The sequence below is a fragment of the Podarcis erhardii genome (genome assembly GCF_964252035.2).
Source record: "Podarcis erhardii genome assembly, chromosome: 11".
Taxonomy (NCBI): domain Eukaryota; kingdom Metazoa; phylum Chordata; class Lepidosauria; order Squamata; family Lacertidae; genus Podarcis; species Podarcis erhardii.
In genome coordinates this window covers 5,799,047-5,943,225 of record NC_138501.1, presented here as the reverse complement: position 1 = coordinate 5,943,225, position 144,179 = coordinate 5,799,047, and the positions used below count along the sequence as shown (strand labels likewise).

Below are 144,179 nucleotides of genomic sequence, written 5' to 3'. Positions count from 1 at the left end.
CTCTTTTTTGGCAGTGAGTATATGGTGAACCTGGGATGTGGGTGGCGCTGTGGTCTAAACCACTGAACCTCTTTGGCTTGCCAATCAGAAGGTTGGTGGTTCGATTCCCTGCGACGGGGTGAGCTCCCATTGTTTGGTCCCTGTTCCTGCCAACCTAGCAGTTCAAAAGCACATCAAAGTGCAAGTAAATAAATAGGTACCGCTCCGGCAGGAAGGTAAACGACGTTTCCGTGCGCTACTCTGGTTTCACCAGAATCAGCTTAGTCATGCTGGCCACATGACCTGGAAGCTGTACGCCGGCTCCCTTGGCCTTTAAAGCAAGATGAGCGCCACAACCCCAGAGTTGTTCGTGACTGAACTTAATGGCCAGGGGTCCCTTTACCTTTTTATATGGTCACTTTTGTTGACTTCTGGGGCATTTGTTGTAGCATGGGTACAACCTTTGGGGCTTTTTTAGTTCAGAAAACAGGCAAGTAAGGGAGAACATGATTTATTTATTTTACTCATTTAGTAAATTTGTATGCCACCCATCATCTGTAGTTCTCAGGACAGTTCACAAGATAAAATTACAGGGGGGGCACAAAATGCATAATAATAAAAAAGAACAAACCAATAACCTCCCCCCAAATGGGAAGAGGCAGTTTTCCATGGTGTGGAGGAAGTGGTTAAGTGAGGTATGTTTTTTCACCTTCTTTTATAATTTTAGAATGAGGGGAAGCCAGTGTGGTGCAGTGGTTAAGAGCGGTGGACTCGTAATCTGGTGAACCGGGTTCGCTTCCCCGCTCCTCCACATGCAGCTGCTGGGTGACGTTGGGCCAGTCACACTGCTTTGAAGTCTCTCAGCCCCACTCACCTCACAGAGTGTTTGTTGTGGTGGAGGAAGGAAAATGAGATTGTTAACTGCTTTGAGACTCCTTCGGGTAGTGATAAAGCGAGATATCAAATCCAAACTCCTTTTCTTATCCAACGAAGCTTCACGTTGAGAGAATCAAGATGAAGGGAAGCATTTCTTCATACATCACATACTTAAATGATCAGATTTGCTTTCCCGAGCTGCTATGATGGCTACCAACTTAGGCAGCTTCAAAAGGAGGCTGAGGCTTTCAGTGGCTTCTGGTCAATGGTAGCTGTATACGTTCTCCAGTATCAGAGCCAGTATGTCTCTGAAGATGAGTTGGTGGGGGCCACCAGTGGAGAGAGCCCTTGTGCTCCTGTGCTGCTTACAGACTTCCCACAGGGATCTGGTTGGCCCCTGTGAGAACAGGATGCTGGACTCAGTTGATCTTTGGTGTGGTCCAGCAGGGCTCCTCCTCTTCTGAGCTTCTTCTGTCCGTCAGGGGGTTTTGTCCTTTCCCTGCTCAGCTATGAAGCTAACTGGGTGGCCTTCAGTAAGCTACTGTATCTCCGTGTAACTTTCTTCTCAGATATTTTGAGGGTGGTCAATAGGACAAGACTTGTAAAACATGTTATATTCTGGAAGAATGCTAAGGAAGTTCTGAAAAATACACTTCTGTAAAGTTACTGTCTTTTTGGCAATAGTTTACCAGATTGCCGTATGTTGCCAGTAAATAAAACTTCAGTGGATAACCACTGTCCCATACAATGCATACAAACACTTATTAATTGCATCCTAATTAAGTCCCTAACACACATATTGGGAAACATACTGGCCAATTAGTTAAACAAAGTTGCCTTGGCCAAGTTGTCAGTATTTGGCAGGTTGTTGACATTTCAATCAACACGTGCATCAAAAAAGAAGCAGGATATAATAAAAATATCTCTTGCTTTTCATAGAATAACTCTGATTCACTCAGGCCTGAGAGCGTGCAGAGCCAGGCCCCACTTTTAGATTTCCCCTTTCCTCCAACACTGAGTTCACTACTTCTAACTTGCTAATTCAAAACGTGTACAATAGGAGGGATGTGAAGGTAGATTTGAAAGTTGGAACTCCTATTCAGATATTTCCCCCCTTTAATGTCATGCATAGAGTGTGTAGGAATATGAGTGGAAACCACCCAGCATGGATACATTAAGAAAAAACATGCATCATAAATTATCCCTGATACATATGCCCTTTTGCCCCATTTCCACTATGGCTCAAAGGAAGAGATCAAGCAAGGGACCTTTTTCAGGTAGTCGATACATGAGCAAAATTTTTCTTGGGTAGGGTGTATTTTCTATATCATTTGATTGTTGATTGTATGGAATTATGCTTTTATTATGGGCTAATCCCATAGTGCTAACCATGTCCATGCAGAACTAATTGCTATTAGGTTCAGTGGGCTTTAGTCTCAGATAAGTGAGGGTTAGGATTTTATTTATTTAGAGTATTTTAATATTTTAATATTATTTAATTTTAATATTATATACCACAATCCCCTCCCTCTTTAACTATCTGCATAAACCTGGTGGCATAGAAAGGTTTTCAGCAAATGTTTAAGAATTAATACTGAAGACACCTGCTGGATCTCTATTAAAAGAGCATTCCACAAGACCAGATCGATGACAGAGAAAGGTAGGTTTTGTGTTGAGGTCAGATAAGCCTTCCCAACTTGGGGGACAACCTAAGATGCTTCTACAGAAGGCATTCTCAACTGTGGGTACTCAGAGGCTGTTGGACTACAACTCCCATCATCCCAGCTAGCAGGACCAGTTGTCAGGGATGATGGGATTTGTAGTCCAACAATATCCAGGAACCCAAGGTTGAAAAAGGCTTTTCTACAGAATATCTCAGTGATTAAGCAGCTGGGGAGGGTGGGATATAAATAAAAACTGGGAGTGGCCGCCAGGACCACATAACACCGGTTCTGAGAGATCTGCATTGGCTCCCAGTACGTTTCCGAGCACGATTCAAAGTGTTGGTGCTGACCTTTAAAGCCCTAAACGGCCTCGGTCCTGTATACCTGAAGGAGCGTCTCCACCCCCATCGTTCAGCCCGGACACTGAGATCCAGCGCCGAGGGCCTTCTGGCGGTTCCCTCATTGCGAGAAGTGAGGCTACAGGGAACCAGACAGAGGGCCTTCTCGGTAGTGGCGCCCGCCCTGTGGAACGCCCTCCCATCAGATGTCAAAGAGATAAAGAATTACCTGACGTTCAGAAGACATCTTAAGGCAGCCCTGTTCAGGGATGTTTTTAATATGTAATGCTGTATTGTTTTTAATACTGATTGGGAGCCGCCCAGAGTGGCTGGGGAAACTCAGCCAGATGGGCGGGGTATAAATAATAAATTATTATTATTATTATTATTATTATTATTATTATTATTATTATTGAAGGGCCCAGATTCTCCCTAAGGTATTCTGGTCTTAATTGTTCAAAACTTTTTATATTGATGCAATAACTTTGAAATTGGTTTGGTAACAGAGGGGCAGCCAGTACAGATTGCAGCCAAAGTGTAGTTTTTAATTACTTCGAATTTGTGAAGGTGATTGTAGTAGGGTTTTTTTAAAATAATAATAATAATAATAATCTGTTTTTATGCCTTACACTGTTAAATTTTTACTCTGCACACCACCTTGAAATGGTTACTAACCAGAAAGCTAGGCGTCATTGCTGAAGTGCCACTTTCAACACCTGCCCACTTGAGTGGGTGGATGAGTAAATGTAGCAACAATGTGAGAAGCAGCATAAACAAGTCAGGAGTTAGGAGTGAGCCTTCTGGGGCTTTTTCAGCTGGTTGAGAATGTGACCCTTTAGTGCTGGCCCTGCTTGGGCAGGGAGCCACATAGTGAAGACATCTGCACCATATATTTAAATTACTCTTATATCATTTTAACAGTCATGACTCCCCCCACCCCCAAGTATCCTGCAAAATGTAGTTTGTTAAGGGTGCTGACCCCACACGGCTACAGTTTTCAACAGCCACCATTGTTGCAAATACAGAACTTTTTTAGGGGGGGAGGGATGGTCCAGTAGGAAAATGCCATAGGAATTGTCAACTTCCTTTTCCTGTATATGCCAGTTCCAATCTGGATTGGTGGGTGGGCACAGCTGCTACAGTGGTGCCCCGCAAGACGAATGCCTCGCAAGACGAAAAACCCACTAGATGAAAGGGTTTTCCGTTTTTCAAGGCGCTTCGCAAGACGAATTTCCCTATGGGCTTGCTTCGCAAGACGAAAACGTCTTGCTAGTCTTGCAATTTTTTTCGCTTTTTTCTCCCTTTTTCTAAGCCACTAAGCCGCTAATAGCGCTAATCTGCTAAGCCGCTAATAGGGTTGCTTCGCAAGACGAAAAAACCGCAAGACGAAGAGACTCGCGGAACGGATTCTTTTCGTCTTGTGAGGCACCACTGTACTTCTAAACAAGCATGGGAAAGTAACTGTACAACAGGGATGAGGAGCTTCAGGTCTGGGGGCTCCATGCAGCCCTTTGAGCATCTCTGTGTGGCCACGAGACTCTGCATGGGGCTTTGTACCCTCCTTGCTTGGGTAGAATGTCTCCTTGAGCCCTGATAATGCTCCTGAATTTCTTGGGTGCCATGGGAGTATGAAGAAACTATCCCACTGTACAAAAGTAAAATTTGCATTTATTCCTCTGCCCATTTTTGCCACTGGTCCTGCCTGCCATTTGCCCAGAAGGCTGAAAGAGAACCCAGCGCCCCGTTGTAATAAATTCCGCAATCGAGCCACATATAAAAGTGAAAATGTGATCACTTCTTCAACGTTAGCTGTCAACACAATATTTTGGACGATTGATTCTTGTTCTATTCACAAGGGCAGTGCAATGTGTCAACCTGCAAGCCTTATTATGGCAACACGATATCAGTGGCAACCAAGAAATACACACCACCCATTTAAATATTCACATTTAAATGCCCTCGGAACCACCATTCTCCATGTGTTACAATTCACCATGCGGGGTCACTGAAATTTTGAAATAGAATGATGAATGACAAGCGGATAATAATGAATATCAGGCTGCTGGTCTGCGTGTGTGTGAATAATCTGTTAACAGCACCTTCAGGATATGTCAACCTTTTCATAAATAAATCAGCAGTCACACAAGTGGTCACAAATGATTAAACATATGTTGCTACAATGACAAAGAACATCTTAATGAGGGCATTTTGTGGCCTGGTCTTCAAATAATACGGGTAATATAATGAGGTGACTGCGAGCCAGAAAAGAAGGGAGTAGAGGACCTTTTCACTGGCTCAGAAATGTGTCATGTTAAACTGGAAGTTGCTACAGTGCAAATATATGATTCATGATTTAGAACCAGTATGCTCTGACACTCTGCTAAAGATCTATTCAAATATCCTTTCCAACAGCTGGGGAAAATCCTCTTTTCCCTTAAGATATTGGCACTGTTTTGAGAGCATGATAAGTCATGGTGGGGCTTCAGGTTTGTGTGCTGCCCCTACCATCCCATAAAGAAGTGTTTTAGATATTTTTGCTTCTGCTTTTGATTAACTAAGCTTGTTGTGTTATCCAAACCTGGCAAACTGTGGTTTCCAAGCACAATTCAAAGTGTTGGTGCTGTCCTTTAAAGCCCTAAATGGCCTTGGTCCAGTATTCCTGAAGGAGCATCTCCCCCCACATCATTCTGCCCGGACACCGAGATCCAGCGCCAAGTGCCTTCTGGTGGTTCCCTCACTGCAAGAAGTGAGGTGACAGGGAACCAGGCAGAGGGCCTTCTTGGTAGTGGTGCTCGCCCTGTGGAAAGCCCTCCCACCAGATGTCAAGGAAATAAACAACTACCTGACTTTAGAAAACAGCTGAAGGCAGCCCTGTTTGGGGAAGTTTTTAATGTTTGATGTTTTATCGCTTTTTTTATTATTATTAATATTCTGTTAGGAGCCAACCAGAGTGGCTGGGAAAATATGGTAGTAGTAGTAATAATAATAATAATAATAATAATAATAATAATAATAATAGATGTTGCAATTCAGATCACAGTGTCCAATGCCATGGAACTTTCCTAGAAACAGCAAGCAGTGCAGAATGCGGTCCTGGCCAGCATATTACAGCCCTGCTCAAAGATCTGTGCTGGCTGCTGATTTTACTATTTCACTGTTGGCATCCCTTGACATCTTAGGACCACTTTACTTGAGGGATTGTGTTGCCCCATATATGGCTGCTTGACCACTTCAATCTGTGGACCTTGCACTTCAGCAGGTGTCATACAATGCTCATTCCATATCTGTGAAGAATTTCTCTTGTAGTGTAGCAGCGTTTTTGCTTTGGAATTCCCTGCACGTGGACATTCAGCAGACACCTTCATTATACAGTCCTACCTCGGGTTACAGACGCTTCATGTTGCGTGTTTTCGGGTTGCGCACCACGCTGAACCCGGAAGTACCGGAATGGGTTACTCCGGGTTTTGGCGCTCACGCATGTGCAGAAGCGCTGAATCGTGACCTGCGCGTGTGCAGATGCGGCACTGCGGGTTGTGTACGCTGCGGGTTGCGAGCATGCCTCCCACACAGATCACATTTGCAACCCGAGCGTCCACTGTACTGTTTTAGATCCCCACTAAAACCTTCTTTTAATTGCAAGAAGTTCATCCAGATATAAAGTTTCGTTGTGTATACTCATCAGGAAACTCTGCTAATTTTATCTGTATATCTTAATATACCACTTTATGTACCTAAGAAGGTTTTTTTTTAATCAAATAGTGTATAAAAATTATTAAATAGATGAGGCATTTCCATTTACATGTTTCAAAAAGTAAAGGTATTGAATGTACATGCCTCACAGTGAAGGGGGTGGGAATCAGCTTGTCAGAACTGATAAATATACATGGTTTGATGGTGAAGGGTGGGTGGCACAAGTCAGGGATTTGTGGATCTGACCTGATTCTGAGAAGTTAGTATTCTGGGGACTCTTTTGTCTACTCTCAAAATTCCACATATATTTTGCTTGCTGGTGAGCCTCAATTTTTGCATGTGGCAAACTGGCAACAGATGAATAATTCCTCCTTTGATAAATAACGCCAGTCTTACTGGGACTCCTTTTTTAGAGAAGTTAGAAGGTTGAAAATATGCCCATCATTCCACAAAAGTTCCACTGGATTACAGACCAAAACATTTGCTTCACGTTTTGCTTTTAAGCGAAATTTCAGCGGCAGCTCCTGTGTAGCAAATGGTTTAACCAGACACTGCAAGCGAAAAAGATTATCACTGTCTAGGATGGTTGGTATTGGTCTGTAACAGATTGGCTAGGTCCATCAGTGCTTCTGTCTTTGAAGTGAATCCACAGGTGCAGACACACCAATTTAAAGCGCATTTTCAGCACATTTCCCCCTGAAAGAATCCCAAGAACTGTAGTTTGTCAAGAGTGCTGGGCTTTCTAGCTCTGTGAGGAGTTTACTACAGTTCTCAGGGTTCTTGGGGTGTGCTTGAAATATATTGTATGTAGTATGTAGGCAGCCCATATCTCTATGTACCATATTTTTCGCTCTATAGGACGTACTTTTTCCCCTCCAAAAATTAAGGGGAAATGTGTGTGCGTCTTATGGAGCAAATGCAGGCTTCAGCGAAAGCAACGCGAAGCCTCCGAAGTGCAGCAGGAGCGCTCCCTCCGCGCTCCGGAGGCTTTGCGTTTCTTTCGCTGAAGCCTGGAGAGCGAGAGGGGTCGGTGCGCACCGATCCCTCTCGCTCTCCAGGCTTCAGGGATAGCTGCCTGAACCCTTTGAAGCGCAGCGCCAGTTCCCGCTGCGCTCCAAAGGCTTCAGGTGGCTATCCCTGAAGCCTTTGAAGCGCAGCGGGACCTCATGCTGCGCTCCAAAGGCTTTGGGTTCCTTTTGCTGAAGCTGGGAGAGCAAGACTCCCCTGGCTTCAGCAGAGAGGGAGAGCTCCGCAGTACCCCTTCAGCAAAGCGGGAGGAGAAATGGAAGGGGCTCTGTTTCTCCTGCTGCTTCGCTGAAGGGGCACTGAGCAGACAGGGGAGGAATTATTTTTTCATGTTCTCCCCCTCTAAAACAAGGTGCGTCCTATAGAGTGAAAAATACGGTAAGTACAGTTTTGCTTTGATGATCAAGCTGCCTTTTAAAATGCAAAAGCCAGGGCTCACATTCATGGCAGTCTTTTTTCAAGGACCTCTTCCCCTCTGCCTACTTCCATATTGTTTTCTTCCTCATTTTTTGCTTTAGAAAGGAATGAAATATTTGAAAATACAATCACACACATGGAAGGAAGAAACAACAACACCTGAAGGTCAGGGCAAATAGCTGCCATCTGGCAATCTCGGTGCAGCATAGCAGTGGAAGACGTTTTAAAAGAAAACAGCTCATTTCACTTACTAATGATTTCCCTCATGTGTATAATTATGGCATTTAAAATGTCCTTAATATTTGCCAGTTTTCAGTGACTTACTGGTAATTTTACTCAAGGAAGCTATCAAAAGACCCAGTAAAGGGCAGGGAGCCATGAATAAACTATGAAAATTCCTTTGAGCATTCCTTTAAATTTTAAAAAAACCACACACACACATGAATCTGTCAGCCTATATATTTTTTTTAAGAAAAGCATAAAACTATGAGCAGTTCAGTGCAGATGTCAGCATGTTGTCTCAGAGCTGCTTATTGTATAGAAGAATTGGATGTCTGCATATGAAATATATATATAAAAAATTAAAAATGTCCAGTAGCACCTTAGAGACCAACTAAGTTTGTTCTTGGTATGAGCTTTTGTGTGCATGCACACTTCTTCAGATGCATATGACACTGGTGCCCTCACAAATACATAATGGAGCAGTCAATGGGGGCCTTAACTTCACTGTAATGATATGGTTCAGTAGCAGACATTTGGGCTGAAAGCTTATGGCCCTGGGCTAAAGGATACACTGGATCTCCCCCTCCAAGGTCAGAGAGGGAGATCTGAAATGGGATTTCCCTCCTGGCTGCCGTGGCAACTTCCAGACCTGTGCAACTCTCATGTTGATAGGGCTGAAGAGGGAGTATGTCAGGGGCAGTTTGAGGGGGGGGGGTGTTTCTCAGAGGAGGATCCTTCAGATCAGAATCTTCCTGGTTCCCTGACACGCCTCAGTCCCATGGGAAATTTATGCTGCCAGGCTTGGAGCCAGCGTCCAGCCCTTATATTTCCCTCCCATTGTTCCCAATGCGAGGGAAAGAACAAGAACAATCAAAGATTACAAACGCAGAAAAACGGGCCCCACCCTCACTTCCGTGCTCTGGCAAGTGAGCAGCACAACTTTGGATCAGGTTGTTAAGCTGCCTGCAGATTTCTCACTCCTCACTTTTTAGGATTGCACTGTTAAGAGTGAAATTTTCAATATGCTTATTCAGAAGGAAGTGCCCAATGGACACAAGAAGACTTCCTTCCAGGGCCAGGGTCAAGAAGTGAGAAGGGCACCTGCCTTTGGGCAGCAGCCCAGCAGTTTGCTGAGAACAGATTTAGGAAACTTACTCATACATGTGTCAGCCAGGCAGGATGGACTATGTTATAGGTACACTGAGGCAAACAATGTTGTGTGTCATCATAATCACACATTGGGTCAGATCCAGACCAAGTTAGCTGCACTTAGTTCCCATTAAAATCAATGATGCTTAAGGCATGAAAATGTATTTCAGTGTGAACCAAGTTCAGCTAAGCTCCCATCTGCAATATTCAGTAACTTTAAAGTAGTAAGTATCACACCACTTTAAACAATCATTGCTTCCCCCCAAGAATCCTGGGAACTCTAGTTTACAGTCATACCTCGGGTTGAAGTAGCTTCAGGATGAATATTTTCAGGTTGCGCTCCGCGGTGACCCGGAAGTAACGGAGTGCATTACTTCCGGGTTTCGCCACTTGTGCATGCGCAGATGCTCAAAATGACGTCACACGCAGGCGCAGAAGCGACAAAACACAGCACATGCAGATGCATCTTACGTTAGCTTCAGGATGCGAATGGGGCTCCGGAATGGATCCCATTCACATCCAGAGGTACCACTGTATTATGCATTCAAGATTTGCCAAGAGACGCTTATTCTCCTTACAGAGCTACAATTCCCATTGTGGTTTAATAGTCAACCCTTCTTCCCAGGGAACTCTGGGAATTGAAGCTCTGTGAGGGGAATAGGGAATCTATTACAAACTACAGCTCCCAGGATGCTTTGGGGAAAGCCATGCCTCTTTAAAGTTGTACAGTGGTGCCTCGCAAGATGAAAATAATCCGTTCCGTGAGTCTCTTCATCTAGTGGTTTTTTCGTCTTGCGAAGCAACCCTATTAGCGGCTTAGCGGATTAGTGCTATTAGCGGCTTAGCGGCTTAGTGGCTATTAAAGGCTTAGTGGCTTAGCGGCTAAAAGGCTATTAGTGGCTTAGCGGCTTAGAAAAAGGGGGGAAATGAAAAAAATTGCAAGACTCGCAAGACGAAAACGCAAGACGAAGCAAGCCCATAGGGAAATTCGTCTTGCGAAGCGCATCCAAAAACGGAAAACCCTTTCATCTAGCGGGTTTTTCGTCTTGCAAGGTATTCATCTTGTGGGGCACCACTGTACTGCCTTAAATTTATGGTGCAGATATGGCCTATCTTACAGCATGAGCCACCTAACCATGACTACTCAGAAGTAAGTCTTACTGAAGTCAGTAGGGCTTACTCCCAGCCAAGAATTGCATCCTTAGCCTGGATTGAATTCATTTCAGAAATATATTCAACTAATTAATTTAATAGATTTATAAACTGCTTCACAGCCAGAAGCCACTGGTGGTTTATTATTAATTAGATTTGTTAGTTGCTTTATTTTGCCCAGGGCAACCCAAAGTGATTTACAAAGAGACAGACAATAAACTCTACAAAAATACATTAAAACCAAGAGAAGAGAGAAATACATTTTTAAAAAAACCAATCCACTTTTAAAAGGCCACAGATAGTTAAAGGCCAAAGGCCTGGTTATAGCAGAAAGTTTTTCCTGGCACCTAAATATACCTAGTGATGGCACCAGGCAAGCCTCTCTAGGGAGAGCATTCCACAAATGGGGAGTGAAAGTCCCATTCTTGTGTTGCCAGATCTCTCAAGTGATTCGTGCAAGGTCTGGGTCAGTTCAAATAGAGAAAGGTGGTCTTTGAAGTATTGCAGTCCTGAGTCATCTAAGGTCAAAACCGGCACTTGGAATTGGTCCCAGAAACTAATTGACAGCCCCACATATAATGTGTTGCAGAGAATACAGGCAACTGAAGAACCAAGGCACTAAATGTGCATAGCAAGAAGCTGCATGTTTCTCGTGGTTTCTCCATCAATGCCACTGACAGGCTGGACCCAGAATTCATATTAACAGCAGGTTGATTGACCAGGATCCAATCAAAAAGAAAAAAGCCATCACCAAGGGGGGGAGGCAACCTGTAGATTTTCCCCACCTTCTTTCGTGGGCAGGAAAATAATATCTATATTTCGGGAGCTAATGCACTATACATGGCCCAGTATACCTGAAGGAGCATCTCCACCCCCATCGTTCTACCCAGACACTGAGGTCTAGCACCGAGGACCTTCTGGCGGTTCCCTCTCTGCAAGAAGCAAAGCTACAGGGAACCAGGCAGAGGGCCTTCTCAGTAGTGGCGCCCGCCCTGTGAAACGCCCTCCCATCAGATGTCAAAGAGATAAATCTGACATTTAGAAGACATCTGAACTTCAGGGAAGTTTTTAATGTGTGACATTTTAATGTATTTTTAATCTTTGTTGCAAGCTGTCCAGAGTGGCTGGGGAAGTCCAGCCAGATGGGCGGGGTACAAATAATAAATTATTATTATTATTACAACAGATGTGATAGTTTCAGACCGAGTTTTTCGTTGTTTATTTTTAAAAGTTGACTTATAACATGTTGCAGTAATCTAACCTAGAGGTTACCAGAGCATAGGCAACAGAAATTAGGCTACCTAAACAACAAGACAATATATATGTTTGTGTGTATATATTGGATCAGTGTAAATAGCTTGGGGGGGGTGCAGCGAAACACAGTAAATATGTGAAATCTGGAAGGCCAGAAACCTTCTTTTCCCCTACTCACCCTATTTTCTTTCATTTCTAAATTGGTTCTCTAAATGGCTGAAAGGAAGGAGCAGACCAATTCCAATGGGAACAGCGGGAACCATGATAGTGGAAATAAGAATTCACCAGCATAGTATTTATTTCTTTCCCATGGAGCAATTCCTTTTGTAGTTATTGTACCAAAGATAGAGAGAAACTTTCTATGTTATACTGCAGACCAAGCAGGTATGCTTGTGTTGAGTCAACATAATTTTGTTTGGGCAACACTGGTTTATAGCCCCAACAGCCAGACCTTAGGAAAAGCATTGCCAGGTCTCACACTGCATCCTTAGAGGTCAAATATACCTTTGTGGAACCAAAACATATCAAAAGAAATACAATTGAGAATTCCCCTGACGGGGACAGGATTTTGGGCGTTTCCTTGCACCAGACATGTTTTTATACAATAATGTTTGCCCATAAAATGGGTTGCTGAAAAGTTACAGATGAGCAATTGTTTTCAGGGCGGGTAGCATGAATTACCACTCTCTTGCCAAATGAGTGTACATTTCACACAAACTGTAAAAACCGAATGACATGTAGGGTGAAGTCCAAGGTTGAAAGATAAAGAGCATCACACTGTTGGTTTTACAACTTGTGACAAAAGAACTGTGTGTTGGTTTAAGACCAATAAAGCACAATAATATTCATCATCTATAAAAAGAAAATAAGGAAGAGTTCTGCCAGGACTGTCATCACAGGATTCTAGAAATAAAATGTGGTTGTTGTTTTTAAAAAAGCTGTAGCTGAGCCAAAAAGAAAGGGGGAGGGGAAAGATTCCTAACGTATACAGAAGATAACTCTATCGAAGAATGCAACACAGGTACATCCAAACCAAAATTTTAAATCACTATTAACAGTCACAGAGAATCCTGGAAACTGAAGTTTATCGAGGGTGCTGGCCTCACAGGATTCTCTGTGACTATTAAAGTGGTACGATAGCGCTTTGAATGCAGGTATGGATGGGACGAGGCACAATCGCAACATGTACCTATGGGACCGCCTCTCCTGGTATGTGGACCTTAAGGTCCACAAATGATACCATTTTGGAGATCCCAGGTCACAAGGTGGTTAGATTGGTTTCAACTAGGGCCAGGGCCTTTTCAGTACTGGCCCCAATTTGGTGGAATGCTCTGTCACAAGAGACCAGGGCCCTGTGGGACTTGACATCTTTCCGCAGGGCCTGCAAGATAGAGCTGTTCCGTCTGGCCTTTGGTTTGGACTCAGTCTGACCCTTATGTTTCCCTCCCCTTATGGTTTTGATCTATGGGCTACTTTTAAAATGAGGCTGCATTTTAAATTGCATTTTAACCTGTATTTTAAATTGGTTTTTCCCCCTATTATGTTTTTATTGTAATTTTACTGGTGTTAGCTGCCCTGAGCCCAGCTCTGGCTGGGGAGGGCGGGGTATAAATTATTATTATTATTATTATTATTATTATTATTATTATTATTATTATTATGTGAAGGAGCAGCTCTGCCCCAACATTATGCATGATGGGTAGCCCCTCCACCAGAGTGGGACATGCTGCCCTGTCCCTCTGGTCTGGACATGGTCACCAGCTCCATCCCTGGGTCTGATAGGAGGGGGTCACTTTGGGGAGGGACTGCTCTTTATCAAGGGCAAGACAGCAATGGGCTGGAATTTAAGATGTTACTTTTCCCCTACTCCCTCTCATTCATTTTTCCTCGTGTATTAGGTCTTTTTAGATTGTGAGCCGAAGGCAGTGATCACCACTGAACATTTTTTTGGTAATCTACTCTGAGAGCCTTTTTGGCTAATGGTTGAGGTATAAATATTGTAAAATGAATGAATAATAGCAGATGGGGGAGGATTCTCAACCCTCCCCCTGCCTGCTAGTCTACCTCTTTAACTGATCCCAGCCACACATTAGGATTATGAAGGAAACACAGTTTCCACCATTATGTCTATTTCCTCAGTTGAAGGGTGTTATGGTATTAAAGCACAAATGGATGACCACTTGAAATAGTAATTTTATTTTATTGTTTTTTTATTGTCTGTAAGCTACCTTCAGTTTTTTCCCCATAGGAAAAGGTGCATATAGCATCTAATATAAATAAATATGCGTGCATAAATTTAGTTTGTTTCATTCGAGCCACAATTAAATCAGTGACCGTGCAATGGGGTTGACTAGTATCATGCTGGGAAAATAGAAGACAGGAATTAACGGTGCCCCAATACTTTTTCTAGCGCTGGTCCCACCAGGGCTGGGGATGTATTTGGGTTCTCCTTTATGCAGAAAAATGTCATGGGCCGGCACTGATTAAATCACTAAAAAATGGAAGTCAAATGAGTCAGGAGGAATTAAAAACGCCTACACTGCCAAGACTTTACATCAGCCGTGCAGATGCCAAGCGAGCTCTAAAACCTTCATCAGCCACACTGAGGAACTTAGGAAAGGGCTATTTTTGAAGTTGCTGTTTTCCCTCCCAACTGGGGGTATGTGGAGAAAGGTTGTTTCCAGCACCTCACCCCTCCAAATTTCTGAAATTCTTGCCCATCGCTATTTCTTGGTACAATTGGGCATTATTTATTTGTGTCCGTTAGCCTGCTTGAATATATGCAATATTGATTGGTTTTGCTTCTTAGAAGTAGGGTCTGGGTCTAGTTGCCAGGTTAATTTTGCCCAGTATAGCATCGCTCCAGGGCACTGGGCGAAATTAAAATGGTGGCGACACCTGCTCAGCACCATTGGACGCATCCAGAGTGAGAAGGAAAGTGCTGACCTGGGCACCAACTCCTGGAAGCCCAACCCTTTCAGGCACCCACAATATTTGGGGGGTGGACCCCTCAATTTTCCAAAAAAATCAGGGCCAAATGCGGAGCTAAGCATAGCACAGTGCAGCTTCAGTGGCCAGCTCCTTCTCCTGCCATGGAGGGGAAGGAGGAAGCAGCCCCTGGGCACCCCCCCCCCATCTCCCTCACAAGCTGGTGCCTCTGGTGGCGACCCTCTGGGCACTAGCCTGTTGATCCCTTCAAACCTGGCTATCCTTGGTCATGCAAGAAGATGGCTATAGGGGGATGCAGCAGCTAGGGTGTGCCGCAAGCCCAGTCCCATGCTGCTTTTGTCAGCAGTGCGCTGGGCTCTTGGAGTGTCTGGGTATGCGTGCCACCTTGAGCGCCGTGCCCAGCCTGCTGCCCCCAAATCTAAGTGCTGTCAGTGGCAACCTACCTGGTCCACATACCCTGAGCTACGCCACTGGTTGTACAATGACAAGAGTCATTATAATGGCATAGGAAGAGGCTACAAGGAAGCAATTCTTGTACCTGGAGGTTTTTAAGCAGAGGTTGGGTGGCCATCTGTTATGGATGCTTTAGCTGAGATTCCTTACAAGTCTATGATCCTATGCTATGACACAGCCGAGGCCATCTGGTTTACCTAAGTCAGGGGTGAACTTGTGGCCTCCAGATGCTGTTAGACTCCAGCTCCCATCTGCCCCAGCAATCATGGCCATTGTGTGCAGTCCAGCAACAACTGGAGGGCCAGCAGCCAGTGGCGTCACAACGGGGGGGGGCACTCCCAGTTCCACGTCTGCGGGGGTGACAAGAAGATGCCCCGCTGCCGCAGCACGAGCAGCCATCATGGAGGATCCTCCATTCGCTGCTGCAGCCGCGAGCAGAGGATCCTGGGACCGTATGTACAGCGCTGGAGCAGCGGCGCCGGCAAACCACTATGTGCAGAGCATGTCCGGCCTCGCTATGTCCGGCACATGCGTCATATGTAGCAATACCGCACATGCGCGCTACATAGCGACGCCCCACCCCGGGTGTCGCCCCTGCCAGCAGCTCCCCATTCTGGCTCAAGCTGGTGTTTAGAAAGATGTGGCGTTTGTCCACACTACTCCATGTTTCTCATGTACCAGTGACTTTGTGCTGCTATTCCTACCTATCCTCCAACTTGGCGCACTCAAGATGTGGTGGACTATAGCCTCATTCTCCCCCCCCCCCATTTTTTAATTGAATTTATATTCTGCCCTATACCCTTCAGCCCCAGCCTTGCATGGGAATGGGATTCCAGCAACATCTGGAGGGCACCCTGTTGGTTAACCTTGGTCGTCCACAACATAGGCTGTGGGAATCAGTGATGGTTGGGCCTTTCACATAGCTGGTGTAGCTCTGGAATAGTGGGGTGGGGTTTTTTGTTTTGTTTTTTACAAGATACTTGAATTTCACACATTGATGGCTTTCTACGCTTCTGGTTTACCACTAAGTTGCTGAAGTGAGAGGACAGGAAGTTGTCTGGACGTGCCTTAACTTTGTGGTAAAGGCTCAGCATGCAAGACCTGGGAGCAGTGGGGAGGGGGCGAGTTGCAGGAAAAAGGAGCCTGACAGCATGAATTCATTCTGTTCAGTTTGTGGTCTAAAGCCAGACATGCTTGTTTCAACCCCATTTGTTTCACAGAAACCACAAACAGTCCATTTATGGCCACTGCAAATCATATGCATTTTCTCTCCACACAAAGCACGTTTTTGTGCTTTTCCGCATATGTGAAATTCTACACACAGTTTGCAGATTCTTCCCCCCCCCCCCCGGAGGAATGTGTTTTGCCAGTAGAAAATGCATCACACTTTAAGTGTCACTTACCCTCATATCACTTACACACACACACACAGTGCTTACTCTCATTTTCCTACTCATATTGAAATACTGCCCTTCAATGAGGCCAAACTTAGATTCACAAAATATTTAGGGGTATGCGTACCCCTGCGTCCCCCCATAAAAAAGCACTGTATACATACACCATATCGTTATTGCAGTATGCATATTTCTATATGTGTTCTATTAAAAAACAATCTGTACTTCCCTCCATCATTGGTTCTAGAGTGGTGTACAGCATATTAATATATATATAAGACCAGTGTTTCCCAACCTTTTTTGGGCAAAGGCACACTTGTTTCATGAAAAAAATCTCGAGGCACACCACCATTAGAAAATGTTTAAAAAATTAACTCTGTGCCTATATTGACTATATATAAAGTAACTCTCTTTAATAGGCATCAAATAAACACAAAGAAAGTACCGTATTTTTCGCCCCATAGGACGCACTTTTTCCCCTCCAAAAATAAAGGGGAAATGTGTGTGCGTCCTATGGGGCGAATGCAGGCTTTCGCTGAAGCCTGGAGAGCAAGAGGCATCAGTGCGCACTGACCCCTCTTGCTCTCCAGGCTTCAGGAAGCTGTCCGCAAGCCTTGCGCGCCCGGCAGGAGCTCCCGCCCAGCGCGCAAGGCTTGGGGCGGCAGCCTGTTGCCCGAAGCACAGGGAGCCCTCCGGAGGGCTCCCTGTGCTTCGGGCGAGTGTCTGCAAGGCTTGCGCGCCCGGCGGGAGCTCCCGCCAGGCGCGCAAGGCTTGGGGCGGCAGCCTGTTGCCCGAAGCACAGGGAGCCCTCCGGAGGGCTCCCCGTGCTTCGGGCGAGTGTCTGCAAGCCTTGCGCGCCCGGCAGGAGCTCCCGCTGGGCGCGCAAAGCTTGAGGCGGCAGCCTGTTGCCCGAAGCACAGGGAGCCCTCCGGAGGGCTCCCCGTGCTTCGGGCGAGTGTTTGCAAGCCTTGCGCGCCCGGCAGGAGCTCCCGCTGGGCGCGCAAGGCTTGAGGCAGCAGCCTGTTGCCCGAAGCACAGGGAGCCCTCCGGAGGGCTCCCCGTGCTTCGGGCGAGTGTCTGCAAGCCTTGCGCGCCCGGCAGGAGCTCCCGCTGGGCGCGCGAGGCTTGGGGCGGCGGCACGGGGCGGCCGGCCGAAGCGAGCGGCGATGGGATTTGGGAGGGAGCTCGCTCGCTGCCCCGTGTGTGCTCGCCGCCGCCCCACCTCTCGCCGCCGGACTCGCCCGCCTCCCTCCCACGGCACACCAGGCAACGTCTTGCGGCACACTAGTGTGCCGCGGAACACCGGTTGGGAAACACTGTATAAGACAATCAGCAATAACAAACAGCATAAAACAAAGGCAGCAACAGCAGGAGGCAAACATCACAAAGGACTTTAAATATTTTAAAGGCCTGGGAGCAAAGAAGAGTCTTTGCCAGATGCCTAAAAGTTAAGATAGATGCCAGGCACACTTCCCTGAGGAGGAACTTCCACAGATGGCAAGCCACAGCCCTCTCCCTGGTCTCCACCTGCCTTACCTCTGATGGTGCCAACAGAACGCGTCAGCAGTATGCACAGCCAGGTTGATGTGGGAGCAGGTGATCCCCTAAAGGCAAGGGAGGGCAAGAGGTAGATCAGGATCTACTGGCAGATCTCCAGGTGATTTGCAGTAGATCAGTCAGGATTCAGACAACAAAAAGGCACCGTCTCACCTCCCAGGTGTGTTGTTTCTTGTCTGATTATTCTTAATTGCTGTAGAGCACGATCTCAAAGAGAACAGCATATTTGGCAATCCGATGGACCAAGATGTTCTTATTCCACATAAATATTTGCTTGGTGAGTGTGGTTGTTTGGCCTTTTCTTATGTATAATTTAATTAACATTCTTCAATGGCAGCATAATAGAGGATGATTCAGCTGGTTGGTAGTTAATAGATGGTGTTTGGATTACTGGAATAAAACTAGAAAACCTCCCAATGTAATTTTCTGCAGTTGCTTTTCTTTAGTGTGTTTGAATGGAATGAAAATAAGTAGCATAGCACTTGACTAAACCTCATGAAATTCCATAGCTACTATCCCTAAGGGGGTCAGTTATTGGTAGGTACCTATATTATCCCCATATAAATTTGGTCTCAAGGGCTGCAATAGGTTGAAGTGACCTGCTTCAGGCAACACAAGGGGACACAGAGGACAAACAAAAGCAGACATGAATAGTGCAGCAAGGCTTTTATGGTGTTGTTGGCCTTGACTTGCTTTGTATTAAATTTTTTGAGCAAAATACAGTGGTACCTCTGGTTAAGAACTTAATTTGTTCTGGAGGTCCGTTCTTAACCTGAAACTGTTCTTAACCTGAGGTGACACGTTAGCTAATGGGGCTTCCCACTACCACCGTGCCGCCGCCATGCAATTTCTGTTCTCATCCTGAAGCAAAGTTCTTAACCCGAGGTACTATTTCAGCGGAGTCTGTAACCTGAAGCGTCTTAACCTGAAGCGTCTGCAAACCGAGGTACCACTTTACATAAATTAAGGTTGCAATCCTAACCATGTCTACTCAGAAGTTCTATTGAATCCAGTGGGGTTTATAAGAGGGGTTGCAGCCTAAATGCTTTACAAATTACCAGTAAGGATCTCTGCCACCCACCAAAGCATTTCTTTCAAGCACAAAGCTTTTAAGGAGAGCTAAAGGCAAGCAGCTACTAAGACATCTGCTTGAGACTGGGAGAGTTTATGCTGGTCAGAGTAAACAATAAAGGCCTAAATGGATAATGAATCTGAACTGCTATAAGACAGTTTTTTATGTCCCAAAATTGAAACAACACTGAGAAAGATAATCTTGTAATTCTTAAATATATAACTGCACAGCCTCCCCCCGCTCCAATTTATGCAATTTGACCTTTTAATATCAGTTTAGCCCCTTTGATCTATGACCTACCTGGTGGTTCAGCTGGTGTATTTGAAACATGTACATGATTCACTTCCCAAATTTGCTTCATAAAAGATGTGTATTGACATTTGCAAAGGGAGGCAGTAAATGCAAATGTAATTTCATCTTCCTTTGATCTCCCTGCTATTCAGACTCCTGCACTCCACCCACGATAATTATACCAGGAGCGCTCGCCAGCAGTGCCTTAAAACAAGACATCTCTTTCCCCACATAGTGAAAACAATATGCAGGTATTTTAAAAACATTGTTGTTTGGGTTTGTTTGTGTACCAGCAACCAACAGAAAAAACACCAAAGAGTTCTCAGACTTTGCTCCAGTGCTGTGTCCATGGATTGGTGAGGAAGTGGGTTGCTGCTAAATTCTTGGGGGTCTTGGAGGCCTTTTTCTTTAGAAAAAAATATTTTTAAAATTAAAACCCTATGGTTAAAAAACTAAATTTTGATGCAAAGTGGCACATACTTTGGCAGCAAAGTGGAGAAATGGGGGAGCTGTTGATCCTCTTAGGCAGGCGTAGGCAAACTCAGCCCTCCAGATGTTTTGGGACTACAACTCCCATGATCCCTAGTTAACAGGACCAGTGGTCAGGGATGATGGGATTTGTAGTCCCAAAACATCTGGAGGGCTGAGTTTGCCTATGCCTGCTCTTAGGCCACAGTTTTCTCCTAAGCCACAGGGCCGTTGATCTCACCTTTGTGGGTTTGTTCGAACCCAATACAGAAAGCTGAAATTCTCTGGAGATTTTGTAGTACTCATGATGTCTTTCATACCATGGATGGCTATGATACAGCTGCATCTTAATCCCAGAATTGTATCCTTGGTTTAGACAACTGAGGGAGAGAAAAAATGAGAACAACACAGAGAACTTAACACTTTTGGACAATCTCATTTTGCCCCAATGTTGCATGTTCTATATACATAGGCTGTTAAAAACAGGAAAAATAAAAGCAGATGTTTTCTTGGATTGAGACCTTGTAGTTGTCTAATATCTGCAATTAGATAGTGACAAATATGGGAAACATTGTGGGTCCCCCCCCCCCCTGAAAAACTCAGCTGTGATGGAAAAGTTTATTACTGTGTATTATTGTCACCAGTTAGGAAGTTCTGGCTTTCACATGTGATGAAGTGGTTCTGCTGGAAGAAACTAGAGAAATATGATGAAAACAGGGCAAATTTTCAAAAAAGGAGCATTTGCAAAAGTTTCTTCTGCCAAACTAAACAGCTAGACTATTTAAAAGAATCCTAGAGTAAAGTCAATTGTGGTGGAATGCCAGATTTTTTAAGAATAGATGCTTTCCTCATTATCATACACAGCTGCTACTTATATATCCATAACTTAAAAGTCTGTGTATGATAATGTAGCAAGACCCCACCCCCTGCAAGGACAGACCAGCAAAACATCTTTATACAGGGTATAAAATAAATGTGTGATCTCATTTTTATGTTAATAAAGTTTTATGTTAATGTCTGCACCTGTTGAGAATATTAAGATCCTAATGACTAATATCAGTAATATACGCACACACACGGCCATTGCTGAACTAACCATACACTTTCAGGGGTCAGAAAACTTTTCAGCACGGGGCCGGTCCACTGTCCCTCAGACTTTGTGGGGAGCGGGACTATATATATATATATATTTGGGGGGGATGAACGAATTCCTGTGCACCACAAATAACCCAGAGATGCATTTTAAATAAAAGTACACATTCTACTCATGTAAAAATACTCTGATTCCTGGACTGTCCGCAGGCCGGAATGAGAAGGCGTTTGGGCTGGATCCGGCCCCCGGGCTTAGTTTGCTTACCCATGCTTTAAACATTAAAACTTGTATGCATAACACAACACAATGTATATCACACAACAACTTTATTGTATTCACACAGTGTTCACTTATGATGCACAATTGTGACTGTGCGTAATAAGACGAGGCTGCTCCGTCATACTGTCGGATGTTCATATAGAGTGGGCAATTCTCAGTTCACAGCACAAGTTCGCAAGCTGTTATTCAGAAGGGTGCATGCCCAGTGGCGCAGCGTGGGGGGTGCAGGGGGGGCCAGCCGCACCGGGCGCAACATTTGGGGGGGGGCGCGCTCGCACTCGCAGCTCTCTGCCCCTACCTGGCTCACTCACTCTCTCTCACTGCAGTGCTGGCTGTGCGAATCTGATCTGAGCTGCCAGGTCGCCGCCCACTGTGGAGGGGGAGGGTGCCAGGCGTGCGGTGCGGTGCGGAGAGGAGAGAGAGCGAGGGAGGGACTATCTGGGGGAGGGACAGTGCAGCAGCCGCCCAGCACAGCGCTGAGTGCGGGAGAGAACCACACCCGACCAGCCCAGGCAGCAGCAAGAAGAAGCTGGCAGCGGCGGCAGGTTAGGGGTTAGGGGCGCAAATTACTTGCCTTGCCCCGGGTGCTGACAACCCATGCTACGCCGCTGTGCATGCCTTGAACATAAAATATATACGTGGTTAAGAATTACATTAAACGTATGCAAGATGGTTGGACCCCAGGGCCCCTTCTGGAACACCAGGCCCCAGCAATTTGTACCGTTTCCCCAGCCCAGCCCCCACTCTTCAGCTCTGAGTGTAGCATAGCGGTTCAGTCTTACCCACTTACCTGATAATAAGCTGCATTGAGCTCACTGAGGCTTCCTTCTGAGCAAACCTTTTAGACTTGCATGAGAATAAGCGGACAACCAAGTTTCATAGCACAATTCCAGCCATGTCTACTCAGAAGTAAGTTCTATGGAATTTGTGGGAGTTTAGTTCCAGGTACATGGAGTTAGGGTCATAGGCATAGCCATTTACTCTTAAATTGCCATGGTTGAGCTGCTAGGTAGACTCAGGCCCCATTTGCAATATGGGAATAATAATACTAACCTACCAGATAGGGTGGGACACGGGTGGCGCTGTGGGTTAAACCACAGAGCCTCGGATTTGCCGATCAGAAGGTCGGCGGTTCGAATCCCCGCGATGGGGTGAGTTCCTGTTGTTCGGTCCCTGCTCCTGCCAACCTAGCAGTTCAAAAGCATGTCAAAGTGCAAGTAGATAAATAGGTGCCGCTCTGGCAGGAAGGTAAACGGTCTTTCCGTGTGCTGCTCTGGTTCGCCAGAAGCAGCTTAGTCATGCTGGCCACATGACCCGGAAGCTGTACGCCGGCTCCCTCAGCCAATTAAGCGAGATGAGCACCGCAACCCCAGAGTCGGTTACGACTGGACCTAATAGTCAGGGGTCCCTTTACTTTTACCTTTACCAAATAGGGTTGGTGGAAAGATGACTGAGATATTGTATATGACACCCATTGAACACTCAAAAGTGCTCCGTACATGTTAAATATTGCCATCCTTAATGATGAAATTGATTACAAGAGATTAAAAGGCCATAGGAACTGATATCATGAATCTGAACCCCCAGAAAACGTTTGTGACTATAATAGGTAGGAATAGTATATGTACATACAGTTCCTCAATGAACTGTAATACCCCATTCACCAGTGAAGGGAGGAATGGGACCAGTGCTAGCTTCAAGTTCCATTTTTGTGGGAAGGGCTTGAGCAAGATGATTTCCGTGGTCCCACCTCCTTACCAGCATCCAGTTTGTTTGTCCCCACTGTCCCATCTCTGGGCCAGTCTGCACAACCATCTGGAAAGATTGTGCAAGGCCAGTGGAAGAGGGTGCTCTGTTTCCTCACAGTCTCTATTTGTGACTCATGAGCAGGAAGAGGATCCTGCAAACCATCAGCTGTGGGTCCTCTGTTCAAGGTACGTCTCAGCAGATGGCCCAGTGATGGCGATCCACCGAAACCAGCCATGAATGAGATTGTGCCTGCTTGTCCTGCTTACAAATTGTATGTGCATGAGCTTTGTTCACAGGTTCTGGTGATTGCAGGGACGGAAGATCAGGAAGGTCCCCAATGCCCACATGCATGTGTTCTCCGCCAATAAATTTCCATTCAATTTCAAAGATTTTTAACAGTTTAACTTCAAATTTAATACAAATTTAAAAGAATTTTTATAAGTTGACTTCCCACCCTTCCACCCTGGTGTTTCCATTCCTGCCCTTTCCTGATGCATTATGTATCATACTTTTATCCATTGCACTTAGTCCAAATTACAAGGAACTCAGTCACTTACATGGTCATGCTCCGAAACTTCTCAGTAATGGAGTCAACTAGAGGCCATCCCACGCCCTGCCCCTCATCACCTGTAACAAAATCCTCCATCCCCATCCAAGGCAGTGAGTGGCAATAAATGGTGCAAGTGGACAATCTTCATCATCCCAATACCTTCAGGGTGCTTTAAGGGGGGGTGTTTGCCTTTTCTGTACGCCAGCTCCCTCGGCCAATAAAGCGAGATGAGCACCGCAACCCCAGAGTCGGTCACGACTGGACCTAATGGTCAGGGGTCCCTTTACCTTTACCTTGCCTTTGCTATCCCCCATTCCTCCACCCAAGACTTCTTTGAGCTCAGAGAAACTGCTTCCATGTTTGTGACATGACCTGGAAGTCCTCTCATACATGCATTCCATGATACAGAAAACAATCCAGGCATCTCAGGGCTTCCATTAATTGAGGATGGGCAGGGAGGAAGTGGGTTCCTGTTTTACAGTCATTGCTCCAAGGCAAGGTTTCCCAAAGTTGGATCTCCAGCTGTTTTTGGACTACATTTCCCATTATCCCTGACCACTGGTCCTGCCAGCTAGGGATGATGAGAGTTGTAGTCCAACGATAGCTGGAGACCCAAGTTTAGGAAACCCTGCTCTAAGGTAAATTCACACAATTATTGTCACCTCTACAAAAGTTTTAGTATCAACTTCTGCGAACAGACTGCTTCAGACTTTTGTTATCAGACTTGTTCAGATATATCCTGGCCAACAATGGAATCCATTTATGCCAAACACCATAATGTGTAAGTACACCTTTCTGTTATTATATTTTCAGTCCAGTTATTAAGCCAAACAAATTTGTGTGTACAATACTTCTTTTATTTTCTATAGTGTGGAAGGTTGTGATTCTACAGCTTTAGGTACAAATGTATAAAAAATGAATGTATAAACTGATATTATTTTAGGTTCAATCCTAATCCCAGTTGCCTGGAAGTAAGCCCCATTGAATTAAATGGGGCCTACTGCTAAGCAGACATGGTTAGGAGTTCTGCCGTAGCTGTTAGGTAAAGGATACTGGGATGTCATTTAGTTTCATGGCCTCCTTACTCATTTGATACTATACATATTTGCTGTCATATTTTGAGACCAAGCCTTTGTTATATTTGTATATTAAATATGCAATTATATTAAAATTATGATACACTTTATTTTTGGTAGTGAATTAGGGTGTGTGATACAGCTCATCTAGTGTCCATCACCTCTACACATACATATAAATGGCAAGTAGCACTGTTGGTCCATTGCGGGGACTCAAAAGTAACAGTAATAATGTCTTTATTAATCCCTTTATTAAAGGTAAAGGACTCCTGACAGTTAAGTCCAGTCGCAAACGACTCTGGGGTTGCGGCGCTCATCTTGCTTTATTTGCCGAGGGAGCCGGCGTACAGCTTCCGGGTCATGTGGCCAGCATGACTAAGCTGCTTCTGGCGAACCAGAGCAGTGCACGGAAACACTGTTTACCTTCCCGCCAGAGCAGTACCTATTTATCTACTTGCACTCTGACGTGCTTTCGAACTGCTAGGTGGGCAGGAGCAGGGACTGAACAACAGGAGCTTACACCGTCGCGGGGATTCAAACCACCGACCTTCTGATCGGCAAGCCCAAGAAGCTCAGTGGTTTAGACCACAGTGCCACCCGCGTCCCTAATCCTTTTATTAGAACCACTTAAAATATCCACGTATATCTGTAAGCAGTCATTTGAGCTTCCATGTGTAGTTTTTCAGACCAGATGCAAAACAAACCAAACTGGTAAGTGAAGAGAAAGGTGGCAAGGGTGGAAATAAGTAAATGTTGCAAGATGTTACTAAAAATTGCTTTACTAAAGGCAGAAGTTGCACATTTCACCACTGGCATGAGCCAGCAAGAGAAAGTGATGGACTGGCAGGTGGTCTTCATTATGCAGCTCATTCACAATGTCAAGAATCTTACAAAGGTGATACTGCACCTAAAAGGTTATCAGGTTGGAGCCAAGGAGTCTAAAACAATTTCTTTGACAATACTGTAATGGGTAATATCTCTGACACCTTTCCAAGATCTTACCTGGCATAATACATTAAAAATGGGAAAGCACAGTACTTTCCAGAGCCTTTCTCTGTTCCCTTATCTTTTTTTACCCCTTCTATCTATAAAGTCTCTTTCAAAAAGCTTTCTCATTCTTTCTTTGCTTCTAAGCACCCTGCAAAGGTACTGAAGTTGTAAGGGAGCTATTTTAATTATAAGCATTACAGTAATGAATTCGAGTACACTAATTTATCATAAATGACTTCCCCATCTGTCTCTAAAGTATGCTCCAAAAATTATGTGAATGTGATAATATTATGGTTCAAAGTTTACCACATTTTCCTTGTCAAGAATACAGCACATGTTAACTTTTAACGTTACATTACAGAAGTGTGTGTGTATGTATGTGTGTGTGTGTGGTCTCTTCCCTAATTTATTTGCACTTCAACCTATTGGGATCAAACATCAATCGCTGTAGGCAAAGGAAGATTGGGGAAAGAGACAGACATTTGCCCCCAGACACGGAGAGCAAAGCAACATCTGAAGTGCTGCAACTATTCCCCCCCCCCATCCAGCCCACTGTACAAATTGTTCACGAGCATGGAGTGCTTCCAAAAGACCTAATTAGCAACTCACTGCAAACATTTTTTGCATTAGCTAATGATCCAGCTACACTTGTAAGTAAACAGCACCAACATATCTAATCAATGCAAAAAAAGACAGAGAGAAGGAGAAGGCAACAGAATGCCTATTAAACATCTGGATGCAATTTTCCAGTTTGGCTTAGAACAAAATGAAAACACATGACGGTTCTTTTGATCTATGCCTCAACAAAGAAATTGTTGGTCTAAAAAAAACTATAGCATACTGGCCCAGTCAATGTGTCATTTTCATAAAACCTGGTCATTTTTCTTCCAGCGTTCCCATATTAATTCTGTTGGTTTCCTGCAATCTCTAATTTTACCATATTGCATGAAACCAGAAGAGATTCTTGGGGGCTGATCTTATTTTTGTTTTAAGCGCTCGTGATCTCTGCTACTGTTCCCCCCTCCCTTTGCACGTGAAGATTCCCCCTCCCTCCCTTTTTGAGATCAAACACAAGGGCTTCTTTGAGACAGCAGTGACTGTCTTAACTCTGTAACGTTGCTAAAATGGAAAGATGAAGGAATCTGCTTGAATGAATTGTTACCAAGTGGCATGTGGCTTCCCACAACCGTTACACTTCTGGTCTGTGTCACATGCTCAAATCCTGCTAGGCCTTGGCCTGCCATATGGCCTGACTGAAATCGTTGTAGAACCTGGCAGTTTGATGCGATCGGCGCAAATACAACACCACCACACAAGAAGGCAAGGAAGAAATACATGAAGCAAATGTACAGCAAAGGATAGGTGTGCCACTTCTGTGAAGAGGGCCACAACAAGTCATGAGCCAGTGGTTCAAATCCCCATCACTCCACCATGAAGCTCACTGGGTGATATCAGGCTAGTTTAGGGGTCGGCAAGGTTTATTTTGCCTGGGCTGGATCGGTCCCACGGAGATCCCTCCCTGGGCTGAATCGCACGCCTACCCATTATTTTCGGTGTTTGCGGCTGCGCAGACGTGATTTTCGGCATCTGTGCATGTGCAGACGTGATTTCTGGTGCCACGGAGGCAAGTCCCAGCGCCACGCTGCACTGGTTTAGCACAGCACGCAAGTGGGTGTCTCGGTTTGGGGGCAGCTCAAGAGCCAGTCAAACGACCTCCGTGGGCTGCTTCCGGCCCATGGGCCTTCCGTTGCTGACCCCTGGGCTAGTCGTTGTATCACAATAAGCTTAATAATTGCTGGCATCACAAGGATGTTAATGTCAGCACCAGGTGGGCCTTGCTGGAGAGAATATTCCATAAATATGGGGGGGCACCACTGAAAATATCTTCTCTCTTGTCACCACCCTCCAAACCTCACTTGAAGGTGGCGTCCTGAGAAGAGATTATGTGTTCATCCCTTTGCCTCCAAAATTGCCTGAGTACTCTCACTGTGTACTTTACTGTGCAATTAATCTATTAGGTTTCCACCCCTCCCCTGTAAATTAGATGGCAGTAACATTCTTAGGATAGAAAAGTAGGCATGAAAGGAGAAAACAGAAGTAATGGGAAGCCACTCAGTGCTGGATGTTGTCTCCACATGCTGTTCATTTATTGCCCAGAGAAGACTGAAGCCGCTGGTGTCTCTGTGTCTTTTGAAGTTCTGTGTGAGGAAGTGTACTATAATTATCATAGTATGGGAATCAAGGGGAAGCTATGACCTTAAACCCTATTAAGTTTCAAATTATGTTCTTCATTAGTGCTCTCCATTAGGCACCACAGAATCAGTCCCGGCAAGGCATGATCTTGCTACATCAGAAGGTATTTGTATCCTTATAAAAACGGAGTAACCTTTTTATTTGGGCTAAAGCAGTCCCTTTGCTAGAATGCAGAACAATTGACCATGGCTATTTAATGTGGCTGGCCTGGTGGAAACGTGTTTTTCTGTTACTTGAATAGATAATGTACTAAGAGAATCTGAAAGGGACTCAGAGCTGAGATCAACAATAAATTATCCTGCAACAATGATTTTTTTACACATACACTATTTGAAAGCAATAGAATATTAATTCTTATAACTTCTCAACCATATTTTGATCATTGGTCTTCATCAGTAACTTTTATGTAATAATGCATATCCTGTTATGAATTACATTGAGGAGTCCTGCCTGGCACAATATTAAGTAAAAGTGTTTTTAAAAAGCAGAATAAATCTTCTATTCTTAACATAGCCTCTTTCACCAATAATGTAGATGTAAATATGGATAGGGGAGCATTATGTCATCATCTGGGAGTGATATTTGACTGTCATATAGAATTGTTTTTGTAAGTTGTAGTCTATTGAGAGTAAGGTGTTGTTTTTTAAACTTTTTGAATAATAGTTACAACATGGTAAAATGTGTCTTTAGCAAGAATATAGGAGAAGTGTCTAAAGAAAAAGACAATAGTTAATTATGCTGCTTGAAACTAGTATCTATAAAAAGGCTGAGAATGTTAGGATATATCTGGGAGTAAGAATTGGCTGTAATTGTTAGGCTTTTTCAAACAGGTTCTTAGAAAGACTATTACTAAACAGATTGTAAAGGGTTGCACCAAGCAATTTGAATGGAGTAGGAAAAGATCACATGACAGTGCTTCTTCCCATACAGCAGCTCAGTTATTTTCCCCCTGAAGGTAATGAGAAGTCATTAGTCTGGTATGACAGAGGGTGTATGCGTGTATTCATGTATTCCACTTTGTGGGTGCAAGTTACTCTGTTTGCAGTATGAACTTCTGATGGTGCTTTTAATTAGCAAGGCAAAGTTTAGTGACTATAATTAGTTTATAGACTGAATTGGCAATTGCCTCTTCAACTTACGGAAACTGGAAAGAAATAGGATTGTTATATGTAATGATTTGGTTAACATAATATTTTAGCATAGGCTGATTATTAGAATTAATGACACTATTAAGTTTCTTTGGGCACACACTCTTTGAGTTAGGCTGCAGTTGGAGTCCCATTTACCAGGGAGTCTTCTTTTTCTTCTTTGGCAATCACTCGTAGCCAAGTAACATTGTCTTCCATGTCCTTCCACAGTGGGGCCATTGGTTTCCGGGCAGGAGTTGATCACAGTGTGGATTTGCTAAATGTGCCTTCCTCTTAGCACATTTCTCCCTTGCGTCCTGAGTTCGAGTGTCTTCAAAGCCCATGACACCTTTGGTAAAGGTTGTTCTCCAACTGGAGCGCTCACATTTTTAAAGATTTGCCTTGAGACAGTCTTTAAACCTCTTTTGTTGACCACCAGCATTACGCTTTCCATTTTTTAAGTTCGGAAGCCCCATTTACCAGGGAGTAACCTTCACTGAATTCAATTGGATTTACTTCTGAGTAGGCATGGTTAGCATTGCATTTTTAGGTTATTATCTTTGGGTATGCTTCTTGATAATGCTACTGTACTTTTCTTTATTGTGGAGGAAAAGGCTGACCTTCCAGAGCACAGAGTCTTTTTCACAAGATCACAAAATGGTGTTAATAATGTGAATTGGGGCCACATTATTGGGCATGTGCATGATATTTATTAATTTAGAAAAGTATTTATACACTGCCCACAACATAAAATAATTTCAAGAGTGACTGCCTCATTAAAAACAAGGAAACCAAAGATCTGAATAGACCTGTGTGCATTAAAAAACAAACAAACCAACAAGAGATGTCTGAAGGTTAACACTGAGGATAGCTGCTAAATATCTGCTAGGAGAATATTTCCACACGAAATGTTCAACTCCCAGTTGAGGACAGTTGAGCCTCTGCAACACAGGGGAATCACTAAAAATGTTCCTTCAGGTGATATCAGCGATCAAGCTGGGATACGAAGGCTCAAGCAGTCCTTAGGGTAACTTGGACCCAAATTGTCAGGGCTTTGTATATTAATAACAGATACTTGAAATGGTCCAGTAAAATGCAGGTAGATGTTTTAGTATAGGTATCACATCCTGAGCACCATTAACTACGCGCCGCAGTCTACCTGCTGCATTTTGCACCATATATTTATTTCTTTTAGTTATATCCCACCTTCGCTCCAAGGAGCTCTCAAGGTGGCAGACATAGTTCTTCCCCCTTTCTCCATGTTATCCTCACAACAACCCTCCGATGTACATTAGGCAGCCACTGGGCCAAAATTACCCAATGAGCTGTGTGGCTCCTAGTACAACACTCCAAACCACTATTCCACGGGACTGGGATATATGGAAATCATGGCTGGCCAGTGTAGTACATGCTGAATGATATGCACGAACTAGCTGCACAGGAAATATCTAGGAACAGAACATATTGCTCAGCAATGGTAAATATATACATATTGTCCAAATTCATTAATAAATAAAGCTTCAAATGCCCCTGAAGGGGGGGGTGTGTGCCTTAAGCAACTCAAAAGGCCACGGTGAAGCTCTCTGCAATTTAATTTGTGAATCAGCGTAATAACGAGGAGATTTTTATGAGCCCACCATCAAATGAACAAGAAAAATAGTTAAATATGCAAATGAGCCGGCATTTATTGCATTAAATATCCCACTGATCTCCCGCTGTCATTTCAATAGCAGAGACTGAAGAAATGTTCTCTGGTATCAAAGTCAAAATCTCAGGTGGCTCAAAAACACTTGTTCAGAGCAACATGAACAACGTGTACTTTCAGTATGTGTTAAAACATGCCCTGCAAAAATTAACTTCGATCAATAAGATTACATAAAGCTATTCAGCATCTTTGCAGCAAGTCTGAGAAGGGGAAAGACTCTTGTTTGTGTTGCAAAATACATTATTTGAATTATCTCTTTAGGTCATATTAACAAACTTGTACCAGCAGGTTAAACATAAAGCCTGTCTTAAACTTAGCTATCATAACTCCACACTAACTTTGTTTCTTGGTGTGTGGCTCCTACATACACATATCACAGTGCAAACCTATTCAGATCTACCTGGAAGTGGACACCATTAATCTCATGGGTACCTACTCCCAGGTAAGTGTGTACGGATTGTGGTCTGAAGAACATCCTTATGTGTGTCTACTCCCTCTTATAAAGGGGACTCAGCCCATAGCTGAGCATCAGTTAAGATACCAGAATCAATGTAATTATATTATTTAATTGCCACTGTGCTAATAATTATTTGTTTAATCTGTTACATTTATTTGCCATTCAATAACAAAAGTACTCATTGCTATAATATATACAACTTCCCTCTTTCATTCACAGGCATCTGAATGCCACACACCATTCCACAGTGACTTCTTTTGGTAAAGCATGGGATTGCTAATCTCAGGGTCAAGCAAAAGATTCCTGCATTGCAGGGGGTTGGACTAGATGACCCTCATGGTCCCTTCAAACTCACAATTCTGTGATTCTGTGATATCTGTGTAGTAGAAAATCCTGGCACCTGTACCAGTCAGTTCATAACGTGTGCTAATCATTGACCCTACTGGGACTCAACATTGTCTTTTTTAATAATAATAATTTTATACCCCGCCCATCTGGCTGAGTTTCCCCAGCCACTCTGGGTGGCTCCCAATTGAGTGTTAAAAACAATAAAGCATTAAATATTAGAAACTTCCCTAAACAGGGCAGCCTTCAGATGTCTTTTAAATATAAGATAGCTGCTTATTTCCTTGACATCTGATGGGAGGACATTCTACAGGGTGGACGCCACTACTGAGAAGGCCCTCTGTCTGGTTTCCTGTAACCTCACTTCTTGCAGTGAGGGAACTGCCAGGAGGCTGTTGGCGCTGGATCTCAATGTCCAGGCAGAATGATGGGGGTGGAGATGCTCCCTCAGGTATACAGGACCAAGGCCGTTTAGGGTTTTAAAGGTCAGCACTAAGACTGCTAGTGTGCCCTGGAACAAACCCAACAGTTCCCCCAAAGAGAAAAATCTGTAGTGGTAGGCAAGCTTTCAGAGAAGCTTGTCTATTGTCCTGTTGTAATCTCTCTTGATCAGCTTCTGAAGAACCCACATTGCAACTTGGAAATCACAGTTGCAAGCTGTGACAGGTATGAAAATTGATTAAGCTTTGTATTATTTGTGCAATATAGTAAACATGGTTGTTGTAAATATACAGGAATATTCAAAGCTCTGCACCTGGTGTTTCACCTGCAGGCCAAACCTTTTCACTGACAGTTGTGTCACCTGAAAAAGCACAAAGGGCTGAAGAAAAAATGGCCGTGTCCTTCTACAAAGGGGAAAGAATTTGGCTGGCATAACAGCAAGCCATTAACAATTTACAATGGCCCAAGATATTCTGCTGCCTGAGATAAAGGACCAGATACAGCACCCGCCTCTCAACTGGATTCGCACCTGAATCTTCAGCAGTGGTGAGAAGACATCACCCTCCACCATAAGACCAGCAGGCTAGCTTAGTGGACACAGGGCAAGCTGCAGGGCACACAGCTTTGTCCTTTAGCAGAAGGGAAGGCCAGAGGGGGCTCATAAGAAATGTAGTCGGGACAGTGGCATCAATGCACCACCCCAGCATCTGTCGCCTGAGGCAGCTGCCTCACTCTGCCATAGGGCTGGCTGCATGGACAATCCAGAATTCATACTGCTATGAACTTCAGCCCATGTACTGTACTGACAGTCATGATAACCTTTTATAGGACTCAAAAACATGTTCATGCTAACAGCCTGGTTAGGAACTTTGAAGTTGGTCTTAAAGTGTTCAGTTATTTGCAGGATCTAGCCTACAGGTGGGTGGGTCTTCACTGGCAACGATGCCGCACATGGAAAGATTCTCTCCACATTTTGTTTTGTTTTGTTTTCGTAACCTCTGTTGAGAACTTAGCTAGTTGAAAATAATAAGAAAGACTGCTCTTGCATTGCAGTGCCTGAAAGGATCCGCTCTGCAGTGCCCAATATAACATGGGCATCATTAAGTCAGTGTAGACTTTAATCATACCACATTTTTCCTGTTTAGGTAAGATCTCAGAATTATTAATTGTGGAAGTGAGCTGAATGCAAGAGCAAATACTGCTTTAGCAGAGGCTTAGAAACATAAGTGTTGGACATTGCAGCAGACACAAAAATCAGCAAGTGGGCATAATTAGATTATAAGCCTCCAGATCAGAAACGGTGTCATTTTTGCTAAGTATGAAGAGTGAGGCACTCTCATCAACTTCCGAGACTGCAGTTCAGTGCACAATTACGCGGAATGCCATGTATTTTACTCCTGAGTAAGCATGCATAGCATTGCCTTGCAAAATTGGTATATGAAGAAATCCTGACCCAGGAGCACACTGTGAATTGAGCCACTTACGCTTATGAAGAATTTGATCTACAAACTGATATTTTTATTATTAGGCATTTGAGGCAACCTATCACCTGTGACTTCTGGTCTTTGAGACTTTTTGGGACTGGGCCTATTGAGCTATAAAACACCCAGCTGACATGGTGCCTCTCAGGCTAGGAAGCTGACACTTGCTGGCTGTATGGTGAAGAGATTTGTTACTGAGAACACCCCATCGCCCAGTAACCTTTCTTGCTTAGCTGAGAAACACCTGCAGCAAAGACCAGCTCCTTTGGCAAGGCCACGGGGGTTGCTGTGACTCTTTTCAGGACTGGACATTGCAACCTTCAAAGGGTGGTGTGCCCTTTTTTGAATTTAGTTTTGTTGTTTTTTTTTTTTTTTTTTTAAAAATAGGCCAATATGTAAAAGTGTGAAGTTGTATGAAAAGTTAATTTTTTGTTGGTGGAGATGCTAAGAACTGTTGTTTCACCTTCAAGTATGTGAGCTTGTTTTTGTGGATCCTGTCCCCTGCACCCAGTGGCGTAGCGTGGGGGGTGCAGGGGGGGCGGCTGCACTGGGCGCAACATCTGGGGGTTAGGGTTAGGGGGCGCAAATCCACGGGTTAGGGGGCGCAAATTACTTGCCTTGCCCCAGGTGCTGACAACCCACGCTACGCCACTGCCTGCACCCTCATGGGAGAAAGGAGAGGGCTGGGTGTTACATGCTAGGCTTGTAGATCTGTGTTTATTCCCCCCCCCCCCATCCCGGCTCTGTTTTTTGTAATGTGGAGTTAATGAGTGTTTTGTTGGCTAGCTGGCTGGCTGCAGTGTGACAGAGAAGTGGTTTCTGCTTTAGGGCGAGAACATGTTAGTGTAACCTGCTCTCTGTGAGAGAAGGAGTGTGTGCACCCTAGGGGTGTTTGTGTGTGTGTGTGTGTGTGTGAGAGAGAGAGAGAGAGAGAGAGGTTTGCCTTAATTGATGCTTTTTCTGTTTCTTGCTGCAGGGTTTGCTGGAGTTCCTAACACATATCCAGTGTGATTTATGGGTATTTTATATGGTTTTGATTGATTTATTGTAGATTTCTTTTATATTAATGTGTTTTTCACTGCTTTGGGTGCCTTTTGCCCCAAAAGCGGTATATAAATAAGCCCGGGCATAGCATTCTCCTTCCACAAAGGGCACCTTATATGTCTATCTGAAGTTGAGTGTAATTTATTGCTAGGTTTAGTCATAAGAAAGGAGTTGTTACTGTGGCCAAATTAACAGTGGTAGGAATGGACTCTCGGGCTGTATTTTTAAATGTACACACGGAACTGTCTTGCTGAAAGTGATTGGGCTTTTAAAAAAAAGCTGGGAAAGGGGAAAAGAGGGGGTACCTAGGCTCTTACGCCTTCATTCTATGGAACACTGTGGACAGAATGCCACTACATTGCATTTAGTAACTTAAATCCACAGCTCTTTTGCTTACACTGCGGTTTTTTTAACCCAAACAGGGATTTCCAGCCTATCCTATCAACAACAGTCTCTTTAAACTCATTACTGGTGGGTTAGCCGCTGCCTAAATTCCTCTTTATCCCATGAACAAAACTTCCAATATGCCTGCAGAGATAGCGGGGACATCAGAGGTCAAACATGCCTTTGGTGTTCTCAAAAGTAGGGCAACGCTGGGCTCTATAGGGAGCTGGCAAAGAATGGTGTGGCCTTGTGTTGAGTGCTTTTATTTTTTTTATTATCACCTAAACAGATAGGCCTAAATTCAAAGGCCGTTGATCGGGTTAAAAAAATAAAATAAAATAAATGTTTGACCAACTGTTAAGTCTTGATATTGGCTAAATACACTTAAGATCTCAAAAAGGGACTCGTTCCTCTTTCTGGCTACGGAGGTACTTCAGTAAACACACGCGGAGAGCCTTCTGACAAATTAAAGATAAAACCGTTGTGAGAGAGGAGGCTACATTTTTCTGAAGCCCTGGAGAGGAGTTGTTCGGAGGAAACTTTGATACAGATCGCTCTGAACACGCCGCCCTCCAAGGCAACATCATGGTCCTCCTTCCTCCATTAGCTTAAACAGGGCAGCATCTATCTGACTGTCCTGTAGCTGGGATGCATTATTTATCTCTCTGTGTTATTTTCACAGATTTCTGGAGAGAGCGGGGCAAGGTAAAGGAATAATAATAATAAAAGAGAGAGAGAGAGAGAGAGAGCGCCTAGCCTATCCTGCCCCCCCCCCCCGTCTCTCTCAAAAGCCCACGTTACTTTGATTGACAGCTCAGCCTCTCCACTCTCCTTCTCCCCGACCTTCCCATTTTCCCTGCCTGTCTGCCTGCTCCGCCGCCTCCCATTGGCTCGCTCGGAGGGGTCCTGCAGCTCGGCGAGGAAGCCTTCCTCGCAAAGGCGGGGGAGGAGAGTGAGAAGGGGGGAGGCGAGGCCTGCCAACGCCGGCTTCCCATTGGCCTGACGTCACGGCCCCACGTTGGTTCCCGAGCAGGCGATTGGGCACGCGCCCCTCCTCCCCCTCTCCCGGGGCGGGGCCGAGGGGCTGGTTAGCTGGAGGAGTGTGAAACCGCGTGTTAATGTAACCAGCGCGGGCGGATACTTGGTGTCCCGTTTATTGCGATCCCGCCGCCGCGCTGGGCTGCGCGTCCCGCGGAGTTGCCTCCTTGCGCGCCGAGCTGGGCTCCCTGGAAGGGGAGAAAGCCTTGTGATTATTTGCGGCGGGACGAGGAGGGCGATCGCCTGCTCCGCCTGGATGTTTCTTCTTCGAGGGATCCTGGGGGGAACTTTGGCCCGGGATTGAGAGAAGAAGAGGCCGAGCGGGGATGCTGCCGCTGCCGCCGCCCCGTCCTTTCCTGGCGGGGCACTAGCGCGGAGGCCGCTCGGCGCCGTCCGATGCGCGGCGGGCCTACGGAGGCAGCCCGTCCCTGCCTCTTCGTCCCGTTCGCGGCGCCTGGCTGCGGGGAGAGGAAGCGAGGCTGAAGCGGGGCTGGTGGGGGCGGGCGGGCGGGCGGGCGGGGGGCGCGGCTGGATCCCCCGCTTCCTGCAGCCGCTTTGCTTGGCGCGCCCCATCCAGCACCGCAACCCCCCCCTTGCCTTCCCCGGGTCCCGTGCGCGCCCCGGCCTCGAGTCTCCCTCCCGGCAGCCGCGTGGCCTTTGGTAGCCGGACTGCTGGGCTGGGGCGAGCCCGCCCTCCCTTCCGTCGGACTTGACTCCCTTGGATTTTCGAGTTGCGAAGAGATCGGAGCAGCTGCCGTCGGGGAGTTTGGGGTCTTTTTTTTCCAAGTGCACCGCGCCAGTTGGAAGCCGGGCGAGAGGAGGGAAAGAGGAAAGATTGCTTGGCTGGGGGGGCGGGCGGGCCAGGAAGGCGCCCCGTCGGAGGAGGAGCACGGGCGACCGCGACGAGAAGCGACCCCCTTGCCCGGCCAGGGCTCCTCTTCCCCGGTGACATTCACCCCCCAAAAAAAAGCTCACAACAAAGGAAGCGGCTGGAGCGAGGCGGCGGCGGCGGGAGGATGGTGCAGTTGAGCCGCGAGGCCGAGTAGGGGCTCCCGGTCCCGCTCCTCTCCCTCCGGCTGCCTTGGGTGCGCTTTTCCCCTCGGGATTTAAACTTCCAGCTGCGAAGGAGCAAAGCAGCAGCAGCAGCCCGAGTCATGTTTCCGCAGAGCCGGCATCCCGTAAGTGCCCCCCCACCCCCGTCTCCCCGATTGCCTGTCTCCCCCCGTCCGGGCAAAGTGCATGCAAGGTCGCTTCCCAGGGACGGGCCCCTCTCGGCCGCCTGCGAACTCTGCCCGTCCCGCCGGAGGAACTTGGCCGGCCCGCGCCTCGCTCCCTCGGCCCGCCGAGCAGCACCGACTCCTTTGTTTATTCTGGGACTTGTTTGTCTACCAGCCGACAATGGCGGGGAGTGGGACGGGGGGGGGCTGCTGCTGCTGCTCTGGTCGATCTCCACTTTCCAGCCCAACTGCGGGGCTAGATAAAGAGAGACGGGCAGCCGGCGCTTCTCTCTCTCCCCCCTCCCCACTCCAAAGAAAAGCCTTGCCGGTGAAACCTAGACGCCCCCCCCCAATGTCTCCTGAGATGATGGTTCCCGGAGACAGAATCTTGCCTCTGAGGAGCAACCAGAGCATTTTGCAAAACTCTTTTGAAAAGAAGGAGCAGATGGGTCTTCTGTCCCCCAGTAAAACATTTGAGCCCCCAAGTTGTTGGCCATTGCCATTCAAATGGTGTGTCATTGTAATCGATTGGGGAGGGCCTTACCTGGACCCCCAATATATTATTCAAGTTTGCACCCGTGACCAGTGGCGTAGCGTGGGGGGTGCAGGGGGGGCCGGCCACACCGGGCGCAACATCTGGGGGTTAGGGTTAGGGGGCGCAAATCCACGGGTTAGGGGGTGCAAATTACTTGCCTTGCCCCGGGTGCTGACAACCCACGCTACACCACTGCCCTTGACCAGCAGGTTTTTAAAAGGTAGGGAAGAAGCACCAGGCAGGTGACCATGGAGAAATGCTTGTGAATCTCCAAGAGGACGGTTCTGTGCCAGGTAACTAACCTGTGACCCTCCAGATGTTGCTGGATGCCTGCTTGCCTCATCCCTGGGCTGATGGAGTCCAACAACATCTACAAGGCCCAGTTTCCCCAGTGCTGCTTGAAGCCCCCCCCCCCCCCACTTTTTAAGTGTCATGTGCCCCTGGCCACTGTCTCCTTGGGTTGTGCTCTGTAGTTGGACTTTAGCTGTAGAGATGACTTTGCCTCTTATCTACACAGATTCCTCCTAACTCTTTGCTTTCTTGCTCTTCCTCCAGACGCCACACCAGGCTGCAGGACAGCCTTTTAAGTTCACCATCCCAGAATCTCTAGACCGAATCAAGGAGGAGTTCCAGTTCCTTCAAGCTCAGTATCACAGGTGGGTGCGGCCTGGTCCCTTCACTCCTGCCTTCCTGTGCCCTGTAGGCCACGTCTGTTTGGGGGATTTCAAGCTGCTCCACAGCATGCTTGTTCAGTGGGGTGTGTTTTGCTTGTTCAAAATGTACTTTGTAGTTGTGCCCAGGTGGTGGCGTGTGGAGTCAGTTTAAGGCTGTCACTCACTTAAAAACAATGGTCAGACCCCCCCCCCATATTTTTTTTGCATAGGCTCTTCAGTTCAGATGAACGTAACCCACCCTCCCCCAGAATGTGCTTTCAGAACTACACAGGAACTGTCAATATTTGCTCTGGAAAGTTTTGAAAGAGACTGAGTTGACATTTGGTCAGCCAGTGTATTCTTGTCGTCATATTCCTGCATTCCACTACTAAATGGTTGAAACATCGATTTAAACTTCTGTTGTTTAGGAAACAGAGGCATTTGGATACTAGGAACTTGTCACCACTGCTAGTAAAGGGTTCAGTTTTTCCTGCCTTGACAAAATGGTGTTTGAACACTTACCCAGGCCGCTAATAATTTCATCATGTGCAAGTTCACTTAGAAGTAACTCCCACTAAGTGCAGTGAGACTCATTTCTTAGTAAATACGCAAAGCCAAAACAGCAGATATGGTATTGAAAGTGATATGGTATAAAAGTGAGGTAAGTCTACTGTATGCAAGTCCTAATGAAATCAGTAGGGCTTTTCCAAGCAAACATCTCCTAGACTTGGTTTGTTAGCGTACTATCTTAGTTTGTAACAAAACAAACACACACATACTGAGATCATGTTATTTAGCTTGAGGTTCATGTGTACACAGTTTTAACTCTTCTAACTCAAAAGATCAAGCCAATTCAGATAAGTAGTATTCTGAGACAGCAAAGTTTTAAGATAGTATGAGCTGATCAGGTATTCTAGCACACCACTGCAATTACCCTTTGAGAGAGAGAGAGAGAGAAGCAGCAAAACAGTTTGAGTTTCTAAAGGATTTATCCTGATGGCCTATAGACTTACATTTTGAATTAACACACTTTCATTGTAATCCCAAACATGGGAGAAGTAAATTTCCATTTGGGGTTCATTGCATGTTAGAGTTTTATGCATGACAGCCTGAACCTGTGTATGCTTACTTCAGAGGAAATGCAGTGGTGTTCACTGGGACTTGCTTACAAATAAGATTGCAGCTGGGTAGCCCAACCGCTCCACAGTAAATGTGAACAGAATCCTATTGTGGCTTTACTTTCAGCTGAAAGGCATCAACTACTGGTGTAGTTAAGCATACATGTGATGCCATAATCTCTTAATGGCATCACTTAAATCACACTATGGCCCACCTTATAGGAGAAAACCATGCATGGGTTTTAACTGAAGTTAATTTTGAGAAGGGCCGGTACCTAGCTATCATTTAGGTGCTATTCGATTATGCAAATTCATAATGATTCATTTCTTGCTTCATTTTTTAAACAGGTAACTTTATAGTGCAATACTAGGTGGAAATGTACTAATATTGAAGTAGTATAGTATAAATAGTATATAATTTCAGGTAGTTTTTGCTGTTTTAAAGTGATTGCTTAGAAAGAACATGTAAAGATGTAAACTGCTATAATTATTCTGAACTCTAGTGTTTTATCTTTGGGATAGATGTACTAACTTTCTTAATATTAACACTGGCAAGAAATCAGGAATTGTACTTCACTGCAGCCTCTACCAATCATAGATCCCTATTGGAACCATGGCTTCTATACATCATCTGAGTAAATGTGTGTTTAATTTGTTCTGAGTTGATATTATGTACTCTGCATATTTGAGCTTGATCTTCCATATTAAAGCAGTATGATACAGTTTCTCTGTATTTACACTGTGATATATTATGACAGCTCTCCAAACAACTTTCTTTTCAGAATGCAAGCAATGGCAAATACTTGAATTGACATACTTAAAAATACCTGTGTCGTGGTTTATTTCAAATATATATTATTCTCTTCCTAGCCTTAAGTTGGAATGTGAGAAGCTGGCAAGTGAAAAGACAGAAATGCAAAGGCACTACGTGATGGTAAATACAATACAATCTTGTCTCCTTATTTGTTTTGATAAAACACAAAAATGATAGCATTGGAATACCCCTTAGGAGGTCACCCAGCCTAGCCCTAGCCCCATGCTCAGTGAAGGATCTGCAGTGCAGGATGGAACTATTCCAGGCAGGGTCCTCTCTTTAAACAGCCCCAGCCAAGGAGAGCCCATGATCTACAGAGATAGACAGTCCCACGATTGAGCAGCTCTTCCTGTTTGGAAGTTTCTCCTAATGTTAAGTCCAAGCCTGCTCGCTTACAATTCTATCTATCGCCTTTTGGAGTAGTAGATTGAACAAGCCTGCGCCATCAGCTTTGTAAGAGCATTGCTGCCTTTTGCATGATTCTAACACATTTTTTTCCTCCCTTTTTTATAGTACTATGAAATGTCATATGGGTTAAATATTGAAATGCACAAACAGGTAAGAAATTGATATGATACATAATTGCAACTTGCTAGAGTGCTGTGGTGCAAAATGTTTGTAGTTTTAAAAAAGCCATAGTGTATGTAGATGAACTCAAAAGATGGGAGAATGGGAATGGTGTAAGTATAATGTATAGCTTTTCTATAAACTACCAGTTGGCCATATGAGGGTTGGCATAAATACAAATGAGTTATGATTGCTACTCTGTTCTAAAAGAGTCTTCAAAAATATTTCAAGTTAAGTGCTTTCAAGGAAACCAATTTCTAGGAGAAAACTCCACGTTATAATCTTGGGTCTGCCTAACCAGTCTCTTATGTCCAAGCGCATATGTTGATGGTTGCTCAAATCCTAGCAATTTAAAAGCATGAAAAGATTAGTGACTTGGAAAGCTCTTGGTTATGACTGAGTTTGCAAGTTCCCATAAAATTCACACTTATGGCCACTATAATGGTGAATAAAAAGAGTATTGAAGTGGAACAAGGCACTAAGAACCTCATAAGAGAAGAAAAGCTAAATGATTGCTCAGCCCAAAGGACCTTCAATTGAGTAGTTATTGTCTGCCAAAGAAAGCATTAATGGCAGGGTGTAAGTATTCTGTAGATATGCTGACATCCACTTTTTCATCAAGATGCTGGTACAATAAGTCTTTTAGAAATCGATGGCCTCTTAAAAAAATTATCATTAGATGAAGTTGCACAGTTGGACACATTTCAAAGTGCAACAATACGATTCTTTCTTGATGTATATGTGCTATTTCATCTAAAACTCTTGTTTTCATTAAATTAAAGAGCATGGCTGACCGGCTAGGGCACAGCAAAGAAATTGATTAGTTCAGGCTTCACATCTTCAGTATATTCAAAGGCTTCCATTAAGCAAGCGTGTTTCAGTGCTGAATTCTGCTTTTGTAACTCTGAACTCTTTGATTTTTTTTGTCTGTAAAATCCATTGGATGTAAGAACATCGTATTTGGTAATGCAAAGTTATCACTGTGTCAAAGGTAGATGCTTTTTAGCTATAGAAAGTGCATTGGGTAATACATGTTTGCATTCAAAGTATTCATTCACATAAATACTCTGGCAGCTTTCAGTATTTGGACGTATTGCTGAATTTTAGGAAAAAGCAACAACACGCCTTTCCTGGACTCTCGCTCTTTATTTTGTTGCCTGTATTTCTTTTGAAACTACTCGTCTTGTGTTGATACAGATACTAAAGTTTTTCTTGGAAAAACAAAAATGTCTAGGCTGCTATTTGCTGACACCTTTTATTTAACAGAGGTCTAAATGCAGCCAGCTTGTTACAAATCATGGGCTTTGTGAGCTTAATTGGTAGTACTTTAACATTGTGACTGACATTAAATTATCTTCTGGTAGAGCAGAAGAAAATGTGTAATTTGGAGCAATGGATTGAAAACTGACTTCACTTTTTAAAGATTAAACCCCCTAAATTAAAGAGCCCTGGAGCTGAGGCCTCTGCTTTTGCCTTAATGTGTGTATTTACTGTAATAGCTTTGTTTTCTTTTATTTTAGCATGCATCTTATAGGCAGAGTGGTATTACCTGTGGCAGAGACTATATTTTAGGCTACAGTATAAATTGCCAACAAATCGCTTGCAAATTGGCAAGAAAATGTTTTAAGCCTTTTGTAGAAGTTTGCGTACTCTTTACATTGTATACAGTGGTAGATAAACCAATAAAGAAACCCATGTTTCAGTTTCACAGACTGAAACCAATCCATGCCCCAGCTAAGCAATCGCTTCTGAAAAATGAGTAGTTCTACTTCTCAAGTCTGTCCAAATCATCATCTTAAAAATTTGAAAAGTGGGGAGGAAACTCCCTGATCTTGAAACATGGACAGTATGTTCTTGGGCATTTGGTGGAGAGTAATCATAATTCTTATTAAAACTGGTGATGTGTAGCCCCTGGGGTGTAGCAAGGCTCAAATTGATGCTTTTTGCTGGCTGATCACCAGCATGGCCTAAGTGCTCATTATGTTGTAGAGAAGGCCTTCAGAGCTCTCATTACGTTTGACAGGAATTCTCTCTAGGGGGAAACTGGGCATTAGCTAGACTCCTGACAGGCTGAAATTATTCCTGTTTTATGGCTTATAACCAAATGCTTAGCAAGGCATCATCAGGGGACACAAAAGTTGTCAACATCTTTTTTTATACATATATACTGAAAAATGCAATGATGGGGAAAGTTTTTCACTAAGCTCTAATGTTAATGGGCCCTGCATCTAGTGTGTTTTTAAATGGTCCAGATATATTTTCCTCCATGCCTTCCTGTGTTAACAAAGCCTGAATATAGTAAAACACTGCCGTTATCCAGACTGTCAATTCAAGGAGAAAAGTTATTTATTGCATACATTTGTAGTTGCTTGTCAGTGTTGTCAGTGTTCTCCCAGGATGGATTTCAATGTCGTCATTCTGCTTGAGGAATAGCTTTGTTCCAATGTATGCCTCTGCAAATGGAAGAAGTGGGGAAGCAATATTCTGTGATTGCCCCTAAACCCCTTCCGTGCTGTACCAGAGCGTTCCTCAGCCACCTAGAACACACTTTATGAGGAGCAGCAGCAGGAAGAAGGAATATGTGTAAATTCTCTCCCCCTCCTCTTTAGCAGAGATTTCTGCAGGACCAGAAGCTGCAGACAGTAGCAGAAAGGATCCCACCTGTATAATTGATGGATTTTATAAACTCAGTCTTGACAATAAAAGTGTGGAGGCTAGTGGCCTGTATCCTGTTGCCCAGCTTCCACCATGTCCCCTCTTAGAAGTCATGGGGAGCTGATATAAGGGTAAAGGTAAAGGTACCCCTGCCCGTACGGGCCAGTCTTGACAGACTCTGGGGTTGTGCGCCCATCTCACTCAAGAGGCCAGGGGCCAGCGCTGTCCGGAGACACTTCCGGGTCACGTGGCCAGCGTGACATCGCTGCTCTGGCGAGCCAGAGCCGCACACGGAAACGCCGTTTACCTTCCCGCTAGTAAGCGGTCCCTATTTATCTACTTGCACCCGGGGGTGCTTTCGAACTGCTAGGTTGGCAGGCGCTGGGACCGAGCAGCGGGAGCGCACCCCGCCGCGGGGATTCAAACCGCCGACCTTTTGATCGGCAAGCCCTAGGCACTGAGGCTTTTACCCACAGCGCCACCCGCATTACATACTCACTGTGTGATTTTTTCATGGTCCTTCCATGCTGCCCATTTCAAGGAGCAATGCTGGGATTTCTGTGTACACATGGTATGTAGCTAGCTTCTGTTCTTACAAACGTCTAGGTTAGAGAAGTCAACCCTCTACCTGTTACTCAGAAATGCCCCCCTCCTCTTGATTTCAGTGGCACTTTTTTCTCAGTGAGTGTGTGTAGGAATGCAGTCTCAATCTATTTTTAAGAGGTCTTAAAAAGATACTTCATTCAGGCATATTTTGCCTAGTAAAGCTAAACTGACACTGCACTTTAGCCTATAAAGGTAAAGGGACCCCTGACCATTAGGTCCAGTCACAGACAACTCTGGGGTTGCGGTGCTCATCTCGCTTTATTGGCCGAGGGAGCCGGTGTACAGCTTCCAGGTCATGTGGCCCAGTGGCGTAGCGTGGGTTGTCAGCACCCAGGGCAAGGCAAGTAATTTGCGCCCCCAACCCGTGGATTTGCGCCCCCTAACCCTAACCCTACCCCTACCCCTAACCCCCAGATGTGGCCGTCCCCCCCTGCACCCCCCACGCTACGCCACTGATGTGGCCAGCATGACTAAGCCGCTTCTGGCAAACCAGAGCAGCGCCTATACAACCAGCTTAATACCATGAAACATCTTCCACCGCCACATTGGCTTGGATCCTGAGCTCTGCTTTCATGAATCAGAATCTTTAGTTGGTACAAAGATAGCAAAAAGGGTGTTTCCTTGGAAGATGGTATGTTTTGGCTATGTGGGATATTAGGACTAACCACCTGGCTGACTTTGAGTGTTTTGTGGTTAACTGCACACTTTTTCATATGCAGCAACTAGGTTTTCCCCTAGCTTGCATTTGGAAATACTAAGCTTGTACTCCATCGAAACCTGATGTAGATTCTTCTAGGAAGCAAGCTGTAAAATGTATGAGTTTCATGCCAATAATTCATTTTTAAAAGAGTTGCTCATTATAGCAGTCAGGGTTAGCAGTGGTTACTGTGGTAAAGCTGGTGCCAAGTTGCAGAGTTTTCTTGAATATTATCAGCCACACAGGAAGCATTCTCTGTGTGTCATTCTCGCCAATCATGTCTGTTGGCCTTCAGAGTAAACCAGAAGGTAAACCTTCTCGTGTGTTAAAACCCAAATTGTTTAGGTGTAAGATTAGCCTTTGTTCAGTGGCAGTCGGCCAAAGAAAGATTGATCACTGCTGAACCCACTGACAGACTATATAAACTACTACAGTGTTTGAGTTCCAGCCATCCTAAAACTGACAGGTGGGCCTTTGTCTGCTTTGGGTAGATTGCTATGATCTTTCTGACCTGCCTTCAGGCAAGCTTGTCACTCTGCCCTTCTATGTTTTCTCCCCCTTTTCTGTCTGGCTTGTTGCCTTCTCACTTCCAAATAATTGCAACTTCAAAAACGGTGCATACTGCTAACAGCACTATTCTTCTCCTTCGTTTAAGGAAGCACTCATAAAACTCTTTGTATGCAAGACTCTTCCTGCAAAAAATCTATTCCTGATTGCTCATTAAATCATCAGTAGTGGATGTTGACAATAGTGGGTTAAACAGAGTGACAATTTAAGCAGTGGCAGACCTTGATTTCTCAAACTTCAGTGGCACTTTCTGCGGTGCCAAAATCTGCCCCCTACTTCTCGCCTTCCATTGGATATCTTAGTTGCAGCACCCCAGAAAATCTGCACCCAGTGTGGCTGCACCTTTTGCACTTCGCTAGATCTACCTTTCATTCAAGAGACTTCCTTGGTTCTCTACACCTTTCTTAAGAGGCATAGTAGTGTTCACCTAGTTCTCGCTGAGATAACGGGGGAAGGCTCACCTTCCTAGTAAACTAGATATCAGTAAATATATCGAGTTTTCTACATGCAGGAAATTTGTTCTGTAGGGAAGAGGATCAATCATGAGGATCCAGGCTCAGGCTATAATTAGAACATATTTAAAGATAATTTCTCCTTCCTTTGGCTGCTGCATTTTAATTGCTGTCATAAAATGTTGTCTGAAATTCTGCTGAATGCATTGATTCTCTATCTTTGTGGAATTAAGCTGAGCATATTTTTTTAACACTGGTGTGCTGAAGAGCACATCCCAGTCTAGTTTGGCTCAGGGATTTAGACAGGCATTTGGCCACAGAGCCAAGGTTTCGGGGGGGGGGGGAATGCACATCTGGGAACTCCAATGGTGGGGAAAGGTGATGCAGAGGAATATTGAGTAAAGAGCAAGGGTTAAAATCTTGCCCCTCAACTGTTATTTCTCTGCAAACTAACATTCCCAGCGCCACCACTCTTCAGCTGCTCAGTCCTTAACAGGACTTTTCACACACCAGAAGAGCTTGAAAAGTGAATCTCTTCTATTAAGCAATCCACTGCATAAATTCGGGGGGGGGGGGCAGCCACAGTAGAGGACAGCACCACATTCCCCTTCCAAATGTTTGAGTTGGCTCTGGGGGCAGCCACCTCTTGAAATGGGTGACAGTTGGATGTGCCTTTTGTATAACCTCAGCAATAGGTTCGGCTGCCAGTGTGTAAAGAGTTCTTACCTGCAGTCTGACTGTGGTTAATTGGGGCAATCTAAACAATTAAGACTGATTGGAAATGATGAAAAGTAGGACATGGCTGATCTGCCATGGGCCATGCTTCTGGAGCAGTGACACAAACCTCTGGCTAACTGGCAGCTCTTATGTCGTAAGGCTTTCAAAAATGATTGGACAGAAAATCAAGCCACACTGGATTGTTTTTTGTTCCGTTTCCAGCCTTTTGATATCTTGGGTAAACAGTCGGTCAAAGCAGCTTATGGAATAAGGTGACCAGTCAGTGTATTGACAAGAACAGACACAATAGAAAACTGCATTAGGAGGCAAGCCATTGGGATTTGCAGTAAATATATTACTGAACACAAGTGAATTGCCAATACTGCTTGTTTAGCAGTTTGCAAGGGCAATGGCAGTATGGATTTTTGAATTAGAAGGGAAGGACTGTTCTTTCTCTGTGCTGGAACATCTAGTGGATGGCTGAGAAGAAAATTGATTTAGGGAACAAAATGCTGCAACCTCTGTTTTGTGCCATGTGAAAGGCTTCTATGGATTAGTGAGTGGAAACACAAAGGTAGCTTTCAGTTTAGTAGAAAGAGAGCAAAGCACAAGGGGTCTTTGTTTGCTGCCTGGTCAAGATGGCATTCAGTTAAGCCTAGGAGATGTGGGGGTAAGACATATACCCCTCCCAGCTATTACAAGGACTTCTTTAGCTTATTTGGCTTTCTTTGAAATTGCCTGAAATAAGCTGGTTGTGTGAATGAGCTTCAGTGAGCACTGTCACCAATCTGTTTGTGGTGACAAGTTCAGTTTCACATTGACAAGAGCAAAATTCCACACTTTTTCTTAAAAAAAGAAAATAATAACCCACAGTGGTTCTGTGAATAGGCTCCAAGTATTGACATTGCTTCTCTTAGCCACCGTGCACCTGTAACTTGCAGCCCAGTCAAATACATGTTTACTTAAAAGTAAACCTCACTGATTTTAGCACCATTTTCATGCAAGCAGCTATATGCATATGGTAGCAGACTTAGGGTAACTTCATAGATGTTTGTTCTTTCAACAAGAAGTGATCTTTGCAGATCAGACATAAGGCAGTACCTTCATAATACTTTATATTACCCCAGTTACAGAATTGTTAAGTGCAAGCACTTCACACATTCAGTAGAGTGTCATAACTGACCGAGTCACTATATAGGTATTGGCACTTAGATTACCATTTTAAGCAAACTATCTTATCAATGGAAGAATGTGTTTTCGAGCTATAGCCGATAAACTATTATTTCTTGTGCCACCCGACTAACATTATGTCATAATGTTTTAATGGGCATCAGTTCTCTTCCGTCAGATGAATCAAAGATGACTGGGGATGTGAACAGGGTCAGAAAGGAATGAAACCTTCAATTAAATTCTTTATATAATATTGTAGCATAGCGGATAGGCTGAAGGGCAGAGCACAGTTTAATGGCCCACCAACACCTTTAACAAATGTTACAAACATTGCTGAGCCAAGGTTTTGGGGTGCTTGAGGGTAAGGGACCTATCCCCTTTATTACTGTGTTTTGGCAGAGTGTGGGGTGTGTGATGCTGTGCTAGGGTAAGAGCATGTGACCCTTTAAAAAGGGGCTGACGGATTGTCACAACTCTGTAGGAGCTGCAAATTGTTATTAGACAACTAGGGTGAGAATTTAGTTCCTCTGCCTTCAACACTAACCCCAGTGTGAATGGGTGACCATGTTAGACTTTCATTGATGTTGGTGGAGTCCCAGATTAAATTTGGTTTCAATCTCGAAGCATCCAGGCTGCTAATGTTGTGTTGTGGTCTTTTGTATATGTACCTAGGGAATTCTTGGGATCAGTAACTGTTGAGAGTGTTTTGTGGGGGCTGGTATAGGTTGATGGCAGTGATAGATGTGGAATTCATGTAGGTATTGAGTGAGTGGAAACCAACTTTATGGATGTTGTTTTTTATGTACTGTATTTAATTTTGTTTTTATTTGTAAACTGCTTTGCAGTCTTATTTGAGAAGTAGTATATTAATGAATGAAATGGGGGGATAGTACTATTGTACATCATGAATATATAGTAAATTACACTTAGAAGCTTACTTGGGAGAAAGGGAGAAGGGGTACCATGTGTGAAGATAAGTGAACTTAGATTTGCTTCATATGCCTGCACAGGTATTGTGTAAGTCATGTGACAACTTCAGAAATGTGTATAGAGGGAGAGAAAAAAACACACGAATGTTGGGGATCCCCGGGTGCCCTGTTGAGGTGACAAAAGAGGCATGTGACTTTACCCATAGTTTCCTGTATGGAAGTGAAACTTATTTTTGGAAACTAATCTGGTGTAATTTAGCCCTCACAAAGAGTAGAACACTCATGGCTTGAAAATAAATGAAAAGGTGAACAATTAACAGTACCACCCACAAGCCAGTTAGGAAAATTAAATCCACTGAATCAAATTGCTCTGGTTTTAACTGGATCAGAATAATGAACAAGGACAAGAGGAGCATAATACAATGGGTATCCCTTTTTGAGTCTGGCATCCACTCACATTAATGCTATCAAGACAAACACAAAGACACATGCTAGTCAAAACGTGGTGATCTCAATTTCTATGCTGATAATGCTATTTTGCCATCCTGTTATGTGAATGCAGTCATTACATTGGATGTAAGGAGGCTGGGGAAGTTTGAAGTGATGTGTTGCTGTTGCAAATGTATCTAGACAGCACCTGATCAAAGCTCATTTGAAATGGATATGTATTCCTGTTTATCAGTTAAGTTTAATCTGTTTGGAGTAAGTTTTCCCACCCCTTTCTGTTGATGATAATATTAATGGTGACAGCCCTGATAACTTGAAATGTAGTTGAAGGCCACCTTCTATGGCTTTTGTGTGTGTGATGGTTAATATGGCTGTAAATAGGAGATGAATGTGGCTACTTTTCTAAGTCTATTACTCAGGAGGCCTGTAAACTTGATTGGCTGTTACAATTCTAGCAGAATCATTCGATTTGAGAGCAATAGAGAGATAAGATATCCAATTACCCAAATGATTTGCAGGGCTAGCCAATGTTGTCATGGCGACGTGAGTTGGAACAAATTAAATTTTAAGCAATAAAAATAATCTTAAAGCACGTCTGGGAACAAGAACATTTGGCAGTGGCACTTACCTGAATTGAATCTTAGTTTGACATGCTGTTGTTTGACATTGATATACTGTGGGGGCTTAAACTTCTTGAAATGGCACATTGCCTCTTAATGTGTTGCTGTCACTGCCAAAATAAGAGACTAGCATATTTTAGCAGGATTTTTTCCCTTAAAGGAGGCTAATAATGCATGTGTATTGGAGGGAGGGGGAATTAAGTAATGGTTGCATATGGCAGGATATTTAGGGAACTAGCAAGTTCAAATGTCTGAATACTTAATTTCTAACTACGAAACAACTTTGCCTACAGGTCCTGAAAAGTAAATGGGCTGTAGATACTACCAGCATGTTCAGCATTTCACTGTGACTATAACTCTTTGGCTGTGCACATGTTGACTGCTTTTGTTTGACTTGAAGATACTTCTGAACATAGGAAACCTATAAAACAAACTGGCTTGGCTCAAGTGAGCGCAGTGCATGAGAGTAAGGCCCTTTGCACTGGGAAGTTGCTACTGCTTCCTGTCTTGCCTTAAAGTCTCCCCCTTGCCTTCTAGAGCCAGTCTTAGTGGGAACTTGCATATACAGGAATTGGCTATTTATTCCTCTCCCAACCCAGCAACTGGAAACACTCCTCACTTGGTATCTTTTGCTCCAAATCATTGTGTCTCAACGTTTTTTTTTTAAGTTAAGAAAAGAGACTTTGAAAAATGGGAGTATTTCAGATAATAAAGAACAGCAATCGAAGTGTGTTCCAATTGCACAAAAGGCTCCCGTTTCCTTATTAATGTTCTATCAGGCTGAATCCTGGCTTGCAATGCTTTTTTAAAAAGAAAAAAAAAAATCTAAGAACACCCTATAAAGAGCTTTTATCCTCATGTCTGTTAGACAGATGGAGACTAAAATTGGTCTGAGGTCAAGCCATTTGCTGCATAGTCGCAGCCTTCGATTTTCCTCACCACAGATCATCTCAAATGATTCAGTAATGACCAAAAGTGCAGCCTTGACCTTTATTCCCTGGTAGATTACTGTTACACAGTGTAAATGGCAAGAAGAACATTTTGTTCATTCAGATGGAGTTTTCATGTCTATTTTGCCGGGTCTTCTATAGCACAAGCAAAGCATTAAGTCCAGTTGGTTGCTGGTTCTGTGGCAAGCCTGAATGTATCATTTCAATTAGGTGATAATAGTGTCCTTTTTAATGATGATTTCTTTTTCCAATACCCTAGAGGGTCATACTGTATTTTAAAAATGATTGCTTTTATATGTACTTCTAGTGAAGAATTAACTCTTATGTTGGTGAACATTGGGGTTCTAATTGTCATTATTAGGTGTTGCTAAAATGTTTCTGAATGTGCTCTATTGCCTTTTTTCCTCATAGGTTTTCTTCTAAGTGTTTTCTAAGATGTAACTCCAGCTATACATTACTTGCATGCAAGACACAATCAAGTACAGTCCAGAATGAGGTGACACTTTTAGCCCTGCCCTTATGTCAGGAGATCTTTAAGAACTGTGCATTACATGGTTGCAACCAAGTGATACGGTCGCGCAGAGTCTCTGAATGCCAATGGGAGCTACCACATTGGCCTCTCCATATAGGCCACCGCATACAGTGGTGCCCCGCAAGACGAATGCCTCACAAGACGGAAAACCCGCTAGACGAAAGGGTTTTCCGTTTTGGAGGTGCTTTGCAAAATGAATTTCCTATGGGCTTGCTTCGCAAGTCGAAAATGTCTTGCGAGTTCCTGCGGGTTTTTCCCCCCCCCTTTTTCTAAGCCGCTAAGCCGCTTATCTGCTTATCCGCTAAGCCGATAAGCCGCTGATAGCGCTAATCCGCTAAGCCGTCAATGGGCTTGCTTCGCAAGACGAAAAAAACGCTAGACGAAGAGACTCGCGGAACGGATTAATTTCGTCTTGCGAGGCACGACTGTACTATACATGGTTGATTGTTGGGTGTGTTTTTTATTTTTTAAAAAACCCACCTGGTGTCAGAGGTGTGATTTAAACATAGGACTGCTCCAATCTGTACCCTTGTTATGTCTTCACATGAGTAAGATATACATAGAGCTTCTGTTTTCAGCAGATGCACTATTTAGCAACTGGATTTGTTTGGAGATTATAAAGATTCTTATAGGAGTTAAAAGACTGCTTCCTCGATAAGCAGATGAGGTTTAGCCTTGTGGCAAGCGCTAGATTCTGGGGTATTTTGTTTTTGTTTGTTCAAGGATGGTCAGAAGTTTTACCGCATGTTGTGGTGAGTCAGATAAAATGTTCATTGGAGCAGGAGAAACTAGTTGATATCCCCATGAGTAAGACCTAATAAATGGCTGCAGCTGATTAATCTTATAAAATTAAGTAAGGCACAATAGCTGTGGAGCAGAAGTAAAATAATGATAATAATTAGACTTGGTTGTTGGTTTGCATTTGTCTTTCTTGGGAGACAATGGAGGAGCGTGCCTTTGGGGATGAAGTCAAGATGTTGGAAGGTTGCAGCACCTGTTGTAGACACCAGTATGGGAGAGACATGTTTTGTTGCAGCTGGGGAAGATGGTGTCCGGTTGTGCTGGTCTACCATGGCCATTCTTCTCTCTGCATTCCTCCTCTGGCCACTGCTGTGACTCCATGACCTGACTGTCTCCAGGCACTGCGCTCGTCTGCCAGGGATTCCCACATGGCAGTGTTGATGTTGCATCATGTTTGCAGACATCTTTGTAATACAGAGTTGGTCTGCCAATGGGCCTGGTACTTGAAGCCATCTCCCTGTAGAGCATGTCCTTGGAGATTCTGCCATCTTCCATTCTGTGTACATGACCAAGCCAGCAGAGATGTTGGCTTGGCAATTAGACTAGATGTTATTAAATTCTCTCTCTCTCTTTGCATTTGGTGCTTTTGCTGACGTGCCAGAATGTGGAAGGAAAAGGTTATGAAGTTTTGAGGCAGCTTTGAACTTGAAAGACGCAGAGGTAACAGGAAGTGTGACTTGCGCATTTCTTCAGTGGTTGCTTCCCCTCAGATGATATGCAAAACTTACTCCCACATACTTTCAGTACATTGCTTAGTTGTGTGCCACCCCCACATGCTGCCTGCTTCAGTTCCTCCCCTCCCTACTTTCGTGTGTAAATGTAAATTGGTCCCAAATGAGCAATTTGATACGTGATCACCATGGGCCAGCACTGCTTCTAATCCAAGGGAGACTCCAGTTTGGATTTTGCAGCTAAAAGATTGTGCAACAGATCCCACAGCTAGATTGACCTCTTGGAAATTGCTTCCTAAGTTCCCAAGTTTAGGTTTGTTTTCAAATGATTTCAGCATACAGAGGTGCCGAGTTGTGCCTCATTTTTTTTTGGGGGGGGGGAATTATGTCACCCATGTGTGTGTGTGATGCTGATGCCTGTGCCTTCCAAGTCTACAATTCTGTGATTCTGTGACTTTTGCACACCCTTGCCAGTAGGTGTGAAAAACAACCCAAAAGGATGTGTGGGGAAATATTTGCAAAATATGCCATGCACACTGTTGTTTATAAATAGCTAACAGCCATGCTGATCTGAAGTTCTCTCCAAGGTAGTTGAGCAATTACAAGCAAAGTGTTGTGTTCAAGGAGGAGAAAGTGCATGAAGGAAATGTTTTTTAGCCTCATGAGAAGTGGCTGTCAGATGTTACATTGTAATTATGCAACAAAGATTTTATTAAGATGTTTTAGAAATTTCATACTTTTATAAGACATACGCATGCATGCTCCATAATACACAAATTTTGCTTCTTCACTAGCTGGGGATGAGAGTTCGATGATTTTAAGGTGGGTGGATCTACAGTCATACTTGGGAAGTGAAATGGAATCCATTCCGGAAGTCTGTTTGACTTCCGGAAACCAAGGCGCAGCTTTTGATTGGTTTCCGATTGCCCAGGCACGCCAGAAATAGCAGAAACCGCGCCGAACGTTTGGCTTTCCCAAAAAAGTTTGAAAACTGGAACACTCACTTCTGGTTTTAGATTGTTCGGGAGCCAGAACGATTGCCTCTCAAGGCGTTCGGGAGCCGAGGTACAACTGTACTGATAGATCTCTGAGCTGTTTCCAGGAAATCTTCAATTTTTTTGCTCCTAATTGTTTAACAATGACAAAAATATGATTTCCCAACCCACCTGCTTGCTGAATCTAGTTAAAAACAAGCTAGATCCCACAAACTTGAAATCTGCACACCACTCATTTAAGTTAGAACTTCAAGATAGCTTTTATCACCTTGAGAAGAGAGGAAAACATAAGTTCATGAGTGAGGTTGGGTGAATGGGACTAGATTCTGTCACCCACTTGCCTGTTCCGGCCGAGAAAATAAGTTTTATTGTGTCCCTACCCACTCTTGTCTTCTAAAAAACATATTTCGCTGCTTACATCAGGATAACCAGCTGGAGGTAAAAGAGCTTTTAATGGTGAGCTGCTTAATCACCATAATTGAGTTGCATTTTATGACAGTGAGAAAATCCAGTTGTCTCTGCATCCCTCCATTTCCTGTCCAGGCAGAATGTCTCCCACGTTTCAGGAAGTGCAGCCTGTTTCCTTTGGACTTCTTTTTATCTCTTTAGGGCTTGGCTGTCCAGGCAAAGAAAGTCCTCCTTCGTTGAGAGTTTACAATGATAAAATTATGGAGATTGGCACGTATGTTGATGAGAAGCTGTTTGCGATAGGAAAACATCCTGATTTTGGCGTTGAAACCCCCCAGAATGGAGGGCGAGACTTCTCAGCTGTTTGTCTTGGATTTGTTGTTTGTTGCTGCTAATGTACTACAGGGATCATTGGTTACGAAGAACATCTGTGATTCATTTTTCAAGATTTAAGAATCGTTTGTCAAACGGGAATCAAATTTTGCCAATCTTCTTCACACGCAAGATCATGCTTGGTCTGTGCATGTAGCAGAATGAAGTACCACTCAGTGGCGTAGCGTGGGGGGTGCAGGGGGGGCCGGCCGCACCGGGCGCAACATCTGGGGGTTAGGGTTAGGGGGCGCAAATCCACGGGTTAGGGGGTGCAAAATTACTTGCCTTGCCCCGGGTGCTGACAACCCACGCTACGCCACTGGTACCACTGCTGAATGTGTTTTGAGCTCCCCTCTAGCATAGCAGGCAGAGGGTTGGTGTTCAAACATGGCCCTCCAAACTTTTATGCTGGGTCCTTGGGCCATGACCTGGCTGGAGTATATCCTTGAACTGTGATAATGCTTCTTCCTTTGCCTGGTAGGAGTCTGGTGGTATGTTCATAGAAACCTCTTGCATTTTTTGCATGACTGGAGTGTAACGGGCTGTACGGAACTAAATGTCATATCCAATTCTCTGCCAAATTTGCATTTGGTCCCACTTACCACTGCTGTGGGCTGAAATGGGTTCCTCACCTAGGTTTAGAAGGTCATTCTCTTTCATATGGGCTATTTTTGTGTGGGGGAAAAAACATTTTAAACTGGGGTGCATTAAAAAGAAGGCTCCTTGGCCTGTTTGTGCAGTGCCACCTCAGGACTCCGCTACCTCATTCTGCTGATGGCAAGCTTCATTGTTAAGCAAAATATTTTATATATATATATATAATATTTATTGGTGTTTCAAAAAGTTACAAGAATAAAAAAGAAAGAAGAAGAAAAACAGAAAATACAAAATACAGAAAAAAATAATAAAAACAGTTAAAAACAAATCCATCTTTCCATATCTTATCTATCACTTGCTTGTTTCCTTGACCTCCTCACACCTCCCTTTTTTGTATTCTAGTTCGTTAGTTGTTTCAGCAAATCCTTTCCTTCTTTGTTTTTATCTTACTAATTTATCTTAATATATTGTAACTTTACATTCTGACCTGTTAACAATCCATTTTTACTTAATCCTTCATAACGTTACTGCTAAAACCACATAGCTTCATTCCAGCATCCTTCTAACATTCCTTAATTTTACAATGTTTCTGTAGATAGACTTTAAATTTCTTCCAGTCTTCTTCTACCGACTCTTCTCCCTGACTCTTCTCCCTGGTCTCGGATTCTGCCAGTCATTTCCCATTGTTAAGCAAAATAATGGATTTGTCTGTGTGTGCTACCCAACAGCAGTTGTGGGAAGCCAGCCAAGAGAGCACATGCACCCTTCCTCTCTTCTGAGCTCTTAAATGCTCCACTTGTCAGGCAAACAGCAAGGGTGGTCCAGTGCCAGCACTGGGCTTTGAGGGTAAAATAAAATAAAATATAAATAGCACCAGGTGCCAAGTGACACCTCCCTCTCTAGCACTGTTGGACAAGTGTCTTCTTGCATTCATGGTAGTTTCACACTTAAGATGGCAACACACACAAAAAGCCCAGGCAAAGGTTTGCTTCTCAGAGGGCATAAATATAATTCCCAAGTGCTGCAAATACTCTGAGAAAGTGATACAAGTTTCTCCATGGGATCTTACATTGTGCAGACATACTATAGATTATTAACCAAAGTTTCCAGTTTGAACTTGGAAACACGTTAACTTTACAGATAGTTTAAATATCCACTAACGAAAAACCAGTGACCTGTAGAAACTTAGAAATTTAGGGAAGGGTTTGCTTAAAAAGGGTATCACACATTAGTAATCTGGTTAAATGTATTTGTTTCCTGCTGCAGAGCGTGTAGGAAAAATTGGGTGCAAATTTAATAATGGCCATTTTTGAGCTTATTTAAAAGCTGTTCCAAGTTGTGTGGGTAGGTGGGGGGGGGAGAGGCACTCAAGAACTAACATTTGACATAAGACAAGTACTGGTACTCGCAGCTAGCTACATTTTAGGTCAAAACACTTTTCATTTAATAAGAAGAACTTGCAGACACAGACTCAGAAGTGACAAAACGACTGCAGTCTTAACTGCACATTGCACAATGCAGCTGAATTCCTTCATGTTGATTTTCCTGATGCTTCAAAAAGGAGGGCAGCACTTGAGTCTGGGGGCCTGGCAAACCTGTCATTTGCAAATAAATCAAAAGGCCATCATTGCTGATAGCAAGGTCTAATGACTGCAGTTTCTGTGTACTCTTTGATAGGCCCCACACTCAAGCCTGCTATTAAAAATGAATGCATTCAAGAGGCCTTGCATTAAGAACATAAACAATTAAGGGCACTTGAGCTGCTCCACAGAAAGCTGCTGCCATACAAATGCGAGCGAGGGCTTTCATGTGCGCACCGACCTCTGCAATCTGCTTTGCTAGGGAGCCAAAGAGAACGTGGGCAATTAGTGTTGATGTATCTGCAAGGCCTTCCTTCTTTAATCCCTCATTGTTTTAACTGTCCTCTATATTTGCAGATCAGAAATCAAACTATAAGCTGTGTCAAACTGGTGACAGCTCAGAAGTCATGAATACTACATGGACTTTAGAGTCTGTGACAGCCCTTCCAGAGATTTAATACCATATATATTTTATAGCCCATCTCTGAAATATGGCTTATATTTTGATTGGCTGACTGGTTTTGGTTTGCTGCATCCTTTTTATTGTTCTTTTTTAAAAGTTGAATTCTGACTTCAGAGTATTTGTGGAATATGGTTTTTTCTGTTTGTTTGTTTTTTTAAAATTTATGCGAGTTTGTGGGTTGTGTGTCGAATTAAAGTCTGGAGTAGTTTGGCTTTCTGGTGAAGTTAACTGAACTAGCACCCTTCAGATGGTGGGCAGAGGATAGGATGCTTAAAAGTTTCCTTTTAAGTACAGTGGTACCTCTAGTTACGGACTCGATCCGTTTGGGGGTGCTGTTCGCACCCCAAAAAGTCTGTAACTAGAGTGCCGCTCCTGCGCACGTGCAGGGTGCGATAGAGTGTATACACTTCAGGGTTTGCTGTGTTTGCAAGCCGAAAAAATGCAACATGAACCTAACTCAACATGAGGTATGACTGTATGCTAATTGAACACTGCAGATGAAGACAGTAGCATAGGAATGAGAAGAGTATTCAGTTGTTTCCACTAAACAGGAACACAATACAAGAATACACTCCTACTTGAATCTAGATAGAACTGTGGCTTCCAGTTGGTGGCAGGAGCACGTCTGAGCACACAATCTCCTTCTTCTGGTGGCTTTGTGGAAGTGAAGGTGGTCATACTCAGCTTATTTCTCACCTCATGGAGGCCTTCAGTAAACTGAGGAACATCAATGCCACTGGTTCCTCAGAATAGCCTCAAGCAAATGTGGAAAGTTGAAGTATGATACGGTAGGCCTCACATCATATGCTATAAAGCAGGATGGCCAGTTCATAGCCTCCAATTCTTCTAGCCTAAATTTGGGGCACATCCACCCCCTGGTGTGCTGCTGGCCATCTGCTCAAGCCAACTTTCGCCTCCCCATGTGACCTTACCACCACCACCAGAGCAGCACACGGAAACGCTGTTTACCTTCCTGCCGGTGCGGTACCTATTTATCTACTTGCTCTTTTTGGCGTGCTTTCAAACTGCTAGGCTGGCAGGAGCTGGGACTGAGCAACAGGAACTCACCCTGTCATGGGGATTTGAACCGCCAACCTTCTGATTGGCAAGCCCAAGAGGCTCAGTGGTTTAGACCACGGCGCCACCCGCATCTCTTAGCAGCATCTTCTAGGAGGGATTAAAAGCTGGCAGAACACAACCACATTATCTGGGTCATTCCTCATTACTCAAAAGTCATAATTGTGAAGATAGGATTGTTAGCAGCCTTGAATGGTATAGTAAATAAGGAATGGTCTAATTTTTCAAAATAAATAAAATATAGTGCAGAAATTATGCAAAGGGGGTTATGCAAAGAGAGGCATTTGTGTGTGTGTAAAATCTCTTTCCTCCAATAAAGTTTAGCATGGTAACATAAGAGTGTACATCAGAGTTCTATGCTTAACTTGGAATAAACAGTAATATTCTTTATTAGCCCTGTTGGTACCTTTGTGCATGTACAAATGTTGTGGAGTAAATATTACTGTTCCTTGGTGTGTTCACTCAAGGTTTTCCATCTCTTAAGTTTAAATTGTGGTAAGCTCTGATACATACGGATGGCATCTATGTTAAATATTTAGAAGTGATTCAGACATAGAGGTGTGAAAGCCCAGGAGAAATGTGCAGTTATCCAACCTAGATAATTTTTAATCCTGGTGAATATTGTGTATCTTTGAATTCCAGGTGAGCTAGGTTTCTGTTTCTCCAAAGATACCCTCTGCATTGTTGTCATTCACTCTTCCCCATTCTCAAGGAATCATCCGTATCCTGCACCCCTCTGCTTTATCTTAACCAGAGTTGAGGTGCTGAAACTGAACTAGCAATTTCCCAGAACTGAGAATTTGAGTACAACCTGGCCTCAAACTAAGCCAAAAACAATTCCCATACACTTCAGCCATAATTTCATAGGAGCACAGGAAGCTGCCTTTGTACTAAATCATACTTTTGCTCCATCTAGCTCAGAAATCAACATTGTCTGGCTGTGGTTTTCCAGGATGTATGGGGCATGGGACGTTCTCAGCACTCGCTGGACATGCTGGGGATTTTACTCGGAACTTTCTGTGTACAAAGCAGATGCTCCTTATCGGGGTGGTCAGCTCCCAAGAGACTGTGATCTACTCACTGAGTTAAAAACTGGCAGTAATCTACCCCCTTTTGGGGGTTCTGGTCAAAGTTGTTGAGTTTTTTCAGGGAGGAGGTAAAATGTTGAGCTTTTTAAAGGGGAGCCACAGTTGTTCATCTTCTTTGGGGGGAGCCAATGATCTACCAGTGATCCACTGCAGACATCCAGTGATCTACTGGTAGATCATGGTCTATCTGTTGGACATGCCTACTCTATATAACTGAGTTATAGAACTGACCATTCCACTTAGACTGGATCTAAAGTCTAATCCAGTACCTTCTAGGTCATGATGGTGCTTGACTTCAGATAAGGAAACCCTTCCTATGGATAAGAGTTTATTGGAAAATAGTGCTTAATTGATAAAGATACTTGCTACTAAAATATTGTTCTTTCCTTAAGTTTGATCAGATGGTTCCTTAAGACTTTGATCAGATGGTTGCCTCAACCACCACCCTAGTATTTTGAAGATGCTATTGTGGCAAATGTTTTCATATCCTATTCTGTGTGGCCAATAACATGGAAGAACAATGGATTTGTCAGTCTAAAAGGATTTAGCTCATGCTGGATTTTAACCAATGCTTTACTTGCTAATGAGCTACTTATGAAGAACAGATTTGTGCTCTAATATATGTAGATATGAGGTACTGGAGGCATTAACAGATGTCCTTCAACAGACTGAAACCTGCTCTGATTAATCACATACACTCTAGACTCCACCTAATGCTGGCCTACTTTAAATGTTCCTAATATTTGTACTTAATATGGTTTTTGTAAATGAACTAATATATAATGGCATGTTTTAATCTAAATATTTACTTTTCTCTATAGACAGAAATTGCCAAGAGATTGAATACAATCTGTGCACAAGTCATCCCATTTTTGTCTCAAGAAGTAAGTAAAATGGTTCAGCTGTTAAAAAGTGAAATTATGTTGCATCTTTGTTTTTAAATTAGCTAGTTTTTAAGATGTTAATTTTATCAAAATTCACAAGAGTGAGGAACATCTGTTGTAGCTGAAGAACGCAAGCCCCCTGTTAATTTGGAATAGCAGATGAGAGAAGAGGCGCACCAACTATATAACTAGTGAAATAGCTCAGTCACAAAATTATTCTTTCTAAGGCAGCTAACCATTTGTTAATTTCTGTGTAAATAAAAATGTCGGTGTTTAATGATAGCACGCTATGCAATTTGAGTGGCATTTGTGAAATACAGTTCCTAGAAAAGTCTAATTATTATTATTATAGAAAGAGAATTCTGATACTGTATTCATGCATAATTATAATGGAGACACAAAAGAGGTATGACCATGTTGCTGGAAAGTTTGTTGAATTGTCATGGGAAAACCCTTTTTACTTTGCATGTAGGATTGTGCCATCTGACATAGTGGAGACCATAGAGGCTGGAATTGTTCAATCCTATTCTCTTTACATGCCGTATTTTTCGCTCCATAGGGCGCACGGGACCATAGGGCGCACCTAGTTTTTAGGGAGCGGCTGTGCGGAGCTATCCCTGAAGCCTGGAGAACGAGAGGGGTCGGTGCGCACCGACGCCTCTCACTCTCCAGGCTTCAGCGAAAGCCGCACACTCTTTAAAGGGGCCGCGCGGCTTCTGCTGGCTTTTCTAGGAGGTGGGAGAAGGGACTGATGTGGCCAGTTAGTCCCTTCTCCCTCCTGGGGAAAAGCCCACAAGAGTGCACAGAGCGCTCTTGGGGGCTTTTCCTGCCTGCCTCCCCCCTGCATTCGCTCCATAGGACGCACACACACATTTTCCCTTGCTTTTTAGGAGGGAAAAAGTGCGTCCTATAGAGCGAAAAATACGGTACTTGATTGGTGGGTAGGAATGTAATGGTTATGCTGGGGCACTGGACACTAGTCTAATGCTGCAGGCTATGTTGTTGAGCAAGCTGTTGCTGTTGCTGTTGCTGTTGCTGTTCCTGAATACAGCTTGTAGATTACAACCATATTGTCACCAAATATTTCTGAAACCACACAGTTATAACGTGTGTGTGATTAAAGATGTAGCATCCTGGAAGAGTTTATCAAAGTTGGCCGTAAGGTTCTTCCTCTCCTTGGCTGAGTTTGCACGTCACAATAAGCCTGGGTTGCTAGCTTATTGTGGTGTATTTGGGAATGAGCATTATGCTTCTTGATTACTTCCATTTTACTCCTTCTCTGGCATGAATGGGAGAAACTAACCAGGAAGCTGCAATTAAGTGTGCCTCTCTGTGACATCTGGATGTAGGATGCTGGCTTGTTGCGCCCTGACAAGCCAGGATTGCTTGCCAACCTTAAACGTGGTTTTTGTTGCCTTATGAGGCCAAGCTTAACTGCAGTTTCCTGGCTTGTGAAGCAAGAGTATGAATTAAGGCACCACTTGTTCCTGGAAAACCAGGAACCTAGGTTTATTGTGACATGTGAATTTGGCTTCTTGACCATTTATTTATTTACGGTGAACAGAGGGTATATGAAAACTGTCGGTCTCACTTATTGAAGAGTTGTAATAAGAAACCCCCCTGATTTTTTAAAAAATCAAAAGACATGTACTTGCCTTTTCAATTCTCATCCTTTCCTCTTTCCGCACAGAATGCCCATATATACTAGCTTGCAGGGTGGCTTGGAAATACTCTGCCCCTTGATAAAATGCCACTTTGTTCCAGCTTAGTTCAGTTAGGTTGGTTCTAACAATGGGAATGATATGTTTGTCTTTCCAGCATCAGCAACAAGTTGCTCAAGCAGTAGAACGTGCCAAACAAGTGACCATGGCTGAGCTGAATGCCATCATCGGGGTACGTGGCCTACCAGGTCTACCTCCTACAGTGTGTATAACCAGCTTTCCTTTCTTATTGCATTGGTAGTTTTTGATGTGTTAAACGTTTGATTTGCAATAGTTTTGATACTTAAAGCTAGATCTTCAGCATTATTTGTCTTGGCACCTGCATCTCTTCAAAATCTGGTAGAATTACTGAAAGCATAATATTGCCTGCCTGGGCCTATGTATTTCGCCCCATATTTCTAGATTTCTGCTACTGCTCTGTCTAGTTTGGAGTATGGGAATTAATAGGCCGCAAAAGCTTTCTCTTCTGAGTCTGCATCCAATATACTGAGGTTTATTCATAGTGTATGCGTCTGAGTTTTAGTTGCAAGTAACTTAACCGAGCAGCCGGAGTGGGGAGTGACATGGTCCACCATTTTCAACACACTGCAGACTAGTACTTGTTGAGGCAGGAGATGAAGAGTGGGTGACACTTTCCCCCCCTTTTTTAAGCCTGAAAGACAAACTTTTGTAAAATTCCCTCTATTGAAATCAACCGAAGGGGAATTAATTAAACCAGGTATGTCCAACCAAGTAGGGTGTGATCTACAATCCAGTATCAAAAACTGGCAGTGATCTACCACCTTCCAAAGTCATGTTAGTTAGTTAAATCTATCTATCATCTATCTATCTTTATTTCACAGAAACAGTAGTTATGTTTGGACATCATCACGACAGATCCCAATAGTTTTGTTAGGTGGACAAGGAGCTAAACGAGTGAGAAAAGTCAAACTATATTTTTATACTAGTTTACACAGATCTGAGGAGCCAGTCAGAGTGCACCGGGCTTCTCCATCTTTCCCCTACTGTTGCTTTAAATCACAGCTGACTTCCTGTCAGCATCCCCACACACTTCTTCCACCTTGTCTTTCCCCTACTGTTGCGCTAAAGCCTTTCCCTCACTTAAACTCATCGAGCGCTAAGGGGACTTTCCCCCATGTGTTTTGTTCTTCGCCTTCCTCGCTGGTGAGCCAGCGGGTAAGCAGGTGTGGAGCTTTTTGTTTCCTGCCTCCACCATGTCCCCCTCACCTCACTGCCAGAGCTCTAATGCCTGAGAGCGAAGATCGGGTGGCGGGGAAGACTCAGGCTTGCACGAGATTGGTGGCAGCAGCGGCTGCTGCTGTGTCCAAGACTGCAGAGAAAGGCTTTTCTTTCTCAGCCTGCGATCGACCAGGATCTGTCCCAGGATCTCCAAGTCAATCGACGTCTTGGACATGCCTGAACTAAATCATCTCCAAGCTTGTGTAGGTGATGAGCCTGCTCCACAGGCCCCTTCATGCGGCTGTCCCGCATCCACACACCCCATGAAACACCCCATTTGTGGAGATACAGCAATGATACTACCAATGGTAGATCCAAAGCTGTGGAGCTTTCTGCAGGAGTGGTCCATAGCAGACATGCCCACTGACCAGCAACTCTGAGGATTAGGATTGCTTTGTAACCTATTTTGCATTATTGAAGTTCATGGGCCATGACTTCATTTCCTAAGCCCTGCTGCCATACTCTAGAAATATCACTAATCTTTACTGCCCTTCTATAGTAAGCAAAAGGAGCAATAACAAGAAGTGGTCCTCCTCCTTCCTCTGATTTTATTCATACGCGAGTGCTTGAGCAGATTGAAATTATTCATTTATCAATTTATGTTAATTGCTTGTGAGAAGATGCCCTGCTGGTCTTTAGAGTTCCCTCAGACACTTTGTAATGATAATTAGACATGCTGCTGTATGGATTAACAGTGCCATAGTCCAATGACGTCTACAGACAATGGAACCAGTTAATCCATCTGTGCTTAAAATTACATCCCAACTGGAGATGGAAAAAAACATAAGAGGGAGGGAGGATTAAAAGAATGAGTCTCAGCTTGAAAACTCTCCTTTTATCAGTTTCTCAATTGTAGATCTGCTGTCGCTTTGCCTGTGGTAAGCTATTGGCAGTCAATTAGGTGAAATAAACAGGGAGGGTGACCTTCATTTCCTTTTAATAGCTATTCCTCCCTGCAATGGGGAGTGTCAGTGGATTTTCATCTTAAATTTTATTCAAGCTGCTTTATTACACTTGACAGATTAGCTTTGCATAAACATACCCCCCTTTTGAACCGAATCCTTGTTTTTCCCCCCTCCCATCCAATCAACTACTTAAAAAAATAATTAAGTCTCTATTTGTCTGATGTCTTAACAGCCGCTGCTTGTCTAATAAATTCTTAATTTGAAAGTTCAGCTCAAAAGTTCATCTACCTAGTGTCTCAGTCTCTGTGTTTGTGTGTGTGTACATTGATTTAACAAACACCTCTGTTTAATAGGCATATTTTAAATAGTGATTTCAAGTATACTTTCTGAGCTTTGTAGCAGACACAGAACAGTGCAAATACATTTCTTTCTTCTTCTTCATCATCATAGAAACCTTTTGACATTGGACTATGAAGCTTTTGTGGCATGTCTGGCTGGGTTTGTCTTTTTGCTACAAAGTGCCTAACTACCTTGAGAAGGGCGTACAGCTCTGACCCAAGCTCATTCTTTTGCAAACTCCATTCAATTGACTACAAGTCGCACACTGCACTGAGTCTCTGCTTTGCAGCTCCAGCATAACATTTCTTGACAGTGTGTTGTTAAAGGACTCAGACTACCATTCTTTAGTTTAATATGCTAACGTAGTTTTAATCTAGGAACATTTGCTCTTTTTCTAAGTCCTCCAGCAGCTGTAATTTTGCTGGGTGTGCAGTGCAATTCTGTGCGTGGTTACTTGGAAATAAGCTCTGCTGATTTCTGTGGAGCTTACTCCCTAGTAAGTGTGTATAGGATTGCAGCCTTGAGGTATTAACATGTCACTGCCAGCAGAAATAAACTTCAGTTCTCAGTGAGTATTCATAAATACTATATTCATCCCTATCTAGCGCAGTCAAACTCCCACATTCCACCCTTTCGCCCAATCTCAGCTTCTTGCATAGCTGATCTGACAATTCTATTATAGCCTGAAGAACAGTTGTGTGTGCGTTTGTGTATGCGCGCACACACACACACTGGAAACCTCACTATTTCCCCCCCTTTACGTTTCCACCAAGTTGGTCCAAGAAGAGATCATCTCTCCCTTTGCCACATTTGTATACATCAATAATTATCCTATGCTGCACAATAAGTTTCATGCTCTGACATATGCTTGATTTGTTTGAATGGGATTGTGTGCACTCTGGAAAATTGGAGTAGCATAAAATTGGGATGACAATTCAGTGGACCTTTGCTCCTCTTCATTGAACATGCACTGTGTCAGCCTGTCTCCCCAGAGGGGAGGAGGCATCAGGCGCCTGTCTGTTCCTACAAGCAGCAGCTGCACTGAAAGTAAACGTGGCCCAGTTTGATAGCAGCTGTCAGTATTGTTCAGAGACCCAACTTAGTGTAAAAAACAATAGCGGGGGGTGGGGGGGTGGGGGGCAGGGGCGCATGCTCTTAAACTGCAGTGTCTTTCAAGCTAATAAAAGAAATAGTAATTTAACGGTTTAGACGTCTATTGTGAGCGTGAAAGATCATGAAAGACTTCTTTTTAAAATGCAAATAAGGCTGGTGCATTCTCCAACATTTAGAAGCACAATCAAGTAGCCAGTGGCTTAATGGTGTTAAAGAGGTTTCTGTTCCGTGAAAGTAGAAGCAGCAGAGGAGAAGGAGCTTGGGTGGAAAGCTACCTATATTCCTAATAGGTGTTCTGTAAAGAGTTTACTGTGCATAGAGTCTGCAAACTTTATGCTTCTTGACTTAAGAAATAGGCTGCGCTCCTTCACAGGAGATAATGGTGCCAAATCATTGCACATTAATGGAGCAGTAGAAGTAAGGGGAGGGGGGTTAGTGGGAAACAAACTTTTGAAATGAAAAAGCAGGCTGGGTCAGAGAGGCAGGCACATATAATGTGTGTTGTGGGGAGGAGAGATACTAGGGGAAAGGAACAAAAGGAGCCCTCTATAAAAGAGAAGCTGTAAACCAGACATCTGCCTCTGCGTCTTGGTCCTGTCCGAATAGTACAATGAAATAGTCCTCTTCAGGCATTTATTTTCAAACTCCCTCCAATTGAAGAAAGTGCAGTGGTCACTCCCCCCACCCCCAGCCAAGGCCCAGTCAGCATTAGCCTGAAGGGGGATGCCTTACTCATGTGTAGGGTTTTAAAAACAGAGATGGGAACCCTTATTTTCAGTATTTAAGCATGGTGTAGTTTTGTTTCGTTTGGGGTTTTTTTTTTTTTGCCTTGTAGTGAAGAGAATCTAGATTATGGCATGAAGGGCTTAAATGGATTATCTTGGTATAATTTGAAGGGATTGGAAGAAGAAAAGTTGTGCACGCCAGGAAATCTGAATGACACTGGTAGCAAATAAAATCACTTTACAAGATTGGTTCAGATTGGAAAAAAATGTGTTTAAAAAAATACTGCCACCTTGATGAATTATAGAAACATACCTAAGAGTTCAGCATGCAACCAACACTCACAAGAATCAGGCAGCCTATGAGAGTGTTTTTAGTTTAGCTTGTTCAGAAAGAATTTAATACTTGCGAGGTGTTGGGTTTCCTCACTCCTCCTCCTCTCTGAGGTGTGCTGCTAATGGTTCTGTGAAATGTATCTCTTGGACTGACAGCACTTGTGAGACAGATTGAGTTGTCAGCCTCCAAAGGGCTTTCCATCATTGCATGAGGTGATTGACTAAAGGATTAGCAAGATGCTGGATTATTTTTCCTCTGCTTGGCTGTGGTTGCCAGCTATCTCTGAGATTGTAGTGTGTGAAGCTTAAGGGGATGAGGTTAACCTCTTGAGGGTTTATTATGAGCATGTAGTTAATCTTTAGAAAGCCTATAAATAACTAGGATGCATGTTTTTGTTGTAAAATAGAAATGTGGGCGCAAAGAGAAGTGAATTCAAAAGTGTAATTCTAGAACAGCTTAGCCTTGCATGATTTTTGGAATTGTCTGCACTGTGTGTTTAGTGTTGAGTGCTGTATTAGGGTTGGGGTGGGGTTGGGTTGGTTGAGGGTATGGGAAGATAACAAGCTTCTGTTAGGGGATAGATGGAACAAGAGATTAAATCTTTAGTGTACAGTGGTACCTCAGGTTACATACGCTTCAGGTTACACACTCCGCTAACCCAGAAATAGTGCTTCAGGTTAAGAACTTTGCTTCAGGATGAGAACAGAAATCGTGCTCCGGCGGCGCAGCAGCAGCAGGAGGCCCCATTAGCTAAAGTGTTCTTCAGGTTAAGAACAGTTTCAGGTTAAGAATGGACCTCCGGAACGAATTAAGTACTTAACCTGAGGTACCACTGTATATAATGAGGCTTCCATTGGCTGAGACTCAGAACAAAATATATGATGTATTTGGGGGGAACTACCTGAAGTATGCAAAAAACCTGAATTTAGTGTGTTTCGGGGGTGGGGATACTCTGCTGTTACCCCTTATCCCCCTTTAAATGTGGACCTATGTTTATCACATCACAGATAAAGCTGTACCTCATGATGGATAATGTGAGTGTGAGCTTTTTTAAAAGAAAAAGTTGTGAAGTACTTTACCAGGCAGATTTTTGGACTGGAGTACAGACACATGAGAAATTCATCCAGGCAGCTAAAAAGCCTGCCACGCATTTTGCACCAGAGTTTCCATTCCACCCTCGTTCCCAAGTATTTCCTAATTTGTTTTCAAACATATGGTGCTGTGTTCCTATTCCCTGTTCCAGCCCTTTTTCCAAGAAATGAAAGTTTCAGATGCATTTGTTGTAAATATTGTAAATCTGGTTTGCTAAACATACTTGACAACATATACGGTGAAGTGCTGGTTTCCTTCCTTGGTTTTCCTATCCTTTTTCCCACAGAAGAGAACTTTTTTGGGGGGGGGAGATTCTCTGAAGACTAAGAGTCATTCTGGTTCCAATGCAGTAAAAAGCAAACATTTAGTTATGAATGTATAACTTAGTTACTGTTTCTTAATTCTAGCCAAATGAACTGGTATACCGAGACCCTTTAGGCTGTGTCTGTTGTCTGTCAATGGTGACAGCCACAGAGGAGAGACCCATTAACAGTCTAGGTTACGTGATCCCTCTTTGGTTTTTCTGGTTGGAAGCCTGTCATGGCTAAAATTGTGTTTCACTTTAGTAGTTGCAGCGGGTGATCTCTGAAATGTAACTTAAAGGTAACTTGACTAAATTACTGTTAAGCTTGAAAATTTAAAGGAAGCCATTATTCACACACACACACACACACACACTATCTTTGCTCCTTGTCTGGAATTGGGCTTTGTTTGGAAAAGCAAATCTGCACCCCACCTGTTGCTTTACCTGCAACAACGACTCTAGAGGAGGGACCAGGAGACTGAAATGTGTGAGAGAATTTTGCAGTTCCACTTCCTTGCCCATCCCTATTACCATGCCCTAACTCAAACCTGACAAGTCTGTAGTTGCATATAAACTAAGTGTATGGCACAATTTTATTTTATTTTTAAAATGTAACGTAATCATGTGAATCTTAATTGACTGACTTTTGGCTCTGTAAAAAAAATGAATAATGGCTATGAAAAAGAAGTACATTTCGCCTTTTAGATTTATCCATGCTTCATCACAGAGGCAGTCTCTCCTTTGTTTGAAAAAAAAAAAAAGGCATGCCTCGTAGGAAGATGCCATCAGTAACCAACATTTTTACAAGAGCCTGTCATGTTTGTAGACCAACCAGTTAATCAAATTAGTTCCATTTAAACGTTTCAACCCCAGTGTAAAAGTGTATATCAGGCATGGCCAAACTTGGCCCTCCAGATGTTTTGGGACTACAATTCCCATTATTCCTGACCACTGGTCCTGTTAGCTAGGGAAGATGGGCAAGGGAGTGCTAGCTAGGGAAGACTAGCCCTGCCAAAAAAATACCGTATTTTTTGCTCTATAAGACTCACTTTTTCCCTCCTAAAAAGTAAGGGGAAATGTGTGTGCGTCTTATGGAGTGAATGCAGGCTGCGCAGCTATCACAGAAGCCAGAACAGCAAGAGGGATTGCTGATTTCACTGCGCAGCGATCCCTCTTGCTGTTCTGGCTTCTGAGATTCAGAATTTTTTTTTTCTTGTTTTCCTTCTCCAAAAACTAGGTGCGTCTTGTGGTCTGGTGCGTCTTATAGAGCGAAAAATACGGTGTATATGAGGAAGTAATGCAGTCCTTAGCCATGGTTGCGCTTTGCTTCTTGACAAGTGTGTACCTCATTTAAGGCATCATTCCACTCCCCTTTTCATTACTGGCATCTTTCTATTTAATGATGAACTTGCAGCATTGCAGTTGCTGTAGGCACAATGTTAAATTTGAAGACTAAATGGGAGAAGAGCACTACCTATTAACGTCCTTGATAATGAGGAAAAAATGGACCCAGGTTTTAAGATGGAATGCTGGAGGGGTGGGGAGAAGGGAGACGGAGCTCATTGTTAGAGAAGGTGTTTTGCATTCAGAAGGTCTCTTGTTCAGCCTCTGGAATCTCCAGTGGAAAAGGATCAAATGACAGGTGATGGAAAAGAGTTCACAAAGCCTGAGACTCTGGAGAGCTGTTGCCAGCCAGAGTGGGCAATACTAAGCTAAATGGGCTAATCCAACTGCAGCAAAAGGCAGTTTCCTATGTTCTTACACACATTTTCTCTTAATGAAAAGAGAAATCTATTGTGTGTGCTTGTTTAGTTCACTTACACGTAATGATAAACTACGGATTAGTGTGTGTGAGCGCAGGGGCGGACTTGGTAATGGCTTTCTGAGCGAGGACAAAATTTGGTGCTCCCCCCAATATTATTTTCACAATAATTCCTTATTTATTTAATATTTTGCATCCCCTTGGCTTGGTGCCCATATCAGCAGGCTTGCCATATTTCTAGAAGTCAAATTCAAAGGTTGTTGAGCTTTTTTAAGGCAGTCAACCTAAAAGTCCCGGACATTTTGCTCTTGCTTCTGCATGCGGTTATGGTTTGTCACAAACCCTCGCCAGTTTCAAATGCAGCCAGCTATAAACTATGGGTTATGAAATGGGCTTGTTGAAACATGTATGCTAGTATATCTAGTGTTTAGCATGCTGTGCCTTGTTAGAATGCATTTAGGATTCTCACTGAGAAATATTGTTGTAAATATCCTTTTTACAGCAGTTGTAATATGAAATGCTTGTCCTTGCAATAACTCTTGCCTAGCTTTTTAATGATGGAGGGGACTGTAGCTGAGTTCATGACTTGTCCAAAGCCACCTAATGAGTCTTTGATTGCTCAGTGTTTTTATAAACCGAGCTCTCTTAAGTCCTAAATTTCATTAGCTGTCCAAATGCCCCATCTTCAAATTTTAAATGAGAAATAAAATGGAAAACTAGGCCTGTTCATCTGAAATTCTTGATCTAAGGTACATAGAAAAGAGGGGAAATATTTCTTCTATATTCTCCAGGTTCAAGTTCCTCTTAAACTTGATACTGTACTCCTGTTTAGACTTATAATAGACTGTTGCAACCATTTTGCTTTTTAAATCAAATTGTAACTACTAACCTGAAATGAAGGGGGCAGTTGGAGATTGGTATGTTGGTGCCACAGGATGTGTCCAACACAGGACCTGGTAGTGCTCTCAGCTTTGGGGAATATCTGCTTGCATTAGAGAACTTACAAACATAAGTAATTTTATCACATTTTAGAAATGAGAGGATTTGGATCGGCCTTCAAGTAGACTAAGCTGCAAGGTTTAGAATATGTCCAAGTAAATCTCAGATGTAACATACTGAGGATAACAGTAATCAAAGTGAACTTTTCATTCAGACCAACCATCTGTCCTGTCAAGTATTTAATGCAGGAGTTAGTTTATAAGTGTGGGTGGGAGAAAGAGGAGCAATAGGGAACATCTATAAATGCTGGGTGCTGAAATGCATTTGGAAGGTAACACTCCCAGCTGATCTGTTTTGCACAGGAAATACTCCTAGTGGAAGCTGCGGTGAAGCCTTATTTTAGACCAGACCTTCCAAGTCACCATTTTAAAAAAATTAATCACGCAACACAGTAGTAGTGGAAATTAGTTTTTTGGGTTGAGTAGGAGGAATGTGTGCAAACTGTATAGTTTTGCCTGCACTAATTTTGTTAATACGGGGGTGGATTTGGAGAGGTGCCAGATGTCTTCAAGAGTCTAGACTGAACAAATCTCCTGTTAGTCAGGTTGTAGATTAAATTACAGGGCTCAGTTCTGTAATACAAAGGAGGATCGATATCTGAGGAAATATTCTAGCGGTTGTGAAACCTGGTATGGGGTGATTATTTGGAGCAGGTTGGAGTAGTGTGGGCTTTGAAAACTGGAAGTAGCAATGAGTTCAGTTGGCTAACCAGTTCTCCTTTTCTTTCATCCCCCCAAATGGTCTACGTGCCGCTGCTTCTGCCTGGAAATACCCCACAAATAACAGCAACAGCAGTTGCAGGCTCAACACCTCTCACACGGCCATGGACCCCCAGTGCCTCTAACCCCTCACCCATCAGGACTTCAGCCTCCTGGAATTCCTCCGCTTGGGAGCAGCGCTGGCCTCCTTGCCCTCTCCAGTGCTCTAGGTGGGCAGTCTCACTTGGCAATAAAAGATGACAAGAAACACCATGATGCAGACCACCACAGAGGTGAGAGGCATGGAAAGCCTGATTAGGACATTGCCAGGTGCATCTTTGCACCTTGCTGCAAATGGCAGGCATCTCTAAAGAAATTGTGCTTATGTTGAGCGAAAGCCGAGAGCAAACTGGTTGCCAAACGTTTAAGAATGGCACTCTGCATTTATACCACTGGAGCAAAATTCAGCTTGAAGTTTTCAGTCTTTGAAGCTGGGAGATCGCTAAGGATCCCTTGCTTTTATGAAGTGCAGGACATTTTGACATCCTAACAGATGCTTAGTTGTAACCTCAGTGGTCCGCACAATATTGTGGAAAATTGTTAAAACAGAATAAATGGGTAATTTTATCTTTTTTGATTAAAGAAAGTGATCTTTAATGGGAAGAGTCCTGGGGAGGGTGGGCAAATGACGGAGTCAAATTTTGAGGTGAATGTGTTGAAATGAAAGTTTTAGAGCATTAAAACTGTTTTGTAGGTTTGTTTAGGACACTTTTAAATATTGGGCAAAATTGCACTTGAATAATTTTTGAAAAAGAAAAAAGTAATTTATTCTGTCATGGAAAGAACTAGGCTTTGTGTATGGTTAAACTGTAAATCATGTTTACAAAATGTAATTTTCAGGAAATCACTGTATTAGGAATGTGCAATGACTTATATAAATAAAAGCCATTTTAAAACTGTTCGCGGCTTGTGTTCTAATTTTCCCCCCTTTTTTATTTCTGTTCTTGCCTCTGTGTCTGAACGGGCATGTCTGTGCATTTCTTGGTTACTACGGGAACAGACAGAGATGCGGGCACAGTAAGTACCAATATTCCTGCTAACATTAACATTTTTCAGTTACTACAGTAGTTGAGAGCCAGATATTCACATTTTCTTCCCTGTAGGGCTTACTAGCTACTTCTTTCCTAGTTTAGATAATAGGCATAGTGTCTGTGGTATGAATACTGCAGTGCTTTGTTGGAATAATAAAAATAAAATTTCTATTGAACAGCTTTTGTAGCTGCTATGATAATATCCCTGCAAACTAATCTGGTTTTGGATAGCAACTGCTCAAGCCTGCATTAATTGCATTGCATAGGTGTGTACTTGTGAAAACAGGTGAGATTAAAAACTTGCACATTAGCCATACCAGGGATTTGTAGTTTTTCTAACTTTGTTTTCATATACATATGTGTTAAGTATCTGATTAGCATATCAGATGTTTCATATCTAATCTGCCTTTCCTTTTGTGATTAGTATATCAGACATTTCCCATCTAATCTGTCTTGTACTTGGAATGTATTGCTAGTGTCACTCTTAGGCTTTTCAAAAAAGTGTTCTATTGATTTTAAAAACTTACTCACCCTCACATGGTTCATCAGAGAACTTTTTTGTTGGTATCAGGGGCCACCATGATTCTTTGGCCATGTATACGCCTAATTTAGACAATATGTCTGTCATGCAGAATATCTGTACTACAATCAGTAGATAGCATTTTTAAAAATAATTTTTTATTTGATTTTGGGATGTCCCTTGAAACTGGATTTTCCAGGGTTTTCACACATTCGAAACTGTTTTGTAAGATGTGAAAGGAATGTCTTTCTCATCCCCTCTCATATTTTTCCAGTTTATTCCACACTAGAGTGCAGGAACTTCAAAAGTGCATTAGAGTATTAGAAGTACAAATTCTGTTGGGATTGCTTATGACTTTCCTCCAGATACTTGGAAGTCTTGAGAAGTCATTTGGGATATCTGCCAAAGTTGTGAGGTCATCTTTAGTTCGTTACATTCCCCAAGAAATATAACTGGGTTGCTTTAACCTTCCCATGTGTTTCATTGAGCCATCTAAAGATTTCTGCAATTTGCTTCAAAGCCTTGGGCAAAGGTGGAAGAGCAAATATGTTGCCCACAATAGTAGGGCTAGATCAAGAGTGCAAGAGACTGTGTGCAAGAGGCGAGGGAGCATTGTCACATGGTCAGAACGCATCCCAGAAGCACGTCTATCCCTGTGAAGTTGTAGAGGGTACTGTGTTTCATTTGCAGTTGAAATAAACTGCTGCTCGTTTTTGGTTAAAAAAATAATAATTATCCTTTGCAGTATAGTGGATGCTTGGGTTGCAAACGTGATCCATGCGGGACGCATGTTTGCAACCCGCAGTGGCACACCTGCACACACACGGGTTGCGATTCGGCGCTTCTGCGCACATGCGACCGCCGAAACCCGGAAGCAATCCGTTCCGGTACTTCCAGGTTTTGGCAGTCCGTAACACGGGTGGCGCTGTGGGTTAAACCACAGAGCTAGGACTTGCCAATCAGAAGGTCGGCGGTTTGAATCCCCGCGACGGGGTGAGCTCCCGTTGCTCAGTCCCTGCTCCTGCCCACCTAGCAGTTTGAAAGCACGTCAAAGTGCAAGTAGATAAATAGGTACCGCTCTGGCGGGAAGGTAAACGACGTTTCCGTGCGCTGCTCTGGTTCGTCAGAAGTGGCTTAGTCCTGCTGGCCACATGACCCGGAAGCTGTATGCCGGCTCCCTCGGCCAATAAAGCGAGATGAGCGCCACAACCCCAGAGTTGGTCACAACTGGACTTAACGGTCAGGGGTCCCTTTACCTTTACCTAACCCGAAAAAACACAACCTGAAGCATCTGTAACCCAAGGTATGACTGTACATTCTTATTTTACGTTGCGCTGTCCTCTAGTCTACTTGTATGTTTCAGCTGCTCAGACACAACACTGATGTAAGAACTCGTCTCCAACTTCCTCTCCTAGCTATGAGATGCTTACCTTCATTTGTGGGCAGTGCATGTCATAGAGCAGGGGTCAGCAAACTAAGGCCTGATGTCTCCACCACCCAGGCCAGCGGCATGGACTCTGTGCCCCGCCGATACAGAGGATGACACCATTGCTGCCGAAGGCGAGGCAGCGGCGGCGTGAGTGGTGGCAGGGGCGGGGTTGGGGTTCCTTTGGGAGAGGGTGGGTCTGGCTCTCCACAAGGTCTGAGGGACAGTGGACCAGACGCCTCCTGAAAAGGTTTGCTGACCCCTGTCATAGAAGTTTAGGATCTAATTTCAGTCCTTTTACTTTTTCTTCTTCCACTTACACTAGCTTCTTCAAAGCGTAATACCTCTTCACTGTATATTAAAGGGGTCACTTTTTAATCTTTCATAAGTATGTCCTATAAAACATAGCCAGGATTCTGAGTCCCACCAGCAGGCAGGGTGAATGATTGGTCCAGTTTCTCTATTCCCCCTGCCCTGCTGTTTCTTTCCCCCAAAAAGCTATTCCAAAGGACTGTTCTTTCCCAGAACAGTCTGGGAAAGAAGTCAGTGAAATATTTGCTAGCACCATTAGCAACTGCTGAACTAAGCTCTAGTGGAAGAGCTTGCAGTGTCCTATATAAGTTGGTTACTTAGAAGTTCTGTGCTTCCACAAGCGTTTGCGCAGGCAGAAGAAACTAAATCTTGGATTTAGATTCTTCTCTTCTACAGAACTCTAGCACAGGGTGTAACACAGTTCCTCCACCCACACGTGGAAGGACACTTTGAATTCAACCAAATACATTATTTCTTGCCATTTTAAAAAGTATATTGGAATGGGAATCAGATGGCTTCAGCAATAAAGAAGGGTTATGCTCACAAGTGTGAGCAAAAAAACAAATAAACTCTGCTTAATTGGAGAATGTAAAGCAAATGTACTCTGTATTCTCTAATAATACCTCAAATATTACCTTGGTGTTCATCTCTGCATGACAGACATTTTATTCCACTGTAAGTATGCTGATTTACTCTTCCTGCCATCACACTTTTGGAGCTGTTCCTGAAAAAGAGAGGAGGTGGGTTTTCCTGATTTAGTTGCAAGTATATATTATAGTGGACAGTAAGAATCATTGCAGGACGTGGACTGTCAAACTGCTGGAGTACTTTTTTCCTATCTGGCTAGGAACTAACTACATTTCTGGGTGCATTAAAGGGAATCTTAATAGACACCCCCTACAACAGGACCAGCTACTGTACATCATACCAAGACATAATTTAGCACAATGAGAATGAGCTGCAGTGAACCCTGGGCTCACACAGCCTCTCACTTCCCCTGGAGCAGCTGCAAGGAGGAGTTGGGAACTTTCACCTAAACAGCCTCGGCCCAGTATACCGGAAGGAGCATCTCCAGCTCCATCGTTCTGCCTGACACTGAGGTCCATCTCCGAGGGCCTTCTGGCGGTTCCCTCACTGCAAGATGTGAGGTTACAGGGAACAAGACAGAGGGCCTTCTGGGTAGTGGTGCCCGCCCCGTGGCATGCCCTCCCATCAGATGTCAAGGAAATAAACAACTATCTGACTTTTAGAAGACACCTGAAGGCAGCCCTGTTTAGGGAAGTTTTTCATGTTTGGTGTTTTATCATGTTTTTGATATTCTTTTGGGAGCCACCCAGAGTAGCTGGGGAAACCCAGCCAGATGGGCAGGCTATAAATATTTAGTTAGTTAGTTAGTTAGTTAGTTAGTTAGTTAGTTAGTTAGTTAGTTTTCTATTAACCACAGTTTAGCTTTGCATCCAAAACTGAAACCATGGTTGCCATTAACCACGATTTGTTTAAGCAAACCACTTTGGTGACTCATCTTTTAAAGTTGGTTTGGGCAACAGATCATTGGTTTGGGCAAACAAATCATTGGTTTGGACAACAGAAAAATAAATGATTATGTAAAATTGGTTGTGTCTAAACTCCTTGCAGCTGCATCGGAAGAAAAGATTGGAGGGAGAAGCATGTGAACCTGAGACTTTCTGCAGCTCATTTCTGTTTTGCTGACTTTGGTTTAGTGTGGCATCTGAATATGGCCTTACAAGCCATGAACTCTGCCAAAGATGAAATATGGAACCTTCTTAATTGCTTCCCCTAACAGTCTGAGATTCCATGCAAGCTTGGCTCCCAATCTGTTCAGGATAATATGCTCCAGTTGTACCAGCATCAAATGATGACTGACACCCTTCCTTTCATCATCAACTACTGCCCCTCATTAGTTCGATAGTTTGGGGGCTGGGGGTTTACAGTACCAACATTCCTGTCCTTTATTATCTGCTTCTGAAGCCCAACAGACATGCCTGCCTATAAAGGAAATAAGATTTCCCTCTTCCATGTGCTTGCCATTTCAGCTGTGGCCCTACAATTGTGGGTTGCAATTGCATGCAATGTCAGACAAACGCCAAACTTTGTATGTCTGAAACAGGCCTTAAGGTCTAACTGCCTTCAGCAACAAGGTCGCTCTGAGTTGCAGAACTCCCCAATTTTATTTCCTGATTTTGATAATTGCATATTCTGTTGGTTATATGTTGGTCTTTTGGCTTTTCATAATAGTTTTTAATACATTTTGAGATGTTTTATGCTATTTTGTGGTTTTAAATTGTTTTTTTATGTTTAAGTGGCTTGTAAACCACTTTGGCAAGAATTTTTTGCTTTAAAAGCAGTATACAAACTCATTAAATAAATGTGGACTTTAGCCTAGAGCAGGCTTCCTCAACCTCGGCCCTCCAGATGTTTTGAGACTGTAATTCCCATCATCCCTGACCACTGGTCCTGCTAGCTAGGGATCATGGGAGTTGTAGGCCAAAAACATCTGGAGGGCTGAGGTTGAGGAAGCCTAGCCTAGAGGGTTCATTTTGTGCTGGGGCCTCAGAGGTGAAAATGGGGGTTTCTACTATTGCCCTCCATCCATGTAAGAGTATACTTTCTAGTATGGCCTTCTCCAGCCCTTAGTCTACAGATGTTTGGACTTTACATTATTTCTGACCATTAGCTATGCTGTAGGGGAATGTAGTCCAGGAAATGTGGGGTGGGGTGGGGAGAAGAGAGAGGGTTGGGGAAGGCTGCTCTAAATGATATCTCATTCTCCTGGCCTTCATTCTGCCCAGACGCTGAGGTCCATTATTATTATTATTATTATTATTATTATTATTATTATTACTATTACTATTACTATTACTATTACTATTACTATTACTATTATTATTATTATAAACCTGCACCCTTCCATTGGCTGAGGCAGCACTAGACTTTTGACTCCTCTACAGAGATTTGCCATATGTCTTCTTTTTCCAGGACACGACCTCTTTTTCATGGGTAGAGTCGTCATAGTGATCCATAGTTGAAAGCAGAAGTTGGCAAATGTGTCCTCTTTTTCGCTCTTCAAAATATGGCAGCCCTAGCAGGCCTGACTATTTCCTCTTTCCACTTCAAAACAGGGTCGACTACAATAGCACCTGATCCTACATCAAGTCTACTTTATGCCAAGAATCTGCTGGTGCTGCCACAAGCTGTCTTTGAACATGCACTAAAAAATGAGTGGCAGGAGCCAATTATGTCTCTTAATGTAAACAGAATCTCTCTTAAGCTTCAACCCCTTCTCTAATGAGAGAGAAGACTTGTTTTCTTCTCCCAGGGAAGATACTGTGGTTGTGCCTTTGTCTAATGCTGCAGCCTGCCTTACTGCTGCAGATAATAAATACCACATTGACTGCAAGTTAGAAAACACATTGAAGAGAGATGTTGATGCCTCAGCTACAGCCCTTAAGGCTTCAGGCGTAAGCTCCTACTCTGCCAGGACTGGATGAGCTTAGAGATCAAATTCAGGGGGATAAAAAGATTAACCCTATTCGTAATCTCTCTTATGGCTGCCTATATGGCAGACTCTCAGCCTGTGTCATGTCAAGCGATGTACTAGCCAAGGCTGCTTTGGCTCAGATGTTGGAACATTAGATCCCCTCATCCAGTGCCCACCTGTTTAGGGCCTCCTTGATAAGCTTCTAATGGAACTAGCAGAAAAGAGCCTCTCTTCTCAGGAACTCCTAAACCCTCCTTTAGCTCAATCCCAGGGGCAGCGCATCCTTTTTTAAAACCAAAATATCTTACCATGACTATGTCCAAAGGCAGACACAATTGGGCAATAAACAACCCTACTTTAGCAACTACTCTTAATTGCCAGCCCAGCACCAAAAAGAGACCAACTTGTCTTCTGCCCTCTCCAGGATCCGTTGTAAAGAAGGCTGTCAAACCTCTTTCTGGAATGAAACCTAAAGATGGTTGTATGTTAGGCACTATCTCTAATACCAAAACTGTGCCACTGAGCTACGGCCTTACTGCAAATGCCCCCTTTCTAAGAAAGGTGATTGCAAGTATTCTTAGATCAGTACACTGGTGGTGTCCATCTGAACTGGGAGGGGTTGTGCAAGCCCTGGACCACTGTTTGGACTTGGTGGTGGGCTGGATGAGGGCCAACAAACTGACTGAAACCTCAAATCCAGATAACTGGTGAGTTGCCTGCTTTGGGTGGGGTCACATTCCCCCTGGGAGTGTAGTCTGGAAGTGATCCTGGATGCCTCTTGGTCACCAGAGGCCTAGTATTCAGTTCTCTGTGCGTGCAACACATTAGCACTCCCCTCCCCAGCACAATTGCTGTGCTTAAAACTGTTAAGGCAAAGAACTTGCAAGTAAGCTGAAGAATGACTTGCTGAAGCAACAGTGTCCACCTTTATTAACACCCATTCATCTGTCATTCATAAATAATCAAATACTAGCAGCTTTTGAAAGTGTAACTCTTACAGAAGCATTCATGGGGCAAGTCTGAGCTCCTCTTTGAGAAAAGAGAGGAGCTAGAATTTCATGATGAGTAAATATTGGTTATTCTGGGTGCAAACATTTTGCCATCCCGGCATTCATCCGCATACATTTTCCTCTACTTAATATTTAGCATAATTATAGTCAAGCGTGGGTGTGCACACATGCACATTCTTATAAATTTATTTACAGTTTGACTCCCTTCCATACTTCAGAGGCCTTCATTTGGCTCCCCAGGCCAAAAAAGGGTCTCAAGTGGAGAAGGGAGTATAGCTAAGCAAATCCATCTGAACAAATTACAGTGTTGTGGGATCTGCATTCCCTTGTGTAGATTTCCCTTTTAGTTTTCCCCACTGTTTTAACTATTTAAATTTAATGACAGAAGAGCCACAGGGGCCTTAGCATCCTTGAGTGCCAGTATGATATAGCAATTACTAGAGTGCTGGGTTTGGGTGTGGAAATCCCATATTCAAACCCGTGAAGCTCATGTGGGAAGTTTGGGGCAAGTTCTTTTTACCCTAAAACACCTCACAGTTAAAATGAGGTCAAATGCCACCCCTGAGCTCCTTGAAAGAATAAGAGTTTTGATGTAATTAAACTATTCATCTTGTTTGCAATAGGACTAACTTAATGTGCAAGGCCCCTTGAAACTAATGGTAATTCCCATTCAACAGAGTAGGCCCAAACAAAGGAGAAGCTACACTTTGAATTTATAGTAGAAAGGAATCTTTGAGTAACAGCACCAAAAAATTGGAGTGGTGGTGGAATTACTCAAAAAATTGATTTAATCACTTAGGCCAATCTGGATAAATAATGTAGACTTCATGTTCTTAATCCCTGATAAATTGGGTTCTGACCATGAAAGCTGGGATTATCCTCAATTAAAATGTCTAGTCTACTGAAATTAAGATGAAACAAACTGGTTTCATGTTTCTCTTAGCAAGGTGGTAACAATTATTTGACAGAAATGCAATCAATTTAGATTGCATAACTCAATGAAACGATCATACTGCTTTGTCTACCCCAGAATTTTTAAACTTTGGACACTTCTGCAAAAATTGGCAGCATTTGTGAGCAAAGGGGTGAAGCTCTCAAACTGGGGATTTTCCACTATAGGGGAAAATAAGTGTTTCTGAAGCAGTCACCTACTGGAGTTGAAACCCTCCCCATTTTGTTTTGTTTCATTGTGTTTTTACTACAAAATAGTTATAACTATAACAGGTGTCCAAAGTTTTAAAAATTCCGCATCCATAAAGTGGTCAAAATAAATAATATTAAACCTCAACCAAGCCACATTAATAATTACTGCTGTAGTTTAGCTGCTGATTTAACAAAAAACACTCAAATGTGGTCAAGACTCCATAACCTGTCAACAAAAATATGGGTTGTATGTATGCAAAGTTATTTCCTGTGAAAGAACAGCGCTATTAAGGAAAGTAACCCACTATATAGGGAAATACATTTGACTGCCACTTGTATTGCTAACTGCTGTGCTGTGAGGGAGCCCTGACCCTCTGGCTAAGGCAAAATGCAATCTAGGACTGAAGGCATCTTGATGATGGTGGGTGGGGATAAAACCTACCCACAATTGACCTCCTTTGGCGATGCACATTTCACTTCTATATTGCCAGAAGTTTGAACTGTTAGCTCATTTCTACCTGACCACTGCTTCAGTAGTTATACCACAGTGGATGGAGGATAACTTTGGACAAACGTATTGGTGAGTCTGCAAGTACTTCTGGCAGGAAATGCATAAAGTTCCTAAGTGAAACAGTCCCCCCATCCCATTTTTTCTGTTATTTATTCTCATTACTCACTTCAGTGTGTTGCAAACCACTAGCAACTTGAGTGGAACTGAAGATCTTTGCCACTCTGCCTCCAAGATAAGATTCATCCTACAATAAAAAAGATAGCAAAATTAGCAAACACATTTCCTTTCTTCTGAATGAACACCATCACTGAGCCTGTCAGAAGTGATATTTGGGTATGTGTCCCCCCCCTTTTCCCCCTCCCCACCCCCATTGCTAGCTCTGTTGCTCCGCTCTATATTTTGCTCAGGGTGTGTGAGTTGATTTCTTGTCTGTTTTTCAGAAACATTTCTGTATTCATTTGCTTTGGTAAACTCCAGAGAATGATCTCACATCCTAGTGAGTCACGATCCATTGTGTATCCATAACACTGGCAAGATTACGTGAAAGCACACAACCTAATCTCAAAAGATAGAATTGGGTGATACTGCTGCAAAAGGTCTGGATTTTGACATCTTGGTACCTCAGGTTTCCATACAAAAGCAGCTTCTCTCATAGACTCTTACAAAAATTGTTCTATTTTATTCACCATCTCTCTTCCCATTTGCTGCCTGTGACCAAAACCTTTATTTTAAAAAGAATTACTATCTTCATAACATTATCAGTCTTTAAAATTTAAAGTCTCTTTTTTTGGGGGGGGGGACTTGCTTCCCCTCCAGGTATAGGGCAGTATATAAATTCAAATAACCAACCAACAAACAAGCAAACTTGAGGTGGAGTTTCAAGAACAGCATGGCAGCTGCTCAGAACACCCACATGTCTACTGCCTGCTCATAGCCAGCTGATTGTCTGCAGCTGCCACCATGTGTAGGATTGAGAACCTTGAAAATTGCCTCTGGAGGGGGCTACACAAGATCAACAGGCATACAGGCATGCAAATCCAGTAGTCATCTAGATGTTGCTGCCAATCTTACTCAAAGCCTTCCTATCCTGCTTTTCCTATTGCTCACCCAAGGCAGTTTACAAATAGTAAAACTACTTGAGAATGAGTGAATTGCTCGCTACTGTCTGCACTGATGGCGGCAAATCTCAATGGTTCTCTCTGAGTCTTATCTATCTGGAGATGCTGGGGAATTCAACTGGGACCTTCTGCATGCAAAGCATCTGTTCTGCCACTGAGCTATGGCCCTTCCTCACTAAACATTAGAAATCTCAATACACACTCCCAACATAAAGTGTAAAATGCAGATTAAAAGGGAAGCAGTGACAATAAGTACGCATCAAATACTCAGGGAAAATAAAACATTTGGCATCAGTCAGTGAAACAGGTGGCAAGCAAATAGTTCTAGGCAGAATATTCCATACGTGGAGCAGCACCGCAAAAAAAGCTTTATTCTTGGTCACACCTGTCAGTACATTTCTATAACACTTGATTTGAAGAGAAACTTCCGGTCTCTACCCCCCGCTTTTTCAATCACAGTATTGTACTACTTATGGAATTATAGAAGCATTGCTATGATAACATTACAACAGATAGTGCTGGTGCAAATGCTGATTATGAGAATGGTCTTGTAACCAATGCCAAATTGATTTCAAACCATACTTAGTATTATAAATTGCAGTGCATGATATTAAAAATTAACGTGCTTTCAAAATTTCATAAGGTAAGCACTGTAGATCAATAGAAAGTGCCAGCCATTTTGAGAGCTTTTGTTTTCTGTGAAGCAGTGAAAAAATCAGAGCTGTATCAGTGGACAAGTCATTGGGGTCCTGTTGTAATGTAAATAGGAATCTGCCTTAGACTGAATCATACCAGTGATCCATCTAGCTCAGTATGGTTAGCACTGTCATTGGAGCTTCAATCTAATCTTGAGCCTGAGGCCCTGCCAATATAAAACTTCCCAATTGAAGTACAACCTTTTTCTCTGGAAAGTTCTGAAATTCTGAAAATTTCAGAATTTTTGTCTGATCAAATTCCATATTTCCCAAGGCAAAATTCTGGCATGAATGTTGTAATTCCTGCATTGCAAGGGGTTGTCCTCTTTGTCCCCTTTCAGCTCTATTGTCCTGTGATAATGGTGAGCTGCTTCATTCTTTTATAATGCAAGATGTTTTGCTAGATTAGGAGGTCTGTCAAGGGTTTTCCATCCACCAGATGCTTGCAAATGTCTCCAATGGCGCAGGCCTCCCAAGAGGATTTTGGGCCCCTCATGTGCCCCCAGGACCCTTCCCAGTGTAGACTCTTTCAACACTCCACATGCCTCTGAGGTCATCACAAATGACTCCCAATGACAGCGGGATCTTGGCTTTCTAGGCTCAACATGAATTTAGTGTCATCTCTTGGGCTTAGGGTGGTAGTTTACACATTGCCCCCAAAGAAGGGACCACTTATTTCCAGTTTTAGCCAGGGCAAAGGTGGACAAATGCACCTCAACATACTTGGCATTGGTTTCAAGTCTTTGTGATAAGAATGCCCATTTCAACCACATGCTTCATGGAAGACTTGGGAAAAGATCTGAGGTTTAAAGAAACCAGTGGTGGCAGCACAAAAAACATTTTGGAGAAGATGTTCAAAGCATAAGCACCTGCAAATAAGAATTGATATTTTAACAGAGAAGGAAATTTTAGGGGGGGCTGGAACTAAGTTGTAATGGTGAAGGCTGGGTGGAATATATTGAGATGCTGTCTTGGGACAGTGAATATTCATGAAATATGGATCTCTACACACTTGGTGGGTCTTATATCCCCCCCCCTCTCTTATACACAAACATACCTGTCTGCTAGCAACGTTCTGTAAAGTATGTGTGTGGATGTTTGTGTTTTGGTATTAAAAGATCTTTCAAAATGGGAACTTAATATTTGCTCCCAGTTTCTCCATTGAGCCTTCCTAGTTTCCTTGAGTCACCCAGGGGGTAGAAAACAAAAACCCAACCTTGTATATTTCAAGCTAATGAGTTCAGTGATCCTACAAACCTGCCTTTTCAGCCACAGAACACTGCGGTAAAGACATGACTGTGAGCTGCTTTTTACTTGATTTCATTAGACCCTCCCATATGCTTTGTGTAAGATCCTTAGTGTGTGTTGAGCTTGAATAGTCAGAAATAAAAGGGGTTGAAGCTTGCTTTTAAAGTGTGATTCTTGGAGTGCTGAAGAAAGTTCAGATTGTTTTAGGTGCCCTTGTTTGTCTTGTTTTCTTTTCTCCTTGCTGTTAAGAATTGGTGTATGAGGACTACAAAGCTCCTAGGGTGGTTGTCTTGGGGGGGGGGTTGGTGGGGGGGAGAGAAGCGCTTAGTAATATTACCTTTTTTTGCTTTCAGGTGTAATTATTAATATGTGAATAACAGTTTTCTTTGAAGTAGTGGTGCGGGTAGATTTTTTTTTTTTTTGTATACCTTTTGTTAAAGTATGTTAGCATTATGCTTCCTTGTAAAGATGACTTTCAGAAATGAGGCTTGTCAGGTCTTTGTGAAAAGAGCCCTCTTCTCTCCCCCCTCCACCAACCATTCATTCAGCATTGTTCATGGCATTAACACACCATTGAACAAATTGCCCTTCTTGCATATGCTAATCCTGAACTTAAAAGAACCCATTGTGACATGTTTAATGCTTTTGCTGGAGGGAAGATGAGAATTGGAGGCATGTCAAATTATCATGTGACCCAGAAATATCTCAAATGCCTCTCTTCCCCTTTGGGTCAACAGTTTGTACTTAGCATTATCTAAAAGAAAGTAGCCTGTAGATTGTGGAAACAATTAGTTCTTGCTCTTGCATTTTGGCCTTCCTTTCACATTCTGAGTTTTATGTTGGAAGTGGGTTTTTTTTTGTTTTTTTGTTATTGTTATTTTAAAGAAGTGCTAAGCAGTAAATTGGCTGAGACCAACCATTTGTGTGTTTTATCAGTTAGGCAGTAAGGTCATTTCGCTTCGTACTGCTTTGTGTTTCTTCAGTTTATGATTCTTATGGGTGATATCCAACATTAGTCATACTCCGAGCAGACTCACTGAAATAATTGGACTCAAGTCCATTAATTTCTCTGTGTCTGCTCTGAGTAGGATGACACACAAGCAGATTAAAGCTTACATTTGCTTATTTACTTACAATAATTTAAGCTGCAAATACAAAACATTCCTGATTGGTGTACAGCATATTTAAAACAAAGCGATATAGGAGTAAAGTATAAAACAGGAAAGATTCGTGAATCTGAAGGACGTATTATATTCTTCTTGTATGGCTTGATAGCTGAAAGGTGGGAACCTGTTGTGAACTGCCCTGTGGTCTTCAGATAAAGGGTGGTACACAAATTTAATAATAACCACGCCTCCTGTGGACCTCCAGATCCTGGTGGACTACATCTTGTAGCATCCTTGACTATTGGCCATACTAGCTAACAGTTGGGAGCTGAAGGTCCTCTGGAGGTTCACATGTTCCCCACCTCTGTTATACCAGTTTCTTACGTAAATCTTTTTGTTGAGTACAGAGAGATGCAGGCATATCAAATTTCTATTTATCTAGAACAACATGGCAGCCACAGGTATCTACAAATTCCTCTTCCACCTGCCCTGGCCAAAATAGGCTTGAAAGAAGCATTCTGTTGTAGACAACAAAATATATTTTGATGTCGTGTGCCTGATGCCTGTGGTTTTCTTCAGTTTCCAAATGTGCACCAAAAAGGTTGGTGACCCTCAAACTGGAGCCACTCTTAACTGTTCAGCTGAGATCTAAATAGAGCTGGCATTCCTGCTGTCTGCTCCTTTCCACAGGCTTTCACTTAAAGGAGGAGTAGTATATTAACTATTAGCAATGCAAATTTTAAGGCAGACTGTAAATTAAGAAGAGATTAAGACAAACTCCTTTTCAGAAGCACAAATGCTTTATGCTTGGCTGAAATATTTTTCATGAGTAAATAGCCCCTGAATTTCTCCCCATAAAAAGCATTCGAATAAGACTATATATAATAACAAGCTCTTTGATTCAGGTGACTTGCACAAACCTATTTCCTAAAACAGCTGCTTTGTGGGTATCTGAATCTGCTTTTAAGGTTTTTATGTTTGTAAAGTACTATCTGGAAATGCAATTAATGTACTTGAATAGTAAAATGCTATCTGGAAATGAATGCAAGGGTATCATGTGCCTATTTCAAGCTTAGGAAATGTGTGCAAGGAGATCTTTAAGGTAAATGTCTACGACCTTGTGTTTGTCTTTACAGAGTAACTCACTCTTGGTTCCGGATAGCCTGCGGAGCACAGATAAACGAAGGAATGGACCTGACTATTCCAATGACATGAAAAAAAGAAAGGTGGATGATAAGGACTCGAGCCACTATGTAAGTAAATCTGTCAACGATGATTAACTTAGGTTCAGATTCTGTGCATGTATGGAGGAACTCATAGCTGGGCTTCATATGGTCATGTATGTGAAGGAGTGAACACTGGCAGCCTAACCTTTGCTTCACATAAAGGGATGTCAAGACTTTGATCTTATTAGTTATGAATTGTGGTTCTTTCCCTTCCTTTCCTCACCACCTTCTGGGTCTCTCAGCACCTTTTCTCTGAATTCTGTCAGGTTGCCAGGATACCTGCAGCTCTCATCATTCCAAGAGTGCTGTCATTAAGGCTGCCATTATGTCTGAACTGGGCTTTTTCTTGTTAATGAATGACCTTGCTTCTGTGATCCTTGATAACCATACTAACAATAGGATATCTTTAGCCCAGATAATGCCTGAAGTGTAGTTCTGCTGCCAAACCTAAGCCTGTCTGGCAGTGTGTGTTCTATGGATGGGAGACCATTTGAGACATTCCCAGAGTAGAAACAGAGTAGAATGCTTTAACCTACAGGTGAAGAGCAAAAGCAAGAGACTCATGGGAGAGTGGGGATCAGGTGCCACCTTGTATATCAGATTATCTAGCACAGGCACATCTAACAGGTAGATTGTGATCTACCGGTAGATCACTGACCTGAACCGCCCCAAAGGGGGTAGATCACTGCCAGTTTTTAATTCTGTGAGTAGATCGCAATCTCTTGGGAGTTGGCCCCCCCTGATCTAGCACATTTGTCAGGTATGTTTTTATTTTTGTACAGAAATTGATGTTCTCTTTTTATCTGGTTATGATTCATCCATCCATCCATCCATTCATTTCTTACCTGTCATTCACCATAAGGTCCGAGGAAAGATTGCTATCATGTACTCATCCAACTAAAAACAAATAAAACAGTTTATACAGTTATGAAAAGAAGTGAAATCATTCCACATAAAAGCATCCCAGAACAATAATGATTATTAATAGTAATTCAGTTTATAATCTTCCCAAAGAAGCCAATGACAACAAACATTGATATCATAAAATATTATAACAACAGATTAATACATTCTTTGAAAATCTTTTAAAAAACACATTTATCAGCCAATGATTTCAAGGTTGCCAGGAATAGTAACATATGGTCATCAAGTGCTTGGGTAAACAGGAATATTTTTAAATTTCTCTTGGAAGTCAGTAATGAGGGAGATACTGTATGGTATCAAGAAATGTGGTCCAGTGGCCCAGTGGAAAAGTTAACATACAAGATGAAAGCATTTGGAAAAGGAAATGAAAGAGACAACTTTGGTGATATATGGTACCTTTTTAAAAAAATTGCATGCAATAAAGAAAACAATTTTATATCTTTTCAAATGCATATTAACTTATGGTTAACATTCACAGATCTTGGCTAACTGTATTGCTTTCTATATATTTCTTTGTATTACCTTATTATAATGACCATGTCCACACATCAGCGATATTGATTTATTGTACTTTCTTTAAAAATGATGCAATACGTTTAAGCCTACTGTTTGTATCTTTACCAAAATCAAATAAATACATTTTTAAAAAAAGGTGGAAGACAGATAATCTTCATCAGGTGGGACTTTTCACAAATGGGGAACCACCAATGTGAAGGCTCTGTCATGGGTAGAGATGGGATGGCCTGGAAAAAAACCAGAAAAATTGGGGGAGGGAACCAGGAACGCCCCCCTTTTCCCCCCAAAGCCATTTTTTTCTGGAAAAATTGAAAAAAAGCAGTTTGATATAGTTTGAATATTCCACACATTTTTTTTCTTTCAAATTTTCCGGGGGAAAAGGCTTTGGGGAAAAATGGAAAAAACCTGGTGCCCGCCCCCCCTTTTTCTGTTTTTTTCCCCCAGGCCTTCCCATCTCTACCCATGACAGAGCCTTCTCTTGGTGGTTCCTCATTTGTGAAAAGCCCCACCTGCTGAAGTCATGGGTCAGTGCCAACCAGGCAGCCCCCAGTAGCAGCACCATCAATGACAGAAATTAGCAGAACAATAGAAGCTGGCTAAAGAGGGGCATCCTCAGCAAACAGCAGAAACTACAATGAAGATGCTAGATGCACTTCAAAAAAAAGAGTCAGTGTGGTGTAGTGGTTAAGAGCGGTAGTCTTGCAATCTGGGGAACAGGGTTCGATTCCCCGCTCTTCCACATGGAGCTGCTGGGTGACCTTGGGCCAGTCACACTTCTCTGAAGTCTCTCAGCCCCACTCACCTCACAGAGTGTTTGTTGTCGGGGAGGAAGGGAAAGGAGAATGTTAGCCGCTTTGAGACTCCTTCGGGTAGTGATAAAGCAGGATATCAAATCCAAACTCTTCTTTCTCTCTATATCTATATCCAGTGCTTTTTTCCCCAGGGGACGCAGGGGGACGCATACCCCTAAACATTTTGTGAATCTAAGTTTGGCCTCATTGAGGGACAGTATTTCAATATGAGTAGGAAAATGAGAGTACCCCTAAACATTTTGTGTGTGGGGAAAAACCACTCTCTATATCTGTCTATATCTCTATATCTCTATTTGTATTGTTTAAGCCTTGGACTTGCAATGTATTTGATCTGTATTTATGTTTGGTCTTTACAGCTAAAGTGAATAGACATACTGTAGTAAAGTGTACTGACCAAAAACAAATACTTTGTTTTCAAATTTAGGACAGTGATGGGGACAAAAGCGACGACAACTTAGTCGTGGATGTGTCCAATGAGGTAAGTTGCTTTGCACTGGAATGTATATAACTGGAAGTGGGGTTTTTTCCCCAAGGCACTGCACCATGTTTCTGAAATTTGTGGATTGCTTTTGCTTATCTCTGGTTGAATATCTGAGTTACAGTAGTCCTCCCTGTGGTCACTGGTCTCTTGGATAGGCTCAGGGGAGTGAGGCACAATAGTAGTGATTTCCCATGCAGAGGCCAGAATACTTTCACCACAAGTCATGGATGGTTTGGAGTTCTTAATCTGAAGGCCTTCTGGTGGTTCCTTCACTGCGAGAAGTGAATCATAGAATCATAGAATCATAGAGTTGGAAGAGACCACAAGGGCCATCGAGTCCAACCCCCTGCCAAGCAGGAAACACCACCAGAGCACTCCTGACATATGGTTGTCAAGCCTCTGCTTAAAGACCTCCAAAGAAGGAGACTCCACCACACTCCTTGGCAGCAAATTCCACTGTCGAACAGCTCTTACTGTCAGGAAGTTCTTCCTAATGTTTAGGTGGAATCTTTTTTCTTGTAGTTTGGAACCATTGCTCCGTGTCTGCTTCTCTGGAGCAGCAGAAAACAACCTTTCTCCCTCCTCCATGTGACATCCTTTTATATATTTGAACATGGCTATCATATCACCCCTTAACCTCCTCTTCTCCAGGCTAAACATGCCCAGCTCCCTTAGCCGTTCCTCATAAGGCATCGTTTCCAGGCCTTTGACCATTTTGGTTGCCCTCCTCTGGACACGTTCCAGTTTGTCAGTGTCCTTCTTGAAGCTACAGGGTATTAGACAGAGGGCCTTCTTGGTAGGGGTGTCCTCTTTGTAGAACACCCTCCCATCAGATGTCAAGGAGCTAAATAACTATACAGCTTTTAGAAGCCATCTGAAGGCAGCCCTGGATCAGGAACTTTTTAATTCAGTGCTTGTTTTGCCTTTGCCTTGCCTGCAAACCACCCAGGACCCTTCATCTCCACGGGCAAGTCCTGCTCATTCACCACGTGAGAACGGCATAGACAAGAACCGCCTCTTGAAGAAAGATGCCTCTAGCAGCCCAGCATCCACTGCCTCATCTGGAAGTTCTACTTCCATGAAATCCAAAGAAATTGGTTTGGTGAGTGTTACCCCTCTGGCCTGACCACTGTTGTATATTTGGATGCCTAATAATTATCTATTTCAACTTCTTGTGTAAATGGTACATGTCAGGGGGTGGTGTTAGATTGGGGGAGTGATCCACCACCTAAGAAACCATAAGGTGGTTGTGCAACTAATAAATGAAATGCCTTCTAATCAAACACTTGTTTAAGTCCAGCTCTCTCAAGATCAGTGAGAATTTTGCCCTTTCAGTTCACTGAGATATGGATTGCAATTCTGTCAAATTAATTTGTCGAAAGTCAAAACAGTTAAGTTTTCTAGGCTGCAGCTCTCAACAGATTGTCAAACACACATTTGTCTCTAGGACCTTTGGATTAATCTGAGAAAGTATTCAATATTTAGACACACATTTTAGGCATTAGGATCTAAGCAGTGTGATCTTCTGTCATTAGCATCATCCATTGACCCTTCTGTACATGGGTGATGTTGTAAACTAATTTAATACCTTTCAATTATTTGAACTGATCAGTTAACCAAATGTATGAATATTTTGACTCCCGACCAGACAAAGCAGCATTGATTTCTTTTTAGATTCTTTTGTGACTATTCTCCTAGATTTTCTAAATGTTATGTTATGTTTTATTTATATCTCTTATGTTTTATTTATATACCACTTTTCGGGTCCAACCTCTATTTAGTTGAAAACCATTACATTTTTATTGTTATGGCAACCAGTTAGTATGCTATACAGGTAATGTGAATTTTCAAATTGGAATCTTGATTTATATCAATGATTTAAATTGGTCTTCTCTCTCTCTCTCTCTCTCTGGTGTTTAAATCCTAATTTAAAAGCTCTCGTTTTCACATACAGCACAAATGCTGCTAATGTTCCTTGGAATTTAGGAAAATAAGTCTAGAGAATTAGGCAGTTAGCACTCAACATCTCAGTTGCTGTTGTGATCAATTGTGTAACATGGCCTGGATAAAAAGCAATGTTTCTTGATACCAGCATGAAAAGGGCAGCACACCGGTTCTGAAGTCCAGCACACCAACCCCACGAAGTGATGTGCCAACCCCAGGAACCAGTGCCACTCCAGGCCTTCGTCCAGGCCTTGGCAAACCTCCACCAATGGACCCTCTGGTCAACCAAGCAGGTAACACAAACCTCTTTTGATGTTGTTTCCTTCATGAATACTTATGATCATTATCAAAAAGAATGATGTGTTAATAGCTCCCCTAGCTTGTGTCTGTCTCTCTCTGTTTCTGATGTGTTTGCATGCTGCTGCCTTCTGAAATACTAACATAGTTTGAATTTCTGATCATTATTCCAAGTGCTAGTTCCTTTCTGAAACTATTATCCCATATTTGAGACTGAGACAGCTAATGTTTGTTGAAGTGCGCATAATGACAAACACAGAACGGCACCATGCGCTTCTGCGTGCTAACTGCAGTCGGTTGCAGCACCAAATGTTATAAATTATGCCCAGTCTCGAAAGAAATATGCCCAGCGACCTCTGGAAGTGTTTCTCATGGGGTGTGGGGAGTGTGAGAGAGAGTGCTGCAGGCAGTCAGGATGTGATGAATATTATCTACATTTTCATGTGCTTCTTTACATCTGCTTCTTTAATGGGCAAATGTTAAAAGCTATCACATTCAGTATTGTTGAAGTGGGTTTATCACAATCATATGCACAGTTCTATAATAATTTTTTTTTGAGAACTAGTAATTGATCAAAGTTAAAATTATAGAGCACTTAAAGGAATTCAACTATGGAACACTCTAAAGCATATTATTTGCTTCAGAGAAGAAGGAGGCTGTACCCTCCACTCACTTCTACCTGTCAGTCCCCTTTTACTATAGCAGCCATCTCCTCCGCCCCCCGATCATTGCTGGGGACACGGCTTAGGCACCACTACCCTGGCCAACCTTGGGGTGAGGGCTACAGGCCCCTCGGCTCCCATGTTTCTGGAATCCATAAATATGCAGGTTCTGGTCTGCACAGCTGCAATTTGGAGATGATGTTAAGCACAGTTTGGATTATAGCTAGCGCTGTGGACACAATAGTTTGGGTTTTGTGGAAGAAGCACCCATGTGGAATTCCAGGGTGCTTGTTGCTTTCTGTGAAGAGGGACGACAAAGGAAACTGTCCTGAGCATCAATATGTCTTCTTATTGTACTGCAGCTGCTGGCTTGAGGACACCTCTTGCTGTTCCCGGACCGTACCCTGCTCCGTTTGGAATGGTACCACATGCTGGCATGAATGGAGAGCTGACCAGCCCAGGAGCAGCCTATGCCAGCCTACACAACATGTCCCCGCAAATGAGTGCTGCTGCAGCCGCAGCCGCTGTGGTTGCCTATGGGCGATCCCCTATGGTAGGCTTGCAAACTGAACTGGGTGGGGACAGGGCTCACCGAGAGAAACCTCTATACAACATTTGGCATTGTCAAGCTCCTGGGATATAACAGCACCAGAGACTTTACTGCTCTGCTGTGTGGCTCATGGCAGGAGCAGCTGAAACTACTTTCCCCCTTATTTAAAAAAGGGAAGGGTGTATCTGTCCTATTTATGCATGCTGTCTAGTTTTTGAAAGCAGCCTTCATTGCCTTGCTACATTAAAAGGTAGCTTGAAACCATAAAATTGTTTCATTGGTTTGCTGAGCACTTGATTATTCTCTTGGGGAAGAAGATATATACACTTAGTGAGTATCTGACATTCATTTTGTTGCATACAGGATTTTATTTTTCTGTTTCTGTTTTTGTATCATTGTAATAGAGCAAAGATGGGAAACCTGTAGCTCTCCAGAAGTTGTTCAGCTCCCATTAGCTCCAGCCATCAGAGATGATGGGAGTTGTAGTCCAACAAATACATGGAAGGCAACAGCTTCTCCATCCCTGAAATAGAGGGTCCTCCTCCTTGTAGACTGTTCCGTAATGGAAGTGATATATCATAGAAGCACACACCCATCACATATTGTCTCGGCTTTTTGAGACCCTAGTATTCCAAATTCCTCAGTATGTGGATCAATTTCATCATGTAGTGAGATTTGTGTGAAATTGTGGCTACGTTCAGGTGCAGCATTAAACTGTAGCTTAGTTTTTGTGAGAGTGTGCAAATCTTCAGCTCAAGAGCTCCTTCCTGGGCTCCTCCATCACAGCCATGACATAGAGATGGAAAGATTCTGCTTCCTTAGCTGTCATCCAAACCTTAAACTGTGGTTAGTCTTGATTGTGGTTAGTTGAAACAAGTGGACTTCATAAACCAGGGAATGCCAACTCTTTTGGACTAATGGATGCATTTTGAATTTTGAGAGTGTGCTGAAGGCAGCAGTCACAAAATTGCTACCATAGAGAGGGTGTGGCATAACACGAAATGGCTCCCATGTGGAGCATGGTATAACACAAAATTAGAGAGACTGTTATTCCCCCAGCAACCTTAGGTTTACCATGGTAAGTCAGCTGTGTGTCAGCTGATTTCTCACTTACATGCACACTGATTCTGTTGCCGTCTGATAATAACAGAGAACGTCCCTCAGTTCCAGGAAAAGTATACAATGCAGCTATACCACTCTCCTTTCACAGAAATCACTTACACGGTACCTGCACATTTTGCCCCATAACCTGCTTTCTACGAGGGTTAGAGACTTATTTTTAGTAGTAGTAGTGGTAGTAAAAAGGTAAAGGTAAAGGACACCTGACAGTTAAGTCCAGTCGCGAACGACTCTGGGGTTGCGGTGCTCATCTCGCTTTACTGGCTGAGGGAGCCAACGTTTGTCCGCAGACAGTTTTTCCGGGTCATGTGGCCAGCATGACTAAGCTGCTTCTGGCGAAACCAGAGCAGTGCATGGGAACGCTGTTTACCTGGAATGCTGTTTACCTGGAACGCTGTTTACCTGGAATGCCAGAGCAGTACCTATTTATCTACTTGCACTTTGACGTGCTTTCAAACTGCTAGGTTGGCAGGAGCTGGGACTGAACAACGGGAGCTCACCCCATCGCGGGGATTTGAACCACTGACCTTCCAACTGACAAGCCGTAGGCTCAGTGGTTTAGACCACAGCGCCACCCATGTCCCAGTATAATAATAATAATAATAATAATAATAATAATAATAATAATAGAGTCTGGGACACCTCTGGAAGTCGTCATGAGCATAATGGCACCCACAGGCATTTGATTGGTGTCCTCTGTCATAAACTTTGACTAGACATTGGCTTGCTTCAACTGACTATCAACCACAACCACTGTTGGTCAAGGTTCGGATGACATAGCAAACTGCAGTTAAGTCTAGAAAAAGAGAAAGCTTCCAAACACCTCATGCCACACCAGAGGAGGAAGGGGAAGCACAAATGTTCCAAACTCACTACAGATCTCCCATTATGTCCAAATGAAGCCAATATGTGGTTTTTCAAGGCCTTCAGTAAACTGCTTTAGACGTATGTCTTGTCTATAACCTTTGAACACACACACTTTTTGTGGTGCACAATATCATTCATTATTAAATTGTTTTGTTTATAACAAAAATCCACATTCTCATCGTCACTACAAAGGAATTATAAATTCAAAAGTGTTGATATTTACTGCAGATAAAATCAATACAGTAAAGTTGATCAAGGCTTCGATGTACTTCGTTGTATGCATGATTTGTCTACAAAATGAGGCATGCACGAATATAATTTACCTATTTACCTTGGCCAATGATAAACAGGCCCACATGTCTGGTTAACGTGGGTTTTGAACAAGCCATTTCATTGTTACATTCACATGAGGTATAAAATCAATGCCTGTCTTTCTTGAGCTTCATGCTGTGAGAGCCATTGCTTATGTAGCCAAAATGGCGGCAGCCATGCAGAAGGGAGAAGTATAAGCAAGTTTGCACAAAACAAAAACAAAAACAGAAGGAGGGGCAGGAGATTTGCAGAACAGCCCAGCGAAGGCTGAGCATGCTCAGTGGCTATGGAATGCAAATGCTTTTTGTTCTGGTGCAGCCAATGGGGAAAGTGTGTTTTCTAAATGGTCAGTGAGTTCTGAGACATCTATTTGCTCATTATCAGGTTGGATTTGATCCTCCTCCTCATATGAGAGTACCCGGCATCCCTCCAAATCTGACTGGAATCCCTGGAGGAAAACCGTAAGTAATGTCTGACAGCATAACTAAGTCTAAATCAGCCAGAGCTCATTCTGTTTACCTTTTGTCAACACATGACAGTTCTACAGGGGAAGGTACGTGGAATTTTCCAGAAAGGTTACAGCCAGCTGCTGATAAGGATGTTCAAAATACAATCACCAATAGCATTTTCATACTGTTTTTATTACTAGTGCATGCCATTTCGTTGGCATGTTAGAAGCAATTGGCAAGATCTGTTTCTCTTTTCCTAGAACTTTGCCTCACCAGACTGCTGAGGAGGAATTTAGTACTTGGGTGGAATAAAGAAAACATGTCCTTGTTTTGATTTGTTTTTAATCTGAAAACCTCTCCTGTGAAGATAGGAATTCCTGTTTCTAATTTTAGTATGATCTGAAGATTTATTTAATTTTTAGGAAACATTAAAATGCGAATCTGTACTTCTCGCTTGCATGTAAACATGGCTGGGCATTCCACACCATTCGTGGCTTTTGCATGTAGATTTTGAGAGCTTCTACTTCTTTATTTTCTGGCCTGTGTGGTTATTCAGAGCAGTGGCAGCTGATGCCCACTAGACCTAGAGGAATAACCTGGTTGTTGGGGGTTTTCCCCCATCCCCATCCCTTGCAATGCTACTGTGGGCACTTTGGCATTATAGTCTTAGAAATAGTACTTCACTAAATTTTCAATTTCTTGTGTGGGTTCATGCCAAAGAAGCTATGCATTTCTTAGAAGTAAACCACACTGGATTCCATGACTTCGCTCCCTGCTAGGTATTCGTAGGATTGCAGCCTGAATTGGTTTATCTTAAAAGTGCCACACAGGTTTGTTAACAGGGGAACAGATCTATGGGGAACTATTGTGCATTCCTCACCACCCCAAATGTGGAAGGGAGAGATATAAAGTGGACTGAGACCTGGGATCCAAGGGTTAAAATCAGCTGTGAAACTCCCTGTGTGACGTTGCACCATTCATTGTCTCTCAGCCTAAACTGCTTCACAGGGGCTACTGTGAGGAAAGCATGAGGCGAAAAATGACCCATGTATGCTACTTTCAGCTCCTTGGAGGAAAGGTGGGATGGATATAAGCATAATACTGATAAATAGGGGGAAAACAAAATAAAAAGTCTTATATCTGGCAATATCCTGATTTTGGATTGGATTGAATGGAACACAGGCTTGCAAAGACATGCACCTAATTGGGTGGGGAGGCTCCTGCTAGCTCTGCCCCAATGCTGGGGCACTTCCAGGGTGTTTCTGAGGGACTTGGATTGACGAGAGTTAAATCCCCAAGAAACAAAATCAACATGGAGGTTCAGAGGGGTTCCCTGGTACTCCCATTGAAATTCTCCACTCCTGGAGACAGGAATGGGGCATAGAGGTGATTGTGATTGGCTGTGCCGCCCAGAGATGTGATTGGCCAGCACAGGAGATGAAGCATGTCCAGAGTGTCTTGTAATGTGAGGTACTGTATCAAATATGAATGTACAGAACAGAGAGGCTTTGAGGCTTTAGGGTGGGCAGTGCCCCTCTTGCCCTAATGGACCAGGATAATTTGTTGTGATTGTTTAAATTGCATGCTTGCAAAATGTCAGGTGCTGAAAGACTAAAACCAACAGCAATATGAAGCTAAGGACCTTTGGTGTCCTGAACAGTTCAATAACCCAGTGGCTGTTATTGTTTGGCCCATGTTTCTTAGAATTTATTTAAAAACAATACTCCATAATACCTAGTTCTACTCCCCTCCCCTCTCTTTCTCTCTTTCTCTTTGTTGGACGCAGCTTCCATCTTAGCCTGTGCGTACTATATAAATAGACAAGATAAACTTTGAAAATCCTAGGTGCTGAGCTGATCTCCTTTCATTATTTGCCTTTGAAACGAGGCTGACGCTACGCCTGATCACCCCAAGGCAGCGGGATGCCTTCAGTTACCCATAGCAACTTTCTGATGGCATATCCTTATCTGTGATAGATAAGTCTATTGAAAATTTCTGGTGTAGGAGTACAGATAATGCACCGTCTGCCACAGATTCATATTGACAGCAGGAGAGTTTTCAGCTTCAGTCTGAAAAGCTTGCTTCTTTCAGGCACACAAATCGAGATGTCACATTGAATTTATTTTGTAAATGGGATGCAGCGTCCTTGCTGTGTATCCTTTTCTTAGTAGGGGGGAGATTTCCATTCCCCTCCCAAACAAATAACTGCAACTCCCTCCGTGTCTCAGCTGACTGGTGCTCTATTATTTCATACCCGGAGCAAGTTGTGTGTTGCCTTATGTTTGGGTTTGTTTTAAAGCCTTGTGTGCTAGTTCTGTCTTTCCTGAAAATAGCATTTTTCTACAGGCTGATGACAATTAGAATAGAATTGGTTGCTGGTTTTTAAAAAAGAAATCAGCCTCTTAGGAACACACTCTTGTTTTCCATTCTGCTGCTATTGAAAGAACTCCCTCTGGACCACCTGCTTCCTGTTTCTCTTCTACCACCTGACAACATGTTAACAGAATGTAAGGCCCACAATTTTTTTTTTTAAATAGCCTGGCCCTTGTTAAAGGCTACTTGTCTTTAAAATCCTGAGGTTGACTTTTGGGCATTAATGATGTATGCAAATGCTAGAAGCATGGGGCTCATGCTTGCTGTGCTGATGTATAGCATTAACATCCAAACATACTGTAAGCTTCTTTTCAAAAATATAGTCTCCTTTCTACTGCTTGCCATTTTATATAGTAATCCTTGTACACAGTGAAACTTCCAAGTCATCATGTATAAAACGGTAAAGGTAAAAAGTCAGCATGCATAGGATAAGAGTTGTAGTAGCTTTGGTCAATTGTAAACTGACCTAAAAAGTTAGGTGTCCTTTTGTACAGTGGTGTGGGGTTTCTGGAGAAAATTTGAACCGGAAAAATTTGCAGTACAAATTAGGTTAATTTGCATAGTATTCTTTGCATGGAACATGTACAGTTCACATTAGAAAAGTTACTGATGTCCTAGAGAGTGCTCTAATTTAGCGTGTTTATTTTACTTTTATTTAGTAAGCAAAGCTAAAAACTTTGAAACTGTTCAAGCTTGCCTTGCATTCAATTTTCAGTATTTATTACTAATGAACATGGAAAATTAAAACACTTACATTTTTTCCAGCTCATATCACTGCTCTTTTGTTCTTTGAGGTTGTTGTTGTTGTTTAGTTGTTTAGTCGTGTCCGACTCTTTGTGACCCCATGGACCAGAGCACGCCAGGCACTCCTGTCTTCCACTGCCTCCCGCAGTTTGGTCAGAGTCATGTTTGTGGCTTCGAGAACACTGTCCAACCATCTTGTCCTCTGTCGTCCCCTTCTCCTTGTGCCCTCAATCTTTCCCAACATCAGGGTCTTCTCCAGGGAGTCTTCTCTTATCATGAGGTGGCCAAAGTATTGAAGCCTCAGCTTCATGATCTGTCCTTCCAGTGACCACTCAGGGCTGATTTCCTTAAGAATGGATAGGTTTGATCTTCTTGCAGTCCATGGGACTCTCAAGAGTCTCCTCCAGCACCAGAATTCAAAAGCATCAATTATTCAGCGATCAGCCTTCTTTATGGTCCAGCTCTCACTTCTATACATCACTACTGGGAAAACCATGGCTTTAACTATACGGACCTTTGTTGGCAAGGTGATGTCTCTGCTTTTCAAGATGCTGTCTAGGTTTGCTATCGCCTTTCTCCCAAGGAGCAGGCGTCTTTTAATTTTGTGACTGCTGTCACCATCTGCAGTGATCATGGAGCCCAAGAAAGTAAAATTGCTCACTGCCTCCATTTCTTCCCCTTCTATTTGCCAGGAGGTGATGGGCCCAGTGGCCATGATCTTCGTTTTTTTGATGTTGAGCTTCAGACCATATTTTGCGCTCTCCTCTTTCACCCTCATTAAAAGGTTCTTTAATTCCTCTTCACTTTCTGCCATCAAGGTTGTATCATCTGCATATCTGAGGTTGTTGATATTTCTTCCGGCGATCTTAATTCCGGCTTGGGATTCATCCAGCCCAGCCTTGCCCAGCCTTTCGCATGATGAAGTTCTTTGAGGTACTACTTCCCAAATTATTTTTCATGCAAGAGATCCCAGACTGCCTTTTAGACATCAAGGCTGTAGCCACTTTTCTTTCCAAAAGAGTTTTCTTCTAAACTTCTAGTTTATTTCCATCTTTCCGTCTAGTTTTAGTTGTGGTTTATTCTGGTGCAGCCTTTTGTAATTTCACCTCCATACAAAGTAGTAATCAGTGTGATCTCACAGCTTCCTAACTTGTGCATATCTGGATAGTGAAAATGGTATATGGTCATGCTGATCTTCCGATATAACAATATTGGGCTAATGAACCATAGTTTATTAGTGTGACCCCACACACCATAGACTGAGAATGAGATTTGTGCTCAGGCACTCTATCTTCACTCCCTCTCTTCTCATCCTTTTATGTGCCCAGCTTCAGTGCCACTGTGGAGGAGGGAGTGCATAGCCCACCACTCCTTCTGTTTAATAGGCCATGGATTAAACTGCAATTGTTAGGTCTGAATGGGGCCAATATGTCTTACTTGACCAGGTAGTTCAAAAGTCTTCAGGCAGTGTGTTGAGAGAGGGAAACTAATTTCGGTTATATGTTGATGGTGATAGGTCCCTGGCTGAGTTTCCCCTTTAAAAAAAAAAAGGGGGGGGGAGCGCAGACTAACTAAATTGCATAATCAATATTTTACGCCCTACAGAGAATCTAGCAAATGGGTAACTAGCAGTAAGTAAAAGTACGAGGTGGATGAGGAGAGCACTTTATTTCCTATTTTACTTCCCTTGGTTCATGTGATGTGCTTCGGGCCTCTAAGCAAGTGAATGCATTGATTCCTCCCTCTCTCCCTTGAATAGCCATGCCTTCCTATAAATCATCTAGTGTTGGCATCTGCTGTGAATCACTGAATGGCCAAGGACCTTTTTCAGGGGGCAGGGGAGATGTTGTAGGGCCACAATAAGTAATCTTTAAGCACTGAAGCCATTATTCAATCTACCTGATCACAAGAGCATGGGAAGCTGCCTTCTACTGCCTCAAACCACTAGTCCATCTAGCTCAGTGTTGTTTACACAGATTGACAGAGCCTCTCCAGGGCTTCAGGCAAGGTACATTCCCAGCCCTACCTAGAGATGCCAGAGGTTGAGCCCAGGGATCTTCTGCATGCCAGGCAGATGCTGTACCTTGGAAGGTCAGGACAGCATTTCTCCAGATAAATTTAGGCATCTGTTCATGTTGATTTGCGTTTTGCACTCAGGAATTGATATGTGTGAATTGCTGGGGGAGGCAAGGAACTAAAAATACATTTTCACTTTGCAAATACAACATTGCATCAAAACTGTGCCCACGTGGCTATTTCCCAAGCCAGGTGGCAGTTGTGTGGAAAGAAGGCACGTCACCGGCATTGCACAAGTGGTGAGCTTTCTTTGAGCTGCTCCACAACATCTACTCTGCTTGCAAGTGTGAACTGGTACACAGTTATGACTTAGTAACTGAAATAGGCCAGCTATGTGACCTGGGGCTTCCCCTCCCACCTTCTTCTTTTCATCCCAAACAGAGCATACTCATTTCACGTTACTGCAGATGGTCAGATGCAGCCAGTTCCTTTCCCCCCAGATGCTCTCATTGGACCCGGAATACCGCGTCATGCTCGCCAGATCAACACCTTGAATCACGGGGAAGTAGTGTGTGCCGTCACCATCAGCAACCCAACGAGGCACGTGTACACTGGTGGGAAGGGATGTGTCAAAGTCTGGGATATCAGCCAGCCTGGCAACAAGAGTCCTGTTTCTCAGCTGGACTGTCTGGTAAGTTTATCCTATAGAAACTGGAGTCCAGTATTGAAATATAGGAACCTGGTGAATTTAACTAGCTAACATCTGAACCCCCTAAAACAGCATTTCTCAACCCGTGGGTCCACAGATGTTGTTGAACTACAACTCCCATCACTTCTAGCTAGCAAGGCCAGAGCTCAGGGATGATGGGAGTTGTAGTCCAACAACCTCTGGGGACCCGCAGGTTGAGAACCACTGCCCTAAAAGGATCCCTAAATAGAAAATGAAAGTTAAATGTTTTAAACAGTAAGTAATAAAAGCTAAACAATGGAGCTGTAGAGAAACCAAGGCAAGGATCAAATACCTGTTAGGCCCTGAACCTTGCTTTCTTAGTTGGAGCTCAGAGAGGTAAGGGTGGGTGTATAAACAAGCCTACTGAAGAAACATAAAATTTACATTTATTGTTTCACCCACTCTGGCCTTTGGCCCTGCCCAGGTAGCCCCCTGAAGTTTCCCCCGAAGAGCAAGCAGTTTCAGGCAAAGAAAGGTTCCCTATCTCTGCTTTGCTTTTACATGGGAATGGCAGATAGAACTGGTTTCTTGCTCACAAGCCTTGCAAGAACCAGTGCCCATCTTCTACAGCTGCTTCATTTTCCCTTGTTGATTTTGGCACCCATTTTGCAGCCTTTACAATTTTGTACCCCCAGAAAGCAGGCAGTGAAGAAGTGAAACTCTTATGGGGCAGCAAATCCAGAGTTTAACTTTGATTGTGTTAAGGATTGCTCAGGCTGATCTTAGGTGAACTGTTTGCCAGATGTAAAATGGTGATGGAGTGGCTTAACAAATGTGGCATTTGTACCAAATACTTAACTTTTATCGTTAATATTTTAGGAACCTTTCATAAGGTTGATAAATATATTATAAAAAGGCCTTACTCTCAAGGTGCATTTTGGAACACTATTGTGTTGGAGGCTCCATGGTTGAAGACTGTTCTTCCTCTTTGCATGCTGTTCTGGAGCTTCTCCTGATTATTATTTTTTTTTTGGGGGGGGGGTTGCACAGGGGAAGGGGGAAACAGCCCTAGTGGGAGTCTTTGCATGGGCTTCTGCTAACAGAACCAGAGAGTTGAACCTGAAGCTCTATGAAAACAGTAATGTTGATGGTAGTTTTTAATCGGTGTGTTCAAGCCAAGTCCTATACTTACTGTCCCCTTAATGTGTCTTTTTCTACTGCCACAATGTTACCTGACACCAAATATCTATGTCAGAAAAGAACAGTCTCTTGCCATGACAGAATTTGGCTCTGTTGAATTAAGAGAAGTGTAGCACAAAGAAACACAAAAATAATTGCTTTCTCCTTACTAGCACTGCATGATTTGTTACTAGTTTTATCCTCTTGGCTGCTTCAGAATTTTTACCACTCTTAATGTGACTACTGAAAATGAGCATAATGACAACTGCTGCATTTATGGACTAAAACCTGAAATAGCTGGAGCCTGGGGTTTTCCATTCCTTGAGTCCCCCACCCCAAGCTTTTCAGCAACAGGTGTTCTTAGGAACTTGGGATATTAATTATCAAAGAGAGCTTCCGTAACCACTGGGGGCACACTGATTTTGTCCAAAGTGATTTCTTTAGCACTGCACCACACTGTTAGAAAACAAACAAACACTTATCTTGGATCGGGTTCTTTTTGCTATACTTAGTGTGCAATAAGATGCCAGAATTGCCATTGCTCATATTGAAAACAATATAAAGAGTTATGCTTTCAAGAGAGAAATTCACTGAATTTTCTTAACTGCTGTCTCTGCTTAGTTGTGAACAGTAGAAGACAGGACTAGCAGTGACATGTGTGGGTTGGAAATTATATGTCCTGTTCAGATGATTGTGCAGAGCTACATAAACCATGGTTTATGAAGGGGGTGCGGAGTGTTCGCGAAAATCCTGCTTTGTATTAAGCTGGAGTTCTCCTTCTGAGCTGAAGGATGATATGATCCTGGCTTATTACCCTGGTTTGTGTTAGCTGACAACATTAACTCAGAGTTCCTTGGCTAGGACATAACAGGGAGCTCTGACTTAATAAAAAACAAGACCTTCATGCCAAAGCCAGTGCAGGGTGAAAGGAAGAGTGCTCAGCCCTGAAGCTAATGCAACTTTGAATGATTGTCCATGCCAGGCCAGTGAGGTTCAGCTTCAGAACTTACAGTGCTTAAAGTCTGGCTATCGGATGAAAACATTACCATTGGCATTATTGCAGAGAATGTATATTAATGTCATTGAGATTTGTACCTCCACAGAACAGAGATAACTACATTCGATCATGTAAATTGCTCCCCGACGGATGCACCCTGATTGTTGGCGGGGAAGCCAGCACGTTATCCATTTGGGACCTGGCAGCTCCAACTCCGCGTATAAAAGCAGAGTTGACGTCCTCGGCTCCTGCCTGCTATGCTCTGGCAATCAGCCCTGATTCCAAGGTCTGCTTCTCCTGCTGTAGCGATGGGAACATTGCAGTCTGGGATCTGCACAATCAGACATTGGTCAGGTTAGTTGCTGCTTTTCAGCCAATTTCCTTCCATTTTTTCCCCTTTTGTATGTGCAGTTACCATGCAGCAGTATTACACTGTCATGACTGAAAGTGCTAAATTGCCTAAATTAGCAGTTCAGAGTGGGCTGGCCATTGGGGCAAATCGGCAAGATTTTCCTAAGAGATCTATGAAATTTGTCTGGGTTTGGAGACAAATCGGGTTTTGTTCTTCTTGTTGTTGTTCCTGTTGCCCTACCCATTCCTTCTGTTGGATCCCACCATCACCGCCACTGTCATCAACCACTTGTATTCTGCTCCATTTCAGTTGAACTGAGCTCATAAGACAGACAGGGCAGTTGTAGCCTTTCAGGGAGGAACTAGTGCACTAGAGATGTCCTGAGGCCATCAAATGCCAAGAACTCTACCAAATACACCCATTGTGGCTACAGAAGCCTATCATAGCCAGAAAAGTGGTTTGGGGGAAAGGGCAGCCAGCAGAGATGGAAGAAATGCCACTGCCCCTTCAATGACTCCAGAGGTCAGCAGACATAAAATTCTAATTACTTCCAGCAATCAGGAGGCTGTGCTTCTGAATCTCCCTTTGTACGGCAACTAGCAAGCCAGGAAGGGTCCTGTCGCGATGCCCTCCTTTCTTGTTTTCCTTGCTCCTAGCTCAGAAGTTTGTACATGTGCTTAGCCATTTTCCTTGCTGAATCAGTTCACACTTTTCCCCTCATCTGTAAACGTGTTTGAAACAAAATACATGTATCTTCAAGCTGCCCTTCGCAGGGTTGTGTGTATTCTACAATTCAATGAGAGCTCTGGAAAGCTGCACGATTTGGATATGGATGGAGAATTCAGCCTCCAGGGAACCTTGGTTTTCTTTTGTTTGTTTACATAACCAGATTCTAGCACTTGTGGCTGTGAGTGTATACTCAAAAGTGTGTGAATAATGCACACTGAAACCCAGAAGCCTGAAAAATGCCTGAACAAGATTCTCAACAGCAGAGGAATGGGCTCAATGCTCCCCATGCCTATCAAAATAATTATGCAAACTAGCAAAAATGGTAGAATAAATGATGCAGCATTTCTTCATTTGCATAATTTGTTGAGAATTGAGATTTTCTTGGTGCAAAATTTAGATTACCTTTGGCCTCAAATCCTTCTGTGTTTTAGTGCCAAGTGTGCAGTGCAGTACCTTTTCCCCTCGACTATACCCACATTCCACAAACCGCTCTTCCAGATTTCCAGAGCATGGAAAAAGCCTAGTTATGTGTGTGGTGGCAGCATGACCAGTCACATTCAGGATACAAACTCATGGGAGATTTGGAAAGATCTACCATGTTTCGAGCAGTCACTCACTTAGCTCGGATTTAGATAATGTTGTTTATTTACATGTAGTCACAAATCAACATCTCTAGCTTTCAAAAAAACAGACAAAAACCCCAAAACTGGCTGCTTGCCATCTTTGCTTCCTCAAAGCACAGCAGGTGTGCTCTGCAGACCCCTCTGAAAATGCTGAATGGCCAGAATATTAATAGCTCATTTTCAGGTTATCTGGTTGCCCTCAATTGCTTTTGGCATAGCATGCATCAGGGGAAAAGAACAACAAAAAAAGTCCTTTGGTTTGTCTGCAAATAATGAGAGACTGAATAATTTCCAATTGAATTTGCTTCCATAAGGGACAGTTGACAATGTTATAGTGAAATTATGGCACTCCCTGCCCTGCTATTTCTCCCCTATTTCTATTATATGCAAATTATGGGCTGCTCCTTTATCACTTTTGTTGTCTTCTAATGGGCTCTTTCAGGTTGCGTTCCTCCCATCTGACCTTTTTTAAGTTACCTGCCTGGTGCACCTAAATACCTTTGCCTATTTCTACTTACTGCTCTACCACCCATATCCTTTCTTGGTTCCCCTCCTGGACATTATGCCACTTCCTGTTCCATGTTCCTGAGTGCGACCCACAACACTCATCTGCTTCAGCCCTGCCAGCTAGCTACATTCCTGCTCTGAATCACTGAGACATTCCTGGTGTACTGTTTTGCTATTTGAAAAATAATAATCATGAAATATGTTGAGAATTTAAAATGACTCCTTTTAAAATCCAGTTAAGTAAGGTAGGAAACACATACTAAAGTACTGACTTTGGCTATAGGAAATCAACCCTTTTTTTAGTCAATAAAATGATGCATTTTGAGAGCTCTGATCCCTTAAGAATGCACGTAGCTCCAGTGAGCTGTGTACTGCTGGCATCTGCTAATAGCTGAGCTCAAGCCATCTTTCAACATGGTCATTTCTACTTCAGAACTCTTTCAGAAACTATTCCAGTTCCTCTGGTGTGAATTCAAGGATATAAGTCTTACACTGTCCAGCTGGATATCTTTGAAAAAGGCCTCAGCATTTCTGCTGTAGGTAGAAGCCAGCTAACCGAAACTTGGTGGCTTGCAGCTTCTGTCTCTTGGCATTAAGTACCTTTTGCCGCCAGTAACCAGTATTTTTTAAAACAACAACAACACCCGTTTAATGCTTATACTAATGTTGAGCTATCCTAAAGCTATTGGCAGTATAGGTACAAATGCACAAGGCAGCTTTTAAATCTTCTATTTAACTAAAAGATAAATAAAAATTAGAAATTAGCTCACAAATCCTGTGTGTTCTTTTCCTAGTATATTTTTGGCAGCTAATCAGCCTTCTCTCACCAGCCCCCCAGAGGCTAAGTGACTTTTCTTTTCGAAGTCTCTAACACTTCCAGGTTTGGAAGGTAGGGAGTGTGATTAACATAATGTCCACATAAGTAATTTCCTTTCAGGCCTTCAGGATTAAAGAATGAATGTGTACGCACACCTCAATGTGAATGTCTTGGCAAGGCAGTGACTTTTAACTGCTCAAAATAGCTTTATAATATGACAGTGTTTGGTGGACCACAAGACCAACTTTTCATACATCTCAGCTCAATTGGCAGCAGCCCACAATAAATCTCAGCAAGCACAGCCGACATTTGCACCTGTCTTGATACTAATGAGTGGCTATTTAAAGCATCAGAGTTTGGCTACTTAGCATTTCTGGACACTTACAGGCTGAATGAGTCATCTTAATTATGAACGGGGCTGTGTGAACATGGCACTTAAAGAAAATGTCAAAATTCTACAGCAAGGTAGTTCAAAATGCAAGTAAATCCAAAACTTGCCACCTCTGTCGCCTTTATACAAATCAAGCAGCTTTCCATGCCTCCACTTATTTCCTCCCCCCCACCCCCTGGCTTTTTGCTAGTAATGGAAAAGGGCAAAGAGCTTTTCAGGGTACTGAAATCCTAAATCCTGACTCCTGGAAACTGTGATCAGCTGAATATCTTGCTTCTAAAACTACAACGAAGCACTCCCTTGCTAAGATGTATACTCAGTGTTAGTTCATTTTCTTTATTTAAAAAATGCTTATATTATCCGGATGGCGATTATATGCCTAATTGCAGTTTCTGCTTGTGTGTGATCCATGAGGTGTTGTGGAGTGGCCCATGAGAGGAATTCTGCCTTGTGTCTAAAGAGCAACACATTTGCTCTTGATATCTATGTTTGTCTTAGCTTTGCTCTCCGCAATACATAATTGTGCACCAACTGGTTTTCAGTCTTTCTTTACTGTGCTAATTGCATAGTGGACCAGACCTTTTCAGTAAGTGAACGTTGTTGTCAGACAGTGAGGCTTGTTCACTGGAAGGATAAATCACAGCATTACACAATAACTTTATAAATGTTACTTTCGAGAACAGAGAAAAGAGGTGCGAAAAGCACACTGTTCAAGACTCCCATATATTTAACTTTGGAATGGTCAGACACACGAGCCTTGCCAAATTGACTTTTAAGATGCATGGAGATAAAAGCAATGTCTGAAATGACTTCCAGGAGTGGCTTTGTAGTTCTTTCTGCTCACATCCCCTGTTGTTTGAACAGTCCTACACGTACTTGCACTTTCTAGGAAGAGGTGTGCAAGTGCTGTGCCAAGTTAGTGGCACACATAGATCATGATGAACTTCCTTCATACTGACCTCTAATGCCACTATAGGACCACAATCATATTGTGTTAGTTGGCTGAGTTCATGCAAGAGAAGATAGATAGATGGAGCTTTCTTGGACAATAATCCAAGGTAATTGTTGGATGGTGAGCTCTAGATAGAGAACAACTGGGCATTTTTATGTATGTATCAATGTATGTCTTTTGAAAACCTACCATGCCTTTCATTGGACCACATGTGTAAGTTACGTATCATAAAAACTAAAACTAAACCATCAGATTAATTCATAAATCAATGGGAGCAGCTAAAACACCACAGTTAAAATGTCCATCTTATAGCTGCAGAGCAGATCTGATACTTCCAGCCTGAACCTACAGCATAGCAACCAGCAGAAGCATGAGCACATAAAGGGACATTTATATCTTTAAAAGACTTTTGCCTACTCTTCATTGTAAATACAGTTCTAGAGAGAGGGTTGCAGTTTAAAATACAAGTTCATGAACACAGCACAACAAAGATGGTGAACCTGTTGCCCTCCATAGCTTGTTGGACTCCAGTGCCCATCAGCCCCATCCAGCATAGCCATTGTGGTTGAGAAAAAGGGGAGTTATAGTTCACCAATCCTTGTAAGGCCACACATTCCACATCCCTGTAATAAAATTATGATTTAAGAAAGCCAGGTCCATCCTGGCACTAAACCCCAACAAAGGACTGGGCAAATAGCTTCGATTGTCATCAGAATCTCAGTAAGGACAGTGCCAGTGGTATCTCAAGAGGGTAGAGAGTTCCAAAGCTAAGGCATCACCATAAAAAAGGCTCTCTCTTGCATTGCCACACAGCAAGTCTCAGCTAGAAGTGGCACTGCCAAGAAAGGGAACCGATCTCTTTCTTGAGAGGGTGCCCAACTACACCTCTGAAGGGAGGGCATTTCACAGAAGACACCACAGTGTTCAAGCACTCTGCATATTTAGGTCCTAGCTCACACAGGGCTTTCTAAGTAACCACATGTCTATACTAGACATGGAGAAAGCTTGGGGTAGGCTGGCTCACCTGTCATTTACCTGAGCAAAGGAGGCAGCATAATTTCCTAATGTGGGCTTCTGGAATAAAGAGCTTCTGCTTACTCTCTTGTTGCAGACCTTGTGACTGGAGCAGCTTAGTTCTTGCCAGGCTTCCTGAGCAATAAGTATTGGTTGCCAATTTGTTGTGGTTCACTTCTTGCCCTTGCTTGTGTTGGTAAAAAAACAGAGAAAATAAAAGGAGAGCATGAGCTGATAACTCCTTGAATTTTCAGACCAACGACTCCAGACATGCCATGTTGATTCATAGGGTGTCCCATGGTAGTCGTTCTGCGACTTCCTCTTTTGCTTTTAAAGCATGAAGCTGAAGCTAATTGCTGATGGTAAAAGGCAGGCAGGCGCCTTAGAACATTCCAGTTTAGGGATTAAGGAAGGCTCGAGCTGACTCTTTGTTACCAAGAGTAGGGATTTCCAAATGCCGAGATTTAAAATGTAAAACATTGTTGAATAATGATGGCTGCTCATGACCTGTTTGCTACCAAGGGCATCATTTTGCAGGCTCAGCCAGCACAAGTAAAAAGATTAGGTTTATTGGATCCCTTCCTGCATGTGTTTATGTAGCTGAAGTATTTTTTTTTTTTTTAATGCTCTTGATTCACAGCTTAAACAAAGTCTATAAATAACTGCCTGCCTCTGTTGAGGCAATTTGTCCTCTGTACTTTGAGTTTAGCCTAGGAGCCTGTTAAGTTTTTTTTTTATTTCCAGGTGTCGTCATCGTGAATTACATTTCAGTTTTTCAAACTGTCAACTTACCTTTTCCAAAATCTCTGCTAATGTTCACTTAGTTCCTGTTTAGACGATTAGTGGCACATTCCATGTGCTTTGGCACCTGCAAAATAGTTTTTTGTGTAGTGTGGTATTTTATGTCAAGTTGGGGTGGGCGAGCAGTGTTGCTGCTTGCCACACATCAGGTGATGTGGAGGAGATGACACACAGAGAGAGTCCAAAACTAACAACACAACAGTGTTTACCTTGAGTTCTGGCAGGAAATCATTATTCAGTCTGGTTTGTTTTATCAGGCAATTCCAGGGCCACACAGATGGAGCCAGCTGTATTGACATTTCTAATGATGGTACCAAGCTCTGGACGGGAGGCCTGGACAACACTGTGAGATCCTGGGACTTGAGAGAAGGGCGGCAGCTACAGCAGCATGACTTCACATCCCAGGTGCCTAGTATTCCTTACTGCAAATTTCAGGCACTGACTGGTGTACTGAACAACTTCCATCTTATCTTGGTTATTAACTTCAGAGTGAAGTCGGAGTATTAATGCTAGCAAAATTATTAGCACCACATCTGCTTTTATTATTCACATAGGCTTCTGGTATAGTCTCAGGCTGCTTTCAGCCAAAGCATTTACTGTGGAGCAAAGCTGTTATTGTTAATGAAGCATCCAATGGGGTAATCCGACAGCTTTGGAATAAAACGGTATCTTAAAACACTGGACTCTGCTAAGAATGCAGTTTGGCATTTTTGCTGGGGGTGGGGTGGTGAAAGCAAAGGAGGTGGAAATGCCCCGGAACACTTGACAGAGCATGTGTGCCATTGCTTCACATAATGCAAAATTAGCATGCACCCTTCTTATTTAATAAACAATCAGTGCTGCCATTTGGACTCAAATAATGATTTCTTGTTCTAAAAGAGATGCAAAATGACTTGTGATGGCACAGTCAGAAATAAGTCCTATTGAATTTAATGGGGCTTACTCCCAGGTAGGCGGTTTATGATTGCAGCCCTAGTTTATTGTCTCTTGTTTCCTTCCTTTCTTATAATAATAATAATAATAATAATAATTTATTATTTGTACCCCGCCCATCTGGCTGGGTTTCCCCAGCCACTCTGGGCGGCTTCCATAAAAACCAGAAATACACTAAAATATCACAGATTAAAAACTTCCCTGAACAGGAAGAAAAATAAAGGGTTCTTTCTCTCTCTCTCTTAAAGATTTTTTCCCTTGGCTACTGCCCCACTGGTGAATGGCTGGCTGTGGGAATGGAGAGCAGTAATGTGGAAGTGCTGCATGTAAATAAGCCAGACAAATACCAGCTTCATCTGCATGAGAGCTGTGTGCTGTCACTCAAGTTTGCTTATTGCGGTAAGTTGGAAGAAGAACGGCTCGAAGTCACCAGTATTACTACAAGCCAATCACACCTGAGCTGAATGTCTCAGGGCAAGGCACCTGAATGTTCCATTTATTTTGGTTTAACAGCTGGAAAATAAAGGTAACACCCTATTACCAGCTCCCCCAGGAGGTTAGTGAGAGGTAGCTCATGCCTATAAAGTCGCAATATCATCAAAGCAGCTTTCATACGCAGCTGGTGGCCCATAGTTTGCTTAGGTTGTGAGGCTATAGAATGTTGGAATATCAAGAGTTTTGAATGATGCCCATTGCTTTACTGAGCTAGTTATGCCTTTTTAGTTAAATCATTTATATAAATCCACAAAGGTGGATCTGTCCTGGATGAGGAGAGCTTGGGGATGCCCTGCGGCTGATTTCAGGCACTCTGTGTTGGTTAACCATGCATCAAATGCTTGTCAAAATGACAGGCCGCTGAATTTAGTAGGCTACTATACTGGTTTTCTGTAAAGTGACTTTGTGCAATCTTTCACAGCCTACCGCCCGCCCCCACCTGCAAAGCTGTTAACATGGGGAACATTTTAGGCATATGGTAAAAGTGCTTTTAGATACAAGAGAATATGAAAAAAAAAATACGCAAGTGTGCCTGTTGGTGTCAATTATTTGACTGTGTTTTCATTGATGGTCCCATTACAGGCAAATGGTTTGTAAGTACTGGAAAAGACAACCTCCTAAATGCCTGGAGAACCCCATATGGTGCAAGCATATTCCAGGTAAGAAGAACAGCATATCGATGAAAGGGATTTGAACCTCGTGGTGGTGGGTGAGGTGTAAGAACAAAGATATTATTACCAGTCTTAACATTTGTGTCTCGCACTTTCACCAAAGAGCTCAGGGAAGTGGACAAGGGGTTACAGTGGTGCCCCGCAAGACGAACGCCTCGCAAGACGGAAAACCCGCTAGACGAAAGGGTTTTCCGTTGTGGAGGCGCTTCGCAAAACGAATTTCCCTATGGGCTTGCTTCGCAAGACGAAAATGTCTTGCGAGTTCCTGCGGGGTTTTTTCCCTCCCCCCCCTTTTCCTAAGCCCTAAGCCGCTTATCAGCTGATCCGCTAAAAGCCGCTAAACCGCTAATAGCGCTAATCCGCTAAGCTGTCAATGGGCTTGCTTCTCAAGACGAAAAAACCGCTATACGAAGAGCCTCACGGAACAGATTAATTTCGTCTTGCGAGGCACCACTGTATCCTGTTCTGTGCATGTATCTTAACACAAGTGACTTTTTAAACCAGAACTTGGTATGTTCTAGGAAAGAATAAACAAGAGGGACACACCGACACTCATACTGCGTACATTTATACTATAACTCTGTTCTTTTTCTTCTAGTCCAAAGAGTCATCTTCTGTACTTAGTTGTGATATCTCCGTGGATGATAAATACATAGTTACCGGCTCCGGAGACAAGAAAGCCACTGTCTATGAAGTTATCTACTGAGAAATTGTGTTGGAGACATAACGAGTTGAACTGGGCCAAAACATTCTTAATGTGTAGACATAGAAAGATTTTACCTTTCTTAATTAAAAAAAAGAAAAAAAAGAGGAAGAACTTGATTTCCACAATGTCACACAAAGCTATTCAACATGTATTAAACAGAAGGCACCATTTTGGTATCCAGCTCCTGGATTGATGTGAAGCAAGAAGGCAAAATGGATTAATGTAGCATAGTTTTGATGGATTTTAAAAGCAGAGTCTGCTGAAGATTGTTGAAGCCTTTGGGTTGGTTCCCCCCCCCCTCTTTATGACCTCATAAAAATCATGCTCATTGCTTGAATATGCGGGATTATGTTTCAGCACTTGCAATTCCACCTGCATTCTTGTCTTGTGTAGAGCAGTGATATCTTGGATAAACTTGTTTCCTGGTTTTGCCTCTTGGGATATGGGTTTTTGTATTTTTTGTTGAAGATCAAACATTTGTATAAATTGTAAATATATTTGGTTTAATACAGTAAAGGCTTTAGTATCAATAAATGGTCTCTTTTTTCTCTCTCTACCCCAATGCCCCTTAAGTCGTTTTTTAAAAAAAATCATTTTATGGTCTAAATTTTGTAACAAGCTAGAGTAGAGTTTTTGCAATATTTGATAAGGTCTTTCTAGGGTGCATCAAATACTAGTCCTAACAAGAGAAGATCCATTGAAATTCAGAGGCATGACAAATTTGAGTCCATTAATTTCAGCACATCTCCTTTGAGTAAAACTTAGTTGGATACAACACTGTGCTGAGCTCTGAGGCTTATTTTACTAAAAGCAGTTTTCTTCAAACAGATTGGATTCAGAATTCACATTTGTACTGCAGAAAACAGAAAAGCAATAACTTTTACATTCAGAAAATAATCTCATTTTAAATTTTGAGGAATTGTTTATTCAAAATGTTTGTAAGTGAATGTTTAAGGATTGAAATGCTATGGTAAACAAGCTTGTGGTTCGTATCCCATGGCAGTTTGCTACTTTGCAGCAAAAAACCCCAAAAAGAAGCCCAAGGCAACCCCTTCTGGGCCATTCCATTGCTTTCAAGGAAAGAAACAGAGTCAAGGGCTTAGGGAAGAATTACATTATTTTCCAAGTGCAGGTTATCTGCTTTTATGAAAGTGGTACAGGTTTGCAGTCTTAGAAAGTGAAGGAATTCTTTATGCTTTTGAAGGTTAGCTTCATTGGGCATTTGCCTACTGGTTTGCTTGCTGGTGCGTTGGCCAGCTTCTCGACATTGATGCAAAAGTGTCACCTGGAAGCCAAATCAACACAACATTGGCTTAACTACAGACACAGCTTCCCATTTGGAAACAGATTTCCTTTCTTGCATCTAGTGCCTAAAGAGACATTAGTTTTCTTTTCAATTTATATGCTCATTCTACCGAATCTATTTTATAGCAGTATGGAATGGTAGTAGCCCTAATATATAGAACTCTGATTTCAGAATGTAAAATGTTAACTATTCTCAATAGCCTCATTTGATGGCCTTTAAAATTAGTATTGTTTTCTACCTATCGGCACATATCAGATGTGCAGCTATATGAACATGGGTGGATGAGCAGGTGTGGTTGTAGCATTTGGTTCTGGGGTATAGGCTCCAACATTATGCTTTTTAACCATTCAAAGCCCTGTCATGTATCGTATCAAGAGTATTTCTAATGGCTTAATCCATTTGGATCATCTTTCTCCCATCACCCTACTGTTCTTGGACTTCATGGTTTCTTCACTTTTCAGAAAGTTTTGCAAACCAAGGTGCTTAAAGGCTTAGAAGAGAGTCATTGGTGTGTGTTTTGTAAGTGTGATGTCTCTGGCTCTCAGGATAAATAAAGCAGGAATGTGCATATATACAGAACCCTATTTTTCCAGAAATTGGGAAAGCATATGGCTGCTGGTGAGTACCTAGGCAGATAAAGTGAATATATAGAGTGCCCAATTTGCATAATTCATAATTCTGTTGCAGAATTTGGGTTTCTTGTAGCATTACAAATTGTCACAGAATTCCATATGTTCTTACTTTGATCTTTCAGCAGCACTTTATTTTGATGGCTTGGTCCAGAAAGATACCGTTATGAGGCTTAGCATAATATGCAATGAACTGGCTATCCTTTTTTTTTTTTAAAAAAAAAATCTTCTGTCTATCACATTCTCAGATGAGTTTGTGTACATGCTGTCTGACCCTCCTGAAGTAGATTCACAGCAACCACTAATAGTTGACACCAGGAGGCTGATTCTCCTCTGTAATTTTCAGTTTAAGGCTAAAACTTTCCCCATTTTCCTTGTAGCGTAGAGACTGCTGGTAGTATTATGCTTTTTTTGCATCACGTAGATAAACACTAGTTACCTAGCTGTTTCCAGGTACAATTTACAGTACTGGTCTTGACCTATAAAACCCTCGGTGGCTTGAGACCAGAGTATACCAAGAATTTCCTTTACCTCTACAAAGTTGCCCAGACACCATGATCCACTTTACACAGTTCTCCACTGTCTGATATTTGGCAGGTGACACAAGAGATTGGAATTTAGAGCAGTCTCCTCTGAGAGGTCTGCCTGGATTCTCACCTTTCAGAGGACAGGGAAGGCTGTTAGATTTCAGTGAGCTTTTAAAAGGTGCTGTTTTTAATCTGTGGCTGTTTCTGACTTGAGTAGCTTTTGGTTTTTATTGCTGGGGTGTTTATTGCTTTATTTGTATCTTTTTATTGATTGTTAGCTGCCTTGATGAGGTGTCATAAAAACCTAGGGTAGAAATACTGTAAATAAATAAAATAATTGCCATGAAACAGAGATGCACACATAACAGAGTGACCTGTTACTTTAATCATGTTTTGTTAAATGTTGGTGTACCTGATTGGCACCAGAATCTCCAATAGTACCAGCCACCTGTTAGGCAGGAATGGGGAAGCTCCAGTCGTGGGGCTAAAAGCATCCATACCCTGCCTGGGCCTGCTTTTCACCATCCTCTTGCCATTTTACCAGGCAGGAATGCATCTCTGAACTGTGATACCCTACCTCTCACTAGCCTGGATGGAGAGGTGTATATTTCTGATCATCCCCATCATTGCTAAGTGGCCCCTGAAAGGTTATCATGAGTGAATGCAGCCTTTAGGCTGACAAATCGGGTCCTCCCTTAAATAGGGCACGTATTGCAGTGAGACCTGGAAACCGACACCCTGTGTTGTGCATGGGTACGATTGGTCAGCCACAAAACCCGATTGGTAGGTCCCTCGTAGCTGGGTGCAATCTGGCCAATGGGATGCAGTCCAAACAGTTCAAGGGACCTATTTATACCCATGCACATGACCCACAGCTTCCTCTTTCGGCGCGCGCATTCGGAACACCCGCCCACCTCTCCCTACTTTTAGGGCTTTGCGCTTGAGCTTGCTATGCTGTCGTGTGTCGTCTGTCGTTGGGACTGGGGCATGGCAGGAATTTTCCCCACTTGGCTGATTGGCTGTTGCCATTTGGGTTTTGCCTGCCGCATAGCAAATCGTTACAACTTGTAAGGTTGTGGATAGGCTCTGGTTCAGGTGATAGGGATGGGAGAACACTCGCCATCCCTATGTGAAGGGTATTCTGTTAAAGGAATCCAGGGACTCGATGGTTTGGTCAACCCCTGTGAGGGGGTTGTGCCCGTGCCTGAGTCCAGGGGGACATTTGGATGGCGGAGGTAGCCCGTTCCCGGCTTTCTGCTTATCCAGGTGTTCACCCTTGATTGACCTGTGCTGGAACCCTGAGCCAGCACTACCTGCATGGCAGGGAGCTAGTCGAACCAGAGCCTATGCAACCAGTCACTTTCTGTAATCAATAAAGTTGTGGCCTAAATTCTGCCAAAATCCAAAACCAAAATTCGAGTCAAGTGTGAATTTATTTAAGGGGGTGGTTTCTGGGTCTGAACACACAAATGTTCCCTACCCCTGTATTAGGGCAACTGTTTTTAGTATGTGTCCTCTCTTCCTATGATCAATGTGCATTATCAAATGACAGTTATGCACACATGAAGTGGGTGCAGCTCTGGGTTATGCTTATGGTATTCCAATATGGAGAGGTATCCCATCCCAATTCCAAAGAAATTGGGGGGATAGAAATAGTAAGCTGTTATCAACCTTCCTAAGTAAGGGGTGTGATCAACTTTATTTCATTTAAAAAACAACTGAGAATGTACTATGGCTGAAGATAATAGATTGTTTCACAACTTAATTACTGAATTGATTGTGTCTGAGCTTTCAATGTGCTCGCAAGGCCAGTTTACACGAGATGGATTGCCTACTTTGAACTCTGTCTTGTATAGAAAACTCTGTGATCACAGGCATGTTCATTTTGCTGTATGTGAGCTTGATCTTGTAGGAAGCAGGCCTTTTAGACACAGAGGCTGAAGATGGTAGCTTTGCAACGGGAAGTAGTAAGCCCTTGTACTCCTTCAAAGATTGTGCTTAATGACAAGAAAAAAAATTAGCAAGCAGTCTGAGAAGGTCACAGTGGGAAGTTAACCCATAACATGGAAAACTACAAAATCACTTGTTACATCCCAGGGAGTGGGCTTAATTTGTTTAAAATCAAATCCATCTGTTCATTTCACACGCTTTGTTCCACTTCCTTGCAGCAATCCACAGCGGAGTACTCTGTTACTTTAAAAATTGGCTGCAATTATGATAAGCTAATAACTCTTATTTTTTGGTTAACTGCATCAAGATATTTTGGATAACTTCCAAGCTTCCCCTTAATTTTTCTGAATTATCCAATTTATCTATTGGCCCAAGTATTCACTGCAAAGCTAGGTTTAAAATTAATGTACTATTTTAATATTTATAAATTCTATATTAGTGCTGTCATTCAATTACTTGCTCCTAATGAATCAGCCATGTATTTCTGCTTAATATGACAGTAACCTTAATGTCAAATTAGTATTTGCAAATGTACTGCATGTATTATTGAAGAAATTGCACATTAAGATTTTACTTGTCCATTTCAAATGCATATTTCTCTCTGTCACTTGCTTCAATTGAAGAAAAGTTAGGCACTGCCAATGCACTGTCTGTGTAATCAGAAGAGATGTTAATCAGTTGCCCTGATTCCAAACTTCCCCTGCTTCCCAAACTGAAAAGGCTTCCACTTGCAGACAGCTTCATGCCTATATAGCAAGGAATAGATAATGATGGTTCCTCTCCCATTGAGATAAATGGGAGCCTGCTACACAGGAAGCCTGCTACACAGGGGGTCCATGTATACCAGGGGTGGCTAACCTGTGGCCCCACAAATGTAACTGCTGCACCACTGGCCATGCCATCATTAACTGATAGGACAACATCTGGAGGGCCATTGGGTTGCCCATCTCTGATAGACACAGTGAAGAGCACTCAAGGCTCTGGGTCATAATGGTGTCTTGAGTCCATTCATGCATTGAAAGAATGTATTGGAGGATTGTACTGTTTAGTCCTGGACGACTGCTACCATGCTGGTCACCCACCCAACTGCAGATTCTGTTGCCATGTAAAAGGATGCAATGCACATACAGATACAGGCACATAGAACACCATGCAAGGGGGGAGCTTGATGGATCAAAACAAAAAATTCCTTCCAGTAGCACCTTAAAGACCAACTAAGTTAGTTCTAGGTATGAGCTTTCGTGTGCATGCACACTTCTTCGTATCTGAAGAAGTGTGCATGCACACGAAAGCTCATACCTAGAACTAACTTAGTTGGTCTTTAAGGTGCTACTGGAAGGAATTTTTTGTTTTGACTATGGCAGACCAACACGGCTACCTATCTGTAACTTGATGGATCAGTTACTCATGATCTACATAGAAAGCTTACAATCTTTGGGGACTTCCAGTTTATTAAAAAAAAAAAAAAGATTAGTGTTGGCGGGACATCATAATGGTATATACAAAAATATGTATGGCAGGCACAGGCAAACTCGACCCTCCAAATATTTTGAGACTACAACTCCCATCATCCCTAGCCAACAGGACCAGTGGTCAGGTATGATGGGAGTTGTAGTCCCAAAATGTCTGGAGAGCCGAGTTTGCCTATACCTGATGTATGGTATGGAGAAAGTGGATAGAAATGTTTTTCTCCCTCTCGAATGATATTAGAACCCAAAGTTCTCCAACGAAGCTATATGCTGGAAGGTTCAGGACAAACAAAAGGAATCATATGGTTAGACTATAGGATTCACTGCACAAGATGTAGTAATAGTGACAAACTAGGGTGACTTTAAAGGGGGTCTAGACAAATTCATAAAAGATAAGACTATCAACAGCTGCTACCAATTATAACCCTGTACTTTGCCCAGTTTCAGTCTGTTGGTTCTCATCCAGCCCACTACTGCGTCTAGGCACAGGTTCAGCTTGGTTCAGCTTTCCTGACTCAAATTTGATGGAGGAACAGAGCTGGGTATCATCAGTGTACTAATGACACTGCGCCCCAAGGTTCCTGATGGCTGCTCCCAGCGGCTTCATATATATGTGAAACAGCACTGGGTATACAATAGGGCCATGGTGTAGAGACACATTACCCAGATGACAGCAGTGATGCAACAAGAAGCTGAACTACCACAGAACAACACACCCAGCCCCCAATTCACAGACTGGCCAGGACCAAAAGCTGCTGAGAGACCTAATAGGAGAATCAAGGTTGTGGTCCACATCTCTCTTCCCAGAGAAGATCATTCCTCAGAAAAAAGAAGGCCACAATTTTGTGTCAATACCAGTCCTGAATCCAGATTGAAGATAGTAAGCTTCCTCCAAAAGCACCTCTGAGCAGCACCTTACCCCTCCCCCAGTGGACTATTGGTGACACTGAAGTAGTTGTCAAGTGTCTCAGGGTCCAGGGAAAGGGTTTAGTTTTTTGCAGGAGTGGACACACTAGGACCACTTTCAAGACCATGAGAACTGTTTCCTCTCACAAGGATGCATTAATCACCCCTTGGATCCATGCGGCCAGCTCCTCCCAACCCGCACAAACAGACCAGAATGTACAAAGGACAAATGGACTTCTGGCGTGTGGAATGGAGTAGGTGGCATGGCTCTGTAGCTCCCTGAAATGTTGGGTGAACATGGGAGGGTGGTCATGTGTCCTGCTCTGTAGTCTTTCCTTCAAAGGATTCTTCTTAGAAACCACAACAATGAAGATTACATTGATGCAGTATACATATATCTAGTTACTGGATAGCAAGTGCCAGAACCTGCTGATTCAAAGATTTTAAACTGCAGGTGAATCTAATTGAAAATAGGCCCAGGTGTGCATTTCCATTCTCCATGATCATTTCAATTCAAATCATTTTCCAAGTCAGGATTTTAAGAAGCTGTATTCCTGATGCAGCTGTGTGCACTCACTCTCTCTCTCTCTCTCTCTCTCTCTCTCTCTCTCTCTCCTCATGTTGTGTGTGAACAGTTACATTGAGAATGGTAATTACATATTACGTCTTATTGGTGTTTGAGTGCAAGTAACTAACTTTCTTCCATCCTTTGAAAGAGCAGCACTTCATTAAAAATACTAAATATGAAACTGTATATTAAGTGCCGTGTGGTTTTAAATCCAAGAATTGGAATGAAAGGCTGTTTTGACACTTTCATGGTAACTTTACATTTTTCATTAGTGAAGTAATTAAGCTCTTTAAGATTGAATTTATGGCATGTTTTTTATATTTTCTCCCCCACTGGGAAACATTTTACTTCATTGGAAATTCTCACTTTACCTTGTTTGCCCTTGTTTGAAGATGATGGAGAGGGATCTTCATAGTTCTATTAACTTTTACCATACTTGTTTCGTTTTTGTGGGGTGGGGAGGGAAGCTAACTTTAGAGTTAAAGGTTTTCTCATATTTAAAAGGGGCATAGAGTTGCTATTTTAAATTCCTGTCATGAATTGCCCAGTAATTCACCCCATAAGAACAGTTTGGTGATGCATTCTCTTTATTTTGGCATTGCCAGGGTGGGCCCCCTGGGGAGAGAAGGAAGTCAAGGACAACTTCCCATTCTTTCCTTCGCATACATGGACACGAATGACCTCATAACTGACTTCAGTTTCTTACCTTGAATTTAGGGTCTTTATTCCTTAGTCACAGTTTAGTCCAGAGCTTTCCAAACTTTTCACGTTGGTGACACACTGTTAAACCTGCATCATTTCACGACACCGTAAATCAGTTTTACTAGTAAACCAGAGATTAAACTATCCCCTTTCCAACCCTGGGAGGAGCGTTTGTGTGACACACTACACTGCAACCGACACACTAACGTGTCACGACACACAGTTTGGAAAGCTCTGGTTTAGTCCTATGGTAAATAGGTGGAGTTGCCAATGTGCCCCCATACGGCCACCATGGTACCTGCCAAGTGATTTGCTCACACTTGTAGCAGTATTTAAATGACCTCCCCATACTTCTCCTCTGGCTGCTTGCAGTTCCTTGTTAGGCCCTTGGCACAGCCAGCCTCTTCCTTTCCAGTTGGATAGCAACAGGCCTATGGGCTGGTTGGAAGCGGCAGGCTGTGGTTGAGCTCAGTTTGGGTGTGTTTGGCTTGAAGGGGGGGGGAATAGGGAATGTGAAATGAGGAAAGGCAGAAAACAGGGTGGATGGGCGGGTGGGCAGGCAGGCACGGAGAACACAAGAGGTGCAAAGCAAGAAAAGAGGAAGGCAGGACCATGGGGAGAGAGCAGATAGAACAATGAGAGGGAGACGGTTGTGGGAGAGAAAGGGGGGCAGAATGGTGCTTGCTGGTGAATACACTGCCGTGTATGCAAGAGAGTCATGAAAGAGAGAGGGAGATGGGGGCAGCAAGCTCATCTAAAGTTGATTTAGGGAAATTAATTCACTTGCCTTCTGGATGTTCTGTCCGTCAGAAATGTGACTGTATATGAATGTTCTTGTCTTCCAGGGTTCATTTGTACATTATCTGGGGCACATTTTACCTTCTTTGAAATGGGTACACAGAACTCTGCAGCAGAAAGCTTTGGAATCATAGGTGTCCCTTTTTTGTATTCTGCTCTATTCTTGTTGCTTGTGACTAACTTGCCCCCAACAGCCATTTTGTGACCAGCCACAGCCCTATGGCAACCATGTTGTGTTGCTTTCCAAAATAGTTTTTTTGAATTTCCCACTAAAAAATGAAATAAAATGAGTACTTAGAAAGTTAACTGCGTACTGTGCTATCCCACAATCATGCATACCCAGACTTATTTAATGGGTATGTGTTTGCGCAGTGAGTCTTTTAGAATTATGGCATTTCCCATTAAACTTCAGGAAAATTAATTTCTCCTATGGTTGCAAATCCTCTGGGATGACATGGGCTGCCTCCTCTGAAAACAGATTCGAAAGGAAAACATGACTGTGATATCCAGATGCAAGTCTCTGCATTTTCCTGTTTTGAATCTGAACGATGTCTAGAAAGCTATTTGAAAGGCAGTTAAACCACTAATCGTATACAATCTATTTTGTAACGGGGGGTGATATGTGGCGATAGCAAATTCAGATGGAAGAAGAATATGAAATTCAGATAGCAGCTTGAATGATTTGGTGTTAGCATGGGGCCCAATAACACTACAAAGCTATAAACTCTGTCGATCTAGATTGCCCAGTTAGGTGGCAGAGATGCAATTTGTCTTTTCTGAAGCCGCCTGCTGCTTGCTAGCTCCATCTCCTGTCACAGCCTATTAGCTCCCCGAGAAAATTGGTGGGAAATTGCCTGCAGATTGTAGGAAATTGCATCTCCAGGCCCTGGAAAAAATGTAGGATAGCACAACACTGACCCTCCCAGAGCAGCTATTAATACAGCAAAAGCTGACCTTTGGCTTGGTGTGAAACGGCTTTGCTATTTACTGAATAAAGGCTGTATTATGTGCAGTTGCAGGAAGGTACAAATTATTAGCTAGGCTGGTAGCCACCCTCCTTTGGAAAGCTTTTAAGTGTTAGAGATAGAGACTCCTCACATCTTGGAAATGGCAGAGAACAGTTGTTTGGGGACTTGAGCATAAAACTTCTTGAAAGGATAGTCGGAAGTATCCTTGTGCTTTTATTACATTTTTTTAAAAAAGTTTGTAAACAGCTTGGCATCATCATAGCCAAGAGACTGCTGTCCCTTCTCTGTTCTTCTTTTCCTGTCATGATCTGTACTGCATGATGAAGTGAAAGCATCTGTTTCTGAATGATCAGGATGATATTGGCTGATCAACAGAATGAGAAGAACCAGAACTGAATTCAAAGAGCCAATTTTGGGTTGGTTTCTTTTCTATTTTTTACATAGAAAGCAAAGATGGGGAGAATGAATGCTTATCTCAGCAGTTCCCCACTAGACACAAAAGTAGTGTGGTTAAACTGTATATTGGTCTCTGGCATTTAGTCTATAACCATCTTAACTTAGGTGAGTTATGAAGTATACTGGCATCATCTCTGACTAAGGGGTCAACATTTTCAGGAGGACATAGTGAACACAAGACCATCTTAACAAAGAAGTGAAAATAAACTAGTAAAAGCAACCCACATTTTTTTGCCAAGAACCATGCACAAACCAGTGTTCTGATAAGTAGACTGCCTTAGCACAGCATCAAATGCCTAAATGGGAGGCTTACAAGACTCATTTAAAATGGTGTGCGCCATGGAACTGAGCGATTCCAAAATCACCTCAGTCTATTGGAAATCTTACTTTTCAGAGAGAGAAGTGTTATCAGTGTGCTGTCACAATTTCACATGGGACATAACTAATCACTAGCTTATTTGTCCTATTAACAATGGTACATCACGCAGATTAATGGCGCATGTGACTGTGGGAAGGGAAGAGAATAGTTGAAATGGGTATATCTTCAATAATATTTGTAGAGCTACTGAGCAGAGAAGGACATCCGCATAGAAGCATCAATTCCAAAGCAAAGATTAACAGAAGCCCTCTCTGTTCAGTGGTTTGGTACCTAAGGGTATTGGACACATGACTTGGCTTTCAAAAATGCCCCACACCTACCTCCTAGATGCTGACATATGATTGGTGTGAGTCTGAAGGGTTGGGCTTGTGTGTACAGGCTCCCTTCAGACAGCTGATGATCATACATGGCCTGGGAGGGCTTGGCCAGCATGTGTGTCTGTGTCTAGGAGGCCAGCAGGACACAGTCTTGGAAGCCCAATTGTTCCTACATTCAATACCTCTGACTTCCAAGCAATTGAACCAGGGGTAGTCTCACAGGGGAATTTTATACATTTCTACTCGGCAGTAAGTCCCATTTAGTTTCAGTGGGTTTTATTTCCTGAAAGTGGGTGCAGGATTGCAGTGTAAAAAACAGGTTTGTTGTCTGTTTACCATTGTTTCTTAACCCAAAGCTGTGCAGATAGTGTGAAGGAATGAAACTGTTCCAGCTATTTTGTGTTTTGCTTTGAAGATGTAAAATGGTAGCTTTCTGTCTTAAAGGCTCTTCTGAGCAGGGTTAAATGTTCAACCTAGGAAACTGACACCTAATGGGGCAAATGAACCTTAAAACACAATATGGGTTGATGGAGAGAAACAAAGAAATTATGGGAAAGAGTGAACCCAAACATAGCTGTATTGTCCTTCTGGGTGGCCAAGAGTTGGGGAGCAGAGATAGAAATAATTATATAAGTAAAGCTGGGCAATAGAGTTGGTTAGAATTGAAGCTTTTGCTCTTAAGGAATGAAGAATGAGCTGAAATCAGAAGAGAAGCCATGATGGAGAGAGCTGCAGTGGTCCCGGAATACAGAAGCTAAACCAAAAGGTCTGGAAACTGCTTTATTGGTAAATATTTGCTTGGGTGGGGAAACTGTGTAGACTAGCTTTAGATAGATGTGCTTCTCTGTGTTATTGTCATTTGCACTTAAGGTCAACTGTTACAACTGTTTTACAATGAGATCACCCGTTTCTTAGAAATATATTCATAATAATTTAGGGCCTTTCAAAAAACTGGGTATGTTTTTGCTTTGCATTACATGAAGCCCCTGAGTCTAACTGCTCTTCTACAGGACTCCAGTAAAAAGAGTGAGCTGGATCAGAAAACAAAACCCAGAAAGGGCTGCTTTGAGTAGAAGCAGCCAGAAAATAAATATAGCCACATGGTGGCTGCAGGAAAGACCAAAGAAGGGTGGAGAAGGCTTTGTTAGTTTGTTTACTCACCTTTTCCCGCTTTCATGGTGCAGGTTACAGCCCTGGCTGTCTCTAATGGGCTGAGAATCTGTGGAGCAAGAGCTTGTGGAAGGAGTCTACTTAACCCTTTTCCTCTGGTCTTTTTCCAGCTGAAAATAATCCCCTCCCCAAATAGCTTTTTCACGTTTGCTAGGGAAATAAAACAGCTATGCTGTTCTTCCACATAAGACTTCCACCCCACCCAGGCTCTGTGTGTGTGTTTTAAACAAATCATGGAAAAATCTAGCATATGTTTGAGCCTTAGAAGTTCTGCTCAGAATAGACCCACTGAAATTAATGGACTCGAGTTAGTCATTTCTGTTTATTTCAATGGGTCCACCCAGACTGTGCATCACGCTGCATATAATACTATGTCTGTAAATCATAATCTTTTTAACTGATGCAGGGTAGATACCACTTGATCTGGAATGACTGAGTCACTACTGTATATTACAGGAATACTACTAGGCTAGTTTTAATTTTTTTCAGCACAGAATATTCTATTAAACTATATACCTGCAGTATGGAAATGATCAATGGGGCAACGAAAATAGATTTTACATGCCCTAATGGTGTAAAAGAGACTGATATTGATGAACTGGAAAAATAAAGATATGATACCCTTTAATCAATGGATTGGCGATAAGACGTCACTCACAACCTATGAACGGACTGCTTACAGGTGCAGACTCTGTATGGATAAATACGATAATATTGGGAAGGACTTAATACAAAAGGCTATTAACATTTACATAAGTATTAGGATAATAACACTATACCAATTTATATGTGATTGTATGGGAATATCATATATTGCATTTTTGCATATTTTTTATATTTATCTTTGTTGTTCTTTTTTCTTCCTTACTTTTCCTTCTTTTCTCTGTATTGCTTTATTTCTTTTAGTTGACATCACTTCAATAAAATATAAATAACATAAAAGGACTACTTCTAGGCTGCTATGATAGTTACCATGTGGGCCAATTAACAACCATGAGTCAAAATTCAAATATGTGATATTAGCCACCCTAGTAGGATTAATCATATTTCCCTCCCTAGAAATGTGTCAGATTTCTCATTTCCATTTCAGAATGGAAATGTGAACATTCCCTTGGCTTTCCCCCCCAAGAAATTCTCCCCAAATGGCTAATTATGAGGAGATGGTTGTTATGGCTATGACTGCTGAGCATGGTCAGTGTTCACTGTCAATAGGCCCTTCTCTGTTTGACTTTACAAAACACGTGGTCAGGATGTTTTTGTGTTCTGTACACCGTTTTTGAATGCTTGCTCTATCTCTGTGGGTTTCCAGATGAGGAAACCAGATGTCTCTGTTTCTCCTAGCTTTTCAGATTATTCCACTGGTGGTGGTGAGCAATCTATAGAACAGAATATCATTTCTTCCCCTCACATGAAACCATACACTGTAATGAGAGAACAACATTGCTGCTTCAAGAAAACAAATGCATTATCTAGGCCTTCCTCAAATCCACTATTACTGTAGCTTTTAACACACTGACAAATGTTTGAAGTTGTCTCTCCTCTAGAATAGTACCATTTGCTCCTTAGTGCTGTTTTTATAAATAGCCAAGGAACTGAAAGCAGCTTACTGTAATCTGCTACCTGCTACAGCCATGATGTTTGGCTGAGTATGGACCCTTCGGCATAGTGATTTTGAGAGATGCTGGCAAAATTCTCCTGAACCAGACTCAGAAACTGACTTTGGAAGCTCTATGTCAAGGCTGGGGTACCTTTTTCAGCTTGAGGACTACATTCTACCCCAGACCACCTTTTGTGGGGCTGCATCCCAGCAGTAGCGTAGCGTGGGGGGTGCAGGGGGGCCGGCCGCACTGGGCGCAACATCTGGGGGGGCGCGCTCGCCGCCTCCGGAGTCGCCGAAGAGCCTCGGGCGCAGGCTGTAGCAGAGCCCCATGTTTCGCGGAACCGATGAGCTGTGCGCGCGTCTGGGCTGAAGGCGTCCGGCAGGCAGCGGCTCTCAGCGCTCGCCGCGGTCCCCGTGCGTCAGGGCCGCGGAGGGCGCACCAGGCAGCCCCTCCTCATAGCCCCACTTCCGCCACTGCTGCTGCAGCTGCTGGGCCATGTTGCATTTTCCTCGCCTCTCTGCCCTCCTCCTCCTCCGGGCAAGCGGCGTCGTTTGGGCGGCAGCGCCAGCGGCAACTCACCTCAGATCACCTGACATGGACCTGCCGCCGCCGCCGTGGCTACCTTACCGTAAATACCCCATCCCAGGCAGCAGCAAGAAGAAGCTGGCAGTGGCAGCAGGTTAGGGGTTAGGGGCGCAAATTACTTGTCTTGCCCCGGGTGCTGACAACCCACGCTACGCTGCTGCATCCCAGTGGTGGGTGAGGCCAGACACCTCTCCCTTCCTCAAGGCAAGCAAGAGTATTATCACAGTTGGAGGCATTGCAGCCAGATGAAATCATTAGATCGGAATCAGTGGCCAGGGCAGAGTCCTGTGGACCAGATAGCGATGCCCACAGGGCTGCATTCTTGGACCTGAGGTTCCTTATCTCTGCTCTGAGACTTGAAGTCTAAAAGCCTGCCCTGAACAAGAGCCAAGCTTTTATGGCCCCCAAGTTCTCCACTTGGGATCAAAATCTTCACTGGGGAATTTCCCATTTTCCCTTGCTGCATCTTTCCCTTCTCCCCTCAGATAGCAGCTCACAGAAAACACTCCCACCAAAAAAAGAGAGAGAGAGAAATGCTGTAAGCGTAAAAAGGTAAAGGTAAAGGGGCCCGTGACAATTAAGTCCAGTCACAAACGACTCTGGGGTTGGGGCACTCATCTTGCTTTAAAGGCCAAGGGAGCCAGCGTTTGTCTGCTTCCGCAGACAGTTTGTTCCAGGTCATGTGGCCAGCATGACTAAGCCATTTCTGGTGAAACCAGAGCAGCACACAGAAACGCCGTTTACCTTCCCGCCGGAGGGGTATCTATTTATCTACTTGCTCTGTGTGCTTTTGAACTGCTAGGTTGGCAGGAGCAGGGACTGAGCAACGGGAGCTCACCCCGTCGCAGGGATTCAAACCACCGACCTTTCGATTGGCAAGCCCAAGCAGCACAGTGGTTTAACCCACAGCGCCACCCGCATCCCACTGTAAGCATACAGAACCCCAAAAAAGGATAAAAACGAAAACATGCCCAGCTTTCCTTTCTCTTTGAATTACTTCCAGGCCTCCATCTTTTAATGCATTTTCCCCCTTTCAATGCTTTGTGCAGTTCCATGGCTGTATCCCAAAATACTTCAAGCAATATGCCGAGGAGAAGAAATAGAAATGGATTAATACTAAAATCCACAATCTAGGACTGTGAAAAAACACAAGTTTTAACTTCTACAAACTGCATGCGTGTACATGTATACACACCCATACAGACACCTGTGGATGTGCAAAGGGCAAGAGGTTATAGGGGAAGGTTTAAGTGAGTTCCCAGCTAAAAAGCAAAGTAAGGCTTTGCAAAGAGGGCGTGAACCCATTTGGCCTTTGTGGCCATGGCTTGCATTGGTTGTCACAGGTGCATTATTGCGATGGGGATTTGGGGCCCTTTCTTTGCATTGTGAATATTTGAATGTTAGAAAAGGGCATGTGCCCTCTCCTGTGAAGAAAATAGTGACCCGCTATTTTATTTCTGCAGTGTGCTGCAGTCTGTGTTTATAACAAGTGTTTCACACTGTGCTACTACTTTAAAGTCCTGAGCTTGATCCATAGCAATTTCCCACGTTTTTGGTGCAAAGCCTTGAAAAGATGCCTCAAGCAAGACATTCAATCAAAAATAAAACATGCCAGTTATTGACTGTGTCTCCAGCTCCTTGGGGTGGGGGTGGGGGTGGGGAGCTTACTGCTACACTAGTCTGAAGAAACCCATGTTATCAAAACCAAAATGAAAGGAAGCAGAAATTAAAGATAGGAGCTTTCTCTGGGTGTCCCACAGCGAGAGAAAAAGAGAGCGAACCTTTCACTCTTCCTACAGAGATTCTTTTTCTTATGCCATAAACACCCAGGCAATGATCTAGAGACTCTTCCGACTGTGGAAACAGGGTGCTATGTATGACGCAGTGCTTTGCCTCCTATGACCACATCCAAACAATGTAGTCCACCTGTAGAAGGCATGGGCATGGATCTGCATGGAGTGCTTTTCTTCTACTCACAGCCTGGGACCCTTCATCAATGGAAATATAATCTTATAGCCATTCTCTTACCTCTGAGTGTATTGGGTGAAAATGTCACGTCCCCGCCTATACAAAGTGTTCTGGGCTGTGTTTATTTGTGTCACACCTTGGCCAGTGACCTTGGAACTATTGTAGATCCAAAAAAAGGTTTTTCCTCATGGCCAGACAAGATGGGATAGGACACCCACATGTACTTTGTGCACTTTATCGGTTCCATCCGCACACAAATCAGGGAAGGACATATATTCTTTACCCACCCCAGAAAAGGAGTATGCAGGGAGGAGAGTTAAAACGCCTCCTCTTGCCCTTTGAGCTTACCTTGCTCTCCTCCATTGCTTTGGGAATTCCACACTCTCACCTGTTTCTGAGACTGGAAAAGCTGGGTAGAGGTAAATTTGCTAAAAGCAATGAGTGCTCTAAGGTCAGTAGGAGTACAACTGATTGTTCTTGTCAAGCTCTTGATGAAGTAGACAAGGGGTAACCATTGTGGTGCCTTCCAGATCTTGCTGGATTACAGTCCACGTCAGCCCTGGCCATGTTGACTGGGGCAAATGGTGTTCAACAACATCTGGAGGGACACCATGTTGGCTACTCCTGGAGCAGATACAAGAATAAAATGCACCAGCCCGCCATGTTGTATCTGGGCCTGCATAATGCTAAACCATGGTTTATTAAACTGTGGCTTAGTGTTTATTAACTATGGTTAAAGGTTGCTCATTAACCAAGGTTCACAGCCATTTTTAAAAACTTTATTTAATGTTAACCACAGTTCAGCATTACAGGTGCACCTGGACCTTCTCTTTAACTATGGTTAAGGAGTTGCCACCGTCCAAAAGCTCTAGACATGTGAAAGAAGAGTGGCTGAAAAGTCGAGCCACGATCAAGACTCAGTCACTTGCTAGTTGTTTTAACTATTCTGTAATATCACAAACCAAGGTTTAAGTGATCATCTGCCAAACACATCTTTAACTATGATTAACTGTAGTTAATGTTAACCCTGGTTTAGCATTATTCGTGAACCAGACCCTGGTTTGGACCTGCGAGCTGTGAATGTCATATGCTAGAGCAAATGTTCCTGCTATTCTTTTCCTAATCACTGAGGTACATTTTGCACACCTTAAATGTTTTAAGTGTTACAACTGTGTCATATTCATCAAACAGCAAAAAAGAGAAACAAATCCTAGCTGAAGTTCAGTAACCCTAAAAAATATGTCAGGGTTCACTTTCTTCCCTGAAAGGCTGCTTTCACATATTATGACTGATTCACCCTGCTTTCATTTGTAGTTAGACTCATACTTTGCTCCTTTTCGTGGTGCTCAGTGAAGTGTCTTTAATCTCTGTTGGCTATATTTGTATTCAGCTCTTCTGTCAAGTAACTCAAAGAAGCATTTTAGCCTCACAACTCCTTTTTTGAAGTCAGTTCAGGCGTTATATTTGATTGCATATATTGGGTGGCAGTCAACTAAATTTTACTCAGAGTAGACCTATTAAAATTAATGGACCCAGTTTAGTCATGATCGTTAATTTCTATGAGTCTGTTCTGAATGAAACTTAGCTGAATACCACCATGTTGTACACCACCATGAATTGGCACATATAAATACAACTAAAATGCATAGTGAAGTCTGACTATTGAGCCTTGTAGTGACTATTGCCTTTAAGAATGTCTGGCCTTGGTAAAGCTGAAGAGTAACCACCGAGAGGGCCTCTCTGTACATTCAGTGTGCCTCTTGTAGGCAAGGAAGAATCTCTTCAGTCTTAGCTGGTTGTAGATTCTGGGATGGGACATCAAAGCTAAGGTGTTTAGGGCCCAATTTAAGAACATAAGAAGAGTCTTGCTGAATCATACGCATCTCGTCCAGCATCATGTTTCTGTCCATGGCCAACTGGATGCCTATGCGAAACCCACAGACAGGGCACAAGGGCAATGATCCTCTTCCACTGGTGTTCCTGGACTCAGAGGTATGCTATGTTTGATCCTGTAGGAAGTATTCAGCTATCAGTAGTAGCAGACATTGATAGCTTTGTCTTCCATTAATGCGTCTAATTCCAGTTTAAAGCCATCTAAGTTGAGGGCCACCACAACATTCTGTGGTGGAGAATTCCATAGCTTCATTTTGCACTGTGTGAATAAATTCTTCCTTTTGTCTGTCCTGCATCTCCCACACCTTCATTTCATTGGGCCATGGGTTCTAGTACTGTATTATGAGAGATTTAATACTTTATAAATTGTGAATTCCTATATGAATGCCGAGCCCTGTGTCCTGACTTTGCTACTTAGATGACTTAAAGATACAGTGTTTTACCTAAGGGGGTTGAACCACAGGAAAAATCAGCCACCCATGCCTGGATTACCTAGAATGTATAGAAAAGTGTGACTGGGCCCAGAAAGTTTAAAATATGGTTTAAGAGGAAATACGGCACATCATTTTGTGTTGTAGACACAGCTGAATAAACTGCTCTAGGAGTGTTAAGGGCCACTACAATGTAAACAGAAAACAGCAGTGACCTGCACTGTATGCTTGAGACACAATAAATACATTCTTTCATCCTGTTGTTTGCCTTTCTGCTGAATCAGGTCACCATAAAGCACCGTGGGTATTCTTGGCATACCAAAAAAGTCAACCTAATTTTCCATATTTACACTTTCCAGAATTGTGTTTGAAATGTTTCAACTGGAGTTGTCAAAAGTGTATCTGTTGTAAGTTATGCTGTTGGCAGAACATCCATGAAATATAGCAGTTTGAGCAAGTGCAGCCGAGCTCTAAGTAGATGGTAATTGCCCAAACTGGCATAGATCACTGTTGAGTCTCATTGAATTCTTATGAAAGACTTCGCAAATATTCATTACATATTTTATGATGTTGCACTTTGCTCTTTCTTCTAACAATGCCACATATACATAAGATATTCTTATGAGTACATTTCTGTACCTACAGTGCTATTCTTCTAACTGTTGTCAGTTTGCAGTCTTGGTATATGCCATAAACCAGTTTGGAATCTCCACTGGTGGTATTGAGAAGTTCACCTAGAGATCATGCTCTGGAACATCAATGTGATGTGATGGTGACATTATTTGGGACCTGGTTGGACAGTTCTGGAACAAAACACCTTTATCTTCCCATGAAGTGACCTTCAGCCAACTACTCTGGGCTGCCACAAGCATTCATGCAAAGGTGATTATATAACCAAGCAGTTCTCCATGCGTGTTTACAAAAAAGATTGTGAACACATTCCTGGCCTTGAAGCTTTTGGCAAGTAGGGCTACAGTCTCCTTGATTGTGTAAACTGCTCTTTTCCCCTGGGGCAGGAGAAGGTGGAAACAGCAGTGAGCACTCCCAGGCCCTGGCAGAGTATCTGTTCTTGCCAGAGGTTGGAATGAACAGTTCCAGAATTTCTGGGCAGGAAGCTGATGTTATGCATACTATTTTCCCTAAAGAGAAGGACTTCAGCCAGGGATTCTGGGACTTGTAATTCTAGTATCAATTTATTCTATTCTGCTGGGACTTGAGGCTCTCAGTGGAGGTGGTAACAAGCTTGTTTAATTAATGTCATACCAGATAAAAACTTTTCTGGTATGATCGTGTCAAGTAAAGTCTCAGTGAGCAGATTTGAATCATGTAGAGTCAGATTCAGGGGCACGTGGCTTGATTGGACAAGATAGTGATAAGCCTTATCAGGACCAAGAAAAGCTCCCAGTGAACCCTTCTGGCTGTGGCTTTCTTCTTCTTACAGGTTATGAAGAAATGTTGCCTCAGCAAAGAACTGAGTCTTATGAAGGCTGCCATTCTGCACTTGGCCCCACCTCCCCACAGAATCTGGCTCTGCTAAAGGACTCTTGTTTAGTTCTCTAACTGATGGTTTCTGTAAGGCTGGGGATATATAGACACTACTGGGGACTGATCCCTGAAGTAAGAGGACAGAGGAAGGGTCACATCCTCAGGTTGGGAGAGTAAAGAAGAAGGTGCTAAATGTCCCCCTGGAGTGCAGCAGCCTGTATCTCTTCCTCACCCAAGTCGAAGGCAGTGCAAGGGCTTTATTTTGGAGGTCATAACACAGTCCAGACTGATAACTGACAACCACTCTCTTGTTCCCAAGTGTAAGTTTTTGGGCCACACTCCAAACCCTGTAAGCCCAAGGGCAGCCAACATGGTGACCTGACCTCCTTATGTTATTGGATCCCAACTCCCATCAGCCTCAGCCCCAGCTTGGCCTATGATGAGAGCTGGGGTCCAAGACCTGGGGGTGTGCGACATTGGCTAACCCTGCTCTAAGCAGTGAAGACTGTAGATATAACCTGACTGTCCGTTAGGTCTAACACCTATAGTTTGCCTTGTCCAGGCTAAGCATTAGTAAGTGTTCAAAAGGAGCCCATCCTAGATTGCCGCTGTGTTAAATGCAACAGTACTAAGATATATATGGAAGTTCTGGATGACCGACAGCAGCAAAATACCTAGCAGTTTGCCAAAACCTAACACACATGGTCGCATTTTATGTGTGCTTCAAAATGCAAATGGTCTCTAGTGGATTCATTAGAGCCCCATTACTGCTTTCCCCCCTAGCATAACGTTTGTGTGTAGGTTAAATTTTTGAGCGTCAAGCCATATCCTTTGTAACAAAAATCAGATGTTTTAGATTAAGCAGTTCAAAGTCAGCAACTCCTTTACCAAAATTTAGTTTATCTTTTCTAAATTAAGCCCAGGCCTGGGCACTTAAATTATGGGATACACTGTGCCAGGTCTTCGTGCACTTTTTGGTGCACATAATAATGTGTAATGAGTGCAATAAGGCTATTGACAGGGATAATTATGGCCATGACTGGTATGAGAATAGCATGGCCATTTCCAGACTGAGTCGTACCTTCCATAGGAATAAAATAAGATACATATGGATTTATTAACTGTGGAAAGAAATAGGGCTGGAATTAAAGCATTCATCTGATGGCAGCAAGTAAGAAATGATAATTCTGGGTGTTTGGTTATAACTATTGCCATAGCAGAAAACCCTTGGGGCAGATCCAGTATTGCACTGGTTTTTATTATATCTACACTGATTTTCTGGTATATATAAGTATTAGAGCTGAGTTAAAGCTGGGCAGGGGATCTCACAACATTTTTCGGTAGGGTGTGTCTATCTTAATTCCAATAACCTCCTCCCACCCCCGGCTGCTACAATGATTCAGTGGGCAGGTTCCATTTAGTGCTTTTAAGCAAGGTAATTGGTTATATATATCCTGGAATGAAAAAGTGATGGGAGAGTGCAGTACCAAACCCTGATTAGGTGGTATCACCCATGCAATCAGAATAAAGAGGGTTACCATTACTCTAAATGGAGTTTATTTAGTGAGTTTAACAGATAGTTTTAAATCAATGTACTGTAAATCATCACATTCAGCGTGTATTCCCTGTGACCACTTGAGAAGGAATGAACCAGAGAGATTAAGAAAATAGTGGGGGGGGGGGTAAGTGTTGACAGTTATGAATAACAGTGGGAAAAGGCCTTCTCCCTCCCAAAGTCACTACTTTCAAGGGGGAAAGTGAATCATCTCAGCCATACTTTGTATATATGATCATATTAGACCACAGACTGATCTAATATGGTTCCAAGAAGCACACAGAAGATTGCAGCCTTAGGTTTACATCATTGTAACTAAACTGCAGTGCCCAGTTCTATTTTCTCCTTCTAAGTCTAGAACTAGAAATGCCACAAGGACAGACAGTTTGTCCCTTCCCCAGGTACAATTTATTCTAGCCACAAATCCTGCCACCTTTGTACTAGCCACAAATCCTGCCACCTATGACTTGGTTGCTCTTATCTCTGACATCATCACTGATCTTTGCCTCCACTCATTGTTCCATCTTTTGCTGGGATGCTGACAACATGTATTTCTGTGGAGCTGAAATTTGTTTCTAGTTTCTGTCTGTTTGCTGTCAAAACAACAGTTAAGGAGTCAGGGGCCAGGCCACGAAGATGTGTTTGTTGAAATGTACCTTCGCCACCCTGTCCCATTTGGGTCTGTCTACTGGTATTGTATTCTCAGTTCAGATAATGAAACAACAGCTCACAAGGTCAACAAGTAGGAGCCTTGCTTGGCATTAGGATTCTTCATACTAGATAAACAGTACACCCAAAAAGTTGTTCTTAGTGAATCTTGACAATGGTAAAGAAGCAGAGACAGAAGCAGTTGGATATCTATCTTATAAGGCTACACCTGAAATTTCCCACTGGAACAGATAAGTTTTAGCTGCCAAGCACAGTGGTAACCTCGGGTTACAAACACTTTAGGTTACGTGTTTTCAAGTTGTGGACCGCGGGAAACCCGAAAGTACTGGAAAGGGTTACTTCCGGATTTTGCCGCTCGCGTATGCACAGAAGCGCTAAATCATGTCACACACATGCGCAGATGCAGCACTGCAGGTTACAAATGCTGCGGGTTGTGGATGTGCCTCCGTCACAGATTATGTCCGCAATCCAAAGTTCCACTGTTCAAGGAGTGATTGGACAAGATAAGTTTTCTTAAGAAGGTTGTTCCACTATCTCAGAGCTACCATGTAAATTGGCCCACATGCCACACACTGAGCTGCCACAGTGTGTTGGGCATGCATCAGCAGATCATTTCTTTGGTGCAGGCCATTCTTGGTCATACATTTATACCACTTTAAGAGCCATGGCTTCCCCAAAGAATTTTGGGAACTGTGGTTTTTTAGGAGTGCTAAGAGCTGTTAGGAGACATTCACAGAGCTATAATTCCCAGGACCCTTTAAATCCAGTCCCAGGATTTGAAGGGGAGGCCATGACTGTCAAAGTGGCATAAGAGTATTTTAAATGGATGGTGTGGGTGTGACCAAGGTCAAATAGGGTTTTCTAGGACAAAATCATTTATTTGAATTAATGTAGAAAACGAATCAGTGGCTAATGAAGGTGGTAATATTCAGAGAGAGAGATTTTTAAAAATTGCTCCCCTTACTAACTGAGATTTCTGAAATGCTTTCAAAGGAAGCCCCAACCAAATTCAGCACACATCATAGTAATTGCAATTGGAATTAACTAAGAATGGACAATGGACTTAATGGTGGCATTGCCTCATGGACAAAATTCTGTGGGGTTGAATGCCAGTGAGGGAATGGAACAAGGCTAGTAAATGATGCAGTCTCAGGAAGAGGGGTGTGGCCTGCAGAAAGGCTTTGTTTGGGGAGAACCTTGAGGGCTAGATAGAGAGGCATCGATGGCCACATTTGTTCTCCACTTTTGATCTACTGCATGAATGACAAAGGCCTGGTTTGGCTTCTTAAGCACAGCAGGTGCACCAACCTTAGCTGGTAAAAGGTATTCTTAACTGTTGCTGCAGTTGAAGCACAGGTGGTCAGAGCTGGTCCTACCATTAGGCAGAGCGAGGCAGTCACCTCAGGTGGCAAATGATGGAATTCAGCAGCAGCAAGCCCTCTCTGCAGCTATGACTCACTTGCAAGTGAGTCACTCCCTAAGTCAGAAATTCTCTAACTGAGCTTTTCTTTCCAGAATGAAGGAAGCCCACAAACAGAACCTGAGTAAAACAGCACACACCCCACTTATGATTCCCAGCTGATGATATTCAGAGGCATGGTGCTTCCAACAGTTTAGGCAGGACATACCCATCATGGCTGATAGCCATTATTGTAGCTTTATCCTACATGAATTTATCTAATCCTCTTTTAAAGTCACCTAAGGTGGTGTCCATTACATCTTATGGGAGCAAATTCTATTAGTTATGCACCATGTGAAGAAGGGATTTATATTTCAATATTCCCAAGTTCTAATATTATGACAGAGGGAGAAAAACTTCTCCCGATCAATTTTCTCCTGGTTACCATCTCTTTCTCACTCATTTCCCCAGAGGCTGGAGAAGAGAGGGAGCATGGAGACAGGCCACCCTAATACAGCTAAGCTGTTATTTTTCTCAATTCGGATCAAAGCTGGTTTGGCAGAAACACATCACCATGCAGTATTTAGTAAGAAATGGCAGGATAGATATGAATTAGGGCTAACTTTTTGTATATACCACTTCCAAAACCGATTGTGGGAGCACACAGGATGCAGTGTAAGTGGGAGTGTGTACATAGCCAGAAAACCTTACTAGATAGGCTCCGAAGTTATGCTTGCCTTTCAATCAGGACCTGCCTCTCTTGGTCCACTGAGAGAGTCTGAGATGCTGACTAGAAGGCAGACACACATCGGTTCAGACTGTGGTTCCTCACCCCTACTGTATAGTCAAAAACTCTATTTCTAGCTTTCTGTTATTTCTCTTGTCACTTAAGGCCCTATTATCACAAACAAGTGGGTGAGGTGGAAAATCTAAGTGGTGCCATTTCAGATTGTTTGAACATTCCCTGCATACAAAAAAATGTATGGAAGAGTAGCTGTCAGAAATAGATGTCCAAGCCTAGTTCCCCAACATCCTAGGTTTTCTATACATAGGAATATATTTTCATGTATTCAGTCATGTGAATCACCTGCAGTTCAAAGTGGCATAGTCCAGACACAGTTTTACTGATGCTATTTGTGAAAACCAGTCTTTGGAGTCTGAATAGTCTCTGCAAGTGCTCCTTGATTGCCAGTTTTCTTTCTTTGTCAATTTTCTATGGAGAAAAAAATAGACCGTTCACTCTATGTAAGGGGGCTGATCAGACCCTCTGTGTGAGGTCCTTGCCAAAATAATCCCACTCCAAAGATCTAGGTGGCTGGAATTCCCCACCCCCTGCTTTTACCTCCTTTAATACAAATCCTTAAGCATTAAGTGAGGCAGAAAATGAGTCTACTCTACATTTATCTTGCTGAATGGCAGCCAACTCCAGCCTAATCTTTCAACATATATTTGTTGAATGAATAAACAGATCCCATAAGCTGTTCGGTAGGCGGGTTTCAAAAGGTGTCTGCCTGTATTTGATTTTTACTGTTTTTTGACCATTTTGTTTGTGATTCTAGAATAATTGATATCCCTGGAATTAGTGTGAAGGCATTCATTGCAGGGAGTCTCTCTTAAGCACCGAGTGTTGTATAACAACAACAACAACAACAACAACAACAACAACAACAACAACAACAACAGTATTAGTAGTAGTGGTAAATATATATATATATGTATATATGTGTATATACACACACACACACACACACACACATATATATATATATATATATATATATATATATATATAATGTATATATGTATATATATATATACATATATACTGTTTACATATATATATACATATATATATGTATATATATATAAACTTGTCTTGTTTCCTCCCTCAGTAGAATTGCTATAATCCACTCTCTTCTTGAATAGAAGAGATTTTGTTAGTAAATACTGAACTGGCTTCAGAACTGAAAACTGCTTTCACATGTAACTATATCACTGGATCTATCTCTAAATTATTTTTGTGCTACTACTGTAGTTCTAGGGAATCTAAAGTGTTTATGCATTCTCACTTTGATCACAAGGAACAAACATCTTCATCCAGCCTTGAAGTTGAGGGAGCATTAAGGATTGTTGTCATTGGATACCCATTGACAACCAAAGAGGTCACCCAAGACAATTTAATGAGTTAGTCCTCTTTGTTACTACAGCCATTCCCATGATCACTTCACCCACTGCCCTCTCACTTCCCAGGCTTAATCCATGGGCAAGGAGCAGCAGCAGAAGCAGCAGAAGCTGACCTGCTCTTGATTCTGGTCACAAGCATTTTAGCAGGGGTGCTTGCTCAGACGCTCACTTTATTCATAGTTGGAACCCTTTCCCTTGACTTCCACATGCAACTCAGATCATGAACCTAGCATGGCAGTAAGACAACTCCCATCCCCCCGATATCACCATTGATCATGGATGACGGGAGTAGGATTGTAGAGTTGGAAGGGACCACAAGCATCATCTAGTCCAACCCTCTGCAATGCCAGGATCTTTTGGTCGAACATAGGGCTCAAACCCATGAACCCAAGATTGAGTCTGATGCTCTACCAACTAAGCTTGTATAACTCAGTTTCTGATGTTCCTGATTGTTTCTACCAAGCCCAGAAGCTTGGTGACATAAATAACAAGAGAGGAGAAGAAACCAACTCACTCAGAGACTGGATAAAAAAATAAGATATTTCCACACGTTATATAATAAATGCAGTTGTCGTGAGTTCACTGGTGTTTAGGGTATGCAACAGTGTGCACATAGCTTTTGTGTTTGCTTTGTAAAGCATGGAGCCATCATTTCCCCATTTCATTTATGTACTCTATCAACATCTGCGTGTACATGTGGTAGCTTCTTAAACACAGTAAAAGAAACACATATCTATCACACAGCCATCTCCAGGTACTTCATTATCTCCCATAAAAAAAGCTAGCAATGAAACTGGAAAGAATAAGGTCTTGTCCAGATTGTGTCTTCTCATCTGTCTATTCCTGCAATACTACAATTCCCAGCAGTTTTTGCAAGAATACAGGAAGTAAAGGTAGCCAGGAAAAAGAGCTATAAACTGGAATAACTTTTACAAGAATAAAGAGGCGAAAGCAGCCTTCACTAACCTGGTGCCTTCCAGATGTTTTGGATTATTTTTATTTATTTCATTTATGAATCACTTCCCATTAGGCATCCTGGAGTGTATGTCATATATATAACAATTACACATATAAAAAGTACTAAAACTATTGCATATTTAAAATCCATTATTTAAAAGGTTTAATATGACAGTAACACACACAAAAAAGGAAATTCCAATCTAAAACAGATACCAATTGACATAAAGATTTTAGACTAGAACTCACATCATTTGTAGCTGTTGGCCGTGCCTGGTCTTCAGTGTTGTAGTAAACTGCGGAGGAAGAAAATGTATCCCAAGACAGAGGCACCAGAATTCTGGTGGCCATCTCTTAATTCTAGTCCAGCATGGTGATAGAAAAGTCCCAAATTTTCTTTGGCTTCCCCCTCTTTCCCTGTATCTAAACTGAAGCATTGTAACAGTTCAGGCCTTGATTCTTGCATGTACAGGCGGTTGAATCTGGAAGGAGAAGGTAAGGGGTTGCAGCTGGCAGGGTCTTTCTGCCTCAGTTGTTATTTCGATTCTCTGGTCCCAACATCATTGTCATTGAACCTTTGCAATGATATCATTACTCTTTGTGGAGTCACTCAGTTGCAATCAGAAATGCATCCTTATTTTCTGCAAACTGCTTGGCAATTTATTTTATTTTATTAGATTACGCAGCATGCAAATGTAGCTAAATAAATTAACAGCATTTTTTTGTTAGCCGTTTCAAAACTTTTGTGGCAACGTATTGTTAGAAAACCTTTTTGAAAATGCAAAGTTTGTGTTCACATTTGCTTACAAGGCTTTCCTGAAGAGAGAGCTGATGGAAAAAGGTGAGGCAAGTGGTCTCTAGCTTAATAATAATAATAATAATAATAATAATAATAATAATAATAATAATTTATTATTTGTACCCCATCCATCTGGCTGGGTTTCCCCAGCCACTCTGGGCGGCTTCCAACAAAGATTAAAAATACATCAAAATGTCACACATTAAAAACTTCCCCAAACAGGGCTGCCTTCAGATGTCTTCTAAATGTCAGGTAGTTGTTTATGTCTTTGTCATCTGATGGGAGGGCGTTCCACAGGGCGGGCGCCACTACCTAGAAGGCCCTCTGCCTGGTTCCCTGTAATTTGGCTTCTTGTAGTGAGGGAACTTCCAGAAGGCCTTCGGCACTGGACCTCAGCATCCAGGCAGAATGATGGGGGTGGAGACGCTCCTTGTGACCACTAGCCAGCCAGACCCCATGCTTGAGGGACCAGCTCTAAACACTGGGAACCACGTAAGGACAAGCTACCTGGCCACAAGGCCATTATCCTTAGGTGGAAATGAAGCTGGGCTGAAGGTGCTGCTTAAAAGGTAATAATATTCTTTCAACAGTGACCCATTTTTTTGCACCAAAAAGGCAAGTCCATGGCATGCTTCTTCACCATTCTTCCCAAAGGTGCTTGGTAATGCTTCTGCCCTTTAGATGTTTGAGACATCCACAATCACTGGAGGGCATGAAAAGGCTTCCTGGCATGGAGACATTTAACTTCTGCGGTTGCCACTTCAATCATCATCTTGATTTGTAGCTATTTCTTAAAGTTTGGCATCACACAAAGCTTGAAGGAACCCCATGCTTAAAGACAAGGCTTTCCTAAAATAGCCCAGTGTTACAGATCCTGAAGAACGGAGCAAGACATTCTTGCCTGTACTGGCTTGTCAGTAGGGGACGATCTTGGTAGATGAAGGGTGAATGCGGAAATGTCAGATGTCAAAACTGCAATCATATAAAAAAGTCAGTCCTGCACTGAAGACAACCATGACTGAGAGTCTTATTGTCAGACAAACAACTTGCATCTATGGGGACGGTGAACCCCCAAAGCACGCATTATTTGTGGACAGTGGCGTAGCGTGGGTTGTCAGCACCCGGGGCAAGGCAAGTAATTTGCGCCCCCTAACCCGTGGATTTGCGCCCCCTAACCCTAACCCCCAGATGTTGCGCCCGGTGTGGCCGGCCCCCCCTGCACCCCCCACGCTACGCCACTGTTTGTGGAAGGAAACATAACATAATTTGTTTCACAAAGAAAGTGCACTATTGTACTTTACTGATTCCTCCTTTCTTTTCCCTGTTGTACAACATCTTTGAAAACTGAATAAAATATATTTTTTAAAATCATAATTTGGCTGGATTTTACACTAAATGTGTAAAATAAGTATGGTTAACATATACTATGACAGCTTTTTATATAGTCATTGGACTAGCCACAGTATTTAACAAGAACAACATATTTTTACTCCACAAAAATGCAAAAAAATAAAAATAGCAGAGCTATTCTATAGCAGAGCTGCTAGAGATTTAATGATGAATCTAGCTTTCTTTCACTATATTGTAATCACCAATAATCCATTTGTTTGAAGGTTTATTTATTTGAATGATGTCATACGGGGCCACAGATTCATATATAGTCATACCATGGGATTAATACGCTTCAGGATAAGTATTTTCGGGTTGCGTTCCACGGTGACCCGTAAGTAACCGAGCACATTACTTCCGGGTTTCGCCACTTGCACATGTGCAGACGGTCAAAATGATGTCATGCACATGCGTGGAGGTGGCGAAATGCAAGCCGCGTATGCGCAGTCGCGTCTTATGTTCTGTTCAGGATGCAAACAGGGCTCTGGAATGGATCCTGTTCGCATCCTGAGGTACCACTGTACAGTGGTACCTCAGGTTACATATGCTTCAGGTTACAGACTCTGCTAACCCAGAAATAGTACCTCAGGTTAAGAACTTTGCTTCAGGATGAGAACAGAAATCGTGCGGCGGCAATGCGGCAGCAGCAGGAGGCCCCATTAGCTAAAGTGGTACCTCAGGTTAAGAACAGTTTCAGGTTAAGAACAGACCTCCAGAATGAATTAAGTTCTTAACCAGAGGTACCACTGTATGCATTTATGCCCCTCAGTGACTTATCACTCAGTGAGAAGAATTCAATGTCATAATAAAACAAGCATTCCATCGATGCAAGGCAAACAAATTTGCCCAATGGAATGCCCCCCCTTCTGCTTCCCCAGTCCATTTGTTCAGGCAGTTCTTTTGACCCTCCAGAGATAACTGAGGGGGGCACAGGGGCGAGGAAGTGGGAGGGGGAAGCCCCATTGCATTAGCAAGAGCCCTTATACTGGCGCAGGGGTACCATCTCCTAGGGGCTGAGCTCTTTTGGGCCCCCCAATATTTTGGGATGGGGCTGCCCCCCAATGTTCGAAAAGGGTGGAGGAGGGCAAGCAGGGAGCGGAGCGCACCGTGGCTGGCTCCTCTTCCTGCTGCTCCTGCTGTAGAGGGGAAGGAGCAAGGAAGCAGCCCTGGCTGGTGGCACTGGTAGAAGGAGGAGCTGTGGCCATTGAAGTTACGCTGCTACCACCGCTTCCTGACATCATGTGCCGTGTGATATTGGCACCCCCATTCTCCTTCAGAAGTTGGCACCTCCGGACTGGAGCCTGTAGTGGAATTACTTGACTGATTCTGGCCCAATGAGTTTATTACTCAGTTCCTCCTGCCTGAATGTACAAACTGCCTCCCTTGAAGACTTAATGGAAAAACTGAATGAAGGGATGAAAATGTTTTCTCTGTTATTTGCAATCATCTATGATGGCTTTCATGATAAATAAAACGTTGTCCAGTAGCACCTTAGAGAGCAACTAAGTTTGATCTGGGTATAAACTTGTGTGCATGGTATCTGAAGAAGTGTGCATGCACACAAAAGCTTATGCTTAGAACAACTTATCTGGTCTCTAAGGTGCTACTGGACAACTTTTTATTTATTTCAACTGTGTCAGACCAACACGGCTACCACCTGGCTTTCATGATGATCACTTGATAATTCATAGAATCATAGAATCATAGAATCATAGAATCATAGAGTTGGAAGAGACCACAAGGGCCATCGAGTCCAACCCCCTGCCAAGCAGGAAACACCACCAGAGCACTCCTGACATATGGTTGTCAAGCCTCTGCTTAAAGACCTCCAAAGAAGGAGACTCCACCACACTCCTTGGCATCAAATTCCACTGTTGAACAGCTCTTACTGTCAGGAAGTTCTTCCTAATGTTTAGGTGGAATCTTCTTTCTTGTAGTTTGGATCCATTGATCCGTGTCCGCTTCTCTGGAGCAGCAGAAAACAACCTTTCTCCCTCCTCTATGTGACATCCTTTTATATATTTGAACATGGCTATCATATCACCCCTTAACCTCCTCTTCTCCAGGCTAAACATGCCCAGCTCCCTTAGCCGTTCCTCATAAGGCATCGTTTCCAGGCCTTTGACCATTTTGGTTGCCCTCCTCTGGACACGTTCCAGTTTGTCAGTGTCCTTCTTGAATTGTGGTGCCCAGAACTGGACACAGTACTCCAGGTTCAGTCCATTGAGTGGTACAATGTGTCTGTGTAAACTTGTCCAAACTCGCACTGATTTCACTTGATCATGTTTCCAAGGGTATATCACCTTTTCTCCCAGGAGATTGAAGTGGCATACATGACTCCTCATCCCCATTTTATCCTCACAACAACTCTGTGGGGTAGGTAAGGCTGGAAGATTATGACTAACCCAACTGAGCTTCATGGCTGAGTGGAGATTTGGACTCTGCCTCCCCCCAGCTCCTAATCCAACACTCTAACCACCAAACTACATTGCCTGTCAGTATACAGTTGCATGCAAACTATGCTGTGGGTTAAACCACACAGCCTAGGGCTTGCCGATCAGAAGTTCGGTGGTTCGAATCCCCGCGACGGGGTGAGCTCCCGTTGCTCGGTCCCTGCTCCTGCCAACCTAGCAGTTTGAAAGCACGTCAAAGTTCAAGTAGATAAATAGGTACCGCTCTAACGGGAAGGTAAACGCCGTTTCTGTGTGCTGCTCTGATTCGCCAGAAGTGGCTTAGTCATGCTGGCCACATGACCCGGAAGCTGTATGCTGGCTCCCTCGGCCAATAAAGCAAGATGAGCGCCACATCCCCAGAGTCGGCCACGACTGGACCTAATGGTCAGGGGTCCCTTTACTTTTACCTATTCATTTCTTACATCATTTAATTTGGTAAATCAAATGCAAGTGCATGCTGTAGGCCTCTTGAACTGAGCCGT

General features: G+C 43.0%; 1 protein-coding gene across 2 annotated transcripts; it reads left to right on the top strand.

Annotated features, from left to right (window-relative positions):
• Positions 1 to 36,810: 36,810 nt before the first annotated feature.
• LOC309352479 (transducin-like enhancer protein 1) lies at positions 36,811 to 112,718 on the top strand. Of its 2 annotated transcripts, none has more exons than XM_081880977.1 (20): positions 36,811 to 37,141; positions 38,271 to 38,371; positions 40,357 to 40,420; positions 40,814 to 40,858; positions 60,083 to 60,145; positions 61,964 to 62,038; positions 71,465 to 71,669; positions 72,437 to 72,453; positions 86,192 to 86,308; positions 88,958 to 89,011; positions 89,964 to 90,116; positions 91,107 to 91,251; positions 92,280 to 92,470; positions 95,150 to 95,226; positions 100,789 to 101,038; positions 103,300 to 103,547; positions 109,637 to 109,784; positions 110,561 to 110,711; positions 111,390 to 111,466; positions 112,077 to 112,718. In XM_081880977.1, exons 1-20 carry the CDS (start codon positions 37,118 to 37,120, stop codon positions 112,182 to 112,184), a joined length of 2,313 nt encoding a protein of 770 aa, XP_081737103.1. In that variant the 5' UTR covers positions 36,811 to 37,117; the 3' UTR covers positions 112,185 to 112,718. The 2 variants fall into 2 exon arrangements, with proteins under 2 accessions (XP_081737103.1, XP_081737102.1); XM_081880976.1 differs by having other exon boundaries at positions 36,812 to 37,141; positions 61,964 to 62,068.
• The last annotated feature ends 31,461 nt before the right edge of the window (positions 112,719 to 144,179 follow it).

Excerpts from the sequence above, each read along its gene's own strand:
- LOC309352479 (XM_081880976.1), top strand. The coding sequence starts at position 37,118 with ATGTTTCCGCAGAGCCGGCATCCC. Across the intron at positions 38,372-40,356 it reads CTTCAAGCTCAGTATCACAG|CCTTAAGTTGGAATGTGAGA; the intron begins GTGGGTGCGGCC and ends TTCTCTTCCTAG. Across the intron at positions 86,309-88,957 it reads ATAAGGACTCGAGCCACTAT|GACAGTGATGGGGACAAAAG; the intron begins GTAAGTAAATCT and ends TTTCAAATTTAG.